The sequence below is a fragment of the Paralichthys olivaceus genome, chromosome 8 (genome assembly GCF_024713975.1).
Source record: "Paralichthys olivaceus isolate ysfri-2021 chromosome 8, ASM2471397v2, whole genome shotgun sequence".
Lineage (NCBI taxonomy): Eukaryota > Metazoa > Chordata > Actinopteri > Pleuronectiformes > Paralichthyidae > Paralichthys > Paralichthys olivaceus.
The window spans coordinates 2,893,623-3,037,801 of NC_091100.1; the positions used below are offsets into that span (position 1 = coordinate 2,893,623).

The 144,179-nt window shown below is 43.9% G+C and overlaps 5 protein-coding genes across 13 annotated transcripts in view; 4 read left to right on the forward strand and 1 right to left on the reverse strand.

The window, feature by feature from the left end:
- Positions 1-4,227: 4,227 nt before the first annotated feature.
- On the forward strand, positions 4,228-47,310 carry LOC109639255 (voltage-dependent calcium channel gamma-2 subunit-like). Its single transcript, XM_069530308.1, has 4 exons — positions 4,228-4,727; positions 31,641-31,724; positions 43,133-43,273; positions 45,076-47,310. The coding sequence occupies exons 1-4, from the start codon at positions 4,517-4,519 to the stop codon at positions 45,606-45,608; spliced, it is 969 nt and encodes a 322-aa protein (XP_069386409.1). The 5' UTR covers positions 4,228-4,516; the 3' UTR covers positions 45,609-47,310.
- Positions 47,311-53,713: 6,403 nt separating this feature from the next.
- Positions 53,714-60,668, reverse strand: ift27 (intraflagellar transport 27 homolog (Chlamydomonas)). Its single transcript, XM_020102628.2, has 7 exons — positions 60,489-60,668; positions 59,655-59,734; positions 55,582-55,641; positions 55,179-55,238; positions 54,494-54,611; positions 54,127-54,236; positions 53,714-54,038 (listed from the first exon to the last, which is right to left on the reverse strand). The coding sequence occupies exons 1-7, from the start codon at positions 60,520-60,522 to the stop codon at positions 53,934-53,936; spliced, it is 567 nt and encodes a 188-aa protein (XP_019958187.2). The 5' UTR covers positions 60,523-60,668; the 3' UTR covers positions 53,714-53,933.
- Positions 60,669-61,532: 864 nt separating this feature from the next.
- Positions 61,533-79,660, forward strand: LOC109639284 (synaptogyrin-1). 2 transcript variants are annotated; one of them, XM_020102669.2, is made up of 4 exons: positions 61,533-61,997; positions 73,332-73,569; positions 75,923-76,068; positions 78,387-79,660. In XM_020102669.2, the coding sequence occupies exons 1-4, from the start codon at positions 61,896-61,898 to the stop codon at positions 78,609-78,611; spliced, it is 711 nt and encodes a 236-aa protein (XP_019958228.1). In that variant the 5' UTR covers positions 61,533-61,895; the 3' UTR covers positions 78,612-79,660. The 2 variants fall into 2 exon arrangements, with proteins under 2 accessions (XP_019958228.1, XP_019958229.1); XM_020102670.2 differs by lacking the exon at positions 78,387-79,660 and adding an exon at positions 76,531-77,068.
- Positions 79,661-81,364: 1,704 nt separating this feature from the next.
- tab1 (TGF-beta activated kinase 1/MAP3K7 binding protein 1) lies at positions 81,365-92,405 on the forward strand. Of its 5 annotated transcripts, none has more exons than XM_069529320.1 (11): positions 81,365-81,494; positions 82,731-82,861; positions 83,294-83,447; positions 83,559-83,654; positions 84,363-84,501; positions 86,532-86,648; positions 87,682-87,793; positions 88,304-88,448; positions 88,811-89,024; positions 89,965-90,118; positions 91,292-92,405. In XM_069529320.1, exons 1-11 carry the CDS (start codon positions 81,462-81,464, stop codon positions 91,959-91,961), a joined length of 1,965 nt encoding a protein of 654 aa, XP_069385421.1. In that variant the 5' UTR covers positions 81,365-81,461; the 3' UTR covers positions 91,962-92,405. The 5 variants fall into 5 exon arrangements, with proteins under 5 accessions (XP_069385421.1, XP_019958221.2, XP_019958222.2 ...); XM_020102662.2 differs by having other exon boundaries at positions 91,736-92,405; XM_020102663.2 differs by having other exon boundaries at positions 91,739-92,405.
- A 7,464-nt stretch (positions 92,406-99,869) lies between these two features.
- The window catches only part of mgat3b (beta-1,4-mannosyl-glycoprotein 4-beta-N-acetylglucosaminyltransferase b), a 45,604-nt gene continuing 1,294 nt past the window's right edge, over positions 99,870-144,179 (forward strand). The window contains exons 1-6 of one of the 4 annotated variants that reach the window (XM_069529315.1): positions 99,870-100,619; positions 117,790-117,838; positions 135,603-136,071; positions 137,071-137,738; positions 138,793-139,075; positions 139,204-144,179. The exon at positions 139,204-144,179 is cut by the window's right edge and continues 1,294 nt beyond it. In XM_069529315.1, coding sequence (XP_069385416.1) covers positions 100,517-100,619; positions 117,790-117,838; positions 135,603-136,071; positions 137,071-137,738; positions 138,793-139,075; positions 139,204-139,701 — 2,070 coding nt within the window. In that variant the 5' untranslated portion in view covers positions 99,870-100,516 and the 3' untranslated portion in view covers positions 139,702-144,179. Of the gene's footprint in view, positions 100,620-117,789; positions 117,839-128,681; positions 128,880-135,602; positions 136,072-137,070; positions 137,739-138,792; positions 139,076-139,203 lie in introns of those variants that run through there. The other 3 variants (XM_069529319.1, XM_069529318.1, XM_069529316.1) reach the window with 3 other exon arrangements.

Consider the following 144,179-nt stretch of genomic DNA (forward strand, 5'->3'; position numbering starts at 1 on the left):
GATTTATCGCTTTTGCAAGAAAATACACATAAATTATATCACAATTAAGGAAAACAAACCTGAAATGTCAGTTTGAATTTAGTTTTTGTTTCATTTCATTGTTTAGTTTCAGTTTTAGTTAATTAAAGTGGAATAATAATCCAGTCAGTATCAGTACAAGTATCCAGGTTCCAGTGAACAGGACATTTGAAACGAGTTTGCAGATTCCAGATATAAATATATATATATATATAAATATATACTTTATTATTTAAAGAGCTTCCTTATCTTTTTGGCTTCAAGTAAAATTTTCTTCTGATGCATCACTGATGTCAGCAGAGATGTCAAACTGCAAACACGACGACATTCAAGAGCTTTCGTTGATACGAGTCGACCTCGATGTGCCGTAAATAAAAAACATGTGATTTCCACAGCGGAGTTTACACATCGTGTCTCCTGCCGCTCTACCCAGGCTCCACCCCTCGACTGAACGCACCGGACATTGTCCCGCAACGTCCCTGCCTCTGAAAATCTCGTGCTGCTTCTTCATGTGTGAAAGATGAACTCTGGGTCCGAGCGCTTTTCCTGAAGGCCAAGAGGAGAAACGATGAAGCAGATGAAAAACAAACCTCGGCCCGTTTTCATCAAGAGGAAAGCGTCCAGTAAATCTGTTTCCTGCTTTGCTGAGTATTTCCCGTATCTTTGTGTGTGTGCGTCTGTCTCCACATGAAAAAAAAACCCATGTGTCCACAGAGCTGCAAATCACAAGGGGGAGACAGTTGCCGTGCTTGTGGGTCCAGTGAGGGAGCTGCTGTCCGTCTCAGGCGTGAGGAGGCAGCAGTAACCATGGTGCACTGCCGCCGTGAACAGGATGTGACTAATAAAAACAAAACAAGGACATTTGCATTCAAAGTTGTGAATATATTTAAAGGTAGAATTAAAAATGATCCAGCCGCACCACTCATTCAGACTGTACATCACAAGAACACATTTCTGCAGTATTTGCTGTGATAATCCTCGGAGCATGTGTCTTAATACAACGTGAGGTGTATTCCGGGCGTGTGTTGACAGTGTGAGAATCATTGTCGTCCCTGCGAGGCGCGGGGATATGAAACATATGACAGAGTCAAACATACACGCCACGGATCACTGAGCTTTACAACCTAACCCATCTATTCCTGCTGAAGCCGTCCGAGCCCCCTAACCGCTCGGTCAGGTGTTTCACACTCGGCCCCTTTCATCATTTGAGTCTCGCATCTTCAGGAAATTAAAGCACACGACCGTCTCTTCAGAAATAATAACCCACTGATGATAATAATAACGTGACGCCTTGTCGATCCCTGTCAGATGTTTGTTTCCTTCTATTTGAGGAAGGTGGAGGGGGGGGGGGGGTCAGCTATAGAGCAGCTGGTAGGGGACGTGTTGGAGAACGTTTTAGCAGTGATGAGATCTAAAAAGGTTTATCGGCAGGATTATGAAAAATCTATAAAAACAGTACCTTTGTAATTTGTTACACAAGGAAATAATTATTCCTAAAAACGTATTTAGAGTTTGTTGATTTCCACAGATTTCTTTGAAAACTGTCAAACGACAGAAGTAACACACTGTGAAAGATCTGATGATAACTGAAATATTGTAGAGGCTTTATTTTGGTGTATGGGGGGATTGTATTCACTGTCCTAAACTTTTTTTTGGACGCGATCTTCGAAACAATATCGTTTCTTCTCACAATTGCTCTGTAACGTAAAGCTAAGCTATCTCCTTTGTGTATGAGCTACAACTCCAGTAGCCGCACGCTCCCGACGACCAAGACCACGGTCGTCCCCGAGTCGTTTGATCCAGCGGCACAAACATCTGTCCCAGTTTAAACAGTGTGTGTGTGTGCGTGTGTGTGTGTGAGACCCCCGAGGATGGGGGACGTCTCTAAAAGCTCGATGATGAGGTGGTTTGGTTTCATCAACAGTCACTGGTGACTCATAAGAGGGCGTTAACCTTTTCGTACACAACTGTCCTGATGTGGTGACGTCCCAAATGATTGACTCTACGTCAGCAGCGGTCCCGCGAAGTCCAAGATGGTTCGGAAACACTAGGTGGCGTTAAGAGTCATTTCCACCTGGTACATTACATAGTCTGATGATAAAGGTGATATTAAAACCAGCATTAATGCATTTAATCAAAGAACAGTGTCACTGCTCAGCTTGCAGCCAAAAAAAACACCAAGTGTGCGGAATGTCTTTAAGTACAAACTTTGGTTTTATTTGTATTTGATCCCTTTTTTTGATCTTTTTTTTTATTTGTGAGGCACCTTGAGACTTATTTACCTTTAATACGCTGGAAGAGACTCGAGCTCTGAAGAAGAAAACCAGTGGATGGAACACGTGGAATTTATTTCCCCATGAAGTCACATTTTGGTCTCATGGTGAGAAACAGACTCGGATCAAGCGACTTGTTGAAAAGGACATGTTCCTTTTTTTTTTCATTTTATTTAATTTTTTTGCAGTGCGCTTGTTTTTGCGTAAAGTGCTGCTGCGCAAGGAACCTCTCCCTCTCTCTCTCTCTCTCTCTCTCTCTGCTTGTGTGGATTTTTTTTCATCCTCTGCTTCCAACCATCCTCCACCCCCTCCTCCTCCTCTCCTCTCTCCACTTCTATCTCAGCCCTGCGAGGAGGAAAAACGAGGGAACCGAGGATTGATGTGTTGCTCGACTTGAAATTTTGCACATTTTTTGGCGCACAGAATCCTCCACAGCGAAAAACCCCCACAAAAAACCCAGAAGACATAAAAACCCTCATTGTCTTTGCAGATTTCTTTGATTTTTTTTTTTTTTTTTTTTTTTGGTGTGATGACAGTGAACGGCTGTGCGCCCTCGCTGTGGCCGTGACAGAGGAACCGTGTAGGACCGTGTGGATGCTGGAGGAAGAAGAGGAGAGGCTCTGACGCTCCGGGAAGCTTCGTCCATCCCTCCGCGTCCTCCTCGTCCCTGCGCACGGCTGCATGACCGGTGATGCTCGGCCTCTCCGCCTGGATGCGCCCCTCTCTCCGCGGTCTGCCGACGGTGCCGCTGCCTCTATCCCCCCGTAGCAGATTTCCTCTGTCGCCGGAGAAAGGTCTAGGGACCACATATGGAAACTGGGGACCAGAATTTTAGGAAAAAGGAAAACTAAGCAGGCTGTCGTTTGATTTTCATAACTTAATATTCTTCCTCCTCTCTTTGGCTTTATTTCTTTTTGATTTGGAGAGGGGGTTTATCGTCCCTGGTTGGTTTATTTCCCTTCATCTCTTAGGGAATGGCTGGTCTTCATGGCAGTCATGGTACCGGCTGATTATTTGGCATTATTTATCATTCTGTCCTTGATTTCTGGGGAGCGCTTGATTCTGCTGGTTTGAATCATTTCTTTCAGCACATCCAGTCCTTATTTTTCTCCTCCCCACATATCCTGGGCCCTGCCTGTCTGTCTTGCTTGTCTCCCGTCACCCTCTCCCCTCAGAATCCATGTGATAGCTGCGATTCTTCAGAATTGCCTGAGATGAGCTTCCATAATTCACAGATTCACCCAGTTTCATCAAGGTAGTCGGACCTCGTTCTGAATCATCTGTCCGGGGGGGGGGGTGGGGGGGGTCTCTCGCTTTTCGCCTTCTATTTTGGGGCCATTTTAAAGAAATCAGGCCGCCAACTGTGTGTCTTAACCACTCTCCACCCCCACACCCCCACGTGTTTCCATCCCTTTTCAGTATGAATTAATTCACGCTGCGTGCATGCGTGTGCTTGTCCATGTACAGGTGTGTGCGGGTGAAAGTTTGGCTCCGTGAGCAAGTGTGTGCGTCCGTGTGTGTGTGTGCGTGTGCGAGTGAGCGGGAGCATGACAGTGTAGGCTGCATGTGACGGCCTGTGTGGGGAAGAAAATCAAGCGCTATGTGCACATCATTCCATACATCACCGTCGAAGCTGTGAGGATTGTAACACATGTAACTACTTTCGTCAGCTCGGAAAAAACCAAACACGGGCCTGAGACGACCGTGAAGAGACGGAGCCACATCCTCCATCTTCTCGTTATCTCGGCCTTTTTCAGAGTTTGACGTTTGGAGGCCTTCCAACTCAACAAAGTCGGCCTAGATCCCAGACCAGGTCTCTTGAGGGATCTGCCAGAAGCCTGTGTTTTTAGGTCAGTGTTTTTTCCAGAGCAAGGCGACTTACTGCCACTTGAGGACTTTAGAATTTTGAAACCTTTGTAGCTGAGGGTTCGTGATCCTCGCCAAAGTCTGTTCGACTCGCGTGTCGGGCCGAGCAGCTGCCCTTCCACCCCCAAACCTTCCCCCTTCATTTTCACTTGCTTGCTGCCCCCCACCCAAAACCAACCATACGATTTCCCCCGAGCTCCCCTAATTCCCCCGCCCCCCCAGCGGCCCCCCGCTACCGTCGTCCGCCCGACGTCGCCCACCCCCCGTTTTCCGAGCTGGCGTGGCGACGCAAACTCACAAATATTTACTTCCTGTACATCAAGAGGAAAGGGGGCCCCCCTTTCGTGGAATGCGGCAACATGGGCGTGTTTGACCGCGGAGTTCAGATGCTGCTGACCACGGTGGGGGCCTTCGCCGCCTTCAGCCTGATGACCATCGCCGTGGGGACAGACTACTGGCTGTACTCGCGCGGCGTCTGCAAGATTAAGAGCACCAATGAGAATGAGACCAGCAAGAAGAACGAGGAGGTGATGACGCACTCGGGCCTCTGGAGGACCTGCTGCCTGGAAGGTGAGCTGGCGACGCACCGAGCCATAAGCCATATATACATGCAGGGATGCACCAGCAGTGCCCCGCTCCGGCAGATCGATTCCTGCGTGCCCACACACACACACACACAATCCTGCAGTTGCACTCACATGCCTACACATATGCTCACATGCCCACACTGTTCTCTATGTACTCTGCATCAATTTCACACATGCAAACGCTCCCTCTCTCAAAGCTACACACACCTCTGCTCTATCTATCTTTCTTTCTTTCTTCCTCTCTTTCTTTCTTCACACCGCCTTGTTCTTACCTGTAACCTCTTTTGCGAGTCCTTTTTTCTCTTAAATCCCAAAATGGTTCCCCTCGTTTACGAATTGCAGCCTCCTTCATTTCTTTCCATTAACTGCGAGTGTTGGAAATGTCGAAACGTTGATCACAGCTTCCTCTAAAGAGTTGATCTGGATGAAGCTTCCACCTCATGGTTGCGCTTCTCGTCCAGGGTCTTGGTTGTCACGTTGGTCAGTTCGGGCCGGTGTGGAGGGGGCGGGTCTTTTAAGCGTCCATGTAGAAAGCAGCTCGGGTCATTTTGTAAACTGCCACATCAGAACCCACAGGAAGCACAAGATGCAGTCAGATATTACTGAAATATTATTATATTGAAAGAAGAGAGGACCAAGCTCTTTCGATCTAAAACTATCTAGAACTTGGCTGCAGGAGTGCACAGACACACACACACGTTGTGTAAGGACAGAACACACATAGTAACGTGTGTGATCCATCCTCACCCTGAATCACACAGCACCCTGCCCCAGATTCACCTGATTGTCAAACCACGTTCTAATGACATAGATTCAGCGCATGTGCAGGATGTCTCCGATCGTTCAGTTCTTCTTCTTCACTGATTGACACAACAACAACATTTGTCATGTCACAAAACTTTTTGTCCAGTTCCCAACTTTGTACTCGTATTGATAAGTACACCTGTAGCTGCGTGCATCTTGATGGACGCCTCCAATTGCCACCGTAGGACCGACGCCTCGAGACAGCCGAGTTGTAATTACGATATCAAGACTCTCTGTGCGGTTTGGTGTGCTGTTGGTCATAAAGACCACCCACCTACTACTCATGTTGGTGTGACTGTGTGCAGCCATGCACGTCTGATAATGGTGTGGACGCTGTGACGTGAAATCTCTCACGGCAAAGGAGCCAAACGGTCTGGTCCTGTCACACACCTGGTAATTCAGATAGATGGATCGATTCCTTCATTGTCCACAAGACCGGACCGACAGTGTGTTGTATGTTTTGTTGACTTGTAGTTTCAGGGTCTAAATGTGCAACATGGCAGCGTTCAGATATTTTTAGCCCCGCTCTGGACAGTGTGATGAACTGGAGACGCATCGTCCATCTTTGCATTGCCTTTGGTTTTCTTAGCATGAAACTGTGATTGTTATGACGACCGCAGCAGAATCAAGCGTCGATGCATCGATGCTCATAACAGTCCTGCATATTTCACTCATGCTGTATGTGCTCGTCATGAAGCCTTGGAGGTCGGGCCAGCAGCAGTCGGCAGACATTAAACTCTGACCTCACACCCCAAATTTAATCATCTCTGTGGGGTCGCACATGTCGACCTGACCAGCTTCACACCGTCACGCTCCAGTTTCACTTCAGACCTGTTCCCTCATGTTGGGTTCACGTCAGGTTAAACTGTTCCTCGATGTTGAGTCTTCTCAGGCTCTTGATGGGTGATATTCTGCTGCTAACGGGGCGGATGTCACAGAGCACCATGTGCAAGGTGAAGCTGATGCTACAACTGACAGACAGCTGTAAATCTCAAGTGACATCGGTGCGTTCAGCAACCCTTCACTGCCCCAGAAAAAAATACATTTTCTCAGCTTTTTCTCCGAGTACTAAATCTTGGCCTCCTTCCTTTTGCCACATTACTTATTCTGCTACAGTAGCGAACTCAGTTTTTAATATACGGCCACTACCGATGAACAGATTGAAAAATGCTGGATGTGTTTGTGCTTCTTCTCTGCAAAATCTGCACGAAACTGTCCAAAGCATTTTATCACTCAGTTATTTAAACAGATTTGCACAAGTCATTTTTTACTATCGATTCATTTTCCCGGAGAACAGTGTTGCTCACGTTTGATCTGCGCAGGGACTAAGTGGCTGAACGGAACGACAATAGCTTCTTCGAAACAGCACGGCTTGGTTCCATGTGTTGCAGGTTGCTGTTCCAGTTGAGAGAACCTGCTTACATTTGTTTCCATCAGTTTTACAATTAACATTTTTGTTGATGCTTCTCGAGCTCCGTCATGGTCTTGCCCCTGGCTACATCCAGAGCCTATTGACCTTTTATGGGGTGAAAAGGTCAGGGCTCGGGCTCGGGCTCGGGCTCGGGCTCGGGCTCTGACGTGCTGGATGTTCCTTTCCCCAAGTTAAAGAACAGAAGAAGGGGTCTCTGATTTTTTAAAAGGGAGGTTGAGTTTCAAACTATTCTTGATGAGGAGAATACAATACAATGTGTAAGAAACATATATTTACATTTAATTTTTGTTGAATCGCAATTGATTAAATTTATATTAATATAAGAATTTTTATTGTTTCATAGCTCACACTTTTAAACATCTGTGAGCGGCTCTAAATGCAGGTTATTGCTAACTCAGGCAGGTAAGTATATTTTAACACGTACCTAAGAACACAACAACGTGTACCAAAACAAAAGGAGTAAAAGGAGAATCACGAATGTAAGTATGGTTCTATAAATTTTGGATGAACCTCAGAGACGTGTGAGGAACAGTTTAGTTGCTCTGGAGTGAGAAAACACTCTCAGCTACATGTGCCGTCGCAACCGTCCTCCGAGGCGGCGATCACCTCTGTGAGGCCTTGAAAAGCAGCCAGGGCAACAGAGACATATCTTTATGCTTCATAGTTTAAAAGCCTCAGAACTAGTCGGCCTTTAGAGAACAAAAGTGTAGCTTGTGTCCGTATCATAGTCTGTATATAAAGACGATGACGCATCTCTACTTCCTCCCAATATCCAGAAATGAAGCTAACGCTGCCATCTTACGCATTTACCAACTGACTTGGTCATCCATCAGTCTCTACTTAAAATGACAGAAACCTCATTAGACGAGCACTTTGCCATTTTGGTTTTGTCCATGCCCCGTTCATTAACACGGAGGAGGCGGGATTTATGATGCCGTCATGTCGTCCAACTTTATATACAGTCTGTGGTCTGCATACAAAGCCTCTGCAAAGAGATGAGAAGGAGCCAATTGCTGGATATCAGGCTCCTTCATCAAGTCTCTTCCATCACGGAGAGTGAAGTTAAACTGAAGATCGGGATTTTATACGAGAAAATAAAAATAAACAACCACAGAAAATGTGTATTTGGTTTAGAGAACAGCGAACATCTGGTTTCATATCACTGCTTTTTCAAGCTCTGCTGAAAAACCGGCAGATTTGGTGCAGGTGCGATAAAAGCTTCTGTACCTGTGATCGACCATGTGACCGCGTTATTTAAAAACAAGGTCGTGGGAAAACGTGTAACGGCTCAGACTCCGGTTGGTTGTGGGTTTGAGGATAAAAAAAAAAAAAAACACATCAAATCTTGGCAGAAGGTTGCGAAACGATGTCAAATCACCGACACGTTTGCCGACGTGAATGCAGCCACGCCAACTCGCTCCGTGTGATGTGCTTGTTTTCCCCCTGCTAAGTGGCTTTACTTTTCACACTCTGAGCTCGCTCTGCGTCCTTGGCACCGGAGATTTGAAATGGTTAAGAGCGGAGAGAGGAATCTGAGAGAGATCCAGCTCGTTCCGTGTGCTTCGCCCTCAGAGCTACAGTTGCTTTATAGCTGCGTGGTGCAGAGAACAGAGAGAGAGAGAGTGAGCGAGAGAGGAAGAGAGGAGTTGGGAGGTGTTGAGAAGGAGAAACAGAGGGAGGAAAAAAAAAAAAAAGAACAAGAGAGAGAAAGAGCAGGCAGGCCTGGTTTGCTGTCACACCCCCTCAGGCTTCCTGTGCTATCTTTAACACACAGACCTACGTTCTATCTAACCTATCTTGCCCCGGCTTTTAACATAACGCGTCACAGTGTATGCTTTTATTTTAAAGCCCGGGACGTGATGTTCGCTACGACAGTGAGCGACTGACTGTCACAGGTCCGTCAGCACGGCGACATGTGAGCGTCATGGCACAGGGAACGATCACACATGACATTCCCATGTTGAGTTCTGGATGTGATTATGTTTCTGCTTCATGCTGAGGCCTGTATACAAATATAAGTGTGTGTGTGTGTGTGTGTGTGTGTGTGAAGCCAGCTGTGTCAGAATTGGAGTGCATTACGGCGATGACATTAATTATGCTAATAGCCATCAGCTCCGTTAGCTTCGCCGTGCTGATCGTCAACAGAAGCCCTCTTCACGCCGCCTCTTTATCTAAAGCCGCAGCCAGCGATAGGCCAGGAAAGAGAGTAACTAATTACAATCAGATTACAAAAACAATCCGCTTACACAAAGAAGTTAAAAAAAGACCACCTCTTTATCTAAAACTCCAGCGAGGAGTTTAGTGGATGGGGGAGGAATCTGATTCCTCAACATACTGCAGGTAGGGATGGAGAATATAGACGATTACGAGGAATCAGATTCCATAAAACACACTGATGCTTTGTCTGAGGCTTCATCACTTCATGTGATTTGACGATTACGAGCAGATTTATTCAGCACGGGTCTCATTTCGTGTGATCTGGGATCAGTAGGCTGATGGTGAAAATACAAAGACATCATTAGATTGATGATTTCAGATGTTTTCTCAGGTTGCAGCAGTTTAATCAAAGCATGCACTTGTCCAGTTTCGTATTTCTATTATGTCTTGGTCAGACAATGAGCCTTGTGGGAATCAATTTTCATTTTTCTTTATGTTGTCCCATGTTATACTTTTTCAAACTTCCTTATTTCATGCATCTGTAACTGAGCAATTTTAACGACAGCAAAGATTAAAGCCACAGTCCCCTAATAAAGACGTTAAAGGAAGCGTGATGGAGGAGTGGTGGATCAGGAAATAAGAGCCATTGTTCTGCCTCTGCACTGAGGCTGGCAAACAGTCAGCATCCAGCAGCGCTCTGTGGGCGTGCTGTTGTTGATACTGTAATAGAAGTGACTGACAGGTCACGGCAGCTGTCAAACCTCAGCCGTCAATGTGCCGCTACCACCCAACTCCTGGAGACTGTTCTCCACAAAGCAGCAGAAACCGATCTGAAATTATTTTTAGCTTCATAACTTAATTAAATGGAAATATCAGCTTTATTTTCCTGTAACGTATAAAGTTTACAGGCCGTCGCTGGTTGTTATTCAACGGTGACTGAAAATCCCAGACTCAGTCACATTGAACTGATGATAATTTGTATTTATAATGTACAGAGATTAGTAAAATGCACAAAATGTTTTCTAATAAAACCCATCAACAGTCTAATGAATAAAGAATAAATAGAATATGAGGTAGGGTATTTAAACATGTGAGTATATGTACTCACTTATAGAGTTGGATATCGGTGCGCTTGGTTTAGTTCTCCAATAAATAAAGTTTATTATTAGTTTTTATTAATTGTCGGCAATTTAAATTCCATGTTTGGTTCTTCATATCACATTTTTATTTATTGTCAGTATTTATTTTTGGCCCTGCTACAAAAAGATAATTATTCTGGATCCAACAGTAAAGTCTTGATATGCAGGATGTATCTCAGGGAGAACAGAGGGAGTTCAAGCTGATGACAAAAGAAACATTCTTCATTAACCTCCAGGTTGAAATGTTAATTCATGATCACACATTAACCTCTGAACACACGGTTCAGTTGCTTCAGGGTTAAAATTCTCTTCCATAAACTGTCTGACATCATCACGTTCAGTGAATTCTGTGTTAACTTCAACTGTTCATCGGAGCAATATGATGTTTACACTGAGTGAAATATTCATGATTTGCTATTCCGTCAAATGTATGAATGGACATTACATGAATAAATGAATTCACTTTTTTATATAAGCACTTTTTACACACACAATGAAGCTCGAAGGGCGACAACAACACAGGTTTAAAACTCCCGATGTTCAGGTAACATTTTTACTTTTAGATCACGATACCTGGACTTTGCTTATGGAAAATGAACACATGCAGGTTAATGAATAATGTTTCTACAGGCGTCAGCCACAGCACGATTATATATATTAGATATTGGCAGAAATTGAATATGAAATAATCCTTTGGCTGTTTTCACTTGTTTGTTTCATCTAAATTGTGCAAATTGTTGTTTTCTTTACTCTAGAACGAGCCCTTTATATTTAAATACTTTATATTTAAATACTTATATATTTACATCTTCATCCTCTCTGCAGAGGCTGACATGTATTTAACAGTAGCTCTGACTGAACAGGTTTGGTGAGGGGTGTCAAGCTGCAACATGACACCTCACCTCTAGATGTCACTACTCACTGAACCTACTGAGACGTGGCGTCGGAGCCGTTCATAGATTTGCGTATTTGCCTATTTTCTATCGTTACACCGATCCTTTTTTATAAAATAACAAAAATGCAGCTGAACGTGTGAGAGTGCAATGACGGACGCTGGTCAATCTGTTATGTGTTTGAATCCTTGAACTAGTCCTCTGCACTTTCTGTCTCAGTCCGGTTGAACGAGACGGTTGAAAATTGCTGTGACACCTGGAACGTCAGAGACATAACAGATAGTGAACTGGTGCCGTGGTAAACATAAACAGAAGAGACAGTTTAAAGGCTGAGTGGTGCAGCAACATGTTCGCAGAAAAATACCACGTCAGGTACCTAAACTTAGAAACGGCACACATGCACCACTGAAAGAAGTGCATGTGTGTGTTTATGCTCATAATGGGATACGCATCTTTGTCTCCTGACGTCCATGCAGCCATCTCACATCCCCTCCGTCCAGCAGCTATGGAGTCTGCTCCAGTTGGATTCACTCAGCGGGCCTGTCATCCAGGACGGATGGCCCCGTGTCGGTGGTCCAGCTGTGGAGGCTGGCTCCAGAGATCCAGCCTGTCGCGGACTTCCATGATGGATCTTGCCCCGGGACACTCTCTCGTTCCGCGGCACAGACCGGAGCTGCCCTGGGGTCCGCAGCCTTGACAGGTGGAGCTCAGCAGGCTTTAAATGCTGCTATTAATCTCCATCACGGCGGGTTTGAAAGCGAGCGAGGTGTATGTGACAGGAGATATGTTTCTGGCAACGAGGTGTGAGTGAGAGTGTTCGCTCTGTGTGTCTTTGTGCAGCATTTGATCTCAAGAAGACGTCTGAACCATCTGGAACCGGCTTTAATAATTTCTACCTCACAAACTGCGGCCTGACTAAACACAAGGTCCTGTGTTTTGTACAACTGACCCTTGGACTAAAGAATAGTTTTTAAACAGTCAGTTTAAGAACAGCGTGAATCTTCTGATGCTTCGACAGGTGCACGTTCAGGCGACATGAGGTTCTGTGGTGTCTGTTTGTGTTGTGATCACGGGTTGTGTTAAGTGTACAACTACACAGTACTCCAGTGTCATGGTGAAGTAGTGAGGACGTCCCGCTCACTGTTGATATTACCCACGATCCCCGGTCATGGGTAACGATCAAAGTGAGCACATAACTTCACTTAAAAACAATTTAAAGTTCGCTGTGTGCATTTTGTTCTCGCTTCTTTTTTTAGATTTTGTGTTTACGTTTGAGAAAAACGGCGTAAATACGATTTTTATGTAGAGAAATGACGGAGCTGCATCACAACAAACATACAATCACAACTAGTGCACTGGACGTTAATGTAATGATTGAACATGTGATCTCACGTGTTAATCAGGTATGATTTTATTACGCTCTATCACCCAGTTGTGCTTAAATCCCTCATGATCTTCTCCTCATTAACTAATTGATGCAGTCGTCTCCTCTTCTATTTGCAGCAGCAGCAGCAGCAGCTCTCTTTTCATGACAGTGCGACCACATGACGCTACGTAACTATGGCAATTCAGCTCTGTGCTCGCAGCACAAGGCCGCCTGTCAGGCATCACGGCCTCTCAATCACAGAGACTGTTTACGAGCACTCGCACACACACCACCTGGGACTGACACACACCAAGGGAGGGACATCAATCACACACACACACACACACAGATACACACACAGATACACACATACATTTACATACAGAACATGAGGACGCACCGATACAGGTTTAGACACAAGGACAAAGTGAGTTAACACACATCAGGCGTTTGTCACTGTGTGTTTAATGATCCAGAACCAAGTTCAGGTTAAAAATGTATAAGCGTGTTCTATTATTAAACAATTGTGCTTTCTAGTCATCAGCCTCACTCTTGACTAGAAAGCAAAAACTGTGAATGTCACCGGCTGATGTTGGAAATGTGAGGAAATCCTACTTAAATATATATAATTGTTTATTTCTTTGTGGTTCCAGTTGTGTGTTTGTTATGTCCATTGGTGTGTATGTTGGCGTATGTTGTGTGTGTGTGTGTGCTGTCTTCAGTAGTGTGTATGTTGTGTAGAGTATTGTGTGTTGTATCCAGTAGTGTGTTTGTTCTGCTGTAGATGCTTAAGTGTCTCACTAACAGGGTTATGCAACGGGACAGAGCTGTTAGCTGTTAGCTGTTAGCGGTCCGTGGTGTGACAGCAGCCAAGTGGACCAGAGTGGTGTAGTGTGTACGTTTGTAGCCACCGTTTGAATCCAAGAGCCACAATGTCAACAAGTAACGCAACCAGGTCATAAATACTACCTCCTCCATGTTAGCACATGTGAAATAGTTTTTTTTTCAAAGAATGTTTCTGTTATTTTCGGCAGTTCAAACTTCGAGTTCATTCCTGGCCCACGTCCCATCCTTCCAAAAAGTTTTCATGAAAACTGCTGGGTGGTTTTTGTGTAATCCTGCCGACAGACAAACAGACGGAGGCGAGAACACCTCTCAACTCATTGGTTTATCGGTAACCAAAAAAAAAAAAAACCACAGACCATCATCGACACATAGCTAGCAGTCTTTGTGCAGGGGTTCAGACGTTGTCTCTGAAAGTGTTGTGAGCAGCAACATCAGAGGTTCGTGTGATATGTGTTCAAACCGACGCGCACAAAGGATGAAAAGGTCCTCGACATGAAAAAGGTTCCCGACCTCTGATCTCACGGTGAAGAGTCACAGTGTGGAGCTACAATAACAATACGTCACGTGTGGAGTTTCACAGTGGAGTCCGGTGTTTTGACTGTAGTAACAGTATGTCACAGTCTTCGTTTTACAGTACGGTATGGTGTGTGTGTGTGTGTGTGTCTGTGTGTGTGTGTGAGTGAGTGTGTGTGTGTGTGTGGCAGAGCTGTTGGCACCTCCACACAGTCTGTTTAACGCCTGGTGGGTGAGGTGCTGACAGGCCGACTGCTCCCTAATCTTACAGACACAGGGAATGACCATGGAGCTCACACACACACACACACACACACACACACACACACACACACACACACACGTCTCATGACCTTAACTCACTTTTCTCACATACAGACATCGAGAGATAAAGACGTACACACGTTTTTACACAAGTCGCTCAGATAGATGTCATCAGAGCCTTTGACCCCGCCCACCACCACACAGACACAGCAGAGTGACCAATCGAGCTAAAGCCGCTGCTCCGCTACTGTGTGTGTGTGTGTGTGTGTGTGTGTGTGTGTGTGTGTGTGTGTGTGAGTGTGTGTGTGTGTGAGGTATCCAGATGTCACCCTGACACAAAGTCAGAGCCGGTGAGGTGGCAGGTTGTGATTCATCAGATTTTTATGGTCAGTGGAATGAGTTTACAGCGACGCGCCAGATGTGGCTAACTCACGTTAACGGTAATGGTGCAACATTAAGCAGGCGATGATGAACTCTGGTGTCTGCGCTTTATGACTGGTGGTCTGCAGTAAATCCTCAGAGTGTTTATGTACCGGGTAGTGTGCGTCTGTGTGTGTGTGTGTGTGTGTGTGTCTATCTATAGTTATGAGGCCAATTGTGGTTCAATACCATCGTTGTGAGGACATTTCGGCTGGTCCCCACTAATTCAATGGGTTGTTTGAGGGTTAAGATTTGGTTCTAGGGTCGAGTTAGAATAAGGTTTAGGTTTAGGTTTGGGTTAGGCATGTGTTTATTACTCTGAACTTATACTTGCACCAAGTCCCCAGAACATAGATCATTAAATGTTAAAGTGAAGACATGAAGTAAGTTATGAGTAAGGTTAGGTTTATGCAAGGTTAAGTTAAGGTTTGAGTTATTAACGGGTTCAGTTTATGTAAGTTTAACTTAAGGCTAATAACGGGTAAGGTTCATGTCATTGTATGAAACATTTTACGTCTAAATTTCTGTCTATTCACGTTTCAGATGTCGTTTGGGTGTTAAACTAATTTTGCGTCCGATGAAAACGCACCGTCAGCTTCAGATCTCCAACGTTTAAGTTCGATAAAGGTCGTCGGAGGTGGAGGCTTCTGTTGTGTTGAGCTGTGACTCAATCAATTACTGGAATGATTCCGTCCATAGCTTCGTGTCTCTGCCAGAAAAAAGTCATGAGCAGAATCAAACAGAAGACAGTCCACACGGTTTGCACTTATTTGGGTGTAGTTGTGTCTATGTGGACGATTGTGTGATGATCGTGTGTTCGTATATTTGTGAGCGTTAGACGTTGAAACATTGGGCCGGTCCTCCGATCTTCACAGACTGAAAACAGTGAAAACAGTTCAGTTTTCTCAGGAAACCTGTCCGAGCACAAATGAAGCTGTGAGCGTGTTTGATTCAGAGTCTGAAGATGAGGATGATGTCTCTGTTTCTGCTGCACCGACTTTGATCGCTCTTGTGAGTCCTACAGTGTTTTGCCAGTGCAAAGCCAAATTGGTGCAATACCCGTGTAATGTTGTAGAGAAATATTAAATATTTAAAAGCCAAGTTTTATGGGGCTTTGATATTAGAATCGTGGTTATATTTAGGATGAGGATTGAGGTCATCATGGGCGACCACCAGGGGGCCTCAAGAGGAAAATGTGAGGGGGTAGGAAAGAAATGATTCAAAATGTATTTATTTTTTCTAAACTTTCTGAGTATTGGATAATTTAATACATTCAAACACTTTAAATTGTCTTTCACATATGAAGAAGCAGCAGGAGGAGACTGTCCGGGTCAGACTCGTCTTTTTTGACATGGTCGTTGCCGTCTGGTACGTGTTCCACTCCTCTATTATTCATTTCATTATCGTCTGTCACGTAATAGAAACGTCATCAACACGTTTCAGACACTGTAGGCACAAATGAAGGAGGGTGATGACACAGCGGAAGATTACCTCATTTAGGTTTTGCTTTAAAAAATGTGTTTCTAACTTTCAATGCTATAAATTGTGCAGAAACAGGCTCATGATGCAATGTTGCCAATTTGGCCTTTTGCTCTCCCGCTGTCGGAGCCATTTTTCCGCTGTAACATCTTCGCTCTCGCATCGTTTGCTGTTGCTTTTTCACTCGGCTGTTTATTCTTTGCCGTCCACCTCTCAGCAGGGTGAAACCATCGGGGTTAGCACTTTAACAGCGGAGAGGGCAAGTAGGTAGCGATCACTGTAATTAGCAGGTGAGTGTTTTCCGTGAATTAATCCTTCATATCCTCCAGCTGCTCTGAGGCCACCGCTGCAGAGCAGAAGTTTAGTTTTGGGATGTTCCCTAACAGAACAGTCACCGCGGCACAGCTTGGTTGCGAGTATCGTCTCAGGTGTGGAAGAAAAAGTCAATTGGGGCAACTCCTGCAATTTACTCTGAGGAAGAAACAATACAGGAGAAATATGTGAAATTGTGAATGCACCAAAAAAATTGCAAAGTTTGCAGCGATGAAGAGGAGAGACGAAGATGAAGAAGCTGCACGGTGAATCGGTTGATGAGACGTGCTGCTGCTGAATGACCCAGTGAAACACGGTGGTGGCACTGGGCTGAGATGTAGTGTTACAGTCTCCATTTTTAATATCGATCTATTCTCGTTATTCTATTTTTAACAGAAAAAAGAAGGTTTGTCCTCGTTTACAGTCTTGAAAACTAAAATGTTGATCTGATGCTTCGGGCTGACTTCGCCTTTCACCTGTTGCATATTTCGAGCGAGGACTGACTGACAGTTTTTATTTCGAGCAAACTAAAAATACCATATTTCCGTCCAATCTTGGGAAATGTCACATGTGATAAAAAGTGAAGCTGTGTGGCTCTGTTGGGACGTGATGACAGACAGGTGACAAAAACCAACGTGAGTGTGTTTTCAGCTCACTTCACTTCAGTTTGTTGGTTTGTTTGTTCGTAGGATTATGATAAAACTGTTGAACTGGGTCGAAGGATGGACCGAAAAATAAATGATGACATCATTATTACATCCAGATCCAGAAAAAGAGGATCCAGAAGTTTGAGATCAGTGAGTGTGTGAAATCTTCCGCAGGTTTTTAAATGCTTGAAAATCAAGACAGAGAAAAAGATACGTGGATTCAGAAACACGTCGCAGGAGGAAAGATGTTTCTGATGTAAACCGCTGTCTGGATGTGAGAGAGGTCTCCGACTCGGCGGCGGTGCGGTGGCGACCGTCGAGGACACTGTGGTGATGCGCTCTGTGAATGTGGGTGTTCAAGCAAATGCAGTGGAGTCGCTACTCTACTGTGAAAGAAACTCCAGGCTGATTGCAGTATTTTTAGACTCAGTACATTTAAATGTGACTTAAGGTGCACGACAAAATAAATGAATGAATAAATAAATGCAGACGTGTGTGTCCCTCCACTAGAAGGTTGTTTCTGGAAGCATGAAGAAAACTTAAAAATTTAATTGAATAAAATACTTCCTGTGTCGTCGTAACGGTCCTTGTTGTGTTGAGCAGAAGCTTCAGAGTGGAAATCGACTGCAGCACCTGAGTCGAGGGTTAGCGAGGAATTCCCAAAACAATTATTTAAAATAAACTCAGTGTTTTGCTGCAGAAGAAGTTGGTGTTTCAAAATGCGCCTTTAGATATTAAATGAGAATTATTCAGCTAAATTTCCACCGGTGTTGAATTAGAAAGTGTTTTGAAGTCGTACGTGAAAGACAGCTACAGGCCGAGCGTCTCGGTTTCAAGATATTTATGGATCTAAATAGTTTATGAACTTCAGGAGGGGCAAATGTTTTTGTTTTCCAAGCACTTCTCTGCCCTCGGTTCCTTCCTGCTCCACGTGAAACGCCCGGGCATTTGTTGAATATTCAAAGATGATGCTCAGAGAACGAGAGGAGGGAAGGAGATGGAAGAGGAAAAGGCAGAGGGAGGAACAGAGAAGGAGAGGATGAGAAGAGGAGGTGGGGGAAGATGAAGGGAAAGAGAGAGGGATGGAAAGAGGTGATTCCAAACTCTGCACCCATTGGCTTTTCTTTTTTTTTCTTTCTTTCTTAAACGAGGGACCGGAGGCGAGAGAGCTGCAGCGAGGCGCTACTCAGAATACTGGATGCTCCTTCCTCCCCTCCGCTCTCCCCATTCTCTCTCTCTCTCTCTCTCTCTTTCAATCCCTCCCACATTCTCAAGGAATCAATAGTCACAAATTAATCATTCTGCCCAAAGCAGAGAGAGAGAGAGAGAGAGAGAGAAAGAGAGAGGGATGGTTTACATAAAGATAGCGGCGCAGCAGCAGCAGTTTGCATAATCACACCTTCAGAGCTTTGAGCCTGATTAGATGTTATTCTTTGTTGTTTCACTTGTTTGGAGGATGAGTAATCATTGTTGTCATGGCGATTGTTGTGGCGCCCCCGTTAGATGCTCTCTGTGTCATTTCAGGGAGGAAATATCTCTCGCCTGCTCCGGAAATCCACCAGCCGCAGAATTAAGAATTCACAGTTTTTTCCAGATTAAAAAAAAAAACGTGTCTTCGGTTGAACTAGTTCACAAAATCTTAGGTCGCGTCGCATTTTATCTTATTATTATTTTACACATTATCTATTTTATGTTTTACCTCTTCATCTTACTTTTAAATTTTTTTTCAGATTTTATTCTTTTGATTTATTTTACCTCTTTTATTCTGCTCTTTTTTAATCTCTTATTTTTTCTGGCTCTTAGAAGAGCTTATTTAAAAATCTTAAAATAATTAATATCACAACGCTGTATTGATTCATTTTGCTAACAGCTCTCTGGAGCAAAACAATTTTAGGTTTTCTGATAATTACACGAAAAAAAAGAAGAGTAAGTCTACCTTGTGTACTAAGAACTACATTTTTTATTTTTAAATTATACCTGATTTTCTCAGTTGACTTTTTTAGAGCATGAAAGCATAATTTGACCTTTTCATGATAAACACGTCCTCACTTTCTTGTGCTGCTTCATAATCGAGAGTATAGATGTGAATAAAGATGGACGACGCATTGTATAAAAATTAAGCTAAAATACGTGGAGCTGCCATTTTTTGCAAACTTTAATTAATATCATCAAAGTTATAAAAATACTGGAGAAAAAACAACTGAACAAACACCAGAGGGATAAGAACTACTTACAAAGATAGAAACCATCTTGAAGAAAAACTGTTTTCACGTGTGCTTTGAATTTTTTTGATTGTCTCATCCACTAACATGGAGTAGGTTTATGACCTATACCGCACCATGCCAGCAGGGGGTGATCAAGAAGATTTGGTTTCACTTTTAAAGGAGCTATCATGTCGTCCATCTTTACGCGCAGTCTATGTTCGAGCGTGCGACAAGAAAACTGACGTCAGCTTACATTAGCTTAGCATAGTGCAAATACTGTAAACAAGAGTGGGCCACGACGTCAGGCCCTGAAACATTCCGACGCACAACCGCTAATGAAACAACTGAAACAAATGAGATATAACGTCTTCATGGAATTGAAAGAAGCTTCAGGGCTCGGGTCACACACGTGCAGATGTGAGAGCGAGGAGGCGAATAAAACATTTGATCCTGTGGCGCAACAAATCTGCAGCACGGCTTCGCATGTTGTTCGACTCTGGTGAACTTTGACCTGTGATATTCTGCAGGTTGTAGATCCCTGACGTTTATCCCATGATCCAAAACTCTGCAAAGAAACGGAACAAGTTCTGTTGCTTCAAGGCTCAGGGAAAAATGTGGGATCCTCGAAAAAGCTGTTTGTATTCATCGATCATCCATTTTAAAAAAAACTTCCACATCCAGAGCAGGTCCTTTCCAGCCGCACACATCGTCATCATCCTCTCACCAGCTCGGCTTTCCACGACGAGCTGGATCAACGTGTGTGTTTTGTTTATGTGCATTTTTTTGCTGACTCTCAGCAGCCATTTCAAGGCTGATTATTCTATTGATTATTCAATCAATCTTTTAGTCTATAAAATGTCAAAAGTAATGACAAACGCCGGTCACATGCTAGAGAAGCCCCTCGGTGATGTCTTGCTTACTTATTTTCACCAGCACATTAAAGGAACAACACTTCAAACATCTTTTAAAGTATTTATACTGCAAATGTCTAAAGGTCATTTATTTTACATCTGCTTTGTTTGAGCGACACTTTCTGACTTTTCAGTCCAAATCTAAATATCAGGTGTGAGATGTGCCTCGGACAAAAGTTTTGTCCGGCGAATGGAGGCAGGGCGGGAAAACAACCCAAAACTCATCTGTTATCAAAAAGACAAATATCTCACATACTTACACCAAGTATTAAAACTTCATATCGTGAGGTTCTGGTCAAACTTTCATGGAGCCGTGATATAATTCATTTAAAGCAACACGACGTAAACACACACACACACACACTTTCTCCACAGCTCGATTTACCACACACACACTAACACACACTTCCTCAGGCTGCACACACACGACAGTGACACCAACCCAAAACTACAAGTACCTCTCTTTTTCATTCTGCCTCAGGACAATTTTCAGTTTCATTATAAGTACAGGAGAAATATGGGGGGTGGGGGTAAGACAACGCTCAGGTGTGTGAGGAAAGCGACAGAGGAGCGGAGGAAGGAAACAGATGGAGAGAGAAACAGAGGAGAAGGTGTGATGAAGAGGGAATGGTGGAGAAGGAGGGAGAGGAGAGAGAGCAAGAGGAAGACAGGGACGGGTAGACATGTGCCAAACAACATCTGTGAAGGAGGGAGGGAGAGGAGACATGGCTGTGGATGTGTGCGGGGAGGAAGCTTTCCAAACAACATCTGCAATCAGAGCAACATCTGTAACGAGAGGGAGGAGAGGAGAGGAGAGGAGAGGAAGAGAGGATCTTAAAGTGAGAGTGTGCTGAGGTGACGCCGCTGTGAGTGATTCTTAGTCAGAGCTGATGCTGTCGACACAGCGAGCCGGTTCAAAAACCCTGACACTGGAAGCTTGATTCATGTTTTATGAGAACAGAAACATCAGCTGGTACTGACCAACACTTTCATCTTGTTTACTCCTGCGCTATAGTCTGGGGGGGAAAATGGGCTTTTTGGGGAACATCATCCATCACCAGCTCGGCGCACTGGTTTAAGTGTTTGTCCCATCGATCACCATCAATGAGGTGGGTGTGAGCTGCCATCGGACACCAGGACTGTGATGCAGGGCGCATGGACGTGTTCACATCATTGTCTCCTCACAGTGACAAAACCTTTCTATCAGAACAAGAGTTTGAACCTGAGAAAAAAAACAATTATCCAGAAAAGACGGCAAAACATCCCAGATATGAATGTTGTCACGTTGCAGCGAAGACTTAAGAGAGAGAGAGAGAGAGAGAGAGAGAGAGAGAGAGAGAGAGAGAGAAGTGCATTGATGCCACTTGCAAGTACAAACACAACTGCAGCTGATTCTGTAGGTGTGACTGTCTGCATGGACGGTAAACACTTTATGATAGGAAGTGGATGTTTCGGTTGTTGAGGGTTAAAGGTCGAGGATTCCGCACCAAAATTTGAATGATTAATTAACTGATTGATTGATTGTGGAAGCGAGCATACGACAAATTACGCTGCAAATACGGCTGGAAACTGCTGTGACGCAGCGATGCAGTCGAGCAAAACACTGAGTTAGAGATTTTAGGCTCAAGTGTCAAAGGTTGTTGGGTTCATTGTGAAACTGTGGTCGGGCCGCCACAGTCCACGTTATTTAAATTACTAAAATATTCCATGCTACACATTTTTAAGTCAATTGTTTGCACTCATAGTACATTTCCTCAACCTGTTTGTGATCACCAGCGGTTTGATTTTGATTCAATGATTTATTTTTCGAGAGAAATCATGTGTTCAATTGTCTACGTGACGAGATTGTGCACATGACTTGGCGTGTGTATGATTTCCTGGTTCCCTCTGACCTGTTAATGGAGAGTTTATAGGCCACTCCACCACCACTGCTGGTTGCTAGGGACCTATATGAGCTTTTGCACAGTCGTTGCTATGCAGAGAGAGCGCGAGAGGGAGCGAGAGAGAGAGAGAGAGAGCCAGAGGCCCATGCAGTGGATGAGTCATAGCAGCCCCCCCCCCCCACCCAACCTCCCTCCCCTCACACTCATATCCCCTGCTTTCCTTCCACTGACTCAATGGGACCTCACACACACACACACACACACACACACACACACACACACATACACACACACACACACACACACACACACACAGAGCTCCTGGTAGTTTCTCTCCAGTCGTCTCAGTAGAAGCCGAACCTGTTAACATGTCTTCCCTGTGGATCACAGTTAATGGCTGATATTCATCTGCACACACACACACACACACACACGTATGTGCACGTATACAACCAGGGTGGTGGATATAAACAAATGCACAACTGCACGCACACACTCTTCATCTACATACATCATCAGTGCACACACACACACACACACACAAACACACACACACCTCCCCTCACCCCGCTCTGCCCTGAACCACCACAGCTGAGGTGTTATTTGAGGGAAGCACTTAACCTCGTGGCTGCTGATTGAAGGTCTGTGGTCGAACTCCGCAGCTCTGAGGTGTGAACGCATGAAGCTGAATGAACAGACTCGTAATCGCTCGGTCGGGTTCGTGTGTTCGTGAATTTAGACGAGGGTTTGTGCTCAATTTAAATTAGCGTGGATGACCAGAGGAGAAACGCAAAAAGTGAAGCTAATGTGATTCATGTAGGGAAAATAAACAAAGAGTTTAGTGATGGTGTTGTTCTGACATTTGGTTCATTAAAACGCAACTGTCATCCTTTTTGATTTGTTGCTTCTCCTCTCTGTGTTAGTTGGAAGCATGAAGCTGCGTTTTTTTCTGCTGCTTCTGACGAAAAAAACAATTTGAGAGCCGCAGATTTAAATTGTGGAGCATCGTCTCCAAACGACAGAGCGCAGGTCTCTGTTCAGGCTCAACAGCCTCTCTCGCCATGTTAATAAAAGTAAAAGAAAATTACTCTGGATCCACCCATTTGTCTGGATCAAAATTAAATTGATTCTTCCTCGGATCATGTCCCCACCCCCTCCACAAAATGTTGTGGGAATTATTTCTGTAGGTTTTGAGTAATTCTGCTGAATGTCAGACAAGCAAATGGCAATAAAACACAAGAATTCTCAGAAAAGCGTAAACCTCCACAAAGGAGAGTCGCCTTAAATTCTGCACGAGGTGATAATTACAAATCCTCTGGGCATGAGAAGAAGTGCAACAGAGTGATGGGGATGAAATAGTTTAGAAATAGTTTATATTGTTTCCTCAGTTAGCCCTTAAACACAATTTGTAACACGATCCAAATTAATCTTATTATTGATAAAACGAGGAGACGCATTTACATCTATGACTCAAGTTCAAAATAATGAATATTCAGGATTTCATAAAACCATGAGAACAGAAAATTAACAAGCAAGAAACACACGTGAAGACGATTAACTTCCAAAAATAAATTCTCTTTGTGTCGAAAATCACAAAAAAAAATACAGATTTTATGAAAAATGTTGATAAAAGGAGGGAAACATCGTTCCAGGGCCTTCAAGATTCATGTTGACTCTAGAATACATAACAGAAAAAGCAGATTTAAATGAGAGAGGAAGAGATGTTTGAATGTGGGGAGAAAAGGGGGGGATGCAGTAAAGATGGAGGGAAGGATGAAGTGAGAGAAAGAGTGGAGGAGAAGACCAGTGTTGCTGCTAGTATCTTGGTTATTTATAGTTTAAATGTCCTGACTCTTTTTGCCTGAATTCATTGTCTGTCTCTCTCCTCCTCTCCCCCTCTAGCCTCTCTCCCTCTCTAACTCTCCTCCCCTCTCCTCTGTATCTCCCCCACACCCAGCAAACCCCCCCCCCCCCCACCGTCTCCATTCTTTCGTCTCCCATCTGACTGCACCTCTGCCCTCTCTCCCTCCTCTCCATCTCCGTCGCTCTTTATATCCCCTCCCTCCTCTTCCCCTTCATCTCTCTGCTCTTCCATTAGATATTGGGTCAGTGCTCCCTGCTCAACTGCCCCCTCCTCACCCCTCTCCACCCTCACCCCCCCCCCCTCACTGATGCTGCTCACTGGTGTGGGTGCAGCTTCTTTAGTAACGTTACGCAACGGCCATGGCAGACACACTGGGGGGCACGGGAGGGTGTTGGGGTGAGGAAACAGAGAGAGAGAGAGAGCGAGGATGGGATGGATGGAGAGGAAAGACAGAGGATGAGCGACATTAAGGCAGAGTGTAAGAGAGAGAGAGAGAGAGAGCTTGCTATTCATTGCTCATTGACCCACTCTCTTCTCTGGTATCACATCAGTCAAATCTCAACCTTCGTGACCTAATGGCTGATTCTGACCCATTTTACACTTTCACTGGAGCGTGACCGTGTTTTAACGTGATGTTGAACGTGACACGTTATGACCACGAACAGCTTCTCACTCGGATTAATGCACAACTTCAACATCAGAGGTAACATCTCCAATTACATGTCTGCGGTGTGTGACACTACGTTTAACTCGTACAGAATATTATAAAGCATTTTCATGTTTCTTTCAACATTTTCCACATTTGAAAAAAAATCTACATTTGATGATTCTGTGCTCAGAGATGATTATGCAAGGTGGCACCATAAAACACTGTGCAATATATATATATATATATATATATATATATATATATATATATATATTAGTTCATGATATGATATCTTTATATATATTTGTATAGCACTTCTCAGATCAAGAAGAGGATCACGAAACATGTAAAAAAAAACACAATATTAAAATGAAATAATAATGTAAAAGAAATACAGTCCTAAAAGAATAAATAAAAGAATAAGAATTGCTTGTTATTTATTTTAAATTTTTCATTATCACGTCATGTGACTCCTATGGCCTTTTTAACCTTTTTTCAATTATATTTTATTGAAAAACTATTTTATACTTTTCCTAATTCATATATTATACCATTTGTACATATTTAAGTATTTTCATTGTAGGCATATCGCAGAAGTTTTATATCAACTAACTGTTGAAGATTGAATTGTACAGGCTTTGTTTTTAACCAAACTCTCACACACAAACTTATAATTGTAAAATAATTTGCTGCAGGACAATGAATCAGTGATTGTAGCACATGCACGCCTTGTGTGCACGTGTCTTATGTATAAATGTGTATTGGGAACAGCGCAGGGTCAAACAATTAAACAAACAACCACAGTGTCCCCCTTTCAGAGAAATCCCTCAGTGATCTATCCTAGTTTTTTTTTTTTTTTTTTCACTGAAATTTTCTGCAATGTTACTCTGATAAACTCCTCTGAGAGAGAGAGAGAGAGAGAGAGAGGGAGAGGGAGAGAGAGACCGAGTTAATGTTGGTGAATGAAGAGAATAAAGGAGAGCGACAGAGGAGATGTGGGAGACGGAGTGAGCTGATATCGTCCCAGTAAAACTCATTGATAAATGAGGCGACAGATGTTTGGTTCTGTGTAAAATGACACCAGGCTGTTAGAGAGAATGTGGAACAGCTACCTGCCCTCGTTCTGCACATCTCCCAGAACCCCCTCTGCTACAACACGCCGAGCGACACAGCCTCGGTCTGCCGTGAGCTCCGATTATGATTTATGTCATTTTTCTTCTTTTGAGTTTTCAATTATAGATTGAAGTCGAGTCAATTCTTCAGCTTTGACGTCTTCAGCACGGTCACCTAACATCTTCTCAGAGTAATTCAAACTTGAGACGTCATGTTTCCGAACTGCAGAATTCCATCAAATGAAACACTTCGGACGTGTTTTGCATCATTTATACGCACACACATGAAAACTTTATAATCTCCACTGGAATTTAAAACAAAATCCGTTTGTGGACCCACGGACCTGCTCATTCTATACGTTCGAGAATCCAAAGAGAAAACAACTGAATAATAATATCGAAATATATATATATATTCTGATATTTCCGAGAAGTCCTCCTGTCGTGGGGGATCAGGGCCGGTGGTGGAAGAACACGGTGCAGGACTTTGCTGGAGATGTTTCATACATTCCTCTGAATGAATTCTGTCTGTGGCATCACCTCAGGATGAAATTCACTTCGCTCAGTCGTTTCACCTCCGAGGGGAATGTGAGCAGAGATGAACTGATTCGGACAGAAAGTGTGAACACCTGGTTGTGGGACGCTCCTGTCCTGCCAAATTACAATTAACCAGCCATTAGCATCTTTCTGTTTCGTGCCTCATGACAACGCACCGCTCCGTTTCTCTGTCTCACACAAACACACAACCGAGGACAGGATGGAGGCGTCTTTCAGCGGCAAACCACAGTTTTCATTCAGTCAACTCCAACTGATGTATGTGTGTGTGTGTGCACATGTGCACGCCTGCTGATAGGAAAACTAATTGCTTACTCTAAATTGGTGAGAGCAAATAAGCTGAGAATCTAATTCTGCATTTATTACAATTATCATTAATAGGTCTCTCCATCGTCGAATGTGTTCGGAAATTGTGAGGAAATGAATTGGGCTGCTGGGGTTCGCAGATTAAAATGAAATACAGCTCGCAAAGAGGTCCAATAATTAAGTGAGCGCTGTTGTGTCTTTTCTTAAAGTACAACACATCCTCTACGTCAGGTTTCATCCAGAAACACATGAACGTGTCAAACTTATGTGGGACTTTGTGTTGGGAGACTTGTTTGGACTTTTGATTTCTCTTTATCACATTTTGTGTTTCTAGCAGAACGAAAAGCAGCTACGATGCGTAGAATATAATTTAAACAGCAAACGAAAAAAGTCCAAACTCAAAAACGTACAAGAAAACAAAGGGAAACAGATGTTAACAGAGGAGCTGAACAGAGCAGAGAGAGGAGATGATAACTGAACTCAGGTGTGCCACAGCAGTGCAGGTGCAGACAATCATGAAGGAGGGAAACCAGACGAAGACGGGAATTCAAATAAGAGAAGAAAGAAGCTTCAAAGTAAAACTTTAATCATCTGTGCAAACAAATATAAGAATCCAATCATTCAAATGCGCAAAGTCGAAAAACACAAGGAGAAATAAGTCTGAGAAGAAGAATCCACAACAAAAACACATCAGAAGGAGCAACACTTGTGAGAAAACCTCCTCCTGGGTAAATTAACATGATAGAAGAGAAGAAAGAGAGGAAGGAGACTGTGCATCACATCTTGTGCTCGACTGAACGGAGCCGGTGGACGTCTTCAGTCACACGTCACACACCTTTTAGGTCTCTGATGTTCTTCCCTTTGCAGCTGAGGGATTAGTTTAATGGCGTTTTAGCAAACCGATCCACGATTAGCATAAAGAAATAAAGACACAGCGGCAAATATTTGCATAACACACAGCACTGGTTCACAGGAGGGCGTTTGTGCTTTACATTATCTACACACACACAACTACACAAAGAGAGACTTTCTGCAGCATCTCAGTGAGTGGGTCAGGATGTTAATACTTCATAAAGCCTGCTAATGTTTCGTCACGCTAACAGCCATAAGTTCAGTCGACACGCTGGCTTCTGATTGGTTTGTGACGGGGGTGGGGTCACCGGTGTCGCTCCTTATTTGTATAAATCACATGCGGAGGGTCAGCGCGGCTCCCCTCGCTGTGAGGATAAGTGGATGATGGAGCCGTCCTGACCCCTGAGGTGCAGGTCGGTCTCGGAATAATAGTATGTGTTCCATGTTTAAGCATGATGTATAATTTAATAAGGCCAATTTGGAAGAGTGACACGTCATTATTACAACAGTGGAGAGAGGATGGGGCAGCGGAGGGAGGGAGGGAGGGAGGGAGGGAGGTGAGAGCCGAGGAGATTCTCAGGCAGGAGTTGTGTGCAGTAACATACGCTTGTTTGTTTCTGTGGGAAAAGCTTAAGGCTGAATGGTAAATGATGGAAATATTTCAACATCTGTAAATGATAATTGATCATTTTCATAACATTCAGATTCATTCACAGAAAGTTTGTGATTTTTTTAGGCAACGTCCACATTTGTTTCAGTATGAAAACTCATCATCCTCACATCATGTCAGGTCCACACCACTCCGGAGTCTTCAACCGTGAAGTTTGAAAAACGCTGCTGGACCAGTTTTGGTGTGAGAAGTCCTTTGTTTGAGTCTGGACGGACAGAAACAGAGACGTTTGGAGACTGTGACACAGTCAGTGGCTTCATGTCACGAGCTTCCTGTGGTCTGGAGCCGTTCCCAGCTGACACCGAGCGAGTCGTGGCTACGCTGCTGGTTTATCACAGTTTTGATTTCTTAAATTAAATCCGCGGGATGTTTTCACACCTGAAAGTCAAGTCTACGGTCTAAACCAAGGTTCACGTCTTTTCTCCGTTGCTTCCATTTGATTGGGTTAGTTTTGGTTTTGGGATTTTGTCTGACATACGTACGTCCTGTCATCATCACTTATGTTTGTACACGGACGTGCATCCTTCTCTCGTCCTTCTGTCATTATAGCGTTACTACCAGCAACATGAACATCCTGGTCATTCAAACATATCTTCAGAGGTAAAGACTGAAAACAATCCTGCGTAGGTTTTTTTCCCCCCTCTTCTATTGTTTCATGCTGTTTTAACTTCCTGCAAGTGAAAGTGAAAATCTGAACGATCAGCCACAGCAAACAAACCAAAACATGGTTCACTCTGATCCGGACGGAGACTCCCTCGTTTAGTCTGACTAAAGGTTGGTCTCTTGGTCCGAGGCTCCTCTCACACCTGTTGTTTTGGTTCAGATTAAACAGAACAATCAGATGGTTCGGACCAAACAAGGTGGATGTGACATTAACATCTAATGCTTCCCTGTCCACACGATTAAATGTGATCTTAATTTGAATCCCAGAAAGGACGAAAGAGAGAGAGAGCGGATTGGGAATTGGGAACCTGGTCCTGGGGGGTTCACATGGAGCCGACTGATGAGAGAGAGAGAAAGAGGAGCAAGCAAGAGACGGAGGGAGATGGAGGGAGGGTTGTGTGTGTGTGTGAGACAGATAGTAGAGAGAAGGACGGGGAAACGCAATTCCAGATTACATGTGCTTGTGCTGCAGCGTGGGTGGGCATGTGTTGGAGGGAGCGAGGGAGAGTGTGAAAGTGATGGAGGAGGAGGACAGTGAGGATGATTTCTAAGTGTGTGAATGGACGCGTTTGAAATAATGTGGGAGATTCACATGGAGACGGCCGCACTCAAAACAATAAATTCAAACTGATACAAACGGAGAAAAGACAAAGACGTGTTATTAAAGTTGATGGAGTCGTGGATCAACAGTGGAGCTTCTGCTTTGCACGTCTCCTAGCAACCACGGCGGACACCATCTTGAATGTTTTATAACACTGTAGCTACACGTATGTTGAGGTAGTAACAGGAGTCGCGCTAACAGGACTGTTAAAGATTAATAATCTGAGTGGGTACGTTGATTCCAGACTCTCTGTATCTTACTCGTAATGCTACATCACAAACACTTCCTCCCGTTTAAAGTGCACGGATTTATCTTATTTATATTTATTTGGTCATTCATGCTAAAACTGATGCAAAGACAAAATTTAAAAAGTGGGAAAGGAAAGTGTAGAAACCCCCTGAGAGGGCGAACTGTGCAGAGAAGTTAGTAAAAGAATAAAGCTGTGGTTCTGCTCGTGAACCTGGATAAATTGGATCGTAAATGCTGCACAACACCTTGTTTCTTGTTCTGTTATTTCTCCTGCTCACAGTGTGACAGAAGCAACTCATCTTCAGCTGTAAAAAATGTCTAAAATAATCTTAATAAGGACATCGGGCACCTGTAATAGGAAGACAAAGATTTTAAATTTGGATTCATCATTTAACTTTTAACGGCAGACTCAACCAAAACACACTTGGTCTAAGGGGTTTTCATGGCGTAAGCCGCTATGTATTTGTATATTCACCTTTATGTGCATCAGTGTTTGAACCAGAGAAGACTCTTATGAAACACTGGAAGCAGCTCAGCCCATGTTCACGTTATCGTCAGTTTAAATCCCTTCAGCAGAAGATCACACGTGTGACGATCGAGAGAAAAACGGCTGAAATATTTGCTCTTGAATCCAAAATGGTTGAAATTTAGGAGCAGAATCCGAGTGACACCTAACGCCTGACATCGTCGTTGTACATGTACATTGTCTAGATGGTATTTTTACCTCGTCTCCAGTCACTTTACAGCACAGATTTACCATTCACTGATTCACACACACACACACATTCATACAGTGCATATGCGCAGCACTTTCTCCATCACACATCAATCACACGCTGCTGGCCCAAGGGCACGTTTGCAAATAGACAGCGCAGCTCGAGCAAGATGTCCGCTATAAACCTACACAATCAATGCTGTTGCATCATCAAAAGTTGCATTAACAAGACCCGATCTCAGAGTCGAGTTCATGCACCTTCCGCTGCCTCAACACGCTGTATATCTAATGTTTGCGTTTATAATAACAGGTTGTGTCTTATGATGGCCAGGATTTGAACTGTTAGAAGTAGTCAAAGTTAACTCATATATGCAAAGTGACAACAAATGTAAGTCTCCAACTTCCCTCACAAAACTCCTTTGCGTTCACACAACATGATTCGGGTTTATTTAACTTTGTCGCGTTATTTGCACAACAAATACTGATGATAAGTAACCGAGACAAGAGGCCATGCGAAAAAGAAGCTGTTGTTCATCACAACCCCCTCCCAGAGCCGAGCTGAGATCCGACTCACAGCTCTGCACACGGTTCACGCTGAAATAATGAAATGATGAAAGCTGTTCTGCAGCTTGGCTTCCCGGTAAAATATCTTTTAATGTATCTATCAAAGTGTCCCTGATGAAAGACTCTTTTTTTCCACCAGAGTGTTTGCTGAGTTGTATGAAAGATATGTAAATAAGAGGTAAAGTAAAGTCCTGTCATCGTTTTTTTTTTTTTTATGTTTTATTATTATTTCACTGGCTTCGGTGTAAAATTGCTCTTTTTCTCTGTGACCATGATGAAAATGCAAAATATCTGAAAACTTAGCTGTGAGAGCTCTCACCATGATGAGCGACAAAGACGACCAGCAAGGCTCTTGACAATGAGGCTGTTGCTACAGTATGTGTGTGTGTGTGTGTGTGTGTGTGTGTGTGCCTGTAAGTGTGAGACATATTGGGAGAGTGTCCGAGTGTGTGTGTGCATAACCGATGCCCATCTGAGAGCCGGGAACTAGTCTTTCGTCCTTCAAACGCCAATTAACAAGGGCCCATTTAATTACAGTGGTTTGGGAGGGCAGACAATTACCACTGGAGCTGAACCAAGCTAAACACACACACACACACACACACACACACATTCCTATCAACAGAGGACTGTCAGACTATTGTAATCAAACACTGTATATAAATATGAATGACAGCTTGATCGACACCTGGTGGCTGACTGCGGTATATCTAAAAAAAAAGTACACATCAAAAAAACATTTGTTGTTGTTGTTGATATAAAAACAGAGTGAAACATTAATGTGCAAAATTTAAACTTCTTCTTTCTTTCTTTCTTTCTCGCACAGGTTCTTTTAAAGGAATGTGCAAGCAGATAGATCACTTCCCAGAGGATGCGGACTATGAGGCGGATGCTTCCGAGTACTTCCTACGTGAGTCTTTTCTACCCTCATCCATCCATCCATCCATCCATCCATCCGTGTGTTGAGTATTTCTTTCCCTCGTTGATCATTCTACTGTGTATGTGGGCTTTATTTATCACACGACTTATAACAATGTATGATGCAGGTTTTCAAACTTGCCGTGGTGGAAAGTCCAGCACTATTCAGAACTTCATGTAGATATCTCCTGAAAAATCCAGGTCAAACAAACAAACAAACAAAATTCTAAACTTTGTGATGAAACTTGAGTCCAAATTTTTGAGGTTTCATCTACAACCCTTACGTTTTATGTGAGGCAGAGAGGCAAAGGGAAGCAGTTTGACAAACTGCAGGACGAGGAGCAGAACGAAGGGAGGGGTTCAAAGGTAGAAGGAGTGGCGGAGGGTTGAAGATTAAGAGAAACTGTAGAGGACAGCGTTAAGTTAGAGCAGAAAAACTCAAGAGTGGAGGAAAGGTCAGCGGTGGATGTTCGCAGAGTGAGGAGGTGGTCATGTAAGAGGAGGAGGGAGAGGTGAAAGAAGGAGAGGAGGAGAAAGGTATGAGGCAAGGAGAAGGGAAGGTTGAGGAGGTGAAGGACAAGGAGTAGGGTACCAGTGCGGTGCTGTTGCTTTCCCAGCGGCTTGCCAATTAGGACACTTTCTTCTATAAATACTCCAGGCTCCGCTATGTGGGTCACACCTCTCCCTCTCCTCCTTCCCTCCACCTATCCCTTGCCTCCTCCCTCTTGATTTCCGCCCATCTGTCTGTCCATCTCCACCGAGGCCTGCACGCCTGTCTGACAGCTGGTGGATGGAGGCTGTGGGTTGGAGTGTGGGGATGGTGGGGAAGAGGAGAGAGAGGGCGCTGATCTCAGTGTTAGGGTGATTTTTTAAATGACTTTAATTTAAATTTTTAAACGTGTTTGGTGAGAAGACATTCAAGTTGTCTGTTGAGCTCCTGAACTCCAGGAATTTTCCAAAAGAGCTGGGTGAGAGAACGCAAATGTCTGAGTCAGTTGTCGCGGACGTTATCCAGAACGTTTCCTGTTAGGCCTCTTGTAAAACATCCAGGAACACAGACCACAGAAACATTTTGAACAGGAACGTAGAGCCTCCGCTTTATTTTGAACTTACTGTATCTCGCTAAGATGAATCACTGATACAGCATTCCTTCCTGTCCCCGCTGTGCATCACCATGGCAACGTTAATATATATGTATATACTTATTTGTTTGTATGCGTAACGGTGAGATACAGTTCTTTTACTTTTCATTATGTTGAAAGGGAGTGTTGCCGTTGTTTGTGGACAATGGAGTGCTAGAACACAGAGGAATTAGCTATAGCATAGGCTACATAAAAGATTCATTGTCTTACATGCCTGTAGAATCTAATTGTTCCTGTGCTGCACGTGCACAGGGTTACGCTATCTGACCTCCTTGTCGTTCGCTATTTAGTAAAGGTCTGTTTCAAGTGGTGCTGTATATCTACACTCAGTATGCATTTGATGTCTGAAGCTGTTGAACGTTGCTGTGTCAGGTCCTTAATTGTATGAGACTGTGAGGATTTGCACAAATTGCCCCTCTGTTCCTCTTCTGTTTGTTTTCTGAGCTCCACTTTTGTTGGCTGCGGGATATGAATTCACAAACACACTGACTCTTGCACTCTTTGCTTTTTTTGGGGGGTTTTCCATAATCCCCAGTGATATGGTAATCAAAGCTCCTTCTACTGTCACACTCGCTGTAAGTCACCCTGAGTAACAGTGTCAGCTAAATCACGAAAATGACAATGTAAAGTGTGGACGATGACACATTCTGACAGATGGAAATGATGCAACGTTTCTTTGTCCAGGCTTCGCTCTGCTTCACACTCACATACACATTCTCACCAGTACGCTTACTGAGACAACTGCAGACTCCTGCTTATGGCCACTTAGCGACTGGAGTTACCTTGTGCCTTGCTCAAGGGTACTTTAATGATTGTAGCTGAGACAAGGGAGACTCACACATGAGTTTTAACACTTGATGGAGACCCAGGAGACACAACAGGCTTCATGATAATGTGCCATGCTAGCTGTCCATGCAGTGCTAAAGGCAGGTAAATGGGACAATTAGAAGAGTGAATACTTCTGTCCAAAGTTCCTCTTGCCCGATTTTAAACTCAAGAGATGGAACATTTGTTGAAATTATCACAGATTTCACAGGAAATAATTTATGGATGCTGATGCATATTTAGAGGGCTGATGTCTGTGAGTGTGTGCAGTTTGGTGATGCGTGGCGGAATTTAATCGGACTGTCGGGCCTTGGACCATCTGTATCTGTGATTTTTTTTTCCCTGGGAAATTGGTGTAAATATAAGAAAATGGCACAGTGAAAAATCCAAATCCACACCAAATGATACTGGGTTCTTTCCTCACCCATACTACATCCTTCAAATGAAGTTTTATGGTAATTCATCCAGTAGTTTTTATGTAATGCTGCTAACAGACAGGTGGAGGTAATACACAACCAGATGAACCACACACCAGGCAATCCAGGCTCTTTTTAAAGTCTCGTCAGTCATGATCTGTATTGGCATTAACACGATTTGGTTGGCTAGCGCCTGCTGGTGCCTGCACTTCCGTGAGCTTTTCTCAACCTCGACTGCACAAATCACAAGTTAAGCAACAGAACGAAGCTGTTTGACATTTACCTAACCTGCAATATCTGTGCCTTCCAACACAAACAGCTCCATTTCTTCTTCTTTGGTCGTGATCACTTGTAACGGATCACGGTTATTCATTGCCATTTGCTGCGTAATGAGAATAAAACTTTTAAACGTGACCTCATCCGTGAAACAGAAATTGTGAACGTCTACCCCCTACTGTTAAAGTACACCCAACAACTCACTCTAATCCCCTTCCCAAATGATCAGACCGTATAATAGTCATTTGTTCTGCCGATCAGAACTTGCAGTCTTTCAGGTGCAGGGTGTCAGCCGTTACTACAACATTACAAAATATTCTTTGTCTGTAATGTCAAAATGGAAAACCTTCATCGTCATTTCGGCGTGACGCTCCGTCAGTTTTCTTCCCATTCAGTGGGAAAAGGATTAGCGTGTGGGCGCATGTGTGCAGAGGGTGATGTCACACCCACATGTATGATGAACTTGGTAACATGCTACTGATCCAAGTGTTTGTATTCAAACAGTAACAGGTGTTCTTAAATGAAATAAAAACTTAATACCTCTTTTGCTTTATTATGGAAACAGTTTTGCACGGAGGAGTCCGTTAAGCTCCAGTGGGTTAACGTCGCAGAACATGTTGTTGAAGCAGGAGTGTTTCAAGGGACTTTGGTGGCCCCAGGCAAAAGAGACCTAGGAGGCCCCAGGCAAAAGAGACCTAGGAGGCCATACACCGAAACAAACAGAACCCAATAGGCACATTTTACCGTATCAGGTAATTGCCTGGTTTCTCAAGCCTGGTGCAACGTCTCTGTGTAGAATCTCTGCAGAATTTCTGGACTTGTGGTGTTAATGTTTCTCTGTATAAGGCTTGCATGTCTCAAAACTCTTCATCTTATCAACTTCACACTGAGCATGTGTTTTGTTAACGGCCTAACGAAGTGCACTGTTGAATTTGTTGCAATGTGGATATGCGACAACTTCAATGTTAATAATTTTGAAGAAACAAGCGACCAGCGCCCTGTGGCATTGGTGACTGGGACTCCTCAACAACTTATTCTCCGGTTAGGAGACCAGCCGTGTGGACCAGCAGCAGGTCTTAATTTGCTGCAGCTCAGTTTCTGCAGGTCGCTTTTACAGTTTCAGAAAGAAAACTGCAACCGGCATCACCACAGGTCTCACCCACAGGCAGGTTTAGAACAAGCGCTGCACTAGTGAAAAAAAAAGGATGGACGTCGTCGTTCCTTTTGGATGATTTTTTCCCCATTGTCTGCCCCTCTCTCTCTCTTTCCCCAAGGGCCCTTCGATTTCTCTGCCTGAGCCTCTTGCTCTCCAAGCCATCTAGCCCCCCCCCCCCACCTCCATCAACCTCTCTCTGGGTGAATTTGTACATGTGGTTATGTAAGGGCGAGCAGTCAGCCCTCCTCCTGCAGCAGTTGTACTATCAGCTGCAGCCACAGAGAGTGAGGACAGGGCCACCACCCCAACCCTTCACAACAGCCCTGATATATGGAGGACAGAGATTACAGTTTACTTTACTGATGTGCCCTATCAGAGCCAGTGAGCACAATCATCTAAATTCCTAATTTATTAACGATGGCCATTTCATGAGCGTCAGCCTAATATCCAGAAATATCCAGATGGAACAGCTCAGATCACAAGCTATGACAAAATCACCGTGGGAGAAATCACGGGCCTGTGTAGATCATTCTTACTCAATAAACGTAAAATGGTTAAAAATGTCCAAATGATTTATTATGTTAAAATATACATTTTTGCAAATAGATTTTTATTAATTGACATTCATTCTTATTACTATATTGCTTCTCTTGACTGTGACTGTTTGTTAATTGATAAGCTCTTCAGACGAATTACAGTTTTCCTGTTTCCTTTTTGAGTCTGACACATTTTGGACCAGGTCTAATTTTCCTCACGTCCCCTTCGGGGTCTCATTCTTTCGAAAACTCATTCATGCATGTGGCGTTCAGGATGACTTTTAATGGTTTTGAAAGAGGTCCAACATTTCCGGCTCGTGCAGACCTCCACATAAAACTTTTAGCAAACAGTGTCTGCAATCACGGTCTTCATACACGATGCAGTCGAGAACTTTGGAGTTGGATCTTACAAGACTTAAAATATCACAAGTGGGGCTGTGTGACTTTTATATCCAAATGCAACTTGTAAGAAGATACCATTAACACCTAATTACAAAATGTTAAGGGTCATTTATTTTGCCTTTACAAACAAAAGATGTGTCACTTTCAAACGATGTAACCGTCACTGCCCACTTACAATACAATGCATCCACTAGAGGGCAGTGCAGAGTCAGGGGTTTCTAATAATAGCAACACATCTGTTTGTCCCAGTGCCTGAGTGAAGTCAGAAGACAAAAAGTTCCACCCCCAAATTTCTTCCTCGTCTCTTTCGATGGTCTCACTCAAACTATTGGCTGCAGTTTGCCCCCGATGGCCTGCAGCTGTGTTTTGTCTGTTTCGTACGTATCTGTCAGCTTTTAGAAGGAGTGAACAAATATGGACAAAATGACCCCACAATAAGGACAGAAGGCTCTGTCCGTTTCAGCATCGAAATCTAATGATGAGCATGAAAAAGCCTTTGGTCTGTGTGATAAAAGCTGGATTCAGTAACAGTACTTGCGTCATTTTTCTTGTCCGTTAACAGGCAGCACAGGGAATCATGAGGATGTTATGTCCAGTCTTATTATATTACATGATCTGTGGGGAATACTTGCTCAACCCAGTTGTGAAATACAATGTTGATACTGGACAGTTTTTCTAAATTCTAAATCATGTTTTGCAAAACACTTGGGGAAAGATCAACCCCTTGATTAAATATTTAAAAATCCAAGAATGACTCTTCAAACTAATTGCACCTCAATTAATTAAAGTGAGACCACTAATTTAAAGGAAACTGGGATGTCACACAACGAGAGTAAAAAGCTGTTCTGAAAAGAAAGACGATACAAGGACAAAACATTCACCTCAGCCTGCTGAGACCATGCTGTCCTACATAAGCCAGGTTTTGATGTATAGCCCGATGCCCGTCACATCTCTTACACCGTCGGCCGTTATCGTACATGAACTCGTGTCGTCCTTGAAACCTGCGCTGGTTTTTGTTGTATCACAGATTTAGATGACAGGATATCTCTTGGTGTCGCAAGGATTAATTTCTGCTCATTCACCGCGGTCAACAAAAAGAGATTTGGATTACGAGGAATAAATATTTACTTGTTTCAACGCTGCTGTGCGATAGAGGGTGTGTGTGTGTGTGTGTGTGTGTGTGTTTTGGTTTCACACCTGAGATGTGTGTTTGTGGACGTGTTTGTGAAGAAATATGTGTATTGTGGGTTTAATTTGATGGATGTGTACATTACACTCTGTGTGTGTGTGTGTGTGTTTGTGTGCATTAATTTGCGGATTCTACAGTGACTGCGTGTTTGCAGATTTAGAACGAGTGGAAAGGGAAACAGTGTGTTGTGTATCTACCACAGTGTGTGAGTGTGTGAAGTGTCCGTGTGTGTGTGTCGTATCCTGCACGGACCCGTTGAATGGGATTAGATTTAGCTAACAGCTCCGCTCTTGCCCTAAGTGGCTTGAACAAGACACATACACACACACGCACACATTGGTATCTCTACACCTATGAGGACCCTCACTGGTATAATGGATTCTACCGACTCTAACCAAGACATGCATGTGCACAACTGTTTCACTAATCAGCGGTAGGAGGAGAATTAGTTATTGATGTCCTCCTTGTGCACAGTTGTTAATGTAATTACAGCACTTCTCAAATGATATCGATGCCACAGGCTGATTTGTTGAAAATTTAACCAGAACTGGTGGCACGCGGTGCAGTTTAGTACAGACCGTCCTGTTCTCTGTGCAATTCACTTTCAATGGACCACAAACAAGATGTCTGCCACGCTGTTGTTTTTCCTGCACTATATTATGCCACTATGGGGAATGCGAAATTTCCAATTCCCAAATTTTACCGGCTTCAAGTAAAAGCAGATATAACACAAAATGAAAAACGTTTTCCAGTAAAGTGAAAGTGCGTCAAAATTGTACTTGTGTGTCTTTCCTACCAAGCGAGGACCCACAAAATGTCCTCTCTTCACATGGTCCTCACAAAGGTAGAAAGACAAGAACCCACAGAGTCCTGATTTGCTCTGAAAACTGTGGATTGGAAGCAGTACGCATACTGATGCTATAATTAGACGGCTGGATCCTCGTACACAATGCTAATAGTCCCGGTCGGGATGCTAGGAGACGCGTGACGTCACCCACGGATGACGCCGTCCGACTCGCTGACGTCACCGCAGCTATTTTTGGGGGCCGAGTTGTGACATGGAGATATATAATGATTAACGTGGGTAATACGGCATGATAATGAGTGGCAGGCTGCGCAGGCTCCCTCGTGTGTGTACTATGTTCGTGCACATACTCACACAGGCCTGTGCAAAGACACATCTGCCTGGTGGTGGTGTGTGTGTGTGTGTGTGGGTGTGTGTGTGTTAATGCCTTCAGTTTTCATCTTCTCCGTAAGAAAAGATCTGTCCTTTTTTTTTTTAAACGATTCTGCCGGTCAACGTGTTCGTTAGTCTTGCAGGGTACCAAGCACACACACACACACACAAACTATTAGTTATTCCCCCGTAGCTGTTTTGCCGAGTTCCCACTACCACGTTCTTTGCTGCTGGGCTCTCCCACGTGGGCGAAATGTGTATGTGTGTGTTTGTGTGCGAGCTAGAAGTTAGATGAATGTGTGTGTGTGTGTGTGTGTGTGTGTGTGTCTGTGTGTGTGTTTGAGAGAGAGAGCGAGCAGATTGTTCCTGCGTGGGTAGTGTACAGTGTGTATGGGAAACACCCCACTTTGGAGTGTGAGATAGAGCGAGTGAGTGGGCGGGAAGCTGATCGATGAGTGTGTTCACTTTGTTGCTTGTTGAGCGAGTGTGTATATGGCTGTGACAAAGTAATGGGGGGGGTTGTTGCACTTTACTGTAAGTTGTGTGTGTGTGTGTGTGTGTGTGTGTACATTTAAGTGTGCGCGTGCGTGTGTATAGGTGTTTATGTGTGTGTGTGTGAACCCAAGGGTGTTCCCATGCTGGTGGTGTCCACCCCCACCTCTATAATTCAGCCACAATTACAAGGCTCTCCTCTGCCGCAGCTAATGAAACCATAAGTCAGCCAGAGACACGCACAAGCACGTACACACACACACACACACACACAGACACACAAACACACAGTATAAACACACTCTACTGCAGCAGAACTAAGCAGTGGGAGAAACGAAGGGAAGGTGAAAGTGATGGTGATGGTGGTTTGTCTGTCTGCGCGTCGTGTTAGAACCATCGTGCACAGTACAAACTGACTTTATCTTATTCTTAACGGACGTTAACAATTAGAATATTCCCTTCATGTTCCTGTTTACATGTTGCAGAGCGTAGTCTGACTGTTACAACATGACATCCACTACGTCACACGTTCGATACTACACTCCAACCAGGGGCATGTGTCGTCAGGCAGCTGGTAACTGCTGCACGTGTCAATGAACGCATGAAGTATACATGTCCACATAATGGGACTGAGGTCGGACTACTCAACATGTCTTGTGTCAGTTTTTCACATTACAAACTGGGAGGCAAACAAGCAGAACTCAGGAGATCCAGAGAACTAACAAGCACTGGGGAAAATAGCAAGAAACTGAACGGAGGCGAACTGAAACTAGACAAAACACACTATCAGAGAAAAACATGGGAGCAACTGAAACTGAAACTCTGTCGACGTCTTCTTCTGAACTGCCCTTATTTGGTGCATTGCGGTGCTTCTCGGGACATTACTGCCACCTGCTGATCAGCGGAATAACGTAAAACCGTTGGCAGGAATGCGTACGCCATTATCCACATGCACATACATGCAACAATCAAAACTAGTGAAACCACTCTTGGCTCCATAGCTGCTAAAAAGAATCATCATTCAGTCTTTGTTTTAATACAATTATTTCGTTTTTTGCTTAATTGGAGGTTCAGAGATACGATAACATATAGTAGCAAAACTTCAGAACAGGCGGACGAAAGAACTTTTAGCGATAATAGCGTCTCTCCACATCAGATACAGAGAAAAGTTTGACTCTGTTTGGCATGATTGATGACGTGTGCTGTGTGTGACACCGCCACATGTAACACTCATGTAAAGATCAGCCCACAACCAGGAAGCCAGAGGTTCAGTTCCCACAGCAGCTTCAAGCCTCCTCAACAAAGCCACTAAAAACACAGTGTGGATGTCGCTTCATCCTGCTGCTGAAGGTTGTTCACTCTCGACTCACCTCTCTCCGTCTCTGTGTCTGTGCCGTGAGGTGCTTAGTGGCAGGGTGCGCCTGAAGGCCGGCGCGTTCGGTAAAAAAAAAAAAATCTTCCTTTCATACTCCCTGCCTTCTGCTTATAGCAAAAGAGCAGAGAGGGAAGGAGAGCGAGGAGGAGAGAGGGAAAGAGAGAGCGACAGAGATTGCTCGCGGCAAAGCAGCTTCACAGAGATGTGAAGGTCTGCAGTCTTCTCGCTTCTCCTCGTGTCGTCTCCTTTCTCATCTTTTCCAGTGTTTTTTTCCGTTCTTCCCCCTCGTACTGTATTTTCTCGGCTAAAGTTTTCCACCACCTTTTTTTTCTAGGTTGTCCTGTATTTGTATTTACTTGGCGAGGCAGCTCGACTCGACGCAGGTGCACTTGTGGACCAAATAGTTTGGACCAAAGAAGCGACAGACCTGGACGGACCTCGCTGCTCTAAATGATGTAATTAGCTCAAGGTGGCAGAGTTTGTATCTGGGATAGTTTGGCTTCGTTTCTGCATCGCGGGAGGGAAGTGGAGATCGTCCATCTTTATCCTCAGTCTCTGGCGTAATAAAAGTCAACGCTTCACATGTGTAACAACAGTAACTAAAGCGGACAGAGCTCTGCAGACATTTATATAAAAAACAATACTGGTGTAGAATACAAGAAGAACCTTGCTGCCGTATATTACGTGCCGTCCGTGGCGCCGTGTGCTTTTTATGTTTGTGTGTCACTTAACATGGCGAAGAATCTCTGCCAGCAGTGTGTTCACCTCTAGTAAATGTAGTACACGTGTGAGTGACAGGAGGCATTTCCGCTTACTCTGGAAAAAAGATGAGTGTGTGTGTGTGTGTGTATCAGGCTGGTATGAGGGGCTTTCCACCTTGAAGAAAATGTGCCCTGACAGCACATGTCAATGAAGAAGAGGAGATGGGGTTAAAAGGAGGAGGTGGATGAGGGGAGGCTTAGTGCACTGCCAATTCTGAGGTCACCTTAATATTTGATCTGCTTCAGTGAATGGAGCCATCACAGCAGCTTCACCAGAGAGAGAGAGAGAGAATTAATAAATTCAGCGGGTCAAACAACAAAGTACAATATTAAACAAATCAGACTCTCAATTTTTCAGAAATAAAACTTCAGTTCCAATAAACGGAATCTATTAATCATCTGGAAATCTGTGTGTTACATATCGCAGACTGCTTTTTTTAGCAATTTCCAAATAAGAAAAATTATGTAGTTGCAAAAATATTAGACAAATCTAATCAACGAGAATTATCTTTTGATTACCTGGAACTAAGTATCTGGAGATGCTTAGAGTGTGAGACATTGCAGACCGCTGTTTAGCAGTGTTTGTGTTTTAACAATAAAATATGTGCAGGAAATAAAAATCTCATAAACTGGATTTGTCTTTTAAAGATGTGGAATCACTTAGACTGTAAAGAATATTGCACAAATGACCAAACATCTTCACCTTAAAAATGCTGGTCAGTCAAGTTGTCATCAATTGATCGTGCACAAATATATAAATATGTCTCAAGATAAAGTTAAAAATCCACTGAGCTGATTTAGCACATTTCCAAAGATGCTACATGAAGCTTCACAAGACCTCGTGTGATATGTTCACCGAGGGAAGCAGAATCCCACATGAAACTGTACACACATGAAAAACACTGTCCGCCTCGGAAACCGGATCGAGCTCCGTGACCGCGGCAGCACCGTGACACCCCTCACCACCGCCGCCTCACCCCACCTCACCCTCAGGGCCAATCAGCAGATCAGCCACGCAGAGGGCAGGCAGACAGACAGCTGATGGACAGACTGATAGGTGAGGGGAAGAGGACAGAGACAGATGGAGTGTTAGAGGGAGGGAACGCTGGAAGAGGGATGGAGAGCGGTCTGATAGAGGAGGACAGGCACATTGCCCATCAGAGGCACAGATCTTCAATACAGATACAGGATGAAGAGAAAAGGGAGGAGAAAGAAAAAAGGAGGAGAAAGTTTCCCACAAAGCCTGTATTCACTCAGACAATAACATTTTCTCTCACAAGAAAATGAAGGTGACTAGACATTTACGCCTGCTGAGCACGACAGGATTTTCAAATCTGAACTGGTTTTAAAAAGAGATAAAGATTCAAGGAACCAATTTAAACAAACAAGAGTACGTGTTATTATGGATTACAGTGTTTTTTTTAAATGTGGATTCCTATTATATGCTGGTTATATGCTTTAGAAGCCATAACTGCTTCTCTTAATTCAACAACTTTGTTCCTTCCATCCAGGTGTGGTCACCTATCATTGTATTCATTGTTTCGTAATAAAGGTTTAGACAAAAACCCTTTTTCAACATTTTCTTTAGCGAGTTGCCGATAATAACAGCTTGACATTACTTTTACCTCGATGTGTGTGTGTGTGTGTACGCAGGCGCTGTTCGAGCCTCCAGCATCTTCCCCATCCTGAGTGTGATCCTGCTCTTCATGGGGGGGCTGTGCATCGCCGCCAGCGAGTTTTACAAGTCACGCCACAACATCATCCTCAGCGCTGGCATCCTCTTCGTCTCCGCAGGTATGAAGAACGTCACGTTGGCCACCTGTCAGTGCTCTGGTGCAGCTGTTCGTCCAGTGCGCTGACAGTTTCTACAGACGACCAGGGAACGGAACTTGATTCAGGGCAAAAAACCCGAATGCAACTAAATTGTAAAAACACGGGTTAAAGAGGATTAATCAGAGAAGAGAAGAGAAACAAATAAAGAGGTGAAGGAAATCATAGCGGCACCTTAGTATCAAATCACCTGAAACAGACACAAATGCAAATGAGAGTGTCGTGTCTCGGAGGCAGCCACGGCCTCAGTGGTGCTCGCTGACCACCAGGTGACGTGTTGCGGAGCATCTGACATGTGTGTAGTGTACAAAAATCCCCTCAGGACCAAGCCAGGGACACAAAGATAGCACATGACGCCTTTTTGCCAGAGCGGTTTTGTGTTTTGGTGCATTTGTACTCTGGTTCTAGGCCATGGCCTACTGCGCTGCGCTAGATAACTAGTTCCCCTCCAAGTCAAAAGTGAGAGAAGCAGTTTTCTCTGTTTCGCTCTCTCCCTCTCTCTTTCTCACTGTCTGAGTCTGTCTCTCTCGCCCTGTTGCTAGGCTAAGAGGAGGCCACTGGGATTACACTCTAAAAATAAGGTGTCCCTGATACTCTTCTGCTCTGATCCGTCTCAATCAGGCCTTCAGAGTCCTCACACCTCCGTGTCTTTGTACATCATGGTTTTTTACAGCTTATTTGCACATTTGTACTTTTGTCTGTCTGCCCGTGCACGTGTGTGTTCCTGGCCACACACGCCGGGAATGAAGATGTATGACAAGAGTAATAGATGATCAAATAGAGGGAGGAAGAAACGGAACAGAGAGATGGAGAGAAAAAGGTGGGAAAGCTGAGATTGACAGAGGATGTGAATTAGTTGGAGGTATAGACCGCGGACGATGAACTACAGAGATGCAAAGAGACATGTTTGAAAAGAATAAAGACAAAAATAAATGGAAAAGTGAGTCTGCCCCAGTTTTGAATTTGGAAAAAAGGGAAAGAAACTACGGAAAGACTGAGAGGAAAAGAGAGAGAGAAAGTGCTGGCTGTCAGTAGCCACACTTTGAAATCTGTGCTCCAGGAAACATGTGGTCTGTCGACTAGAACAGATTCTCTTCACATCCATGCTGTTGACTCACACATCTAATAAGTTACTAATTAATTTGAAGCAGATTTTTTGCATCTCCGTCACCCTCATTGATCAGCTGTTGTTATCTGTGAATGACGTCTTTGACTTGGTGGAAAACTAAGATATAAACACATAAATAAGGACGTACGCTCCCTAGACTGGTGTTCATCTACAGAATGGATTGTATTTCGTTGGCGCTGGTTCTATCTGGACCCTTCCAGTCCCGTTATGTCTCGCAAGTTCTCACCCGCTGTTCGCCTGCGTTTAGTTTATTTTTACCTGTGAATTTATATACTTTAACATTTTTCAGGTTACTGATGTAGAGTGGCAAACAGGTGGCCCATCACATGATGTAAAGAAGAGAATGAAAGATTCTTCTAACATTTCAAACGCTGGTGTCTAAAGGTTTTTTTTTTGGTTATAAACTTCGGTATGTAGCCATTATAAATGTGATTAATTACAACTGTCCCTGTCTACACTGAGAAAAAGGTTGTTTAGTTTAAAATACCAGATTTTTTAATCATATTAATAAAATCATTCAGATTTCTATTTATGCTCCAAACGATGCGTAAACCTGTGATAACTCTATTTAACTTGTAGGTTTGAGTATCGCCTGTATTTGAGTTTGGGTCTAATCCCCATTCTTTCCCTTTCCCAGGCCTGAGCAACATCATAGGAATCATTGTGTACATATCAGCCAACGCCGGTGACCCTTCCAAGAGTGACTCCAAGAAAAACAGCTATTCCTACGGCTGGTCCTTCTACTTTGGCGCCCTCTCCTTCATCATGGCTGAAATGGTGGGTGTGCTCGCCGTGCACATGTTCATCGACCGCCATCGGGAGCTGCGGGTGGGGGCACGGGCCGCTGACTACCTCCAAGGTGCGGCCATCACGCGCATCCCCAGCTACCGCTATCGCTATCGACGCCGCTCACGCTCTTCATCCCGCTCCACTGATCCCTCGCACTCCCGCGAGGCATCGCCGGTGGGCCTGAAGGCCTTCGGGACGCTGCCCTCCACCGAGCTGTCGATGTACACGCTGCCCAAGGGCCAAACGGGCACCCCGACAGCCACCTATAACTCCACGGAGAGGGACCACAACTTCCTGCAGGTCCACAACTGCATCCAGAAGGACCTGAAAGACTCAGGCGGCCACAGCAACACCGCTAACCGACGCACCACACCTGTATGAAACTGATGGAGCGCCCTCAGACACAAAAAATAAATTCAGAGGGAATTTGGGGGGTGGGCGGCAAAAGACAGATCATGATGTAAGGAGATAAAAAAGAGGAAGAGGAGGGGGCATAAATGGATTAATGGAGTGAGGGGTAAGCGACAGAGAGGAAGATCTGAGCGCCACACAGCACTTCAGATGATCACTGAGTTTAAAAAAAGGAAACAGAAAAAATGCATAAAAAAAGAAACATGCATGATTTTCCCATCTACCATTGTTTAACGAGTTTTGAACATGTTTATAAAGATTTGAGGGGAAGGATGGGGAAAGAGGAGTGGGGGGGGGTCGGTGGCTGTCTGTCTCGGGGCTGTGGAACCATGGAGTGGTGGGTTTGGCCAGACTGCCCGTTAAAAGGTGAACTTTATATTTTTTACTCTTCCTCAGTCTGATGAAAGGGGGGCGTGGTTTGTCCCTCGGTCACGCCTATGATCCCGCCCTCGCACTACCATCCCACAAGCCCCACCCCTCCCCCGGCACACACACCCTAACCTCCCTCGGAACCCACTCCTGTCTTTAGTTGCTGTATCTTCTTGATTTCATTCTTTATTCGCATTAATACTGTGAATCATTGCGGTGTTGAATTTAAGCAGGGAGCAATCCATGCCGCAAAAAAACAAAAAAGGAAAAAAAAAAAAACACATAAGTTAATATATGTATTGATTATATATAAATATATGAATATATATGTTAATAAATCATGACTAGACTACCCTGGCGCAAAAATATCAACAAGAAAAAAGAAAGTAACTTACAAGTTAAACTAAATCAAGTCATCATGGAAACCAAACCAAGACGGAGGATTCATCGTGACTGGCTCCTTTGACGAGGCCAAGGCTCCAGCCTACTTGATAAACTGATATTGGTTAGTATTAGACACATCAACACATTCTTTTACAACAAAAAAAATCTTTTGGCCTTCTGCCGAAACCCTGGCCATCTTTGTTAAGGGTCGACTCGAGGTGAAAACTTTACCTCACTTTTTTTTGGGCTCCATAAAGGGGCAACGTGAAGGGAGAGAACTCTGGGTAATGGAGGATCTCTCTGCAAACTTGAAGACTGTGGACTATGAAATGTCACTACTGCCAAAGACACAAAGTAGTGCATGAGAGAACATGGCTACCAGCGAGGTGAAGCTAAGTGACTCGTAAAAATTAAGAATTTACATGCATGCTAATCAAAATGATCCGATCTGCTTTTAAGGAACCTATGTTTTGAACAACTGAACAATGATACCATGTAAGGGCAGTGAGAGTGACAAAGTAGAACTTAATGTTACAGTACTGTGTCTATTTCAATTTTTATTCTTTTCTTTTTTTCAGGGGGTAATTTGGGCTGGGGCTTCATTACGCTTGAAACAAAAAGAACAAACTTTGGAGAACGTATCAAAGCTTTTTTTTTTTAAAGAAGATTTTATCTTGCCTTTTTTCATTTACTTTTATTTCCTCGGTTCCTTTGAACTCTCACACAGCCTTAGTCTCTTTCTTTGTCTTTTTTCTCGTTCTTTTCTTGTTCTTTGGTTTTGCGTTGTGTTGTTGTAAATGAGAATTTAAAAAAAAAAAGCGTAATGTCTTTCAAGGTGCCAAAACTGAATGATTCTGAACTTGGATGCATCAATCCTGATGACGAATAAAAATCGAACCCCCCGTAGGGAACAGAACAAGTCATTGTTGTATCATGTTTGCTCTAAAGAGACAAATATAACTGAGTGAAATTAGAGGCTTTGAGTGGCTCAGCCTGTGTAAACACTCATGTTGCATTTTAGCGTGAAAGAGAGAGGAAGACAAAAAGCAAACATGAGATTTTTCTCAAAATGGTAAATTGAGAGAAGGACAATGGCAGGATTTTGGGACCCACATGTCTCAAAGCATTGAAAAGTAAGTGATGTGAGAATGATCAGGAAAAGAAGGTTGAAAGACGAACCATTAAAACCTTGTGTAAATTTCCCCTTAGATTCGCTTTTGCAAACTGGGCCAGGACATTTCTTTTTTTTTCCAGGTGTGGACAAAGCCTGCTGAGGATAAGATCTGTATTGTCGTTCTGAGGTCTCTCAGTCTGGATGTCTCTTGTCTCCAAGATTACAGATGTACAAACGTACACAGAGCACACAAGCACCGCTCGCTAATTTGCGAGCGTTGACGTGCCCACAGAGACGAGCGCAAAGTTTTGGAGGTGAGTTTAACCCATTAGCTTTCTTGCTAAGTGCAATGCTGACGTTCATTTTGCAGACGAGCAACTTTATCTCTAGATCATATTTACTCTCTCCGTCCGTGCTGGTGAAGGCTACGTTCATGTCCGTGTATATATCCAATGCCGAGCATTAAATGAGCCTTGAATGTTAGCATCGCTTTCTCACGTTTGAATTGCTTTAGCGTACCGGAGTTATGGTGGTAAAACAAATGCAATACTACATTGCAGCACAGCAGGACTTCCTCAGGGTGCGAACACTGTGTATTACTACATGTTGGTGGGTGTTTAATCACCACTGGTACAATGTTTATTCCTTTAGTTTGATTTTTTTTATTTCATGTCCTTGTTCACTCGTGAGTTGAATCATTCCGTGTCATTCAACAACTCTCTCACTTAATTCACTTTTTTAGTCCGACCCCTGTCCCTCTATTTCTCCCTCGCCCACACGTTCACTCCCTCACTCCATCTCCCTGTTAGCCTAATAGCCTTCCACTACGAGGCTGACCTGCCGCTCCATCAGCGGTGGAATAAAAGTCAAATCCTTCAACATCAGCCTTGACGTCCTGCTGCATGATACTCTGTCTCTATGTGGGCCCTCTCTCCCTCCTTCTCTTTCTCCATCCCTCTGTCCCTCCCTCTCCCTCTCTCTCTCTCCTCCCCTGGTGCGATGATCAAAGTGGCTGGCATGTCTCTCTGCAGTACTGCTGTGATCACTGAAGAGAGGCGAGCGAGCGAGCGAGGGAGGGAGGGAGGGAGGGAGGAGGTAGAGAAAAGGGAAAGGAGCTGTTGTTCAGACTGATTCAAGCAGCATCACAGTGCCCCCTTCTGGTGCGGAGGTACATTTAATCTCCTATTAGTATTTGACCGCGGTGACCTCGCCAACCTGCATAAATCCTCCGCAGAACCATAAATACAGTGGAGGGTGAGTTCATCAGTCGACTTCCTTCTTTGCAGCGCGAGTCTTTCTTTGTCAGATTGACATCAGTGTGACCCTAAACCATATATATTGTATATAATGATGCATTTGATGCATATGTGTTCTGCTGGATACCCACAGCATATCTCACAACCCAAGTTAACCAACTCACATGAAGTATCACAGCGGTTCAATGGTAAATGGTCTGTATTTATTTATTTAAAGCACTTTTAGAGTCTTGTTGAACACTTGTTTTTGCCATTCTCCCACTCACACATGTTCATACAGTGCAAATCATCTTTGTGCAGCACTTTCCTAACATCTCCAATCTGTGTGGCAGTTTTAAACCACGATTCGCAAATATCTAAAGGTAGAGATGTGTTGTTTTTCACGCACAATTCCACCGACATGTAACACATGTCCCAACCAATCAGAGCCAATCTGCCCCGTGCTTCTGTTCCCGCCTCTTTAAACCAGAGGAGAACGTTCTTCAATTCAAGCGAAACACAAAATGAAAACTGACAAGAGTATCCGTGAAACGTGTGATGAAATATGACAGGCAGACATTTATTGAGTAGATGGAAAAAGAAAAGTAAAATGTAAAAGCTTTTTAAAAATAGTTTCGCCATTTCGTTTTTTTTAAATATTCAGTTTCTGATCCTTGAAGACAGAATGAGGAGAACTGTTGCTTTTTGGCTGCAGGAAGTTTCTGTTTCCTGTGCAGCCAAGAAATAGTTTGGCACATAAACGCCCCATAAAGCAACAAACTGTCGCTTTTGCACTTTTTGTTTTTGTAAACGAATTAGATATATTAATAAATGGGCTTCAAATGTGCAGGTGGGCACATTTTATTTCATTACCTGTCGACAGATCGTGGAATAGTTTCTCCCTTGGTTCTGGTCTTTACATGACGCTAAGCTAACTAGCTGCTGAATCTAGTTTCATGTTTAATAGACAGAGAGAAGAAAGCAAATGCCTTTGTGGGTGTTAACTATTAATTGAGATTTTTTTGTTTATTTACAGTTTTGTTATTTTGGAGATGCTACTTTTAGTTTAATTAACCAACAAAACACGGAGCCTTGGCTGCCCCCTACTGTGCAATTAAAAGTTGCAGTCACCAGGTCAGGTCTGAAAATGTTAATGTCTGATTGGCTCATTTTTAATGTAGCACATACAAGCTACAAAATGAACGCTAAAATGTGAATGCTAACTATTTTTTGAGGGGCATCTAGTGGACATTTAGGTTTTTCATGAGAAAGCAGTACCACATTTCCTTAATTGCAGATAATAATGTAATAAAACATTTCAGTTTTTTTTATCAGGTGAGCTCGAAGGCGTTGTGGCTGATTTGTGTGACGCTGCAGTTCAGACAGGAGGGGAGCAGATTTGGGGGAACAGCTGCTGTGTCCTCCCTCACCTGCAATTAGCAAGCTTTTTAGGTCATGGACAGTTGGGGGCTATGGAAGGCATGCTCAGAGACACACACACACACACACACACACACAGAGCAAGAGAGACAACAGACCGAGGTTAATGTCAATTCACTTCAAACTTTAAATGAGTTATAATTAGCAGTCCTGACACGATGTTATAATCTGGTGTGTCAGACTGAGAAAACAGGAGAACGTCAGACGGCTGAACTGCAGGAAATAAAGAAGTGAAAACGAACGAGTGTAGGTGAAAGATATGAGCTGGGACTCTTCGCCCCATGCTCAGACTGTGTCATGAATACAAAACTGTGTTCGTGTTTTCTTGGGTGAAGAGCACTGCAGTAAAATGTAGTTAAATGAAGCCCTGCCGTACCAAAGCAGATGTAGACCTTGCACAGATATGATGAGTCGCACAGATAGCAGGTACTCTGGGGACAAACGCATCCATCAATTTTGTAATGGAGTCACTGGCTGATCACCAACACACTTAATGTGTTTTTATATGATGCGAAAGAGCACGGCAAGCGTAATTTGTAGAACTTGAACACATGACTGCGTGACATTTACCGGTAATCCAAGTGTGCGTAAATTAGGGTTTTTACCCAAGCGTAGTAATTAGCTCGTGAGAGGATTCTCAATGCTCTACCTTCAATCAAATAATTTAAAGCACTTTTAATTGATGATAATTGCCTGCACATTTCCAACCTAATAAGAATTGACCTCTCAGTAGCAGAACATGGATAAGTAATGGTTTGGAGATAAGCTGCAGGTGTCAAGCTCATAAATACTCTGCTGCAAAGCTCACAAATGTACGGGAAATAAGCCCAGGCAGGTGAAACTGCGGAGGAGGTTATGTATTCACCCCTGTCTGTTTGTTGGTTTGTATGTTTCTATGTTTGTTTGTGCGCAAGATTACGCAAGAACAACTGGTATCCATGATTTGGTGCAGCGTGATTGAATTTGAGGGACGGTTGGGCCTCGAGATGTTTACTGACAGCACATCCACAACATGAAGTCTAATTGTGAAGTCATGATAGCCAATCGGTCGTCAGACCTTCAGCTCTGAAGCTTGTTTAAACTGAATCCTGCCCGTACACGTCACTCCTTTATGTTATCCATTCAAACACACACTAAAACATCTGATACAAATACAAGGTATCTCCCTGCTGTATTGTTAGCACAATAAGAAAGAGCATGGCAGCAGTACACAGCAGCAGCACTGTGTCCACTGGGCCCATGCATGATGAAATGCAAGAACTTGTACTTCAAATAAAAGCAGCCCCCTAATGGCACATGTAAGCATTAATATATAATGGTGTGGTCTGCTGGATACTGCAAAAAGAACCTGCATTAACCACTGCACAGTATAAAGCGGCACAATTACAATATCTCCAATATGAACCAAACTATGAAGACAAACTGAGACACAACACATTCAGGAGCATCGCAGTCCTCCTCCATCACCTCCTGCAGACCTCAGCTTTGCAGCGACCACTTTTGCCCTCCCTTGTGGCTAAAAGGTGAACAGCACTTGTTTCTGCCGCGCTACAGGTCTGCACCACAGACCCTAACCCACCGAGGGAGCAAACATCTTGTGAATGCTAATCATTAAAAGAGATCGCCTGCATTTTTTACAGCGCCGATGACTGAGCATGTAAGACACGGCCTGACATTTCTGTGATATCGGACCAACTGTTTCAATATCTGTGGAAATGAAGAAGTCTCTCCCAAAGCAATAAGCTACAGCCCACACTCTATCCTGTGGTGTTATTAAGTGGTATTCCCATAGCTTGATGCTCCATTTCACATGAGCAGAAAGACTGTGGGATAGTGAAGTGCTCAGAGTCATTTTTCAGAGATGGATAAGAGCTTGTGTTCCACCTCTTTTTGTTTGTGTGTGTGTGTGTGTGTGTGTGTGTGTGTGTGTGTGTGTGTGTGTGTGTGTGTGTGTGTGTGTGTGTGTGTCTACATCATATACTCAGCTTTAATTCAGCACTGATGGAAACTACTGTAGTTCCAAATGGTCCATTATACACATTTACATGCACATTGTCAGGCACAAATAAAGGGAACAGATGTAAAATCTACAAGCTGCTACACAAAGCACGCTAATGTGACAGACAATACTGCTGTTATTTGGATTCTGTTTCCGTACGCCTGAGAAAACCCTGCAGACACACTCACACACACACATTACAAAGACAAAAACAATAAGGACGGAGAGAACGAGAACAACAGAGATCCTAATTGCTATAATTATGATCACCCACTCAAGGAGGACAAAAACACTGTGCTGCAGTAACAATTACAAGTTGTTAAATACAGATTCTGCATTACAAATCAGTTTTCATCTTACAGAGAAAAAGTTGCGAGGTAAGTTTCTTTGCGTTATATCAAAAGAGGGTTCCCGGTTTGAATCCTGGTTCGGCCAAGGCCTGGATTTTTTCCCCATGTCCTGGTACTCCTGCTTCATCCCACAGTCCGAAGACACGCAGGTTAGGTTAAACGGAGACGCTAAATTGACCATAAGTGTGAATAGCCTCTTTTTAACATAAGGCTTTTGTCTGCAATAAGAATGGATAGAGTCAATAATCACTCCTGTGAAATGAGTCTGCAGTAGATATGTTTTTTTTATCTGCTCCAGCTCAGATAGGCAGTAATGGAAATGTTGGCAGTCGAGACACTGACGCTGCAGCATGAACGTCCAGACAATGGTAATAGCCATGAACGTTTGTGTCCTTTTCGTTCTTGACATCTTGGCAACAACGTGCAGAAACAGTGAGTTTGTGACATTGAACATAACTTACAAACTCTTTAAGCAAACATCGGGAAAGGAGGAGCGGCGGATGTTATTTCTACTATCCGAATGTTTTCGGGAATAAATCTGGCATTTGTCAACATACGTCAAAAATCAGCTGATGCAGACGACAGTAAACAGAAAGAAAAATGTATCCCCAAAAATCTGATTGAGTGACTCCATGTTGCCCAAAGAGACCGTGTCTTAGTACAAGCACGAGCACTTTCAAAGTGGCGCATACCCAGATAAAGACCATTGTGTCTGACTTGAACTAGCGCGCCCTCATTTGAATGGTGGCAGGTGGTGCGAGACACAGCGAGAGAACAAGGACACGGCTTTGACCTGGTTTAAATGGAAGAGCGCAGACGTGAAAGGTGATTACTGGTTGTTAGCGTTGCACGGCTGAAATGACGTGAGCGGCTGCAGCTGGAGAGTTTACACAACAAAAGAACGAGAGAGAGAGAAAGAAAGAACTCGAATGGGAAGGAAAAGCAAGCGAGAAGGGCGAGTTTAAAAAAAGCAACAAATCTAGGAATAACTGTGATTTTAAACCCATCTAAAATCGAGGACAGCCCTCGATGCAGAGGAGGCGCAGACTCTGCCTCTTCCTCTACAACGAGCTGGAGTCTTATTGAGGTTTAGGCAATGAACAGACCATCACTGTGAAAGGAACTCAGCTGTGCACAGAGAGGGAACGAGCAGATAAGAGAAAAACACAGCCAACTGCTGCCAGTCAAAGAAAACAAACTTTATTCATCGGCAAATCAAAACTCTGCTCTTCAGCGCCTGTAGCGCGGCTGGTACAAAAGACCACGGGAGGTTTATTTGAATTTGCTTCCTTATATTCTGTATCCATAAAGTTTATGAGGTTCGATGATTCGAAACATTGGGCGTACTATCCCTCTGGTAAAAAACGTTGAGGTGTGTATGTGCGTGTGTGAGTGGGGGCGGGTCTAGCCTGGGCTCAGGTTCTGGATGGTCTCTCGATGTTCTTGATAGAGAGACTGCAAGGCCCGGGCCAAACTGAGGAGCGGTGCGTCACAATTCTCCATCTCCCTCTAAAAAATACAAACATGGGCACAATGAGTCCCCCCCCACTGAGTCACATGTATACACACTGTGACATCTATACTGAACTACACTCACGGCTGATGTCTCGTGGTAATCCAACCCCTGGCTCTGGGCCCATTCCTGGGCCATGGCTGTCTGTACCTCTCTTCTGGCGGACAGGTCTGATTTGTTGCCCACCAGGACACCTGAAACACACAAACACATGTTTACATAAACAAGCGACCTGGGAACTACCTGAGAAAAACCACTGTGTTATCTAATTAGTATAAAGCAAGATATTTACATGGACACTATGTACAAATAGCTACGGCACTGTTTCTTAGAAGAAGGTTAGAACAATCTGTGAACAGCTGAGGGTCCTTTGCTTGTAAAGCGACTTCACAATTTATCCTGACGATGTTCCAGCATTAAAGTAAAGTTCTTTGACCTTTTCTTGTTTTACCTGGAACATGGAGACCTTGGAAGTGGCCACGGACTCTCTCCATCCAGCGGCTGCAGTTGGCAAAAGACTGCTCGCTGGTCAGGTCGAAAACCAGGCACAGCAGAGACGGCTCACCCCACTATAAAGAGGTTCATATTAGGGAATAAGGGCAAGGGGGCAAGATAATAAAGGAAAGATTAGCTGCTTGTGGACAGGCAAGTCCAGACATTTTCCTGAAATGTTCCAGAGGGGTTGTTTGTGGCTTCTGGCCAGCTCCCTAACTAAAATGTCTGGAAAATATCAGAGAGAGCCCCCGTTAGTAAGAGTAAGTGGGCGTGTTGATGAAGTTCCTAACACGTGAAGGACATGAAAATTGATGAATACAAATAACTCAGGATGCAAATGAGGAGTCATACATATAAACCAAAATTAATACATGAGTTCCTGTTTCCTGCTTTACTCTACTGATGCTCTACCTTTCGCCTGAATGTTCAGGACGATCTCCTGCTGTGTTCTTCACATGAGAAAGACAATTTCAGGACATTTTCTGAAAATTCATGTCCAAAAAACTGATTTAATCTCACATCCACTTCCTTTTTCTTCCTCTGTGCCTTGACTTATATTATTTCAGTAGCTCCCCTGTGTTTGTACTTTATAAATGGATGGTGGAAATTATCTAGTTTCATGCAAGTGGAGAAACTCTCACCATTTTCTCGCAGGCTTCCACTAACGTCTCCTTCCCCGCAGAGTCTATGATGTAGAGCTCCTGGAGGGGAGAGCAGAGTGAAGTGGGGTTGCACATGGAGATTTAGTCAAATTACATTGTTTTAAACTTCCTTGTTTCTTTAGGCTAGGCTAGTAATGTTCCTCCCACAACGCTGCGCTATTGTCTTCTGAATACAGATGAGAAGCTGACAATATTATGTCTGAGAGAGCTGAGTGATAAGACTATGTTCCTTACCACCCACCTTCAATGATTTAGATAATTATATATAATACAATATACGCCCCAGTTAATAATAATAAAGAAGCTTGAATAGGATATAGGAAGACAAGTGTGTAAAGTTATAAGCAGTGTGGTTGAGACTGGAAGAAGAAGAGAGACTCACAACACTGTCGCTGGTCTCTGGGACGTTGACACACTTTAACAGTAGTTCCACTCCGGCCGTCTGCCAAACAACAAACACAACCAGGATATCATGAATTTCTTGTGTCATGTAAAGTTAAAAGACCTTTATGAAGCTTTAGGTGACGTATTTTTTAATGTGCTTCTAAAATAAAACTTCTGTCATCCTTCTTTTCATGGCTTTTGCTGAATATTATCTAAGGTTCTTTTTCAATCTTAATTTTCTCACGTGTGCATTTTTAATTTCTGTTGTTTCTGTTGTTTTTACTGTGGCTCTTGTAATGAAGACAAGAGATGAGACGGGGCGAGAGGAGAGGAGAGGAGAGGACGGGAGAGAGGACGTTGTCACACAGCAGCACAATAACCTGTCAGCTGTGATTTACGATGAATGTAAAAACATTGCTAATCAGCAGCTTTGGCTGTAAAGTGAATTAATTGTCCTGATGTTGAAATCCTTCTCTCCTGTGTCTCCGGATCGGACTCTTTTTAATGTCTCAATAAAGATGAGATTATTCTTCTGGGAATATCCGCGTTCTTTCTAAGAAGCCTAACAATGACACAAGCCCCCCTGAGTCCGTCAGCGGAAACAGTGAAGACATACTGTGTGACAGTTACCACACTGAGCTGATCATTCGGACGTGAATGGTGTTTTCATTCAGTCTGAAACACAGGTCATATAGTATCAATAATGTCATGGTGGTCTTGATTGGTCGAACGCGTTTATTGGTGAGACGTACTTCAACTCCGTCACTTCGTCGCTACTGCTCAGACTGATTTCTGGACAGTGGGAGGAAGTGGAGATACGTTACATGCAAGTCATTTTATCTACACACACACAAACACATATCACAGTTGTCCTAATTAGGACTTCACCATGTCCAACCCTAACCTTAACCAGGGTGTAAAAAATGAGGTTTTGCCTCATTAGGACCAAACTTTGCTACCCATGAGGTCTACCGGTCTTAGAAAGGTCAGTATTTAAGTTGGAAAAGGTTCTTAAAGAGGCAATAAAAACAAGGACACACACATAGGGGTGTAAACATCATATTTTTGGCTTATCTGGTGCGTAGGGTAAAAATATCTGCCCCAGTTAACAGCAAATACAAAACTCAGTTGTTTGAGTAAACCTCTTATGGGAGACTAAGTGACCACAGGTATTGTTGTCCTGTCTGTAAACCTGTATGTGGTATATATTGTGTAGATGGAAGATGTGTTTGAGCCCCAATAGCAGATTGTCCTGATGTAAAGAAAAATCTACAGAGGCTGCAGTCACACAGAAAGTAGTTTTGATTAACAAAGGTCAAATAGAGGAGAGAGTCAGGAGGAAGTAACAAATCTGGTCTCGTCAAGTTGCACCTTTTTCAAAAGGTACGAGATCTAAAGACGTCCTAAGTGGCCGGGATGGTTGCAGGCTGCTGCCTTTAGCCGCTGTGCATCCAGGAGTATGAGATCAGTGGTGACCTTGAAGAAGCAAGTTGAGGATTCTTCACATCAGCAACAAACTCTAAATTGATCTGATCTCCAGAGCTCACACTTAAGTGAACGTGTCAAACCTCAAAAACACACTTTTCACACCCACTGCCTCTGTAATACACAATCACACACACACACACACACACACACACACACACACACACACACACTTCAGATCAACATTCACCTGATGCTTACACAGAAACGGTTCATAACAAGAATCCCGTGGCATACACACAAACACACAGATGCCGTGGTGGTCCCACTTAGGAGCGATCTAATGAGCCGGTGTGATGCATAGGAAGCCGCCCGCTGGAATGTCAATGAGGGCCTATTAGCCACAAATAAGCTCAGAATATTGCTAACGGGCCGTCTGACATTTTCAAAGGAGGACGTGAGCAGCATGGCCGACAGCCTCCGCTACCCTTCAAAATCAAAAGTTGAAGAACATCAGGAATGACTTAGGCGTCTACACAGGGAGTAACTCTTCACAGCACAAGTTTCTTTCTCACCGCGGTGAGGACGCGCTGTTTGCTGTTTCCGCCTGCGGAGAAAATTCAACCTGACATATTTAATAAAGCTTAAAACTGCTACTTTTCACTGCACCTTGGATTCAACAGAGTACAGTGTGTTCATCGTGGTGGATGAAGAAACATACAGACAATTCAGCTCTTCTTAGGACAAGAATCTTATTCTGATGTGTCCTGAAAGGCAGCGGGCTCAAAATCTGAGTTTATTGCTTTTGGAGCATGAAGGCACTTTGCTTAATCAAATGGAAATCTGTGGATTAGAAAATTAACATCGTTGCCTGACGATGGCACCAAATGAAGCTTAATAGTGTCCAGAATTGATAATTGACATCCCATAGACTGTATAAAGAGATGATGAGTATAGAAGAAATGATATAAAGCAAGTCACTGCCTTCGTATGGGTGTGTTAACGGTTGCATAGCAACAGCAAAGAGCGTGACCGGCAATTTCCCATGGGCATTTTCTCAGTGCATCCAGTTAATAAAGCAGAGTGTCTGGAGAAAACAGGGTCTCGATCTACAGGTGGACATGTTCATCTGTGTGTGACATCATTTAACTATTGTTTTTACACGTCATCCTGCACGTAGCTCTTTTTTTTTCTTTTCATGTTATGTAGAAATGTGTTAAGACTTGCCCAGAGTTCAGCGAGCACGCTTCACTAAGCCTGTGAAAATTAAAAATGCAGCTCTTAAGCAGAACCTTTCTACTTTACGTTAATACTCTACTGGTCCAACATGAGGAGACATGCACAGCATCACAAGTGAGCATAGGTTCAGGCCGTATGGAGAAACTGAGCACTGTTGTTGTGCGCTTGTTAAGTACCTGTTCTGGTGGCTTTCCAGAATCCTGCTGTATTAATTATCGACATTCCTGTCACCTCCGAACCCCCGATACTGCTGACACAGCAAGAGCTGAACAAACACACACAGACACACACTTGGCACTTGTCCAGCATTGTGGTCACTAACCTGTGCTGTACCCTAACCAGCTGCAAGGCTTCACAGTAAACTCAGTACATGTAACACACCAATAAATGTGCACAAGCTGCTCAAGTGCATGTATTGATTCTCACATGTGAATGCATTTACTTGCATGTGCAGCGCAGGCATACAGTCAGCAGCCCTTGAAACATTGACAGAGGGGGAATCAGCGAACAGCCGTGACCCCATATATCACAGAGTCAGGTTAATGACACGGTTCCCTCCTTCATGAAGATTAGCATAAATAATGCAGATTAGCCTTCTCTGCATCAGCATTAATTGGTACACTGTGCTGTCTTGCACTTCAGTGATTCCTGCGGTAGATTTAAGAGACCTCTACAGGTCCTTGAAAAGCTTGCAAGGAGTTCCATTACACAAACTACACACAGCATGTAGTATGATCATGATTTTGTGAGATCAATATTGATCCATGATTATGTCTGAGATACACTACAAGTCTTGACCTCAGGCAAATGACCTTAAATCCAATTTGATAATTCAATAATTCTCTAATTCTGCAATTACTGATTGAATTTCAAAATAAGTGACTCTGCAACCTTGCTCCACAACGACTTTATTGCTGCCTAACCACACTGTCTATATCAGTAAAGATATGTGGATGTTGCTAAGATCTTTCTGGGGGTCTGATCGACTCGCTGTAGTCTCAGGCAGGTCTGAATACCGGATAAATGCTGCAGCACTTCATGGCAAGTGCATCAGGGTATTCCCAACATGCTGCTGTGTATTCTGGGCTGGCAATGAGCCAGAGCTAAGCTTCAGGAGTCGTCCCTTTAAACACAGGTGAAAATCTCAGTTACCCTACCTGAATGTAAAAATACAAGATAAGCCTTGGCCCGTCTCTGCAACAGAGCACAGCCCAATCCCTAAATCCCTCAAGCAGCTGTGTTACAAGTGATTCCTCTGTTACACTCGTGTGATGTGGATATAAACTGTACATCCTTATCGTTATGAGGAGACAGACAGACAGACAGACACACACACACACACACACACACACACACACACACACGTAAACACAGGGATTGTGTGTCATAGTGTATTCATGCTCTCACCATGCTGTAGTTCTTCTGGAAGAGTGTACCATCGCTGTGGAACACATGAGAGAGGGCAGTTTTCCCCACGGCAGCATCTCCTGCACACACACACACACACACACACACACACACACACACAGTGTGTTTACATTTCATTCATACTTTCTTCGACAATTTAATTAATCACTCACTTCCAAAGTTTTGCTAAATAATCCAACAAAAAGTTCATAATCACATAATCAATATGCATCTTGCTCGCTGCACATTATTGTTAATATAAACCCTGCATGCTATAAATAATATGTGCATGTATAGAAATGTGCAGCACAAACAATGTACAGGTTCCCCCGGTTCACATATATATACAGTATTATTCGTTTCATTGCTCTGCATTATTGCTTTTCAGCACAATGTATAGTTACCAGTTGACTTGTGTACATTTCTCTCATGTTGTAGGATATTAGTGTTTCCAACAAACTATATATTATCCTACTTTCTTTGCACGTGCTACTGAACAGTCCAGGACCATCCGCCACAGTCATTTCAGTTGTGTGTGTCTACAAACTGAGATCAATGTAAAACCGCAGTAAAACTTTGTATTTGTACACGTGCTCAACTAGTATTCTTTACTTCACTAGCATTAGTTTGGTGTTTACTATCTACTGCCACGTGCTGCTGAAGAATGTTTGGGAAAGTGTTAAACAACAGACGTGTTCTTCTATTTGTATTTATTTATTTATTTATCTATTTATTTATCTCTGGTGTTGAGACGAAGCGGGTTAGCTTTAGCCGTGTTAGCTTTAGCCCGTGTAGCGATAGCCTGGAGAAGTAAGTTTGTAAAAAAAGACTCACCGACGAGCAGACACCTCGCCCTCAGCTTCACCATGACACTAACTCACTTCGGCTCAAACGAAGTTCGCGCTGCGGCTTCGTTCAGAATGTGAAATAATCCAAATAAACCAAAACGTGCAGCTGCTCGAAGACATTTCTACTTCCGCCTCGGCAACATGAACACAACGCGTCTCCTAGCAACCAGCCTCGGAGGTCTCTCATTGGCCTAACCGGTGACTACGTAAGCGCGTAGCCGCACTGCCATTGGCTGGTTGTGATGACGTAAGAGAGATAGTTCAGAGGAGGGGGGGATTTTTCCTCCGAGTTTGTCTGTTCAGGGGGAATTCAGGTGTTGGAACTTCAGGCATCTAAACTGAAGACAAAACTTATTTTTAACTTTTAAATCGGGATCGTTAGAGTGAATTCGTCGAACACCGTTGATAGAACTCACAGTTGTCTTTGCAGGAAATGCCTGACATGCTGATATAACAGTGAGAAGGATAAAACCTGGTTGTACCACTAGAGGTCGGAAAGTCTTTCCTGAGCGTCACATTTGTTTTTATTGCAGATTTGTGTTTTATCATTATTACAGATGAGCCTGATCTCACTCTCTACTTAAATCATTTTATCATGTTTATACTCTTTTCTTATCTGTCACTGTTTCTATTTTCATTTGAATTGTTTTATTATTATTTGCCAAAGACTCAAAATTAACAATGAAAAAAAAAAAAGTGGTAGGAAATGACTGGATGGAATTAAAAACACAATTATCAAAATAAAAGTACTGAGACATGGGGACATAAATAAAATGTTTATCTGTGAATGAATGGTTATTTAATCTTTGTGTTTTTACATAAAAAGAAAAATGCACACAGATAAATAATCGGATGTGTCACATTCAGATAACGTGGTTGTTATAATATTAAGGTTGATGTCATTTGTTTTTCTGTTTCTAGTTCAGAGGGAATAAATACCCTCTGATGAATGTGAGGAGCGCGTGACTCGTTATGGCAAACCTTTGTGCACGAGCGCGTGCCCTCCACAGAGACGTGCGCGCACTCGCCACGCAATTTGTGTGTGAGTGTGTGCACGAGACAGAGAGAGAGAGTGAGAGAGAGCATCATCATCACAACACCGGCTGACAGCTTCCTCTGCTCGGACACCGAGGAGGAGGACGACCGGGGGCTTGGAGGTTAAATCCAGAAGAACCGGGGAGGAGGCCGAGCAGGAGCCGAGAGAGAGACGTGGGTTTGCAGCCGTGGTTGTTGCAGCGGCGGCGGCGGCGGACGGACGGACGCACGGACGGATCCGTGGGGGAGTCGCTCGGTTTCCCGGTGCTTCACACACCCTGAGCCTCTGCAGCAGCAGCAGCGAGCAGCGGGGAGCAGAGGAGGAGCAGCAGCGAGGAGCAGGAGGAGCAGGAGGACCATGGAGGGGATGCAGGCATACGGAGCCGGGAAAGCCGGAGGAGCCTTCGACCCCGTCACCTTCTTCCAGCAGCCTCAGACCATTCTCCGCATAGTGTCTTGGGTGAGTTTCTGTAGGTCAGTCATTAGTACTTCTGCAAACAACACGTGGAAATCAGGTCTAAATTGTGTTTTAATGTCTTTACCGAGGCTGCAGAAGGCCCAGAAACATCATATAATATAATAATATAATACAATGAGAAATGATTCATTGCTCTAGAGGTGGAGAGGAGCTTGTGTTACTCATCACTGAATCGCATTTTTACGATATTCTCTTAGTTTTTCCTTTATCCTGCACCTTATAAATATAAATTCCAAGTTATATATATGTTTTTTTTAAAGTATTCCTATAGTTGTGTTGTGCTGAGTTGTCACAGTGAGCTGGTGTAGGCCTCAAAACAACGCTCATCAGAAAGGCCCTACAATTAATCACTGCCTTCAGATAATGCATTAATTACCCTCTATAATTTACTAATGAGCAAAGCGATCACTGTACAAAGGGCTTAATTACGAATAATCTCATCATTTCTAAATAACAAAAAGGGAAAGCAACAGCAGACGACCCTTGACCCATGAATATTTAACCAGAGGAAACAAAAGTCTCCAAAACTCCAAGTAGCCACTTCACTGCCAAGCAGATTATGTCACAATGAGCTATTTGTTGTTCATCTCTCAACTTTGATTTACATTTTTGAATCAGCGAGACATACTCCACGCATGATGTTTCGAAGACAGAGAGACACTGTTGGCCGCTAATGGAGAATTATAAAATGCTGCCACACCTAATTGTACAAGCCCGGATAAATGAATAATCCTAAAGGTCCGTTTCTTTGCCCAATAATGAAATGAACTGATTTTCTCTCATTGATCTGCTCATCGTGAAAGTGAGTTCTTCATAACTCAGATCAACATTTTGATTTGCGAAAATGAGTTTATTAGTTTAACTGACAGGAAATAAAAATGTCATTATCAAGTTAACTGATGGTTTTTTTTGTCGAATATAGTTTTAAAAATGCACTTTTTGTTTTAGCGAATGTGATAAGTGATGCAGGACAGTTCACTTTGTTGACACGTCGGCTCACGGTATGTGTGAAGTTAGCTTTGCGTTAGCTGGTCTTTGTGAAATCAACTCAGAAAACATCAGACATCTGTTTTTTACAGGAAGTCTGTTCTTCGCCGTTTCTCACTTTGCAGCAGAAAACCACACAGTTGAGACTACGTCTTATTTATAGGAGTGTGTCTGTGTCCCTGTCCTTAAATAAAGCCAAGAGCTTTTCCATCTGTGCTGAACAGATAGACACCTGGAATCAAGACTCACCATTAAAACAGGGAGCGTTTTTGTTTTTCTTGTTAGTTTATCATTAAATATCACATATACACGTTTTCTGTCCCCTGTGACTAATCCGACGTTTAACTGCTACTAACGTTAAAACCGTCAAATAGGATCTTTATCATTCAAGCCATATGAGAGAAGTGTGTTTAAGGTCGTGAGTGAAGCTGTTCTGAAGTCATGTGACGATTCAATGAGCCATGAGGCAGCAAGTGTAGAACTCTGAGTTCTGAACTTGTGTTTCTTTTAGGAGTAACACACACAGACACATATATATATATATATATATATATATATATATATATATGTGTATATATATATATATATATACACATATATCAGGCAAAAAAATGTTTTTAATTAACTGAAGAGAAGATTCAATGAATTTCTAAATTGACAGAGAAGCACAAGGAATCCTTCTGCAAGGGAACAATACAGTAAGAAATAGAAAGAAGAATAGAAACACAATGTGAAATAAATAAGATAGAACAAGGCTGTTCTTCTGAAAGTGTAGCTCAAAGATAAAAGTTGTGTAATTTAGTTAGATAAAACTTGCTATATACAATATATGATGGCTGTATATTTATTTATTATTTATTTAAATATCCAAAAGGAATTAAAAATGTATTTATAACTTCACTGTTTCTCTTCCAGAGTCTTAAAACATCTTTTAAACTAAGACATATATGCAAATGTCCCATGAAACCATCAAATATTGGTTGTTTATTATTTGATTAATGGTTTAAAGGTTCATTTATTGTTATTGATTCACAAATTGGTCAATCCGCAAACGTGTTTTATGTTTCAACTGTGGTTTTTAACATCTTAACATTTTTACTCTACATTAGTGTTTTGAGAAATATACACATTAAAATGCAAACACACACACACACACACCTCAGATTCCCTGCCCCCTTTAGGTGTCACCAGAGAAACAACACATCTCCATAGTAACAGCCACGTTGTGATGTTTTGTGTGATGGTGTTAATACTCAAGCTGCTGCTGGGTGGAGGGGGAGGAGGGAGGTGGGGCACTATTAGCGCTTGAAGCATTTAGTGATGAGGGGATGTCAAAATGTGTGTGTGTGTGTCAGGAATGGATTATTTGCACAACCAATCTTGGAACGAGGGAGAGAGAGAGTTCTTGAATGGTGGTTGAGGACTCTCTACCCTCCCTTTTCTCACTCTCTATCTCCCACGTCCTCTGGAGGAGGAGGGCTGTTTGTCGAGGTGATAATGAGGGTGTGTGCGTGTGTGTGTGTGTGTGTGATGACGCCCGATACGTGAAGGAGAGAGTAACATGAACGTGGTGACAGACGGAGGGAGTGAATCTCAGGTGTGATCATTTCCCAAACATATGAGAAAAATGTAATTTATTTATTGAATTAGAATGAAGACGATCAACCTGAGGGCGGCACAGTGGTGTGGGCGGCACAGTGGTGCAGCCCCCTCACAGCAGGACGGTTCTTGGTTTGAATCCCAGTTTGATCGCTGGGTCGCTCTGTGTGACTCTCCTCCCCCCGTGTCTGTGTGGTTTTCTCCAGCTTCCTCTTCTCCGACTGGCAGAGTTGGTTTGGTTAATTGGTGACTTTACTTTATGTGAGTGTGAATATTTGTCTCTGGCCGTTCTGAAACATGCACTCCGGATAACGTCCGGACAAACTGGGTGCGGACTTGATCCGGGCTTTACCTTTGAATTATCAATAATGCAGCAGGAGATCGTCCTGGTTCTGTGAGGCTGAACAGTTCTGGAGGTTTTTTATTTTTGGAGCAACTGACTTGGACATCTGCATTCTCACGTACAGTACTGCCCCTCTGGAAAAGTTCAAGAGAAAAACTGGAGCTCAGTGACTTTGAGTATTCTCTCTAAAGTTCTGCCTTTGTTTACCACCACCGCCTGAACTTCCAGATCAAAGTTCAACATTTAACTTGATGTGTTTGGTTTTCTTTGACGCATTGAACGGTTTATTTACTCAACAACGTCTCCACCACACGTACACAGCGATGGTAAGATTAACCTGCATCCTCTCGTTCATCCTCTCGTTCATTCTCTTCCCACTTGATTCTTTACATTTTACGCTGCTGAAGAAAGCTCCTCTGTTCTGTAACATTTCATGATGACGAACTTTTCAGATGGTTTTGTAATCGGTGGGTAAACTGTTTGATATTAGCAACACAAACACTCGGGCTGCCGTGCGGCACATTCTGTCGTCGCCGTGTGAAACGGTAACACACACACAAACAGTTAAAGTTTGTTGGTGCCTACACGTCAGAATCCAGGCACAGTTCGGAAGCTATTTTAAGATGCGTACATGCAGCTTTGTGCGCCTGCAGAAGTCATGTCGTCAACGCACGCTGTGGTTTTGAAACTTTCACATCAAACATTTACAAATGTGCTAGATTAACACTGGAAAACTAAGAATTGTAAATAAATCCTGGCATTCGACCGGAGGGGGCCAGGTGGAGAAAGTCCGCAGAAACTCCGGAAGGCTCTCACTTGGACGTTTGCCTCACACATACACCTCCTCCAGAGAAAAAACTGCGGAGAACATACAGTGAATTTGCTCTTAAATCACAGTGGACCTAATATCTCTCTGTCCTGATACCAGTCCTCACATGACTCGACTTTACAACACTGAGAAAGCGTGTGATTCCCCACTTCCTGGTCCTCTGGACTCATCTGATCCTGTTCTCGCTGCCTCCGAAATTCCAAAAAAGGACGATGAATAAAAAAAAAAAGAGGCATATAGACGAGAGCAGCGTCTGTGAGTGGGTCAGAGAAAGTGTAGATGTGCGGATATGAGTGTCGTCGTGTCCTGGACGTGTGACGATGTCAGTGTGTCTCAGTGTGTCCACCCTCGCTGCTGCTGCAGTGTCTCTCCTTGATTTGTACTTCCACCAGATCTGCTCGCTCCATCACTCTCACTCTCTCTCACCCATTACATGAGCAGCTGCTGCCATGGCGACTGTAGCAATCAGGTATCCCCAGTCCAGGCCGGCGCGCTGCAGCAGACAATAAGGCCCCACACACACACACACACACAGTATATAATATCCTCCGTCCTGTATTATTCAGCAGTCTGGTCGACTCACTGTTGACTCTCTCTGCTTTCACATGTTTTTATGATCATTATTTTTGTTCGCTCTATCCATTATCTATATCTTTTACATTGGGCGAGGGGCAGGCCACACCCTGCACAGGTGTCCAGCCCATCACGGAGTCAACTTAGGCCATTTTCAGCCATGAACTCTGGAAAATGTGCGTAAAATTGGGTCATTTTCCAGAGTTTATACAGAGAGAACGCAGCGGGAGACGTATTCACGAAAACAGGAAGATGAGCTCTGATCAGTGTGATACCAGGCCAATTTTATTTTCCTGTTTGCGAAACAAACAGGAAGAGGCAGCCAGCAGAGGCCGTTCAGTGATTTGTTCCAATAATCAAACACAAAGGCTTAAACTGGATTCAGAGTCTATCAACACAGGAAGAACTCTTAACTGGAACCAAGGTCAGAAACTCAGAAGCACGAAGATACAAAACCAACAGAAGTGAGAAGACTAACTGACTCAGAGGACGGAGCACAGAGACCAAATACAGAAGTGGTGATTGAACTTATCAGTAAGAGACACACCAGTGAGGTGGCTTCAGAATAAATGAGACGACGACTGGTGGACAATTTATTTTAAATGTTTAATTTAAAATTGTATTCATACCTTTAGGTTACTTACATCTGTACGACAGGTCGGGCTCTTCCTGCTGCCGTCTCTCATCTCTCCGCCACTAACGCAGTGCATGATGGTATATGTTGCTCGGTTAGTGACCATCGGTTGTACACTATATTTTTCATGATGCATTGTGGGAAACAATGAGTGTAGTGCACTGGGGAATAAAACATTTCCCAAAATAATCGGACACCACTTACCTGAATTACCTCTGATGAATGTGTACGGTGGTTGATGTTGTATTTAAAGGCACTAAACTTGAAGAGCCCTGTTAATCTCATCGTATCCACTGACAATAAAGCTTTCTATCTATAAACATAAATGGTGAGGCAGATACCAAGACATTTCTTTAAGGTGTTTACAAAAGTATTATCATTAAAAACAACTTAAATCAGGTCTTGAATGCAAAAACGAGATTAAATCCTTCATTATGAGTGAATCACAGTTTGGATTTTACATTAATATATCCCCTTGCTTCAGAAAGTCAAAGATGAAAATCCCGTGAATCAGTCGATGAGTCAGGATTATAAAACTCTCTGATGAAGCTCGGTGCTTTGCCACAGTTGCGCTGCGTCCATGAACGTGCGTGACTGTTTCTAACACAGGGTTTTGTGTGAGGTACGGTGTGAATACCAGGGTGATATGAGGCCCAGCTCAATTGTCTGCTCTTCACAATGGATCCAAAAGGCTTTTCAGGCAAACACAACAGCAGCTCTGAATCATTTACAATGAGCCAGACTGGACTGATATGATTTGGGCCCATAGCAAGCGGCTGACACGGCTGTTTTGCTGTGCATGTGTGTTGAATGTATGTACGGCTACCGGCCAAAAAGACGAGCTTCGGAAGTGAAAACGAAAAAGAAAAATTAGCAGCAGACAGAAAAGGAGATTCCGGTGGAGACATATGCACGTGCACACATGCACGAGCACGGTTTCACAAACACACACACATATGTGCACAGTTCTGCCAATTGGCTTTTCCTAATGTGCAATTTGTATGTGAGCCTCTGACGGTCACAAGATCGGAAACCCGCGTGGTGTTTCTCACAGAGCCGGCTTTCACCACCTCCAGGAGCCTTGTGATCTGTCCACAGATCAGAGAGGGGAGGGAACACGCACGCACACGCACGCACACACACACACACACACACACACACACACACACACACACTCCAAAATAAGTCATATATCAAAAGAGTTCAAGAGGAGAAATGCGAGCAGGGTGGGAAGTGGCGTCTTATACGAAACGTCTCACATGCTCCACTTTTCACGGCCCCTAAGCAAGTGAGGAATGTTGAGGTGCGAGCGAGTTCAAGTGTTCACAACATTTCATGCGCTACTCATATGATGCTGCTACACCTTTGCGTTGTGCCGTTGACGTGCGTGTGACTGACCCTCTCTCACTCTCGCCGTCACCCACCAACCCCCGGCTGGTCGTCCGCAGGCAGTCGCAGAGAAAGCTCGGTAATTCAATCTGCCCCCGCCCCCCCCCCCCACCTTGTGACATCAATTATCGTGACCCTGAAGACGATGTGTGTTTTCATACCCGGTGAAATAGGTCATGCCAAAACCAATCCTTATTTCAAGTCGGGGCGTTTATGTGCTTAGTGTTTGTGTGACCGGAGCGAGCAGAGGAAAAGGCTCGTTTATTTCTCAGGGGAGCATCTGAAAACCAAACTGTGTCACATCACTAAAAAACTACAGACGCCCTGCAGCTCCTTGTGTCCTTGTTAGAGAAACTACACCCGAATCCTTTCTGCTCACATGTGACCACACAGACTCTGCGGGTGCTGGAGCATCCATGTTACCTCTTTTTCACATTTTGTGTTGAATGAACACGTGTTATTTGTGGAGATTGATTTATTGATTGATTAACTGTTTGTTCGGTGCGGTTTGCTGAGTCGGAGGATTCACAGTGGAAACTGTTCCACCTCGTCGTTCGACTGTAAAGGAGAAAACAATACACGTTGATTAATGACTCGATAACACAACGTGTTCACTAATGTAGAATTAAAGCAACACTAAGGAACAGTAAATTTAAATCTGTCCGTCAACTTATCTCTGTCTGTGGGGGGATGAACGGACGGACGGATGGATGAACAAGATGTGTAAAATAGGGAATATAAATGTGAGTGATTTAGCTGCAGGAGAGCGACAGTGTGAGTCGTCAGCTTCACTCTGTCGGTCATGAGACTGTGTTTAAAACTTTTAAGATAACTGTGGGCTCTTTGTTTTAAAGTACATTGAGTTTGGGTGTTTGTGGACATTTAGAAAAACAAATCATATTTAGAGACAGTCCACTGTCACCGTTACATAACAGAGACACAGATCCAGAGTGTCTGTGGAAGGAAGAGAAATAAAGAGAAACCAAATAAAGGAAAGTGAATAAAGAGAATTAGTTAACACGCGTGTGTGTGTTTTATAATGACTGTTCAAATCCGACAGAGCGTTCTAACATCCCACCAACATCATGTGATTGACTGTGTGTGTGTGACTTTGTGCTCTCTGACCTGAATCCTAAAGTAAGTCAGGCACAGGAGGCAAGTGTGTGTGTGTGTGAGTGTGTGTGTGTGTGTGTGTGTGTGTGTGTGTGTGTGTGTGTGTGTGTGTGTGTGTGTGTGTGTGTGTGTGTGTGTCGTTAGAGTCTCATTTTTCTCAAGAACACTCGTGGGCACAGGCAGGGCCAGTAACGAGGGGAGATGGGAGAAGACGAGGGAGGGAGGAGCGATGATGCAGCCGCTCTATAAATAGCACCGCCTCCAAACCCCCTCTGCCCCCAGCACTTTGCTCTGCTCACTCCCTCCACCTCCTCATCTTCATCTTTCCCCCTCTTTAATAAAAAGGAGTGCAGGTACCGAGGAGGTGTTACTATCCTGCTCCTCCACACATCCTTCTCTCTGTGGAGAGAGGAGCGACGGAGAGAGCAGAGAGGCAGGGAGGGGGCGAAGGGAGGGCGAAGGAAACAGAAAGGTTGCGCTCGCTCGGTCCCAGACTCTAAATGTCAACTCATGGTTCCTCCGCACGTTGTTTCAGGCTGAAGATCTGCACCGTGTCACATTTGTGTCAGAACTGATTAATACAAATGACTCACTTCATCCCCGGAATTCACTTTGTCAGAGATGTGTTCATTCAGCTGATGATTAAAGATCAGACACTCAGTGAACGCGGACACAGGCACAAGGTACTGAAGGGTTAAAGTAGAATATAATATATACAATAAATGCAGACAATCGTACAACAGTTAAGTCAGTCAAGAACTCGAGCAGCTGATTTGAACATTCAGCCGTATTATAGATCATCTGATCATCATCTTTAATGTTTGTTTGCATGTTGTAATTTTTATTTAAATCCATGTCAGTCGTCATTATCGATCAGAACTGAAGGTAAAAAATATAAATGTCCCCTCGGGTATTTTTACAGGGTGCGTGATTTTGCTTTTGATGTCATGTTAGCGAAGTTCTACGAATGCATGCCGATTGCCCGGGTGAGGATTTGTGACTTATTGTGACAATTCAGGGAAAGTGCACGAAGTTGAATGAGGAGCATCATCGTGTTGGACAGGCAAGCGTGAATGCTAATGTAGCAGCTGCTAACTGGTTATGGTGCCGTTAGTAAAACAAAATGGCGAATGCTGTTAAGTGTTTTTCACCACGATGGAAAGGTTCAAATCTAATGGAACTGTTTTATTCTGGATTACCTCATGAGCGCCCCCTGCACAATCCGGACCGTGTGATTCAGAAACTCTCTGGTGGAATTCTGTTCAGTCTGTCAGTTGTCATGGAGATTGCTTTATTGCTGTCACACGACTGAAGAGTAGAGCTGCACTCATGTGACGACTTAATCCCCGTGGAACAGCATGAGGTGCAGCTGTAAGATCTGGAATGAGAAGCAAGTTGAATTGAGTTGAAACTTTTATCAGCAGTTACAAGTTTCTTGTCTTTGCTCAGTTCCTCTTTTTCAATAATATGAAAATACACATTGAATTTTCTTGACATTGTTTGCTGCACAAAGACACACACCATCGACTCCATATAAAGATGGAGGGTGTGGGAGTTTTCCAAAAGTGAAGCTAAACCATTATGATCGCCCCCTGCTGGCTGGCTGCAGTATCAGTTATTGACCCCGCCTTCTGCAAATATATTTTTTCTGATCCAAGATATTTTGTATGTACGTGTCATCCATCTTTACATTGACCAACACTGTGGTTCTCATATGCAAAGTCTTAGAGGAAGGATTACAGTCACTCATGTGTCGGTGAACTGGGATAGAACAGCAATTGTAAAAGTTTACGTCAAACCGATTGAATCTAAAACAATCTCACACTTCCGACAGTGGAAAGAAAGTGAAGGACGGCCGGGTTGTCGTCTGTGGGTTGCGATTGGAAGTACGACCCACGGTGTGTGTGTGTCCTCCCTTTGTCTCGCTGTCATTTGCCACACAAATAAAGACGGCAGCTGGATAAACTATCCACCAACACACACACACACACACACACATTCAGAATCCATCAGTCACCACTGCAGCATCCACGCACCGACTGCTGACAAACATGAACACACTCAGCCTCGTCCTCATCCAGACAGAAGCAGCTCCCCGGAGGTTTTGGTCTGAGGCCTCTTCAGTTGGATGGAGTCGTCTGATTCGCTGTTGTCAAGAGAAGCACGAAGCAGACGCCGCACTGCAGGCTGGGAAACTGCTGCTGATTGTATGCGTGTTCATGTGACCTCGGAGAGGAGAGGAGGATTAGATGGTATCTTAGGATCCTGCTCCTCCTGTTATTGACTCCATTTTCCAGCCCCTTGTGTCTCCACTCCTCCAGGCACAGGGCAGACAGGTGAGAAGGAGGAGCATAAAGGAGTGACAGATCATAGTATCCTCCTCCCTTCATTGACTCCATGTTGTTGTCGTCCGTCCTCCACCTCAGACAAACCACCACCCTGGCGATAAAATATTCACCAAACCAATCTGACACTTTTAATCACCTCCATCGACAAGGTTACGATTTCACACCTGTTCATTTGCTTGTGAACAAGATTATGCAAGAGCTGCTGGATACATCATCTTGAAACTTGGTGGAAGGATGTGGTCTGAGTCAGGGAGGAAACAATTACATTTTAGTGCAGATCTGAACATTTTCCAAGGGAATAACTCATGAATGTTGACTGAACTTGAATTTGAATGTGGCCTTGGCGGAGGTATGTGCTCGACTGAGTGCCACTCTAGTTTGTTTGTTTGCGCAGGATCGTGCCAAAACTAATCAACCCATTAAATTTTGTGGAGGGCTGGGGAATGAACCGAGGACGAACCCATAAAGTTTCCGTGCAGATCTTCATATCCGGGCAGATGCATGAATTCCTTTTGTCTTTTTTTTCACAGTATGAACCTTTGCTTAATTTGAATAACATAAAATCTTGACCCTTGTCTTAATACTAACTTTACTTATGTTTTATTCATATCATTGTGTCCTCAAGTAGCTGTCACACTGGATTTCAGAGCAGCAGAGAAGAAGCTGATTCCTCCACATGTACAGAGAAACCCCAGAGGCATGCTGGGTAAAACTGTTTTGAAAAAGACATGAGGGATTATTCACGGAACTCCCCTGTAGGGCTGTCGTGACATTACGGGCTGAGAAGTGTTTTCTAATTCATACATTTCCAGTCAGTCAGTCTAAATATACCAGCTGACAACAGCAGGTGGTGGTGTTTTGGGGCTGAAACGGGCTTTTATGAATATTATTGCAAAATGTCCAAGAGTTGATCAGGGAGTACACAGCAAAGACACTCTCTGTCTCTAAAGATGGACAACGCGTCTCAGATATACAGCAAAAATATCCTGGATACGAGCGCCGCCATCTTACTGTCTGTGCAGTTGCAATTGGAGGATGGAGCCGTGGTACTGAAATGCATTCGACCAATCTCGAGTCAGTCTCAGATCATAAAGTTCTGTGTCATCGCATAACAAATTAGAAACAAACACCAGTGTGATAAGAACTCTTTAGTTTGGCCTGTGTCCCATCTACTAACATGGAGGAGAGATGTTTTACCTTTACTGCAGGCACCCACCAGGGGGCAGCAGATACGCATTAGCGAAAGTTTGGTTCACAGTAGAAAAGAAGTGAGGCTTAAAATGTTACAGTTTAACCCTAAAGTTGATCAAAAACAAAATTTAACTTAAAAAAACACAAATAAAAACAAATATTTTGATGTTGAATTAAAAGAAATTCAGTTTATTCGGTCAAATATACAATTTTTCATATCGACAAACAGACACAGACACGGATATGTTTGTGAAAGAATCATAACATCATCCACATCTCTCACCGTCCCTTCTCTTCTTCTTCTCTGCAGCTCTTCTCCATCGTGATCTTTGGCTGCATCGCCAACGAGGGCTACATCAACCGCCCCAATGAAGTAGTGGAGTACTGCATATTCAACCGCAACCAGAACGCCTGTAACTACGGCGTCTTCATGGGCTCCATGGCCTTCCTCTGCTGCATGGCCTTCCTGGCTCTGGACGTGTACTTCCCCCAAATCAGCAGCGTCAAAGACCGGAAGAGGGCCGTGCTGGCTGATATCGGGGTGTCAGGTGATTACATGATCTACAGCTGCTTTGGTTTTCAATTGTTCTGTACAGTGGTACGAATGAACCGTCTGAGATTCATTGAAACAGCCTGTGAGACGGTTAAAATAGCATTAAAATAAATGAGTACAAGGCGGTCAGAGATCCCATCAGCACGGTTTTCTAGCTTTAAAGATGTAACCCGACAGAAATAAATGCTTTTACTCTTTGCACATATTCAAAAGATTAACACACATCTGTCAAGGGCCTCTAGAATTTTCAAATTTTTAATATCCAACTGTTGGATTCATGGTAACACAACAAAACCACCTCTAATTTACAACGTTGTAATTCAGACACATGATCAGAGAGTGCTGGCACAACATGAGATAGAGATTCAGTAAATCATTTAAGTCAAGTAAAACCAGCTGACACCTTCATAAACTTGAACCCCTCAGGGCTGAATGAAGTTATACAGAACAGTTTTGTTCCAGAGTCCACACTCATTCACATAAAAACCCCACATTGATGTATTAGAGACATTATCACATTAGAATGATTCATTTCAACCATGACATTGACTTTTTAGACTCTTAAACACAACAGTCACAATTCAACATTTTCCAGGAATCACATTCCCCAAAAGAAACCGGCCTTTAGAGGTTGTATTACAGATTGTAGAATAGGCTTCACTGACAAATGGTCAGAGATGAGTAGAAATGAGAAGAAGAAGTGAGACGTCCGTCCATCTATTACCCACAGGCCAGCAGGAGTCCCTTATATAACCTAAGCTGCATGTGTGAGAGGTGAAGCCGAAGCACTCTGAGAAAAAACCCACGTAGACAACATGAGAACATGCAAACTCCACACACACAGAGACATCGGGCCCAAACACATTTCATTTCATTAAGCACTTATTGAAATGTGTCAAATAGACCAATGTAGTAGTACCTAATCACTGGGCTGTACACAATATACTGCACCGGAGTTTTTAAACTCAGTCGTGCTGTATTTGACCCGTAAGTAATTAGTTAAATATGAAGACACGTGGAAAAGTGTATTTTGTAAAGAAAGCAGCACAGCATTTAAAACATGTGGGACAGGTCTGAAATCAGTGATTCATGAAACAGTACATCAGATTCTAATGTTAAACTTGTTGTCATGTAAGATTTGTACCCATCATATATCTCTAAATTTAATGCTGCAGTAATAACACGTGTGTGTTACTAGAAAACACTGTTGTCGGGCTATTGCTTTGCTTTGTTTGTGTGTATGCGAGAGATCTGTTTATTCCCCAGGTTTTCCAGCTCATCAAAAAGCCCAAATAACTCTGTGAAGATGTGAGCGCTCTTTCCAGGTTATAATAAAATGACAAGCATACTGAGGTTATCACAACAAAGGGAGAGGAGGAGTACGAGGGATAATGAGGAGAGGAGGACTCTTCTAACAAGGCTCCGAGACACTCTGCTTTGTTTTCTGTGACAGTGGCTTCCTCTCCTCTGCTGCTGCAGCCAACTGAAGTTATAATGACATAAAGACAGTCAAGTGTTGAGTCGGTTAATGAGGCCGCTCCGTACTCCCTCCCTGTTGTAATCACTCGTACTTCTTCTCTCTGTCTCCAACCTTGTCCCTTGTTATTAGAGGCTCTGTTCTTTACTGAAGTCGGGAAAGAACGACTGGTACATGTGTCCTGATCAGACCTGGACATTTCTGATTGAGCTCCTTTCCTCCCTCATCCTCACACTTACACCTGCAGTTGGAAAAAGTTTGAATCTCTTAAAGCCTCCTGCTCATCCTCTGGTTGCGATCACTGGGCAACAGGACAGAAACTCCAGCTGTTAGCTTGCCAATTTCCAAAATGGTGGTCCACAGGGGTCAGTCCTCAGTCACTCGTTATGTTCAATGTCACTCACTCCAAATCTACAGTAAATCAGCTGTCGTGATCTTGCCTCTCATTATGTAAGTGGTATCATTAATGCATCATTTTCCTTGTAGCCCAAAATCATGTTGTCTCAGAGGCGACACCCAGTGGCCGGAGGCAATATGTTTGAGGTTGTCCGTGGACGTGATACCTGAAGAATGTCTTGAGGGAAAATCTATAAATTTGGCACAAACATTCACATGGACTCAAGGATTAACTCACTTGGTTTTTGGTAACCAAAGGTCAAAGATCACGGCCCAGTGGCCTCATGAAGTAGGTTTATGTCTTTCTTTGATATCTTTAGATCAGCACCTGATGTCACTTCCTCCTTGTTTCAGATGGAATTACTGCAATCTGGTTGTTCTAAATGAAAAACACTCTCCCTCAGGTGTTGTCTTGTTATGTTTTTATTGTTATTTTAACACTGCTTCCGTATTTTCTCTCTATTTCTGTCTCCAGCGTTCTGGTCCTTCATGTGGTTTGTGGGGTTCTGCTTCCTGGCCAACCAGTGGCAGGTGACAAACCATGACGACAACCCGCTGAGGGAGGGAGGTGACGCTGCCAGAGCAGCCATCACCTTCTCCTTCTTCTCCATCTTCACCTGGGTAAGTCGCTCCTCTCCTCGTAACGCAGCCTGCCATCATCCAAAGTTTGCAGCAGTGCTGTGGGTGACGTAACAGCCATCAAGCTGTATAAAGGTGTTTCATTGCTCTTCCTCCGTCTTCTTTCTGGTTTGTGTGTGGATGCGTGTGAACCATAGACTGTATTTAAAGATGGACGACGTGAAAGCCTCCAAAATAAAAGCCAAATCATCTTGAGTTCCCCCTGGTGGCCGGCTGCAGTATAGGTCATAAGTTACAAAGGGTTTTACGAGAGCAGCAACAATTCACAAATATTAGAAGACAATTGTCATTTCAAATAAATGAACAAAAAGTCTAAATGCACAACAAGTGTTCATTTTTATAAAACGGGAGACGTGTCGTTCATCTTTACTCACGATCTACGGTGTGAAGATTCTGTTGTGCGGGCATGTGATATCATTAAGAGTGTGGATGTTGTTCCAACAGGCCGCCCAGACTCTCTTCTCAGTGGAGAAGTTAAAGAATGTGTCATTTGAAGAGGAATACATCAAGCTCTTCCCTCCTCAGCCTCATCAGCCTTTTGTGTGACTCTGCTCAGTCTTCTGCCGTCTGCTGCTCTATCCTCTCAGCAGCTGGTCCCACACACTCCTTAACTGTGCACTTGTTAAAAGGCCCCCAGCCACATATACCTAATACTGCTGGAAGTGAGTGTATTTGTAAACCAGAAGAAGAACAGCTGCTGTCAGTGAGCTGCTCAATGTTTTTACTTGACTCCAGCACATTATCACGATCATTTATGTGCAGGTGGGTCGTTCCAGTGCTGAATTGATACAGATGATTCAACGGTTACATCACCAAACGCTGAGATTCGACTTAAACACTATTTAAATTCCTGCAGAACCGTTTTTGGAAGGAGAGCTTCCTGCCTGCTGGAAATGTATAATATCAGTTATTCATGTCTTTTTGATTTTGATGGAAAAGTAAACCTGGAAAAATAAACCAAAGGATTAAAACAAACATTCAAGCTGAATGTTTTAATGTTTGGTTTTTGTGTTCTCCACCTTTTACGTGGTTTTTCTGTTCAGGTATTTACTTTAGGACGTCAGGTTTCTGACGTGCGCACACACTTTCCCTGTAGCAATTTAGTTTGTGACGATTATTTATTAATTGTTAAAATGCATAAAAGTTACCTTTTCCTCTTGGTTTTTTGATGAAGCAACATTCATTCATTCAGTTTTATAGGAGTAGTCAGACATTTTGAAAATCAAGTTGGTTTCAGACATGAAAATGTGTGGAACATTCATCTTGTCATCTTTCCAACGGGACATCTTTGTCGGCCTCTTTTTCATCCTGAGATATTCGTATTCTTCCAGTTTTACGCCCGTTGCACGTTAGAAACATCAGTGGATTTTCCTGCTGTATTCTAACATGATGTAAATTCAGATTGAACTATCTATACCACTACAATATCTGTATGTTCAATAAGCTGGAGAAAGCAGCTAGTTAGTTTAGCTTAGCTTTAAGGCTGTAATTTCATATATAACTGATATTCAAGTGGAATACATTTTCTCATCGCAGCCAAAAGTGGAAGAAAAAAATGTAACTCCATAAATGTCTTATGTTCCCTTCTTTAAGTTTAGTCGGTAGGTTGGATGTAATTTGTTATTTGAGAGTGACCTCACTGTTAAATTGAAGTATTGCACCATTTTATTGCATATTCACTGGATTTCTATGGCTTGACACTGACAACAACACTGACACTGACAACAACACTGACATCTTCTTTCTAAAACCTTCAGGTTTGATTCCGTGAAATGTTTTTATGTTGTGATGGAGCCGAGACAAAGCGGTGGACTCTGTTCAAGCAGAGTCGGTGTGTCTGCAGCGTGTCATCAGTCGAGACGGATAAATAAAATTTCCTCCTGAAACTTCCCAGAACTCTGAGCTTTAAATTAAATCTACTCTCTCTGTGTTTGTCTTCTCATGATATCTGTTGTCCATATTGAAATCTCTCTATTCACAAAAGGGAGATCTGTGGTGTTTGATGGTGACGGGCCCTCGGATATTGAATAACGCACAAAGTCTCTTTTGCATGCACAGCTGCACGATGGAGCCTGTTTTGCTTTGCTGACTGGAGAACTAACCTAATCCGACTAAATAACTCAGCTTCACGAGCTTTTCCAGCAACTAATCAATGTTTCCTTCTGTCTTTTCTTCTCTCTCTCCTCCCCCGGCTCTAACACCACTGCTCACATCTCTGCTTCTTCATCCATCTCCACACCTTTCAATCACCTTTTCTCGAAACCTTTTCTGTTGCCTCCATCCTCCTCCGTCTATCCAAGGCGGCCCAGTCCTTCCTGGGCTTCCAGAGGTACAAGCTGGGCGCCGACTCGGCTCTTTTCTCCCAGGAATACATCGACCCCAGCCAGGACGCAGCCGGAGCCCCCTACACCTCCTTCGGTGGCGACGACCTGGAGAGTCCGGGGGGCGGAGGAGGAGGAGGGAGCCAGGCCAACAGCGACAGTGCATTCGATGGCACTGGAGGCTACCAGCGTCAGGACTACTGAGATGTTAGGATCTGGATGACGTTGCCCAAAGTTTCTTATTAAGAGAGATTTATATTGTTTCTATGGGTCAATGTAGAACAGGCAAAATACTTTGTTAACTTATCCACCAGTTTGTTATTTTGACCCAGTGTTAGACACAAATTTAACAAATGTAATGTTAAAGATTGTCGTTGAGATGTGGCATAGCCAAAGGATACACCAACAAATTGTAATTAATGATAATGATTTAATTTTAAAAAGGAAAAGAATCATATTTTAGTATGGTAATAAAATAGTAATATTGGGTCAGAACAGTGTAGCATTGTGTTAGTTATGACCCCGTGATATTAATTAGAACATGCAAAGAATTAAACATTGATATTTTTAATTCTTATCCACAATCTGCAAATAAATACAACACAACAAAGACTTTACAAATAGAAGCAATGACAGAAAAACCATGAAAAACATCAGATAAATAAAGATTTATGGATCACCGGGGGGGGGATGTAAGACATTGTTGGATAGATCATTCAAATTAAAATTCTGAATTAACACCTGAACCCAGTTCTGGCAACATTAGTTTCATACCAATATCAGATCAGTTATTGGACTTAAACATCAGTTTCTGTGGGAAAAACTACAGAATCTGTCTGTAGGTCAGAAATCTTGGGCAACTTCTCAGATCTTTGGGGAGGACAAACTGGCGGTGGAATAAAAGGTGTGAGTCTGTTTGTGTGGTGGTAGAGACGCTGGAGTTCGATCGGACGTCTTAAGGAGGGTTGAGGGATTTAGAAAGAAACGGTCACACTGTAGCAGATCGATGCTCGTGACCCCACTGCCTTCATCTTCAGAGGTCCACAGTCAGTCAGCGAAATGATCAGTGTTAGTTGAAACACCCTCAAACAAACGTGCAAGCACAGGTCCACAGGCTTATCGATTATAAACAGTTACAAGGTTCAGCTGACGAAACTCCTCAGAGGTGCATTACAGGATATCAGCATCGTGGTGTGACTGGCAACTAATCCCCTCAGCTGTGAAACAGGAGTGTGTGTGTGTGTGTGTGTGTGTGTGAGAAAAGAAGTCCTCAGTTGTTGTTTTTTTAAGTGGATGTCTGTGTTTTCTTGTTTTCCTCTCTCTCTCTCCTTGATTGTTGCCTTCGTGCTGACTGCCAAGCAAAATCCAACGAACACAGGGCAACGTGTATTTACCCATCATGCACCGAATCACAGTTCACTGAATTTTAATCTGGTTTTGGTTCCTAAAACCGCCCTCGAACAAGGACCAAGCATTTGACGTCATTGTAGAGCAGGTCCACAGTCAACCTACCACACAGAAGAGCATCAGTTTATTTATCTATAATTACTACCGTGAACACCCTGAATATTTATGAACATGCATTGCTCCTTTTTTCTTCAAGAATAAAGTATAACTGTCTCTATAAATATGTGTAAATCTATAATTCAGTATATTATAGTGTTAAACTAAAGATTATGCTTTATTTTAGGGCATTATGCTAGTTCTGTATAAAAAAGGAAAAGACAAAAGAAAGAAAATCTGTGGTCCGTTAAGTGTTATTGTGATAAGCTATACACGGTTCAGTGAGGTCGTCCACGCCTCGTCCTTTATGTTGCTTTCAGGGTAAGGAGATGCTTTTATTTTGGAATAATAATATCTACTATTTAAAAAAAATACAGCAACAAAAAATGTGACCAAATTATTAAAGAAAAGTATATCTGCACATATTTATACTTTATACTGTACAACAGTGTAGACTTAGACATGTGTGTTCTGTGAAATATGTTTAAAAAGTGAAGGTAAGATGTAAAGAAAAAGATTGTGTACAAATGTATGTTTTTGATGTTTTTGATTTTAACCAATAAAAATAAAGAAAATGCTGATAAAGGTAGAATTGAATCGTCTGGGATTTCTATTGTAATAGATAGAATATTAATAGAACAATTTCTTTTAATCATAATGGCAACTCACAAAACACAACTTATTTACCTTTGTGTTGTATGATTTGTTGTTGTGTTTTACAATTTGACCTTTGCAATTTGCACAGTGAAGCATGTTGTATGATTATTTCTTTAAACATCTAGTCAGTCCAGAATTAAAATCAAAGTGAAGCTGTTCAATGATGTGATTTAACTGATAGTTTAAGATTTGTTTGATGATTGCTGTGATGTTCTAAACTTTAGACACAGACCTCTCACTATGACTTCTATTTATTTACATGCACCATCAACACTTTATATCCTCACTTTTAGTTCCTCAGATACATGTATTATTATCACATCAGGACGTGGACAGTGTTAATTAAACTACAGACACATGTATAGGCTGCTGACAGAGTTTTGACAATGATGAAGCACAAGAGGATCCTCAACTAATGGGCCTGATTGCAGTTGTAGTTAATATTGAAGCCAGAGGATGGAGGTGTTGTCAAGGTAACCCAGAGTCATATTCTTTTAATTTCATGTCACTGTTGTTATTTACTGTTTAGGCAATTCAAGAAAAAAAAGTAAATATTTAAAGAATAAATTCAATTCAGATTTATTTGTGTAACCAAATCATAATATACACGATCTCAAATATAAATATTTGTTATTATATGTATTTATATATAATAAAACAAATTCTTAAACAATACTTTTACATAAAGATGCCGAATTTTACGATGAATTTTTTTTTAAATAAAATTTACGTGCTCTAGAAAAATGTACAGATGCTGCCTTCAGGTACTGTGGGAAATTTATCAAAGCCCTTTTGCGTGAAACGACAACGAGACGTCCGGAGAGAAAACGCTTTGAAGTCAGGGCGAAATGTTTCTTTGCCGTGGGTCCGTGAACGCAACAGCACCCGTCCAACATGGCGGCGCAGCGCAGGACTTTGATGCAAAGCGTAAGAAGAAAGCTCAGCTGAGTGTCTGTCCCTCTGTCCCTCTGTCTCCTGTCTCTCCTCATCATATACGACCACACGCCAGTCCTCTCGCAGAGAAGTCCTCCGTGTCCCTCATGTCTGTGTCCTCTTGTAGCCCCAGCGTCGGTCCCGTGTCTCTCAGCTGCTGCTAGCTGCTCAGGTTTAGCTCCTCGGCGTGTTTGCTAACAGCTTCCTCAAGTGAAACCTCCGAACATTGTGGGTTGTCTGCGACTGGTTGGTGGATATTGTCCACAGTCTCGAGGTGGAGGTGATCTCTGGTGTCTCGGCGTCGTTTTGGTTTCAACTCTCCACTTATTGAATTGGCTGAGGATCGGGATTAGCTTCCTAGCTACTTTGTAAACAAACGTGCCAAAGGAGTCGTTGGGTTCTAATGTGGAGTTTAAAAGTCAGTTTGTGAGAAGCGATGTTCGATTTAGTGAGTTTCACTTGTTCGGTTCCTCAGAAACTTTAGTATCTGTGTCTTTCCGTAGTGCTTCCTGCTGTCTGTCGGGTTCTGCGTGCTCAGGTTTCCATGTGACATAGTTCTGTGTTTGTTCATTTCATTCATAAACGCGTTTGTCTGTCACGTTGCATCCTGCTGATTGTTATTTCTCTTTAATTTACTTTTCTTATTAATTGTTATTAAGGGTTTCATAGTTGACTAAGGTCTATGTCACCCTGTGCAGACGTCTCAACTGTTGACACATATAAAAATTTAATTAAACTAGAATATTTGTGTTATAATCTAAGTTTTTCAGTTGATTTATTGTTATTATTATAGTTATAGTTAAACTTTTGATCGTGTTTTCTAACTTATTTCAGTCAAACATGAACATCCTGAGTATTTAATGCTTTGCTCCGTTGTCTATTTTTCTGTGTACAGATGTTAACACATAATTTATGATATTACAGTGTTTAACAAAAGAGTATTCTTTGTTATTGGACATTACTCGTACAGTAATTTCCAATCAGGCGGAGAAATGAATCTCAGAAGTAAAATGTAAACAGCAAAAAGTAGCATGTAGAGGTCAAAGCTATCTTTTTATATCTATATTAGCTATTAATCTATTATTATACATGTTTTGGTCTAAGTAAATGTGAATTAATATAGTTTTTTTTACAGTTGACCATCAGTAGATAAGCCCCACAGATTACTGCTAATGTTTTCATGTGTGGTTGCTTTTGTCCCATATATTTTTCGTTTTTTGCCCCTGACAGCATCAGAGCTGGACAGACGACCTGCCGCTGTGCCAGATGTGCGGGGTCGGCACAGCCCCCAACTGTGTGTACAGTCCTGATGATAAAGGAACCCAGAGCCACCCCAACGAGGACGGACACCTCAGGTTCAGGTGAGACTTCAGCCAGAATAGAGAATGAAACAGAAACAGTACAACTACCTGCTGAGGAGGAAACAACTGATTTATGTTCAACATCTGCATCTCAGATACGTTTTTTCAGTCTTCACCGAGACTAAATACCTGTAACATGTTTTTACACATAAAGTTTATTCAAATGTTAGAATTTCTCAAATAGCAAAAATGTGGTTGCGCTATTTTTAAGGTTATTTAGGTTTAGAAAATAAAATAGAGAGTTACTGTAAATTTCTACGATGACTCATTTAGTTGTTTTCAAACTTGACATGTCACACAGCCTTAAATATAAAGAAGCATCTCTTAACCTGCCAGATGTGAAGGATGTTTTGTTGTCCATAGTCTCACAGTCCTTCCTCCTCTAAGTGAAACAGGAGCCTCATGTTTGTTTGTGTTTTCTCCACCAATCAGAGGGGAGGATGGCTGTTTCCTGTACGGGGTTTTTAACGGTTACGATGGCAGCAGAGTGGCCAGATTCGCCTCCCAGTGTCTGACAGCCGAGCTGCTTCTCGGGCAGCTCAAATCCAATCACACGGACAGCGACGTCCGAAGGATCCTTTCTCAGGTCTGCGGGATTCTTCTCACGAACATTTCTACAATATTCGGAGCGTGTGCTTGACGTAGACGTGTGCAGGATCCTCATATCACATGTAGGTGTGTGTCGTTGTTTCTGCAGGCGTTTGATGTGGTGGAGAAGAGCTACTTTGAGACAATAGACGATGCTCTGGCGGAGAAGGCTAACCTCTCCAACTACGTCCTACCACACAACGAGGTACGCACGCACCGCACTCGCACTCTGCAAAACATATCGACAGACTAATCTGAAAATTATGATGGGAACTTCTCTGTCGGTTTCCATAGCAACGGCAGATTTGGGCATTAGCGTGAGCCTTCGGAGACTGAGCTTGTTATGTCCTAATTGGTCTCTTCAGCCCGTTTCATTAGATAAGCGCCTCTCTCTGTTTTCCCTCTCTCTGAGTCGAGCTCTTCCTGCCCCCCTCCCACCCTTTCTTTATTTTCCTCCTCGGTGTTCTGGTTGATGTTGTGGCCGGCCGCCAATTGTTTGGCCAACACAAGTTTAATAAATTAAGATCACCTTTCTCTGTTATCGCACTTTTTTTTTTTGCTTATCTGTTTCTTTCATGCTCACTTTCTCCTGTGTTCTCACTCATGTCTTATCATTTTCTGTATCACCTCCTGCCTGTTTCCTTTCTTTCCTTCTCCACCCGCTCCTCCCTTTCCTCTTGTTTTCACCTGCATTTCATCTCGTCTCAACGCTCTTATATTTCCCATCTCCTCTTTTATCTTTTTCTCTCATTTCCCATCTCTCCTTCAATCTGTTCACTCATGCTGATTTTGTTTTCCCGTTTCTTTGTTCCCCTTCCTTCCTCCTCCTTCTACCAACTATATTTTTGGGTTACCCTGCCCACTAACACCCCCTTCCTCTCTCCTTCCCTACCTTCATTTCCTGGCTGCTCAGAATGTGTCCTTCCACCAGCTTTCTCCTCAGAATCAGAAGGTGCAGGAGCGTTTGAAGGAGCTGGAGCAGGAGGTGTCAGGAGGAGCTACAGCTGTGGTGGCACTGATCCTCAACAACAAACTCTACATCGCTAATGTTGGTACGGACACACACGTTCACAGAACACCCAAAATCTGACTTTGTCAATTCAGTATATAAACCAAAGCACATTGGTACATCATCTGATTTGTAGTAATTGACGCTATGGTCACAGCCAAAATTCAATTCAGTATCTGCTTTACACCAGTAGATGGCAGTCTTCAGATAGATTTGGGTTTGCAGTTATTTCTCTCTTTCAAGTCAGACCTCACTTTCAGATCTGGAGAATTATCTGTGTGGAATCAACCACAAGTTCCCACTAGTGACAATTCAAGCGTCAATTCAGAGTTTGGAATATTCCGTTTTCCATCAAATAGACCTGTGCCTTGAAACTAGGGCCAGTGCATAACCAATGCATGCATTCATGAATTGTCTGTTTTCCACTAAGTTCATTTTGCAGCAGTGCTAAAACATTTTTTTTAAACATTCAATATTTTTTGGGGTCGTGCTCTTATTCACTCAAATACTCACATTTAAATACAAACCCAATCAACCAACGTAAGGATTTAAATATTATCATAAACTTTGATCCAGATTATTCATGCGTGCCCATGGTTCCAGACCAAGCTCAGTTTGTCTCACGCAGCCACCATGAAACGCCCTCCAGCAAACACGTGTTCTACACATACTTTGCAGAAAGTGTATTTTCATAGAAAACCAGAGAACGCTTCCCACAGGTTCTGTTTTCTGTGGCTTTCACACAAATGCTGGAATCATATTGACTCAAAACATACCTACAGCATTGGTCATTGTTTCTGAATCCCCGGTGCCAAATCTGGCTCCTGCGAATAACAGCTGCAGGGGCAGTAGTGTGATGGGTTGTCCTATGTGTATGTTTATCTTAATGTGTGGGTGGGTGTGTATTAGTATGTTCATTCCTACCTCGTCTGGTATTTATCACAATGATAAAAACTGTGAATTCTGCTTGGGCACCTGTAGGGGGACCCAAAGTGTACCAGAGAGAAATTCTACCGTGCTGCTTGAATCTGATTCTAGTCCTGCTCTCTTTCTATATCACTGTGGTTACACAGCGTTTCCTAAATCCCCTAAATGTAAGGTTGATTGCATCTTTCACTTTGTAGTCGCTAAAGAAACCCCCCCACACACACACACACACACACACACTCTTTCTCTGTGCATTCGTTTCCTTTTGTCTTCAAGGATGTGACACAGAATGCTGAAGTGTGGGGGGGGGGGGGCAATTAGACATGGATAGAAAGGAGGAGTGTTCTTCCTGCTGGTCGGTTGTGTGAGGGTCACAAGTTCAAAGTTGACAGAACATGAATCCCACAGAGGTTTCGACATAAGCGCAGGAAGTGGGCTCTGAAAAGCACTCCCAGCTGTCTGCTGACGTGAAATACATTTGACAGTTAAGGTCGTATGACCCATAATTTGATATGCTGGGAGTGTGTGTGTGTGTGTGTGTGTGTGTGTGTGTGTGTGTGTGTGTGTGAGTGTGAGTGTGTGTGTGCGTGTGTGTGCGCGTGTGTGTGTGTGTGCGCGTGTGTGTTAAACAGCAGACAGACTCAGACAGACTGACTTATTAACCAGCTTTACAATAACGCTTGCATTCCATTTAGATAAGAGAGGCAGAGAATTTGCCGAAAAGTTTTACCTCCTTATTTTAGCTCTGTTACATTTAAGTGTTCTTGACAGCGAGTATGAGAAGACCTCGGATAATCTACGGTGACATGTAAAAGTCTTGCTATGACAAATTAAATTATCTATGATCAGTAGGCGATTTGTCAGGGGAGGATGTCAGAAAGACTCTTTAATAACCTACCATCCCCTATAAAAGAGTGTGTGTGTCTGTGTGTGTGTGTGTGTGTGTGTGTGTGTGCTAAAACATCTATTAAGTTTTTACCATCTTATGCAGACAGGCAGGATTCAACATAAACTTGGTAGATACCACTTTCGCATCCTGTCAAATCATCTCGTCCATAATAAGTTCGGACAAACTGTAATTTCACCGGTTCGTGTTCATCTTTTTGTGAATACTTATCCTGTGCTTCTTGTGTTCTGTGTTTCCAGGCACCAACAGGGTTCTGCTGTGTAAGTCCAGCAGCGATGGGCAGAATCAGGTTCTCCAGATCGGCCGACCACACAACACCGACAATGAGGATGAGCTGCAGCGACTCACTGCTCTGGGTGAGACACAGATTGACGTCATGGAGAAGGAGGACAGAATTTTAAATCAGATTCGCCATCGCCATTATTAGATTGGTGCACGTCTTCATTTGAGATTTATTTTCATGCAATATTTTAAGTTTCAGTTTCTTTTATTTTGTTTGATTTTTAATTCAAATCAAGGCGATTTCAAGGATGTTTCAAATCCTCAGGTAGACGTCCACAGTTCACCAATTTTTCAGCAGTGATGCCTCTTTCCTCTTGTTCTCAGCAGACTGCTTATTAACAAGACAGCAAGCATTTAGTCCCATGAAAGGTTAAACGGAGTTTAGAGGTGATTTCTTTCATTTCAGTCGAGTTTTAACTTTGAAGAAAAGCGTTTTGCATTTGATTGTCCGTAATCTTTCTTTTAGTTTTTATTCCATTTAAATATCAGTGGTTTTTACTGATTAATAGACAGAAAGATATCCTGGTAATATTTGAATAAAAAATAGTACCTTCAGACACATCCTCCATGATGTTACTTGGATTCTGTGCGAAAGAGAGTCAGCCATTAGTGCAGACGAGCTTGCACTGTGTCATCTATCCATGGTGGACAGCCAAGCTAATGGTCCAGTAATGAAGGTTGTGTGTGTAACACAAAATACATACATTGTGATAATCTTTGCAGAAGAAGCATTGTGTGTAGCCTGGCACCTGTAATAAATATTACGGGGAATTGGCTGCATCGATCCCCAGCGTTTCATGGGGCACCATTAGAGGAGGAGGCAGAGCTCTGTGTCTTTCTGCTGTTGCTCCTTCTCTTTGTCTCTGCCAGTCAGGAGTTGCATAATTGCTCTGTTTTTCAGGCCCCGCTCTGAATGATTTAAATGAAATGGCAGTCATTCCATTAACCCAGCTGAAGGTGACCTCTCCCCTCATATTTTCACCCACCCCCCCCAGCTCCCTGCCTCTTCTTATTGCTCTTGTCTCATTTCTTTGTCCTCTTCTTCTCCCCCATACAAAATCTGCTGGTCGTGTGTCCCACCTCCCTAACGTCTCTCGTCTCCTCTAGGTGTGGATTCAGCTCGTGTGAGGCAGGCGGGCCAGATAACGGGGCAGAGCAGCACCAGGAGACTGGGAGACTACAGGGTCAAATTCAACTACAACGAAATCGACCTGCTCAGGTGAAGCCACAAACACGCTGCCTCTGTGTCCGTGTATCCGTGTTCAGCTGTACCTGGACAGTGCTGGCTTTATTATCACAGCCGACTCTGTTCCAGCGCTGACTTCTACGACACCTGAACCTCCTGAAATTCTATAATCCAGGGCCCCGTTCTCTCACATGTTCTCATTTCCTGTTCTTGTCTGTTGTTCAGGCCAAGAAAGTGCGGCTCAGATATCTATGAGTCATTCCAAGTATGATCCTCAATGAGACGCACAAAAGAATCCTTATAGGATTTCCTCCTTAGTGCCATCAGAGAGGAAGTATATAGTATAAGCAATCGACCTTTGGATCGATGGGTGTAGATAGATTTATTGTGTTCATTTCAGATGCTCTTACAGTCAGACATTTTACTGTTCGAGAGAACGCATTTCTAAACATTCTCTCCTCTTCCTTCTTCTTGTTTTCTTCTTTCTCTCTTTTTGTTGTTCATTTATCTACATATCTATCTTCTGTCTTCCTCTGCCATCAGTGCGGCCAAGACAAAACCAATCATTGCAGAGCCTGAGATTCACGGCAGCCAGTCTTTGGACAGTGTGACGGGCTTCTTGTTGCTCATGTCAGAAGGACTAATCAACGCTCTTGAGTCGGCTCACGGCACCGAACAGGCCAATCAGGTTCGTGGGTTCATCGTGACAGTTTCCTTCCTCCTCAACCACTCGATTTATTTTTTAAATCTGCAGTAACATTTCTCTACTTCCTACTCTGCCTTATTTGTCTTTCTCTAACTTAAATGTGCTTTATTAACCCTTTCTCTCACCAGACGTCCTTTCTCTTTTTTTATTAATGTAATCGTCTCTGCCCTCTTCTTGTAATCACATCTACATGGCCACTTATCTAAATGTCCATTACCGTCGTCTTTTTCCTCTTCTTCTCTTCTCATTTTCTAATTTTTCTTCATCCTCTTTATCACTCTTCCTCTAACTCTAACGTCAACCTATCTTTCTCCGACTCCTCGTCTCCTCTGCTCTCTCTGTAGGAAATTGTTGCCATGGTAGCAGCAGAGCTGGCCCTCCAGACCAGTCTGGAGGCTGTGGCTCAGTCGGTGGTGGAGCGCGTCAAGCGGCTGCACCACGACGTCTACGTGTCCGGCCGTCAGAGAGCGACCTACTGTTCTCGGCACGAGGACATGACTCTGCTCATCCGCACGCTCAACTACCCACTAGCTGATGGAGTGCTCACACCCACTCAGGGTAGGATTGGTCCGCATATTGCAGAAAGCGTGTCCAGGGACCGACGTCTATACCGGTTACACCAACGCCAGTGTTCCTCATTTTGAACTTATGTGAAAGATATATAATTTTTAAATTCATACAGTCTGTTAAAGAATCATAAATCTTCATATCAGTGTTGTGTAACATTTCTGGCTTGTAACTCTTTAAAACAAATTAAGATTACTATCTTCTTGAGCTCTCACCACTTCTATTTTTAACTTCTCAGTTTTTTTTTATCAGGCCTGAGGAGATAAAGTTACACAGAATTCTGGACGACTGATTACTTTTAAGTTTTTATTAAAATCTGGGAAAGGAACGTATCTGAAATAAAGTGTTTAAGAATTAGAAGAACATATGTCCTAAGCTGATCCTAAATGTCAGTATCAGTTTTATATTTCTGAATCAAGACGTCCAAAATATCTTAACATCTTGTTAATCCAAAACTGTTGTTTTTAAAATTGTTTTCACTCTTCCACACTAGTTTAAATGAGCCACGAGTCGCTTCTGTCTCTTTTTCTTCTATTGTTTAATGTTGTATTTGCTTCCTGCAACGGGTCCAAAAGTCCTAACTATTTAAAAAAATAAAATAAAATCCCAAACTGATACCGTCCTGAAACCATGATTCAGTTTGATCTGGACAGAGACCACCTCTTTTGATTGGACTACATTTTGTCTCAGAGCTAAACTTAAAATAACACTGTCTGTCTCTGTCTTAATTTTTTTAAGTGCAGCCAAAAATATCACATCAAACCAAAATAACAAGGCCCAGGCAGAAAACAAATCCAGGTCTCCAAGACACATATTTAATCCTGAGCCTGCACGTTGAGTCTCACTCTTGTTTTTTCTTAATTATAGCACTTGTGAAAAGTAAATAACAATATCAGCTGAATATGACTCTTTTCATTCCCTCTTCTTTCAGGGGGTCGTATCTACCCTGTGTCTGTGCCCTACTCCAACAGCCAGAGCACCAGTAAAACCAGCGTCACCCTCTCGCTGGTCATGCCCTCCCAAAGCACCCTCACCAATGGAACCAACACTGCATCCACCTTGGAGGAAGGCACCCCCACGCCAGGGTAAGCTCCGTTGTCCTCTTCCTTCCGCTTGGTCTGTGAGTATGTTCCCTCCCACTCTTCATGTTTGGTCTGGGTACACTGGATTTCTATTGGTTTGCATCTTCTCCTCCTGCTCTTCAGACCATGAACCAGCTTGATTTGTTCTTTTTGTCTCGTTTCTGTTGCACATTCAAATCATAAACTTGATTTTCACTTCGTGTCCCGCCTCCGACTGTACATGTTTTGGATAAGCTTGATTTAACTCCCACTCTTTTGCTCGGAGTTCTTCTGACTCAACACCTCCCCCCTGCTGTTTGTTTGTGTATTTTTAGATAACCCTGCCGTTCCTCCCTTGTTCTATTTGTTAAGTAGGCTTGATATTCACTTCCCTGTGTGCCTCCCTGCTTTGCTTATTTATTTATTTATGTATGAGCATGATTTTCACTTCTCCATTGTTCCACCATGAGTGTGAGGCCTGTTTTCATTTCACAGTGTCAAAGGGCAGATTGATCTTTTCCAGCTGAAAAAATGTTTGGATATTAAGATTTCTTTATTAGGACACCGTGTATACAATATACTACAAGTATGTAGATGTAATAACAGCAGTAAAGTCACCTTTACTCTTGATTTACTGTGTTTGGCAGAAACAATTGACACAGGAAGTCATTCACGCTTTCCCAAGAAATTTTTTTACAAATTGCTGCGATTTACTGGCCCCAGTTCTGCCTGTAACTGCCAGCTGGTGTCAACCACTGGCTTTTTCCATAACCTACGTCACGGCTGGTAAAATAGTAATGGACTGTGTTTGTTCAGCGCATTTCTAGATGGCTACTCGAAGCACTTACAATACAAGTCACACCTGCAGAGCACTTTTATTTTATTTTATCTTTTCTATCGGTGAAGCTCCGGCATGTGGATCAGGGAAGCTGGGGATCGATTGGTTAGTCGACAACCCGCTCTACCTCCTGAACCACAGCTGGGTGTGATCACAGATTTCACTTCTCATCAAAGTTCTCTTTGACTAAACACTGTCCACAGAGCAAAGCACGAATAATTGAGGAACGCCCCTTAATCTGCTGAGAACTCCCTGATAGCTGCAGCTTCTGTTTTGCTGCATGTGCCCCCTTTCTTTCTCCTTATTTCCCCCATTTGCTCGTCTGCAGGGATTACTATCACTATCTCTTCTTCCTTCAGGTCCTCTGCTCTGTTCGTGTCACTCACTGTCAGACTCACATCTTCATTTCTCCTCCTCATGGTCCCTGACTTACCTTTCCATCCCTCGGACACGTTTTGTCGCTCCTTTAGCATGTTTCACCCAACTGCCTGCCAAACCTGCGTCGACATCCTGCAGCCCATAATTGAACTCCCTCTTTTCCCCATCTCTCCCCTCCCTCCTCTCACCCTCACCACCTCCCTCTTCTCTCTATCTACCACCCCACCTCCTCCCCATGTTCTCCCCCTCTCCCCCTCTCTCCTCTGCCTGTCCTCCCGTGATATGGACCTCGTCCTCTCCTCCGATGCCCCCACCTGTTCGTCCTCGATTCCAACTCTCATACCTGCCTCCTCCCCGTCCTCCACCCTTCCCAACCACCCACCTTACTCCTCCTCCTGCTCTTTCTACTCCTCCGCTGTCCCCAGCAGTCAGAGCCCAACGGCGACCCTCCAGTCCACCAACACCCAGACGCAGAGCTCCAGCTCCAGCTCGGGAGATGGGAGCCTGTTCCGCCAGAGAGGAAGTCAGGCAGCGCAGCCCGACGAGACGGGCAGAGTTCCGCCCTACGTGGACTTCAGTCAGTTTTACAGCCTGTGGGGGAGTGACCACTGTGACGGCCAGAGCACCCAGGGAGGACTGGGACCCCAGTGATGAGGATGAGGAGGTTGCAGGGTGCAGGAGAGAGGCAGACTGGGATTTCAAGCAGCGAGGAGGCACGTGGATTGTGACTTTAAGAGGTGTTTGGGCCGTTAATGTATCATAACTAAAAATAAGTGACCTAAAGGTGCATGAAAATGGACGGACGGAGGACGGACAGAAGTTTTCATGGTCTTGCTATCAAAGAACTGTGAAGGTTTCACAACATGCCACAAAATGATCTTTGCTCTTCCGTAACAGATGCCGATGATGAGTGATTGTGAATATATGTTATCCAGATTGTAGCCAATTTTGTCAGGTGTAAAAACATGTAGGAATCTCACAGACCGAAGAATTCGTAGAGCTGAGAGTGATCACAAACTGTCAGGCCTTAAAATGGGATGAAATAATTTGAAAGTTATTTTTTCTATATGTAATGAAATATATCACCCGAATGAATCTCCAGACTCTTGGCGTCTCTTCGTGTTAACACTCTCACCTGCATTATTTTTGCTCGATGTCTTGAAACAGGACTTGGCTCGTGAAGATGGTTCGACATTACCTGTGGTGACAGACGGTCACGTACCATTTAAATAATACGTAATCATTCAAGCTTCACTCAAATGGACGCAGGAAGTCGATTGGGGAGCCGCAGCGTGGCACTGTGCATTCATATGTCAGGACCAGAGGAACTCCACTGTACAGCTTCACTCTCGGACAAGCTAGAGAATAATTAAAACGTTTTATTTAGAAGATGATGAAGTGCAAACAAATTATTATTCTTTGTTTCTTAAAAATCAAATCAGCTCACCTTCTCTACATCCGACTGTAGACTGTATGTAAAACTGGACAAAAGTGTCTCGACCATGTATTCTCTCAAACGAGTCTACGATAAAATGACTCTACTACTGAGTTTATGATTCGGTTTCTAATCTTCTTCAAAACAGCAGGATGTTCGTTTATTTTAAAGTTTAGAATTATTATTTTCAGAAGGATCAAAAATATAATAATAATGTCTGAGTTAGATCTGATGTAAAAGCGAGTGGAGACCTTCCCTTCGACAATAATCATGCAATTATCATGTTTTTTTTAAAACACAATCCTCATCATGAGATGAAAAGTTTTATAACCAAAACGCTGAATATGTTGGAAGAAGAGATTCAGTGTCAAACTAATGAAAGACGAGCTTCTGTGTAACAACAAGCGCTGACACAGGGTTAAATCTTAGCAGGGCTGTAAGTGTGCGTCCCTGGTTGTGAGGCATGGTCTGCTCTTTCAACACGACAAGCAAGAGCAGCGGAGGAGGACTTCTCTGACACGACAGCGGCGTAGCATTGATGGATGGGGACGATGGAGACGAGAGCAGCCGCAGATTGTGTTCATAACGCAGTCAAGTAAAAAATATAATCGCACATCATGTGGTGGGTGAGGGCGGGGAGGAGCTACAGGAGGAGCTGAGAGATCGTTGGAGCAAATGAAGCCATCCATCAAAGTCAGACTGAGACATCACTCTTTGGGTTTTCTGTCACCGTGCGCCCCCCCGCCATGATCTCAGAAGCACCGGAGCAAGAATCACACGCTTGTACTCGCTGGCTGGGATGAAAATTTAAGCTAGAATTTCACTTTTGAAAACGGTTTTTCGATGTATTTCAGGACAGAGCCAGTGTTTTCTTCTTTCTGCCTCATTAACGTATCCCACTCAAAGGTAATCTGTTTCCCAGAAATACTTTCTCAAAAAGGGAAAAGGGACTTCTCTTGTCGGCAGGAAGTTTCTCACACTTTCACTCCACAAATTATAGATGTGCAGATATGCAGTCTGTGTTCTGGTTTTCCGTCCGCCCGTCCCAAACACAAACTTTAAAGAAGGCCTTGAGGAAATGTCTTTGATACAACTGTTCACTTGGACTCCCGGGTGAACAGATTAGGTTTCCGTGATCACAGGGTTTTGTTGACTTTACAATAAACTGGGAAAACCTTTATGTAGATTGAAGTTGAACTAGTTGGCTGAGGCATAAATCCACAGGGCTGTAACTCTCGGCTGATGTGTTTTGTTTTTATTTCATCCTGCAGATTCAGGAGTTGATTTCATCCCCTAAGTTACACACTGTTAGGAAATCTTAATTGGCTTTAATCAGTGAAGTTGTTAGAAGAAAAAATCATTTTACATGAAACCCTCAAATGACCAGTCGGAGCTGTATTGTTGCAGAGAGATGTTTAGAATCAAAGCACATGCAGGGCGTGTTGCTAATTGCTCATTTCAGGGATAATTGGTGTTTTCCTCCTGCTAAGGCCGTGACCTCATTCTTGAAAAGTGGGTTCAATTAACTTCATTGCTCCTTTTGGTAAAATTAAAATGAATAAAAAGTTGAATGTGACGGATGAGAGGCTGAACCGAGCTGCTGCCGTCCTTTAGCCTCCTGTTTTCTCATGTTGGATTGTCCTGCTGTGTTATGTGGACCTGCAGTGTGCTGCGAGATAAACAGCCGAAGTCAAGTGTTCTGTTGAAACATGCTGTGTACTGCGGAACGTGACCTCCTGTGCTGCTGTGATGGATGGTCTCAGGTGTGAGCAGCATGGCCTTGGATGCTGACAGCCCGGGCTCCGCTCCAGAGCTGAAGCTATAACGCTTTTTTTTTTTTTTTAGAATAACATGTTTCACTCTTAATGACAGGTCATCGTGGAGGATTATTAAAATACATCCATAGATTCATCTGGAACAACGAGAAGAGATGCTTTGAACCAAATGAAGTTATTATTGCTGATTACCTCTGCCCAGGATGTTGTGTTTCTATTGCCAGTGATTTGTCCGTCTCTCTGCAGCGTTTAACAGGATTTCCATGATGTTTTGTGCACGACCCAAGCTTGAACCTGCTAAATCCTTCTTTACCTCAGAGAGATTAAGACATGCAGAGGTATTTGTTATTCCCTAAAATCTGAATCAGCCCGGTCGGTTGTGTCTCCTGTAGACAGGGCCGTGCTTGTTCTTCGTGCTTAGACAGAAGTCTCCTCGCTCTGACCTTTCATATTTAAGGAAAAACATGAAAAGTGGATAAATATTTATTTCCACAGATGTCTGTGTGTGAATCAGCTGTAGTCTACACGTGTTACGTGTGGAGAAACTTATTGATGGACCTAAAACTAACGTGTAAAATCTTTCTTCCTCAGCACTTTGTCTGAGAACAGAACTGAAGTTTTCACTCTACATCCACAACCTTCAGGACTATGTTTCTGTTTTGTTTTTTTTCATTGGGCAATATTTGCATGAGGTGTGGACCGGTGTGAGTCTACGTGACTGTTATGTGAAATAGTGCAGCAACGCGCTGTGACACGCAACATTCTGTGGAAACTTTCCATTGTCAAAACAGCAGAGTCACTGTCCTGCGTCTAGTTTCACTGATAACATGTTGTGACCAGTCAGAGCTTCAGTGCATCACCTTTTAGAAACCAATCCCATTTTATATTTAAACCTTTGTTCATTGTAGTAACTGTTTCTCTAAGAGCATAACAGCAAAATAGTTCTAATACATGCTTACACATTGTGTAAATGTACTTTATGTACTTGTATCCACACCGACAGACTACAAGACTCAGTCATTACCGTTAGTTTGCACGTAGTGACTGAAAAATCATCTTTATCTCCTCAAAATTAAAAACCTCATATATACAACTAGAGTGGATCTTAAAGAGCATACCTCCGCCACGGTCCAACAGTTCTCATAAATTCAGTCAAGCAGCAGCGTCACGCACAGATAAATATACCGTCACTGCCACTTCCACCCCTCAGCTGTTTGTTTTAGCCTGTCCATCAGGGGGCAGCATGGAGCTAGATATCCAGATCTGCCTCAGACCACTGAAGGGAGAAGTGGCCTGTCCCTTCAGCTTCAGACAGAATTTGGTTTTGGCAGCAAGGTGCCCAAATGGTTAAACACACACCCATCCTGTACCCTGAAGCTTGAAGGCTTAATCTCATAAATGCATCGTGTTGTGCAAGATACACACTGCATGTTTTATACTGTGTCATTCTGCAGAGTCAGAAGCTACATGCTGCTGAGATGTTGCTGTTCCTCATTATTGTCCCGTATTTTGATACTAGCTCCTGGTGATAAAAGTTCATCGTCGGTCGGCCTGCAGCTCTGTGGATTTGTTTCGAGTGTAAACACAAGTGATGAAGCAGCATCTCTGCCTCAGTTTGTCGCCCAGGAGAGTGTGGACTGTCATGTTTGTGCAGCCCACACTCACCTGAGTCTTCTCACCTTTAATGGCAGAGCTTGTTAGCGTCACCCGGGAGCAGGAGCACAGCAGGACGGGGAGCTGGCTGAATCTGGCAGCGCTGAGGAGAACCATGGGCAGGAGGACATGTCAAAGGTAAATACAAAAGACTCTTTAATAACACTTAATCCTGCAAACTGAGGAGGAGGAGGTGGAGGAGGAGGAGGAGGAGGTGGAGGAGGAGGAGGAGAGCTCAGGGTGTGTGTGTGTTGTAAAACAGATACGAGACTGTGTGTCTGATACTCAGTTAGTGAAGGAGCAATGCTGGGATCTGCAGTCTGCAAGTAATTCTCTTCTTTTTTTAATGTGAAGAACTTAGCTTTTATTTTGGAATTTGTGATTCATTGTAAAGACAGTTACGTGGGAAAAAAAACAAGTTATAGGTTTTTATTATTTTCATTGTCGATAATTGGTCTACAAGCACGAGAGATCAGGAAGTTGTATAGGTGCAAACAGGCAAGAGTCTCAAATCAAAAACAAGCTTTTCGTTAATAGAATAGCTTCACTCTTCAGGCGCTGTAGCTTGGAGTTGGATGAGAGGATCCATATGATGACTGTGCTGCTTCTCATACTGAAAAAATCCACCTTACATCGCAGTCTTGAAGATGTTTGGTGTTTTCTTCCCCCCACCTTCGTTAAACTTATACATATTTAGTTGTGTCTTTGTGCAGTTTCGTGTGGATCCAAATAAAATCTGTTGGATCTTGGTGGTGAAATTCTAGTGGTTTCATTTCTGTTCTGTCCTTTAGTTTGTTTGTCTGTCTGTCGGCAGGATTATGATACAACTACAGGAACCTGGTGAAAGGCTGGAGTCAAGATAGAACTCTTTAAATTTAGGCATTAATTTAAATCTTACAGAAAAATCTTACCAACCGAATCTCTATACAATCAGAATCTAGCAATTTATATATAAAACTGACAATAAAACGTAACCTCATAATACTATGTTTAAAAAAAACATCAAACTTTATAGCAGCCACCTTCAACATTTTACAATCCATAAAGCCATATAGTTCGAGGAAATGGAGATTCTGTGGGCATTTAATATGCATCCCATTTTCTTCGATGAACACACACACACACACACACACACACACACACACACACACACACACACACACACAGAGTAAAAATATTCAGGGAAGGAGCCTTCTCAGATGACACTGGAGATATGAGGCTTTTTCTGAGACTTTGATCCGAATCCAGGCAAATTGAACTGCTGGCTTCAGATTCCACCTCCGCAAACCAACGAGTTTCCTCTCAGATAAAATTCCACACTGACAGACAGAAATCTGGAGCTGGAGACTTGAACACCAGACTGAAGTCACGGCAAGGTTACAGACACTGGAAGTGGCTTGAAGGCATATCTGTGCTGCGTCTGTAATCTAAACAAAACTATATGCGATGGAAAAAATTCATGTTCCACCTTAATCACATCTGCTCAGGGAAGTGAGTGGGCTCTTCTTGGTCCCTAATGTAACTTTTATATGGAGGACAGGGCAGCGTTTAGATAAATATGGAGCTGGATGAGCTTTTAAACGACAAGAGAATCATTTCTCTTTGACCAGTCAAAGTCAGAGCACCTACAAAAAGTTAAGATTTCATTCGCCAATATCGTCCCTTAATTAGGCTCAGAGACATTTTGTTTCCACGTGTTTCTCATGTGACCAACTCAGCGTGAAAAGTTTAATTAAGAGCTGCGCCAGCATGAAATAAAAATGTGATGATTCGTCCCCGTATGACCTGTTTCTCTTCCTCTAAATTCCAAGTATCTGCCAGTTTCACTTTAAAATGCAGATGGAAATAAATCCAAAAAATGAATAAGTAATCATTATGCCGTTATCATTACTGTATCATTGGCCAATACCAAATATGATTTAAAAAAATAAGATAAAGCCAAACAAGTTTTTGTCTGATGGTTAAAACTGACGTGTCATTCTGCGTAACAATCGTTGGAGGTTGTTTCTCGTCTCCTCCAAACTTTTTTGTTTTTGTGGCTGAGCAGAGGTATAACTGTCAAATGTCCAAGAAATATAAACAGAGGGAGGGAGAGGGCAAAAACCTGGGGGAGTCTTTTATTTCAAACCATGTTCCAGGTTTGATGGGGCTGCAGGTATTACTAAAACTAACTTCGTACCCCGGCTCTATGTGTCTCCTGCTGCCAGGGATATAAAAAAAAAACCCTCTGCCCCATTTGATGATGCTGACAGGCTGATATCAATATTTGATAAAAGGCAGACGCAGCGTGGGACGTGGGTCTCGGAGCCTTCCACCGATGGCTGCTGACCTCACAGGGGGGGGGAACAAAGGGAGGGTGCGAGGTTGAACATCTCGGGCTGACGTGAGATATGAAGGAAGTTACGCTCCATGGAGACCGACCATTCAGCGAATTTATGGTAAAACTTTAAAAAGCTGAGGTGTTCCATTTCATCGACTTACTGCATGAACGCTGTCGTTAAACGGTAACTCGGTCATAGTCCGCTCATAGTGGAAACACCCCGACAATCCTATAATTATTAGTTTAAAACTTGTTCTATCAGACGTCGGAACTGTGTAGTATAAAGAGTCAACAAGTCAACCGAGTCGTCACTCTTCACCTGCTGTATTATTCCACAGCGGTAAACAAGCTCCCATTTATTTATATAGGCTGAGAGCTAACCGCCTGACAGAACCTCGCAAGGGATTCAGTGCAAACAAATCAGTGGCTGCAGCTTCAGTTCAGGACAAATTACAACAAACATTACAACTGTGTCTGCAGAAACTCCCCAGGTCACTGAGGCCTTGTGAAATGAATGTGTTGCGTTTCAGTGCCTGATCTAAAGTTTTGATCTGAATAGTTTTCTTTTTTAAGTATTTAGTCACACGGCTCTGTGGGGGGCTACTAAATGAATTATATCGGATTTCATGACCAAATACCTGAAAAACTAGCTGTGCGTAGTGTTTATTAGCACGTTAACGTTCTGAACTCGGATGGTGACTGTACGACTTTGTCCCAGTTTAGGGGCCACGTCCTTCAGAGAACCCGATCTGCGTAGACTGCGAAGGCCAAACTTAAATAGAGTTGACAGTCTGGTCATCAACTCTATTTGCCCCACTAGTTCAGAGCGAGCCTCAAGATCTGCCCCCCCCCCCACACACACACACGGTGCTCTCTGGCGCCACCCACAGGCCAAGTGTCCCGTGCTTTCAAGTCCATCCAAGTAGCACTTGTCTCTTTAACATTTCATCCATGCAACTTTGTGTCTCCTGGCCTGCAGTGAGCATTACAGCCTCAAGGGGTGGGGACGGGGACGTGGTGGTGGTGGGGGGGTGTTACAGGGGAGGATTGTCTCCCCTCTGCAGGACTGGAGTGTTGTTTCCGGGGGGGAGTGTTGGATGAGTCCAGGTTTGAGCCTCCCCAGCAGCAGGAGCATGTCAGTGAAGCAGCAGTAATAATAAAATCAGTCTTCTCTGCAGGGCCTCCCCCCCAACACCCCCCACACCCCCCATCTCCTCCCCCATCTCTCATATTTCCCTCCTGTAATGAGCGCCCCCCCTCGTCCGCCGCTGATAAGCGACATAACGGGGAGGAGCTCTCTGGTGGCTCCTCCTCCCAACCCCTTGGTTTTTCTTTGACTTGCCCCCCCCCCCCCCAACCCCGTATACACACATGCACGCACGCACACACACACACACACTCGTATCCACCTCCTCCTGCTGCATGATCGAGAGGGAAGAGGGTGATGAAAAAGCAGTAAAGGAGAGGAGAGACCCGGGGGGGGGAGAGATCGTAGTGTGTTTTTACGCACCGAGGAGGCGTGGAAGAGAAAGGGACGCATCACGGGGGAGAGAAATAGAGAAAGACCGAGGGAGGAGGAGGCGACAGCGGCTCGTAAACACGACAGAAAACGGCGAATAGGACGGAAGACAGCGGCGATCACCCCCCCAGCGCCACCCCCGTGTCCCTCCTCATCTCTCCATCTCCATCCTCGTCTGCGCCGTTCCCTCTTTGCGCACCACCGCGGCTCCGCGTTCAGTGGATGTTTTTTGCAAACTGCTGCTCGGTGTTTTCGTAGAATAAACACCAGAGAGGAGAGAGAGGGAGGGAGAGGGAGGGAGGGAGAGGGAGGCTGAGGCACCTCCACAACCGAGAGGATCCACCGGATAGGTCCGGCTCGGGACGCGTCTGATCCGGCGGATCAAACCGGAGAAGGGGGGTGGAGGACACTGCGAGATGACCGAAGAGTAACCGTGCTGGAGCAGAGACGCGCAGAGAGGGACCCCGGCCCCTCGTTGTTATCACCGAGGCTCCAGCATCACCGATGAGATGGCATAGAGGCTCCTGCACCAAAACCACCCGACTACAGACCAGCAGGACTCTCATCCACCATGAACCTCTGAAATATCTGACACAGGCACAGATGGGTAAGAGGAGATGCTGTGTGTGTGTGTGTGTGTGTGTGTGTGTGTGTGTGTGTGTGTTTCTTTTTTTGCAATTCCGGGATATGAAGGATTGGGAGGGAGGGAGGGGGGGGCTTGTGACGTGAAGACCCTTGTCACTGCACCTTCAGTGTGAATCTGCAGTGTAAGGTGTTTGAAGCAGATGGGTCGAAACGAGCAGATGGTATTTTTCTGCCGGTCAGGCCACAGATGTATTTGAGAAGTGAAGCTTATGTCTTGTCACTTCTGCTCTGTTGTGTGTTTGGGGGGTCTGGAAGATCTGACCTGGACCCTCCGCCGCTTCAGGCCGAGCTCAGCACCCACTTTTTAAAAAAAAAACTGTTTGGTTGTGAAGTTAACCCTAATCAGTTTCCTTGGATTGATGTTGCTCTTAAGTTCCCAGGGTTTTGGGCCTTGATTTATCCAGTTGCTGACATGTTCCTCTCCCCCCCCCCCCCACCCTCTATACCTGAACTGAAGGCAGCGTTCAGTTCTCGTCTCGGCTTCATCTCGCAGCCCAGAGGAAACCCCCATGCAGCTTCATGTCACCACACTGCGTCTGAATCACCGAGCCCCAAGGCGAGTGCGTCTTCTGTGTGCAGCGACTGCAAGCCTCGCTGACAAAACCCGTTTTCCTCTCCCGTCTAAGTCGAACCAAAACCCAACGCCGTCGCCTTCTGAATCCATTTCTAATTTCCCACGAGAACAGGCCTGCGGGGCCCAATGCAAGGGGGTCAGGTATTGATCAGGGCCCCAGATGGGTCTGAGAATTCGGGCTTGAGTTAAGTGCAAATGTAGAGCAAGTGATTGAGGAGGCGTTGGCAGCCTGGGGGCTGAAGAGAAACAGATTACGATTGTGACTGTGGAGAAACACTCTGGAAAAATCTGGCCTCGGACAGGAAACACAAGTGTTTTTGTCTTGACGTGTTGCCTTTGGGCAGTGCAATTAATCAGCAATAACTCCATTAGAGGGGCTCAGAGGTGCAGCAGCAGCAGCAGACTGTGGCAGCTCCCGCGTGTTGAGCAGGGAATCACTGATGAGCATGCTCAGTCTGCTCCCTCAGGACCAATCCAGCTTCTCAAAGATGGTTTGATTATCGAACCGTCTCAGGTTCTTCCAACGGAAGTTGAGGAGAACACGGAAGAGAGCCTGGTTCCAAGGGATGGAATGTCGCACGGGGACTCTCTCACTTTTACTGGCACATTTTGTATTAATCAGAGAGCAACAGATTGACCATATAACCGGAAACCATTAACTCCTCATCCAAACTATGACATACTCCTAATAAACACAAACGAGGCTGTAGACACTCACAACTGTTTGTTTACTGGGTCTGTCCAGTCACATTGTGTATCTGTCAGGCTTTATGAAAACGTCTAAACGTCTTCAGTCTGCAATGGCATAGGTTCAGTCGGTATTCACTCTAGGGTCAAATGACTCTTCAGGTCTTTATCAGCTGCGATAGTCAGCGATGGAAACATAACATCCGAGTGAACGCGATCATTTTTCTTCTTCTCCTTTTTATCTTGGCAGTCTAGATCTTTTTTTCCCGTCACGTTACGATACACACTGAACTTCCAGGTATTGACGGGTAAATGGGCTTAGCCCTTTATATCATGCAAGGTGCAACGCTGACAAGACGGGAAAGGAAATATAAAGATGTACCTGCGTAAAAGAGGGATGAGTGAAGTGAATGTGGAGCTGCAGATGGGCAGTAAAACTTAAAGATGGAGACCGGGTGGATACAGAGTCTGAATTTAAAACCAAAGGAAGTGGAGAGAAGAGATAGCAGAGGAGAGGATGGAGTGATAGCAAGGTGTTATCCTGTCATCTGTCTGAAAGGGCGTTTGTGCAGATTCCAGAGATCCACCTGAGCCCCACAGCTGACGCTCACTTCTTTTGCCAGATTTGATTAAGAACACACTCCGGTGATTTCCTCCTCCCTCTCGCTTTCACTTCCAATTTGCTTTATTGACATGACACAAAAACGAACGTGTTGCCAAGGCAGAGCATGACAAAAACAAGAGGAGATGCAGAGTGTAATACGAAATGACCATCGAAGAAAAGATGCAGTGCTCACGTCTGATAAATAAGTAGCTGTATTATTTTACTTTGTCAGAAAGATCTAAACAAGGGGTCACGTCAACAGATTTCACAAACCAGGCAGCACATTTAAATCACTTTATATTTCATTTGTTTAATGTGTTGAAAAAACAAAAGTGTGACAGTTTAATTCTCCTTTTTATTGAGCTTCATGTTTTACATGTTTCGTTTTTCGGACCAGTAACTTCCTGGAGTCCCAGTCAAGAATGAATCAACCGTTAAACCGTGAATTCATGTCATTTTTAGTGTTTACTGTTCTAATAAGAGAGTCAATCTTTTAATTTAAGCCACGACATGAATGCAAATAAGTAAAGTTTCCCAAACTGTTGCTTTAGAGACTTAGGAACAGCTTCACGTATTATTTTGGATTCTTTCTTTTTTTTTTTTACCAGCAGATAACAGACTCAGCTGCTCGTCCTGCACTGTTTGTCTTTTGACTAATAACAGAGAGGGAGCTTTTCTTCACCAGGCAGCCTTAACATTTCCAAAGTCCTGAAGCTTTTTAAAAGCTTGAATCTTATTTCGTTTTTAGAAATCCAGAAGAAATTCAGACTCCTGTTAGCAGTTGTTACAGTTCTCCACTCACAACAAACCAACAAATATCTTGTCAAGGTTTTAATTACAGTAAGAATTCATGTGGAAACATTTGTGTCCTGCATCTCATTAATGAATCTATCTATATCTAGGTGTTTCATTGATGCACAGCCTTTTCCACTCATTGATTCTTTCTTCCTCTCGCCCTCTCACTCAGCTCTTTCATTCTGGCGCTCTCTCTTTTCACTGCCTGTGACTCAAGTTGCAAAAGCCAAGTCACACGGCCAAGAGGCTGTTGGTTAATATTTCCAGAGGTGATCTGGGTTTCGCAGAGAGATCAGCCGCCCCTTCCTCTCCCCACATCTTGTTTTGGAGACTTTATAATGTGTTTTTTGAGGAAATCAGATGTTAGCTGTGAGTCACCCCCTGCAGTCAAATCTGAATTCAACCTTGCGGGCTGCTGTCAGATCGAGAGTGTTTGTTAATCTGCAGACGGCAGAAGGGATTCCTTTTTTCACTCTGGTTTCAGTGGGTGAAAACAGTGATTTCACAAATGGAGGCCTTCGGCTTTTCTAAGTCAAACATTTTGCGTTTCGTAAGAAGTGAGAATGTAGGAACGTTAGAACACCACAAACAAGGCTTGTTGTGATAAGCAGATGGATACAGACATCTGATATCCTGCTGTGTGTGTCTGTGTGTGTCTGTGTGTGTGCGCACCAGAGCAGAAAATAAATTTTTGCGTGGCCAAAGTAGATCTCAAACAATTTGAAGAGGATGTCTGGAACCAATGACTTTTGTTTGAACACCTATGCTGGAAATTGAGCAGAAACCTATAAAAAAAGTAAACATTTCCTTTAAAATAGGTCAGAAAACCTGGTTTATGTTGGTTTTACAACTGCAATTAGAATATTTCTGCACAATATTGTGTAGAAAAGACAAAAAATGTAAAGAGAACTGCTTCAAAAGTCCAATTTCTAAGTGAAATCGATTGTATGAATCCCAAGATCATGGGCTTGGTTCTGCTTCATGAAATCATAATCTCCTGAGTAACTGAAGCCAGTCTGTTCTCAGGATGCACATGTCGCTCTCAACCTCTTTCATGCCGACTCCTGATTCTGAAATAGATCCTGGTTTCATTTACTTGTTTAGCTGTTGTCGGGCTCAAAGTAGAGCAGCAGCACAATAAGCTTTTAGTGATTGTAAAGGTTGGACGGTTCACAGTCACAGTAGATCACCTGTGTCTCTGCACAGAAATTGGAGCAAAGGTTGAGTGAAGCTGAGCGGTGTGGGAGGCCATGTTTGTCCCAGCAGCTTGGGTTACTTCCTGCCTCAGGAGGTCTTTGGTATTAATATGCTCTTTATTCCGTTGGAAGGCGGCGAGAGAAAGGGATATTTTCACTGCTGAGACAAGGAGGCAAAAAACCCTGGTGAGCGCTAAAGTAATTACTAGACATAGCTCAGCGGAGAGTGAAAGGAGAAGGAGAAAAAATGTGCAGCATCATGAGACACCGTGGAAAAAAATCTCTTCTCTTTCTCCTCTTCATGCGCCTCATTGCTTGTCTTCTCTCCGTTGACCTGGATCAAACAGCACAGCCAATCTCCACGTGCATCATCTCTGCCGTGTGTGTAATCTCTGCAGTGCAGGCGGGGTCGCCCCAGTCTCCAGGATGTCCAAACAGCGGCGTGCTAACCCCACCGACGGGTTACCTACGACTGAGCACAGTCTGCCGCTGCTGGGGGAATTAAGCTGTGTTCCACCTCTGATCTGGCATCTGTAGACGCACACAAACACACACACACACTCCTGGACCAACGGGCTTCTGGCTGTGCTCACGCTGTTCCTGGAAAGACTCAGACACACCCATACATCTCTTTCATTTTTATGAAATCTATTTCACGCAGCGTGCATATGATTTCACTTGACTTATCGGTCGTCTCGATTTCTTTTCCTCTGCCTGCACATCTCGAGCACCTGCGTTAAGAACACCCCCTCTGCCCACGCACGCTGCAGATGCCGTGTTGCGTTTTAAAGACGGCGCGGAGGAGGATGGAGGTAGAGGAAGAAAGAAGGAAAGAGGTATCAGAAAAATTCCCTCATTTGCCGCCCCCCTCTCGCCTCGGGGTTCAGTGTTCAGAGCCCTCATTAGTCAGTCGGAGGCGTTTGATGACTCTGTACGGGAACAACTCAAAGTTTTCCCAGTCACCAACCTGCTGTTGCCCGACGAGCAGCAGAGGCGGAACTATCGTCCCTGAGCTCGACACATGAAAGGTGGCACTCGGGGTGTTCTGCTTTGACTTTGAAAGCTCACGTGTTTCCAGCGCAGACTGTGAAGCTGGGATTTCTGTTGCAGGAGCTCAAAATATAACCCTGTTCTCTGCGAGGGATTCGATGCACAGATAATGTAACCGGTGTCAGAGGGGTCTCTTGACAGTCACTTATCATGACAGTGGCTTTGACAGCGGCGCTGGAATGAGAATCAGGAAGCTTCTGTCATTAATTTCCCTTTTGATGGACAGGCTGATGAAAGACGAGTTGACGCCTGATGACACAGTCGGCCTCCGCAGCTGGGTTCCACCCCGACTCTGCATAGATATTTTTAGCCAGTCTCATCTCTCATGCACTAATGCAAATTTATAATTTGTTTTATCTGTGTAGAACTAAAAAGATATAATCTAAAGTGAGTAATTTAACCTTAACGTTAGAGCAGAGTGGTTTGTGCTGCAGTCGGTTTGAGGTTCATCACGTTTTTCTCTCCCTACAACAAACTACCTCGACTAAAAATGTGTCGTGAGTCGTTTTCTCCGGAGAATGTCCTGACGAGTGGGTCTGAACTTTCTCTGGAGTTTGCTCTTCACATACAAACAACGCAGCAGGAGATAAAAACAGCAGGGAGGACGTAATATTTGAATTCCATAGTGGAGATCACGTGTTTGTGTTTACAGCAAATCAACACTGGCGTCGGCCCTTATCTTCAAAACCTCTCGAATCTCTTTGTCTTTCTAAATTGACATCTCCGTCTTCTACACTTATGAATTCCATTTTTGCGACAGTTGACTGGTGAATCCTCTGGAGAATCTCCGGCTTTCAGAGTGCAGGGGGCCGCTGTTACATCTGGAAGGACCTTTAGGGCGATTTCTTTCATTATTCATTGCTGGAGGAGTTTTGTCAGAATTAAAAACGTTTCTTTTTCAGTCAAATTTATTTGCACCAAATGATAGAGCGTTCCCCGGTGGGTTCTCCAATCTGTACAGCATCCATCCTTTGTCCTTGTACCCTTTAATTATAATAATAACAAGGCCTTCATTATTAGTAAGCGATATATCCTCTGGAGAGTTAGAAGTGAGTGAGTTAGAAGTTGTTTACAGTGCTCGCTGAAGACTCGTTCCAGCGGGTGATCGTCACTCTGTGTTTGCTTTTGCTTTTACAGCAGGAGTTATCAGGCTATGTGTTGACTGTGACCTTGCCTAAGTGCCTCCTCCCAGCCTGTAAAGATGACTATCAGAGTCAAGGATCTCATAAAGCTTGAACACACAGGTGACTAAATCTGTACAGGCCCTGCTGCAGTCGACATTACGCAGAAACTTGCCCGTGCAGCGTTAGTTCCACTGAAAAACAATCCCACAGTCTCTCAGACACACATCACATGTACAAACACAGTGGTTCTCTCAGGCAGGGTCTTGGGAGGGCAGCCGCTGTGATGATGAAGTATGGATTTCTGCTCTGGCAGGTCAAACCGAGCGGGGCTGGGCTTTTATGTGGGGGTGGATAAAGAGCACTCCACGCTCGGCTGCTGCTTGACACGCCGAGGCCCGACTGTTCGAAGGCCCGACATCGCAACCTTGTCCTTCCCTCACTTGTTCTCTCCCTCTGTTCCCCTCTCTCCTTTCCGTCCCTCCCCCCCCTTTGCTGTTTGGAGGGTGCTCCCCTTTTCTAAATAAGGCTCTGTGTCGTGCTCTTGTCAGACAGCCAAGCCGAGTTCACCACCGGGCCAAAATAGAAGTTGTCTGTCCTTGAGGACGCCTCTCTCTCTCTGTTCTCTGTGTACCCTGCTCTCTCTCTCTCACCCTCTCTTTTCCTGTCCCCTCCTGGTCGCCTTGGGATCAGCTTACAGCCGTGTCTCTCTGTGGAGACCTCGGGAGACACTTTACCGTGCGGGAGGAGAAAATGCTGCTGACCTGTGCCTGACCCACAATGTGTGTGTTTCTTAAGGCTACAGTTTTGGAACATACCACTGCTGTCCCATTTATAGGGGGCGGTTGGTGTTTAGTTGGAAATGTACCACATACCTCGGTCAGAGATGAACATGCACATGTTTCGTCATCTGTTTGGATCTAGATCTAGTGACTTTAAATGTAGTTTCATAAGGGAACTGTTGGAATACACTCCACTGGGTGACATTTTAGTTTTTAATGTCTCCGTGTGTTCTAGTTCGTTCTCAACAATAAAATCTATTAATACGCTTTAATAAAACTACAAATAAAACAAGACCAAGTGGAACCAGTGGAAGTAATTCTCCATTAACACCCAGAGTTGATCTCAGTTCACTCGGCTCTGACTTTATTTGAGAGATAACGTGATGTGTCCAGGGTTATTCTACACTCTGCTGCTTCACCTTATCTTCATTTAGAAACCCAGACTTTACTTCCGATCGTGATTTCAGCAGCATCTCAGTTCAATCATTTCGACATCTACGACCTGGACTAAAAACAAAGGCAAATGTGCTTTTGCCACAAATTCAGATTCAGTTTCGCTCATGATATCCAAATCTAAAGCCACGTTGCTTCAATTTAAATATTTTCCACTCACTCACAGTCACGCTACCTCTGACGTGTGCTTCGCTCTCTGTCCGAACACATGTTAAGTGCTTTCAACACTGTTAACATTCTCCTTGTGCAAACATTAGCTAAAGTTGCTTACTCTGTAAATACGGACTCACTGCTGCCCTCCTGTCTCTTGAACAAAGATGCTGTTCAAACCCAGATGTGATGACGCTCACAGCCACGGCAATCCAGACTATTCTCCTTCTTGGTTCCACGTTGGTGGAACGAGCTGCCAAACACCACGAGAGCAGCGGCGTCCCGCTCTGTCTTCAAGAAGCTACTGAAGACTGAACTCTTCAGAGAACACCGTCTCCCCTAGCTAGCACTTACGTAGCACCACACGTCTCCCTTGCAAGTCACTTTGGATAAAAGCATCTGCTAAACGACTAAATACAATAAATAAAGTAAATAGATGATCAAAACTAAGGAGTGTGAGGAAGGTCATTGTGACATTGCAGGGGATACTCACACCAGGCAGGTTATTTTCCTGTGTGTGTGTGTGTGTTTTAATGTGCTTGTCTCCATGCGGCATGCAACACTTACTTTTCACTCACTGGTGCTTTATTGCCTCCCGTGAGTCTTCAGTTCACAAAAAATGACACTTACAAACTGCCTCGTAACAGCAGACGATGCTCACGTTGTTTCATCGAGAACAAACCCGAAGACGAGCTGTGGAACTTGAGCTTGTCAAATCCAACTGTGTGTGAAGAGCAATAAAGCTTCTTTCTTGATGGCACCAGCATGTGGTGCCTGTGCCGGACAGAGCGAGTGTGATCTGTGTGAGAGTGACGACATTTTACCAACTTAAAGTCTTAAACAGAGCGTAACAGTGACCGTCCACTTTTAGAAGGAAGTAGATTTCCCATTTATTTCCTGCGGGGAGCTAGCATTAGATGAACCGGGACCATCAAACGTTTGATTTGGAGCAAAAAACAAATCGGAAAACAGAAAAAAGGCAAAGGTACGTAATAATTTAAGTAAAGGAACTTTGTACACCATAAATTACGAATGATCCCTTGACTTCTTGAATTGAACATTGTTGTGTTATAGTTTTGCAACGTGTGTATACAGAGCTTCATATTGTGTTTAGTGCACTAACCCAGAGTGATGCGATCATAGATGACGTGATTCTGTGGTTGTGGGAAACATTTCCAAAGTAACTACGAGCTCCACCGATCAGAGAGTTGATATCATACGGACTTGTGGCTTCTATATAACATTCTTTCATTATCTCGTAGCTTGTGGCAAGTCTACGCTGGATAGTTCCAATTTTATAGCCGACAGTCTTTCCACAGATTGGATTCTTACTTCCAGAACACGCACCTAGGTATGTGACGCAGAACGAGGGTGTGCAGAAGTAAAGAATGAATGAAATTAGCGGCGGAGGCTAAAGTAAAAGCTGCAGACGTAAGAGAGGAGGAGGAGGAGAGCGAGAGCAAGGACGTGAATATGATTCATTTGAAACAACAAAAGCAGCCTGTCCGGCGTGTTTTATAAGAATGACAGTGACGCACGGGCATCGCATTACTTTTCTTTTTGCTGTGGAGAGAGATAACTGCGTCAATGAGGAGTCTGTAGTGCAGTCTGCAGCGGTGGTGCGAGGGAGGTGAGACGTGAACAAAGGTGGGAGAGAAGAGCGAGGGAGGCATGTCAACGGCTTGTGTGTGGACGGAGGGACGGACGGATGGAGAGAATGAAAGAGGGAGAGGAAAGACATTTTCATCAGGATTATCCTGCAGCAGAGAACCTCATCTGGGAAAGTGGCGGAGTGCCGACTGAGCGCACACACACAAATACACACTGCCGCAGGAGGCTGCGAAAAAAAAAAAAAAAAAAACGAGAAGAGCTGAGCTTCACCTCAGTTTGCCCAGAAAAGCCCCTGATTCCGGCTGCTGCCCCGTGGTCAGTCACAGCCCCGGCTGCTGGATCTCAACATTTAATGCCGGGAGTCTGTGTTTGTATTTGTTTGTTCCATCCGTCTGCTCTTTGTTGAATCTCAGTGGATTTCCTCCCACTTGATTACACTGTTTATTCAATGTGTGTCCCCAAACTCCTGCCCACCCACCAGCAGACATGCAGCAGTCAGGGGGGGAGGGGCGCGAATTGAAGACTTAAATGATGTGTATGATCGAAGGTTGTGATTATTCAGTGGCTGAACTTTTAGTCGATAATTGATGAGAAACCAAAGTGGCAAAAATGCTTCTGGAACGTGAAGACTCTAATGAGTCCTCGGATCAGACCAGTTCTTTTTGCGGATGTCTCCGTGGGCACTGGGACGTTATAAGAGACGTTTCTTCGTTGTTTTCTAACATTTTTAGTATTTGTTCAGGGACGTTGTCGGCTTTATTTTCTGGAACGTGTACAGCCGAGAGCTGACAGAAAATGAGAGGAGAGAGCAGCATGCTGCGTGGACGCCGCAACAGTTATACACCATTAATCGGGGAAAATGCAACAGGTCTGCATCAGATTTTAACGACAGTGGGATGTGGGGATGTTAGTCATATCGCACCTCGCTGTCTCCGCATGGCATCTTCTTCTTAACACATAGCTGCATATATGTATTGATGTGTGTGTGTTACGGAGCGTTCAGGGGTCTATGTTTAAATGAATTACACACACACACACATTCAGGTTGTGGTGCAGAGCAGCTGGGTGAACTGGTGGTTCAACTCTCCAGCTCATATTAAGGCCACAGGTTCAGTTCTCTCCACATTTGATCAGATTATCTCCAGGGTTTGATTTCCAATCAAGCACTAAACCACTGCTGCTGACTGTGTGTGACCTCTGACCTCTTAAACATGCACTTTGGTATCTGGCCGTGATTTAATAAACAGAAATCCCACTGTGTTACAGTAGAATAAAATCTCTCACATCCGAGTTAGCACATCCTAAAGTTCTCACTATTATAAAGTTGCTGTATTTCTTTCTGTTCTTGGTTGTGGACGAACTTCAGAATTGTTAAAGGTGAAATTTAGATTTTATTTGGGTGTGTGAACGTGTGATTGTCGGCCACCTCCTATGTTTTCTCGCTTGATCTGGATTTGAAGGCATCCTCTGTGTTGCCAGCATAACAAGAAGCCTCACATAAGAGCTGCACACCTCGCTGCCCTCCGTGCCTCTGACGTTTCACTGCACTGGTGGTCCATTGTTCTGTAAAGGTTGCGTAAGAGGAGACACCCATTCCGCTGGCACAGTTTCCCTCTGTTAGACCTGCAAGACAAAGCACAGCTGAATAGTATAGGTGCAGCTGGACAGCGACTATTATCTGGCAGGAGCCAAGCGAGGGCAAGTTGTAAAGAAAGGTCGTGTGATAGCTCAGGTGTGTTTTTGTTGCATCTAGGTCACACTTTGCAAACACAAGACCATTCACATTCAGCTCCCTGAGATAACGGGTTAGCCTTACATGCCTTCTGTTTATGGCCAGTAACCCGAAGACACCGTGTCCGTATCTTTTCCGTGGTATTGCTATACCAGATTGGTTTTTATCATAAGTGTATAACACCGAGAAGCTTTTACAGCCACTGTGTGAGTTCAGCATGCAACGTGATAAATGGCTCTGATGAAACACGGTCCAGTGCACTGACTCACAGGCCAACACGTCATTCTGTCACCACATTCGCTCCTGATGGTATTATATCAATTTGGTGACAATTCAAAGATGGCTTTATTGAGGATTATGTGAGGGAGACACACACACACACACACACACACACTCATCAGGAGCTGTGATACAGCACTATTCTAGAAACAGGAGGTGGTGCAGCGTTGAATGGGCTTCATTGTGTTCTAACGGCACTGTCTTGGAGACAGACTGGCGAACCAGTACACACAAAAACACACACACACACACAATTCTGTGCTTCAACCCACAATTCTCTTTCACTTTCTCTCATTGATGCAAAACAGGAAGTTGAGACGTTACAAAAATGACACGTACACACCATCGAGTGTGTGCACACATGCTATTATCGGTCACACACACACATGCTCTTTCTCCAAACTAAAACACAAAGATCCCTCTTTGCTCTTGTTCCTGTCTCATACTGTAACACACCATCAGTGGATATATAACACGCTGTAAAACCCGACTTGAATATAAATCAGCCAGCAGGTGATTACAGCCTGCAGACAGGTAGAAGGGATCACGCTGCCTGCTTCACACAAATGACACGTAACCACCCTGCACAGAGTTCTCATGGGAAACGTCTGCTTCTAAAGCCAAAGCTCTGACTTCAGTTTGTTGTAACTTCCTGTTTAATCAAGGTTGTGTTGTTCTCACGTCCTTATTAACCGTCCTCTGCACGTCAGGTTGAACAGGCCTGTCCTGCGTGTGTCCGTCTGGGTTGAGAGTAAGCTGCAGTGGAAAAACAAAGATTTTCTCATAGTTGCCCAAATTTAATTTCCTGTCAGGTTACAGACACCGGTGGGGAATCTTTTCCTCGCAGGGAGGAACTAATCGAAAATTTAAAATTAAACAAACACTGTTTTACTCCTTGGTCTCCAGGATGGCAAAGTGTATTTGAACATTTTATTGGCTTTGCATAATTGGCACTCATTTCAGGCAATTTGCATTATTGTCATATAAAAACAGTTTTACAATTCTCAACTGTGGATTTAACTGACTAAAGATATTTAATCTTTATCCAGTTTCTTTGCGTATTGGGGCCAATGAGCAGAAAGGCTGAAGAAAGGCTTCCTGGAAATGATATCGCAACAACGCCACAGAAACCAGCACTTAGCGTGGAGGGTGTCACCTCCGAGAACGATCACAGAGCTCTTCAATCTCATTTGACGCAGCTAATGTGCAAAAAACCCGACATTTATTATCCAACTTTTATGATTCTATACGTGAAATGTTACCAGGACAACCACCAGCACCAGCCGGTGGAAAACAATTCACTGGGGCTGTTATGGCGTTGAAACCTTTGCTCAAGGGCAGATTGGGAGAAACTGTGGGAGAGTTTTTCTCGCCCTCCCTAAATCATCAAGGTTGTGCTTATCAACACGAGGTCTGTCCTCTTATTGTGAAACACACACACACATTGTCATATCTCCACGACTTCAGAAGACATTACATTGACTTACGTTGATTTTGCGGAGGCCTTAACCATAGTTACCAGTTCCTCCCTGCGTAACGCTAACCCTTACCTTCATGTGCTTTCGCCTTAAAATGTAATTGAATGTGAATGAAACTTGGTCCCCACAACATGAGACATTCCTGGATCACACACACACAACAGTCACACAGCTTCCTCCCATTTTCTCATTTCATGCCCCCCCTACGTCCCTCTACCTATTTTTGTCTCCCTCTCTCTCTCAGGCACTCTCTAGTTCTGTGTCACGCTGCCTCTCCGCAGGTCTCCTGCCATTACTGCCAATCCACCATCACTGTGTTTTTCATCTCTGTAGTGAAAAGGCTGCTGAAAGAAAGATCTGTGTTTTATAGAAGCAGATTTCTCTTTCGTATGAATTTGGTGGTTCCCAGTGAATCAAGTCGCCGTAGCCGAGACTTTAGATGGTGTGAGTGAAATGCTTTGTCATGCTTTTGTGTTTTTGTGATAAACGTACATGGTTTTTCTTGCCTGATCTCCAGCACCATGATCAACAGCTCACTGCTTGTCCCTGGCACTCGATTAAAAACAAAGGGTGAAGATGCGTTCTCTGTATTTTAACACCATATACCGGAAATAAAGATTGGAAATAAAGGGGTCGAGGGTTTTAAAACTGAAATGTTAGTAGAACGATAGAGAAATATTTGTATTCAGCTTTTTTTTTTACGCTTTTAGTAAATTAAGCTTTTCATTGTCCTTTGGTAAACAAGTGTCAGTGTGAGGCAGGAAGTAAGTGTGTGTGTGTGTGTGTGTGTGTGTGTCTTCATAATGATGTGTGTGTGCATCCAAACGTCCATAATTTCCTCTTAAAGACTCACTGACACTGCACAAAGCTGGAGAAAAGCCCCCCCACTGTTCAGTATACCCCTCACTGTTTTAGTCAGATAATGCTGCAGTTTACCAGACAACAGAGAAGCTGTTTGTGCGTCTAAATGATCCACTTTATCTATTTGAGCATACAGCTGTGTGTGTGTGTGTGTGTGTGTGTTCAAATTCTACCATGATTTAAACAGATGTCCTCCTTCACCATTGTCAGATTAATTCAGAAATGTGTTGCTCTCTGTCAGTTCAAGGCTCTTATTGTCCTAACTGGGAGAAGACAGGAGGACGACTGTACACACTCACACAACAACACACAAACATGAATGGGACACATTAAATGGGGGCGGTGAGCAACCTTCTCACCTTTGACCACAGCGTGAGAAGCTGCAGGGTAAAAACCTGCCACGTTAAGAATAACATGATGTGACCTCAGTGAATCGCAGCCTGTCAGCTCCTCTGCCGCCGCTAAATACTCTCACTAAGGAATTCACTCGTCTTCGTACAGTTGGTTGATTTAAACAGAAGTGATCCAGGAAATTAAGCTTAATCTGAAAAAATAAATGTCAAATGTGAGCAATGCAAAGAGCAGGAAATAGAATGAGCGGCGGAGTGAAGGGCTGCTGCAGCCTGTCAGAGGTGGAGCTTCCCAGCCCGCTTGGTGTCAGTGAGAGTCCCTGCGGTTTAGAGACAGGGTTCACAAACAGTTTTTGGTTTGTGTTTTGGTTATTCACTGAGCTGAGAGCAGAAGAATTTTCCCCTTCTCAAAAAATTAGAAATATTGTATTTGAATAACCTTTTACAAACTTCTACCGATGCCAGTTTTTCAGTCATTTTTTATTTCAAATTTTATCTGCTCCTCTTCTACTGTGTCTGATTTTAATCTGGTAAACTGCAGGTTTATTCTTTAAACCTCATGTATAGCAGAGACTATGTCAAGTGTACATTACCTTTTTAAATTAAACAGTGTGAAAGAATTTGTGCAGCAATTCACTGAACACGACGTTATTCTTCGTGTTCCAGTTCCAGCTAAAGGCCTGAATACAAAACAGAGGGAGGCCAACACTTGCAAATACACAGCAGCCATTAGTCATAAACTCACTCTCATCCTGCCACCACGAAAAGGAAGTCTCAGTAGCACAGACAGAGCGTGTGTGTGTGTGTGTGTGTGTGTGTGTGCGTGCCACAGATTGAATGCTAGTCGAGATGAGGAGCAGCGGACAGATGTTTCTGAATTGCCAGGAAATCAATTAGACGTCACTGCTCGATGGGAATTAAACAGTATTGTGCGTACGTCCTTGAACACGCGTGTAATCGCGTGACTCTGTATCCTCGGCGTGCTTGTGTATATTTTTCCCGCGTGTTTATCTTCGTGTTTGCATTCCTGTCGTCCCATACCGTCTCGATAGCGGGGGCAAGGTGCTAGCTGAGTGTTGCTCTCGCTCACCGCTCCGCTCACATCATTAACGGCTCGTCTTCCAGGGTTTAATGAGCTGCCAGTCGCCGCTCCCTCCTCACACATTTCCCTCCAGAGCCGGCCGGAGCGACCTGATGGAACAGGCTAATTTTGTGGGAGAAAAAACATTGCATTTGCCACAGTGTGAGTTTGGTTAGTGCGTTGTGAAGCCCTGCACGTTTCAGCCGGGGCTTTTTTTATTTGCGTCAACAGAAAGATGGCAGGTAATCATTACAGAAGGGTTGTTATTTCTTCTTCTGAACCGCCCTCCTCTGCTCTACCTCCTCCATTAAAGCAGGAAATGAAGCCGGACTTCACACTTTCTAAAGCAGAGGAGAAACCTCGGTCGAGCCTCTGTGACACATCTGCTCCGGTCTGATTCTGGATCATCACAAAAAAAGTAGCAGATGCGATGAATCATTGTGCATTCGTTTTTATGTTGGTGGTGGTTGTTGAAACTGAGGCTCTGCTCAGCTGCGTCACAGTTCAATAAATCTGTGATGCAGAAAAAAAAAAACAGGGAAGCTTTTTGTTATTATTATTATTGAACATCAGTTTTTATGCATTGTCTTTTTCACTCTTGTGAACATGACATCGCTAGAACATCTTGAGGGAATACTCTAAAATGTTTGCACCCACGGATGAACTGATTCATTTCGAGTGTTTCGAGCTCAAAGGTCTTAACGTGGACTTCACCTGCACGGCAGTAATCCAAAGGCTGTTCTCACCTCGAACTCCATTCAGCTGCTGTTACAGAGCTGAGACATGATATTCACCAGCAGAGGGAGTTTGTAGTTGTAGTGGAATTTCACTTCAATTCTTTTTTCCCTGAGCTTTTTAAGAACAGCAATTGGAAAAGGGATGTTATGGAAAGCTTCTGAATAGGTACTAAATATCTCAACATACATGCTAGTGATAAGGACCGAGGAGGGAGGATACAACAAACCACTTGTGTGCACAAGTCACTGCTGCATGTTTCCTGACTGCAGTGTAAACTCCTACCAGGGCCGGAAACTCTTGTTTACTCATGTGCTCTGGAACCAGCTATTGATGTCTTCATGCACATGTTCATATTGGGACTTGACCAGAGTTTGTTCATTGATCTTAAGCCACTGTTGAGTTGTTCCTCTCTCTAAATGCAGACGGCTGCATTTGGAACACATGGTTCCGGGCAGGGACTGATTAATGACCCTCGCTTGGTGTCAAATTCATTACTGAAACCTACAAATCCAATTTTCTTCCCTCATTTAATCATTATTTTACGTCACCGCGCTGATTCACTGTGCTCCAGTCGCAGCTTTGCCTTTGAGAGGCTCCATCCAGTCTGAATCAACGCCTGTCTCACTTTCACTGTCTGAGGCCATTTGTAGTTTCTCACCATCTCCAGCGATTTGTCGTAATACTAATGACAATGAATAATGCATCGTGTAGCGCTTCGCACAGAGCGAGTCGCAGTCAATGCAGCAATGGGAGCTTTAAAATGTCAGCAAAGTTCCTCACTCTCTTTCTTTGTTGACGAGAAAAAAAATGGGGGAATCTTATTGTTTTTAAAGGAGCGGAGAGGAGGATGATGGAGAGACGGCAGGAGAAAAACAGAATGACAATGAGGTGTCGGCGAGAGGAAGACGGAGAATGGTGACGAAAGGTGTGGTGTGTGTGCGTGTGCACGTCTGTATGAGGATTAGCATGAGTGTCAGCAGGAGAGGGAGCACAGCAAACAGCCCGGGGTTATTTACTCAGCTCTCGGAGGGACCGGACATGCTAGCACGCCGCCTCCTCTCTCCAACACGCTTCCTGCTGACAAGTAGCTCAGGGTGCCTGACATTTTCCTTTTCAATTTTCTCCCCCGTTTTCTTTTGCCTCTACATTCCTGACCTTTCCAGTTAGCTCTCGGGGCGCAGGTGGGGCCTGTGCTGTCGGCAGGCGGAGGAGGGAGGGTCAATTGAGATGCTGGTCTGTTAGCAGCCAGGCCGCCGAACGGTCAAGGTGGACCCTCACATGAGCGTCGCGTGTTGGTGCAGTGGCTGAATGAACGTTAGTGGTGCTGGAGCAGCAGCTGATACATCATCTAAACATCAGCCTGAATGATTTCATCACACATTTCCTGTATATTGAACATTTGACTTTTAACTCTCTGAAAATGGTCAATGTGACGGCCCCCCGATACTAAAATAAATAACATCCCTGCAAGCAAAACTACTAATTCAGACCCAATTTCGGTTCAAAGGGTTTTAAGGCTTTAATATTACAAAAACCTATTTTTTCATTACTGGTATCTATTCATTGAAGTTTGGTTTTTACTTTTCACAGGTTTTTGCAGTATCTGTGAGAGTTCTGCTTCCAGTCCAATACAAAGGAGGTGAGAATAAAACTGGTGAATATAAGAACATTTGTGGCTCTCACATAATACCATCTCAGGCTTTGAACAGTTTTTCATAGGGGACTATTTTTTGGCAGAAACTAGTTCAAATAAAAACTGTTCACAGTCAGGGAGGTGGATAATCCAGAGTTAGGGGGGGGGGGGGGATTTTGTTTCTGGAAAAGCGTGTTGCTTTTTCAAATCTTTTTTTTTTTTTTTAAAGCCGCTCCAGTGGATATTTTCATATTGACAATGAAGTTAAAGCTAAGGGGGAACTTCAGAGTTGTCACACTCTCTCACACTCTCGCTGCTCTTATCAAACCTGGTTTCCAGCAGCTAAATCTGTGATACACCCACTTTGCACGTCTCTACCCAGCACAGAGCTGCAGACTCACAGAGTTGGCTACAAGCTGAAGAACATAGTGGATCATCATTCGGCAGTTTGAGGCGGGCGGCCAGAAATACCTTTTGAAATCCATGCTATAAGTTTTGCTCTATGTTTATGTGATGTGTAAATAGTTTTAAACACCATAACAACTTCATAGAACTTCTGCTTCTACAAAGCAACAACTATGCAGATGAAAAGTCTTTTCGGTCTGACCTGGTTTTAACGACTGAGTCATATCTGATCCCAGCTCCAAGTAAGACTCTAACATCTCTGACCAGCGATGGTTTAAACTTATTCTAACGCTTCTGAGGTTCCACACATTAGCCACCACCACCGACCATCACATGACGACTGATGCTTTTCTCAAATTGGTCAAATCTTTCTTCACAGCTGTGTGCATCCATTCATTCAGTCCCTGACTCTGCTTGCTCTCTCTCGCTCTCGCTCTCGCTTGGACCGACACTCAGATACAGCTCAGGTAGAGAAACCTCAGATAGACTTGTCTGAATAAAACGGCTTCATGAAACCAAAAGTGCTATATTTATATCGCGAGAAACCACAAAGAGGATGTGAGAGAAGCAAATTTTTTATGATTTCAGGGAACGGACTCTTCCACGCGAGAAATGTTTTAAGGGTTAGTAATAGAAGAGTGAGCGAACCGTTTTCAGACTGGGCTTCTGATGTGGCAGCTGAAAACTTTAATCACGTGTATCGATGCGTTTGTCGCCTCCACTCTGCTTCAGTGCTCTTATCGGTGTAATGCCTCTATCTCAGCCTGAATAAACTCTGATTGTGACAGCGACTGGCGCCGACGAGACAGACTGCAGCCGCCCTGTCCTCTGTCAGCCAGGAGGATAATAGAGTGTCTCCTGTCTTAAGTTGTCTCGTACTCCGCCTGCACCGTTTTTAATCTTCTCATCTCCGTGTCCTTCTCTTTTTGTGTCATCCCACAGTTTTTACATATGCATTCTTTATCATCCTCTTGTGCTCTCGCGTCTCTGTGTTTGTCTTTTGTCCATAAATCATGTCCTCAATGCACAAAATGTACTGGAAGGAAATGGATTGAGCGCGTACGCAGATGATGATTTACTCTGAAATGATTTGTGCGCTATTCGGTTACAGTAATTTTCTTCCTCTCTCTCTCTCTCTCTCTCTCTCTCTCTCTGCCACCCCGCCTCCCACTGCAGCCAAAAGGGGTTATTATATAACAGCGCTGAGGTCAAGGACAGCAGCATTAATTTTTTTTCAGCACAGTTCTGCAATTTAATAGCTCTTCACCCAAAGTAGTCCCTGACCTGTGCTCAGGTTAGTCAGAGCCACGCAGACTTCCCAGTGGCATCGAGACGAAGTTATAAATCTAAAATAAAAAAAAAAAAACAGATGTACGTCATTAGCTGCTGTTGAATGTCAGGCTTCTATGACAACGAGTGAAGCAGATCCGAGGCGTCATCTTTAGAAGCATTGTGATTGCACCGCCTGGGAGACCGAGGCTCAGAAGGTGGAGAGTGTCATCAACTAACCAGAAGGTCGGGGGTTCGACTCCTACCGGCTGCATTATAAAGTGTCTTTTAAAGATGCCGAACTCCATATTGTCCCTGATGGACGTGCTGTGTGTATGAGTTACTCTAAAACGCTTTGAGAGGTCGACAAGACGGCAAAAGCTCTGTTTTAATCCCTAACACATTTACCATTAAAAAAAAATCACTTTCTTTAACATGATGAGATGAAGCGTTCCAACATTTTCACTGATTTCCCCAAAAAAATACTTCATGAATCTTGGTGATAAAAGTCTGACACAGTTAGGGGACAGATGTGAAGAATTAAAGGTGTTTGGCTTTGGTACAGGTAGAAACTCCACTGAGTGGTTGTTGTTTTACTTTAACAACATTTCCCTCCACCTCTAGTTATTCGACACCCTTCAGCCAAAGTCCTGCGTTGAACGATGCCTGATTAGAACTATTGAGAATGTTTTGACGGTGGATGGATGCATTTCCAGAAACCTGCCGAACCTTTACTCGAGTCACCGTTGATCCCTGAATATCAAGAACAGAGCAGACGCCTCACAGTGTGTTTGTGTTGCTGTTGGAAGAAAGTCAAATTTAAAAGGCCTCCAGCTAGTTCCCAAGCATTCGTCTCAATAATGACACATTCATTTTTATCCTCAGTCGGGTCACAGAGAGGTGATGGGAGGGTTTTAAGCCACAGGGCATCCATGGATCATGGAAAAGAGAGTGAAATTAGTTTTTTATGAAGTTGTAATTCCTGGCATTTTTTATTCTGGGCCTGTACAACTGTATTTTCTTTCCATCTGCTTTATTCCCCTGTTATATTCTGTGCTGTTGCTAAAATGAAACTCTGAAATGTCAAGCCTGAACGTGAGAGTGGGTGTGGTTTACTGGCTTGCAATGTTATGGTGTTATCAGTGACACACACACACACGCGCACGCACGCACACGCACACGCACACGCACATACAACCACAGAGACCCACAGTCTCTTAACAAACATGTATAGACTTGTGCTGCAAAAAAACACACACACAAGCGTTTCTTTTCTTCTCTTACACACTTTTCTACTTAAGTACACAGTCTGGGGCCAACAGCACTGAATTCCCAGCATGCACGGCGCCTCCTGAACTGTGCCTGTAACAAATAAGTGAGCTGTGAAGTCTTGTGACTGCACTTGGCACCACTCTGGTTACAAGCCTGGACAGTGTAGTGGCCTCAAATGTGCCAAACCTGATCGGATATTGTTTCTCTCACACGTGTGACAGCAAACTGCTTATCAATCTGTCCCTCTCCCAGAGACAGGAAGAGAGCTGTGGGCAGCGAGAGAGAAGAGGAAGTGTGTGTGTGTGTGTGTGCGCGTGTGTGTGTGTGTGTGTGTATAAAGCTCTTCCTGTGCTTGATTCTGGGTGTGGGTGTATGCAAGGTGAGGTGAGGTGAGGTGAGATATGACAGATATAGGAGTCAGCTGACCCTCTACACTGTAATGCAAATGCAGCTTACTACTTGTATTTCACTTTTAAAAAATATATCTCATGGCATCGCTGACTCATCACAGAGGCAGTTCCGTTGTCAAGTTATTTAGAGAATCTTGATGAATGTTAATCAGCAGCATGTGTAGACTTTTTATGCCTCAGTTGTCCGTCCGTCCGTCCCATGAAGACAATTTCTTAAGAACGCCTGGAGGGAAAGTCCTCAGATCTGGTACAAGTGTGGCCTTGGACTCAAAGATGAACTGATTGGAATGTTGTGGTTAAAGGTCAAAGTTCAAGGTCAGTGTGACCCCCCCCCCCCATAAAGGGTTTTATGGGGGGTCACTTGAAAGAGTTATCTCAAAAGCGCCTCAAGAGAATCCTTTCAAATCGATTCACTTTGTGTCAGGGATTGAATAGTTAGATGCGGGTGATCAAAGGTCAAAGTTTAATGTCTCGCTGGCCTCGCAGGGACATGCCAATGGTCACTTCATGATATCTCAATGTGAGTCTGGAGAAACAAAGACAGCGTGTAGACTGGAACTGTGCCGGTCGGTGGAGGTGTACGACCAAAGGGCAGTTGTTGAAGACGATTGTGTGATAATCACTTTAGTGAGTTTTCAAAGCTGCATATGGGGAAAAAGTATTAGTAAGTAAGTGTTTTGAGTTTTCTAATATAAAGAGTACACACATGGAAGCTCCCCTAAAGCAGTGGAAGGTGGAAGGAACCAGTCTAAATGAAGGGAGCATAAACGATGCTTGAGAAAAGCCGGGTGCTTTCCACCGGATGTGCCTCCGGTCGGTGGCGATGCCGGCAGAGCAGGCAGCTTCTCGAGACTCCTTCTTTCATCTCACTCTGTGGGAATCTGTCTCTGCATCTCTGTTCAACCCCACGTCTCTGTTGCTGCTCTGCCTCCACTCTTCCCTCACCGTCTCCCCACTCTCGGTGTTTACGTGCACTCCAATAATTTGATTAGAGCCAACAGGGTAATATTGCAACTGTCGCATAAACCCCCTTAGAGTTATCTTACTCGCATTAAGGTTGTAATCGCAGAAGCAGAACTCGATTAACCCAGCTGGATTACTCAAATTCCTCTTGGCACCTACACAGCTTAGTGATTTCCCTCTCTGGAAGAACATTTTTTTATTTCTTGCAGCTTGCAGTCTTTTGATGACAACAGTGAAAACACCTTTTAGATTTCTACCACTGGAAATAACTGAATAATAGCTTGTGTTGAGGTTCCGTTTTCATCACCTCAGAGCCAGTTTTCTTCCACACATGAAACCAGCAGCAACCTGATTATCAAACACAGCATGTATATATATATATATATAAAATACTCCATATATATATATATATCTTTACCTTGAATGTGAATACTCACTAGTATCATCTCCATAAACTCAGTATCTGTTAACGAGAACACCAGGTTATTGTGATTCCTGTACACGTGCACAAACACCTTCATGCGTACACAATGTTCACACATCTCTTCCTGTTCGCCTCGCTGTCGTACATCCTCTCCCATCCAGCTCTCCTCCTCTCTGTGATCTCGTCTGCAGTCTTGATCTCACACACACACACACACACACACACACACACACACACACACACACACACACACACACACACACACACACACACACACACACACACAGCCTCTGGCTCTTTCTTTATTTAGCACTTCCACTGCATCTCCAACACATATCTTTTGCTGTCTCTCTATTTCTTTCTCTTCCTCCTTCCTTTGTCAGTCACACTTCCTCCTGCTGCACCACTATTCCTGCTAACAATCCTATTCTTTCCTGTCACTCGTCCTCCCCCTTTTAAACGGCTCGTCTCACCCCCCTTTCTCCCCCTGGCTCTTTCATATTTTTTTTTTCATTTTCCCTCTCCACAATCCTCCGTCTATCCACACTCTTCTCTTTGTCTAATCACACTTTCTTCTCGAGTGCCTCCATCAAACTGTAATTAAAAACAGTTGCAGAGGCCGAACGAGCTGCATTCAGGACGCACTCCTGACTCCTGTCGTCCTCCTGTTCCTCAGCGAGGAGACGAGTGGCTGCTGCTGCTGCAGAAAACTCACTAACAGTGTTAAAATACCTATTTGCCTTGTCGCATGAGAGTGGGGAGTTGATTTGAGCATTGGCCGCGTCTCAGCCTTGAATATCCTGTTAGGCATAACACAGCAACAATTCTGGACACAATGGCGCCATTCTCTGGGTCCATCAGGCTGGATTCTACATGTTCAGCAATTCCTGCCAGGAGCGAAGACTAATGCAAAGACCATACGGCTCGACCAGAGCCAAAATGGAACCTTTCTAATGGCTTCCATCTTCCAGTTTCCGTAATAAAAATGGCAGCCACACAGACAGTAGGAGTCCTTAAGTGTTTTTTTGCACGTTTGTGTAATACACCCCTTTGTGTGTCTGTGTTTTGTGTGTTGCAAGTGATGTGACACGTTTTGTGATGTGGAGCGTCAACGGTGTGAAGTTGACTGGTGGCCTGACCTTGCCGATCGACCAGATCGTTAGCCGGCCGGCGGATTTTGTGAAATGCAACGCAGGCCGCTTTTATCTTGAGAGGACGCAGTGGAATGAAGGGGGCAGCGGAAATAGATGAAAGGATGCGGTGAGTGTGAGCAGGTGCACTTTGCACAAAGGCAGGCGGGAGCTGCGATGGTTGCTCACACGGGTAAACAAATAGATGCAGAGAATCAGCAGTAAACCCCGCTGTTCACTTTCTTCCACACACATAGACGCAGTGACTGTTCGACACTGAAGCACTTACCCCCCCACAGATCCGCTGCAGGGACCACCCTCACTCCTCCAACTCTCACACACACACAAGATCTAATGACTTCAGTTGTTCAGGTGCCAGTAGAGGAGGTGGACCTTGCAGCATACAATTCTGCAGGAGTCCGAGAGGAAGAGAGGGAGGGAGTGCAGGGAGGAGGAAAAGAACGGAGAGAGAATTTGTGTTTTCATCCTGTCGAGAAAATAATGACACACCTGGGGAGGACACTGCAACGAGCACAGCCTCTTTGTTTACCGTCACAATGATCTGCAGAGCCCTGTCATTACCACTGATGGTAAACACGAGCGTGAGTCAGCGCAATCACTCGCCAGAGGAGCAACAAACTAACAGTAGCTAAGACGTAGCCACTGGCCTTTTTAGCGCCCGATGGAGTAGAAGTGAGTGGGTGTGGCAAACAGAAGAGGAGGACGGCTGCTGCAAATGACTAAAGAAGTGAATCACTGCAGTGATAATTGTTTCGTTTTTTTTTTTTTTTTAAGAGAGCTGTGTTCATTAGCGGAGAGCAGCACGGTGATGAACGACAGTGCCAATTGTAGGAAATTACAAAGATCGACATTAAAGCCTCTTCAGTGGAGTTTTCCCGAAGGCCACTCGTGTATAATTGACTCGATTTTAATTTGGCTTTCAGTCAACATGGATGGAGAGCGTGGCAGCTGAACTCAGGTCAGGGGTCTGCAGCGATTGTCAGTACCAGGGTTCATTTCTCAGGACAGAGGATGATCTGGAAACTGTAGATGGCGACGATGATGATGATGAGAAACTAGGGAGTTCATTGTATGGTGGTCTAAATAAAGATGGACGAATTGACAGCTCCTCAAAAACTAAAGTTATTGTGTCATATCACCCCTTAGTGGCTGGCTGCTGTATTGGTCGTAAATACAGCCTCCTCCATGTTAGTGGACGGGACAAAGAGTCAACTAAAAAGTCAAAGTTTGACTGAAGTCCGTGTTTCTGATAAGTTTGGTTTGAATAAGTTATTTGATGCCGAACAAAGTTCAGTGTAGTTAAAGGTTTTAATTGTTTGAAGTTAAGGCTGTTGCCTTGGTCGGTGTCACAAGTGAAGTAATCTACAGAAACCAGTAACGGAAGCAGAGGAAGAAAGTTGTTTCACCATCTCTACCAGATGACGGACAGGAAATGTTGCTGTGCAGACAGGATCTGGACATGTCTTGGCTGCCTCATGTGAACTGCTGGTGTCAGAAGGTTTCAGCAGGAGAAAGTAGGAATGAAAGAAAGAAAGAAAGGAAGGAAGGAAGGAAGTGAATGGAGAGAACAGCTGAATCAGCCTGCAGAGAGGAAAAGATAGAGTTGAGCTGAGCAAGACTTTACCGTCCCTCAGGCAACTTTTACAAACAAGAATATACAAGTGCAGAAATAGAGTTACTCACCAATTCTTCTACTATTGAAATACTGTGTTAACTTCAGTTCCTAAAACAATTAAATACTCCTTAATATTCACTTTCAATATATTCATGTACATCTGAACCTTGGGTCTAGTTTGCTGCTTTGGACGAACAAAGTCAAATTGTCCCAATTTGTCAGTGTCTCTCAAAGATCTGTGACCGAACACGATGAAAGACATATTTCTAGTTTTTCTCTCAGAGCTGAGATGAAACAACAGACATAACAAATACCAAACGACTCGTCGTGTTTTGTTTGGGATATTTCTGCCAAGATTGATGCCAGGGAGGATTTGTTGTGTTTACAAGCCACGCATGGCTCCACCAAAGCATTTGTTTGAACAAGTCGTTTTTCTTTGGTATCTAACATTAGACATCTCGCAGAAGAGAAACTCTAAAAGAAAGTTAAGTCTGTTTGTAAAATTCATGAAGTGGAGTTTTTAATAGCTGATGTAAAAAATAAAGGTTGAGAATAACAGGCGACAGTTAAAGTCAGAACAAACAAATAAAAACAGACACAAGTAAAAACACAACGAGTTCAATAATTGAATATGTCCCGGGGGGGGGGGGGGGGGGGGGGGGTTAGAGGAAATTGCTGTTAATAGGAAAAGTCGGAGATGGAGAAATAAATGGATGAAAAAATCCTGGGAAAGAATCAAAGCTTGTCAAGTTTAATATAAAACTGATTTTATTCACAAACATAGTGCTTTATATAACATTACTTACTACTTTATATAACTTAGCTTAAGATGTAAAGAAATAAGTGATTGATACGATTCAAAAAGGAAAAGAAGACACCAAAAAGCAACGTGGAGCAACATGAATGCATTTGAACTGGTTTTAAACTCGCTCTGCAGTTCACATCTTCCTCCAGTGGAATTCACCGAGCTGCTGCTCACAGACGCTCGGCCTCCGGAGAGGTAGCGGTGGATTGGGATGGATGGATGGAGAGAGACAGTGAAATGTACCGTGGAACACTTGTCTCCTCCGTCAGTGCGGAGAGCGAAGAGGGGGAACGAGAGAAAGACCTCTCCCACCGCTACAGAGCTGAATTATAGATGAGGTCCGACCAATGGAAGCACTCCACCGGCTTTTCCCGTCCTCCCACCCAAATCCATTCTCCCTCACACACGGACATAAACACACACACACACTCTCTAAATCACGACTTCTACACCCAAACAGTATTCCTCACACGCACCGAGCCTCTCAGAGGCACGTTCACCTGAACCCTGGTTCTTTCCTATCATACAGTTTCACACACACACACACACACACACACACACACTCTTGCGGAGGCCTCCACCGGGTCTGAATTATTGAAACCCACTTAGCATGCTGGCTTTCTGCCGACATCACCAAAGCAGTGACCCGTGAGCCCAGAGAAGAAGAGCTGAATTCCCCAGTTTGTGCCACAAAAGACACACGAGAGGAAGTGCTGCATTCTGGTATTCCAGCGGAGGAGAGGGTTGCCAACACTGAAGTTGTGGAGAAGAGGGGAACAGCTGCCGTTTATGGCGAACTGAGAGAGGAAGTGTCCAAATGTAGTGGCTTAAATCCTTAAAGGAGACATTTGATGCATCTTTCTCTCTGGTGAGTTACTTATGGTTCTTTTGTGGATGTGAAAGTTAAATGGACCGAAGCTCGTCAGTAGTCCAGCGGATACTTCTGCATCGTGCTGATGTCACTGACATTTGCAAACTTCCAGTTTAGCGGTTAATCTGACGCACTTCCTAACGAAGCCAGGTAGAGCGAGAGCTATTACAACAGAGAGTGGCAGCCGGCCAATCAGAGCGGACTGGGCTTTATCAGGAGGGGGGGGGGGGGGGGGGGCTTAAAGAGACAAGAGCCAAAACCAAGTGTTTGAGACAGAGGCTGAAAAGAGGAGCTGCAGCAGTGGACAGTTTGAGGAAGAGTGATGTGTTTTCTAGACATTAGCATGTAAACCTTTTTAATTAGTAACACTAATTAAAATTATGAACCTGAAGATCAGCAGAATGTCACATTTAAAGGAAACAAGAAAAAAAAAACCTTTCTGTCTTTTCCCACAATGCAGCAAATGCACCTAAATCTCCATTTACATTTAAAAAACAACTCATAATTCAAAGGGATAGAGCCGGAGCATTATGATTTAAAGGCCAAGTGCATCAACAGAAAGACACTAATGCACCGGCATTATGTGCATGAAGAGGCAAGCAGCAAACCTTTGTTTTTAATCAATGGCATGAATGAGCTGCCATCTTTTGATATCCTTTCGTGGTTGAACACGCCCACGGGAGCTAGTTACAGCTTCATAATAATAAAAAAAAAAAAACAACACTAAAAGTGTCAACGTTTTGTAGAATCCAGTTTTGAGTGTAATACCTCAGGATGCTTTCAGGACACAAATCAATCGCAACAACACAAAAAGCAGCCGTCGAGCCCGTCGCTGGTGCGGTAGCTACAGTGTGAGCTTCAGGTCACATGATGCACTCAGACCCAGAAAGGTTACGTGGCGTCCGTCCAACAACAGCAGCTCAGAGCATCACTTATATTAAAAAACAGCTTAACATGATTTGAGCCAATACTGTGGCTCTGATATTGCTCAAAAGCCACCAATCAAGCGTGGCGGTCAGCCAAGTGGATTCTGAAAACCACTCTCACACTCGTGCATTATGGGTAAGAGTCTGAACAAACTTTTCCATCGTATGCACGGGCTGACCACCTTTAATCAGCATGAATGTGCAGCCATGTCCAGTCATCAATATCCAGACCCATGCATTATTATAATTATCTTTAAAAAGATTTGACATTACAATACACCATTTCAGTTATTTTTATTTATTTGACTGCTTAAATCTTATTTATTTGATTATTCAAAATCTTATTTTGTACTTTTTTAAGTTAAGGAAACCACAGCGTTCAGAATTAAATTTGTGGGTAGGACTCGATTTCATTTTGTTCTGCCGTCCACTTGAAGGACAATGATGTGAATCTTGAATCTTAATTGGTAGAAATGTCAAAATAGAGTAATTTAAAAATAAAGTGAAGCATTTAATTTGGTTGGAGTGGAAAACAAGAGGAAGGTTCCGATAGCAAAAAAGCAAAAAGGTGGAAGAAAACTTTTGGAAAAGTGAAAGGGCACAAGAGAATAAACAGGTGGGGTTCAGTAATGTGTCTGTACGGTTGTATTTAGGGAATAGGAGGTAGATGTGAATGAGGAAGTGCAGTGAAGTCACAGAGAGTTGATGGTGAAGTTCTGTTTACTGAGTTTTATGTCACAATCTTCCAGTCGAGTTTGTTTTACCGAGGAAGTGACTCACCTGTGAGGACGTTAGCTGGGCAGCTTTAAAGGAGTCAGGGTGGAAACCGGTGAGAGATTTACTCTTCAGCTCTGGTAGAATCAGACTCAATAAAACTATACGGCAGAAAACTGGTCCATCTTGACAAGAAGTTGGATCCTGATCAGGATTTAATAAGTAAGGTGTTTTTGTGATAATCAGTTTCAGTTTCATGCCAGTGACTGTTTGTGAGATCAGGAGTTCAGCTTTTTAAATGGATTCTGAAATTAATGATTAAGATTTGAGGTTTTAATGAAATGTTTGTGGCTGCAGCTTCAGATTATTTTGATTAAAAACCGAATCGTCATTTTGATATGTGTTAATTACTTACTTACATATTAATAAAAACAAAACTCTGACCACAAACAAAAGTATTAATTTATAAGAATTTACAAAATTGCACTCTATTTAAATATAATATCAGCGATCGGGCGAAAGAGACATTACATGACACTACACTGAAGAGTGTTGAACTGTGGTATCTCCCTCCCTGCACATAAGCTCCTGTTGGTCTTTGGTTACACAGCATGCTGCTGTGTGTCTGACCTTCATGTGAACGGATATAACATTACAGGCTATTGACTTAGGAATCATGATCCTCCACATCACGTTAATACTGAACATTTTATTGTTTCCAACTCATCAACAACTTTACAGATGAGGATTAGGGCCGTGCTGAAAATCGGAGACTTCTCAAAATAAGGTCCTGATATTATGCTAAAAAAAAACGTCGTGATATTAAGAGAAAGAAACAGACTCACAGAGCAGTAAGTACAAATGAAAACAATGGGAGCGATAAAAGAAGACAGCATAGCATTAAAGCGATAACAACAAACATAAAGAATCGAGGCAACAAAACATAAGAAGACGACATTACGTCTCTTCTCTGTTATGTCACGACTTCATCCTCAAAACACTTTATCATTGTAATATTATGACCTCACTCTGGAAACGTCTGATTTTTTTCTCCACCGTAGTAACTTCCTGTATCTAGAGCTGATTCATGTCTTGCTCTGTCGCTGAAAAGTCTCAATGTGACAGTTTGCGGCTGATTAAAAAGTTTCAGATTTCAGTTCCTCTCTTGCACAAATTGCAATAAAAGTGTTTTTCATTTTTTTCACCGTCAGAGAGACACAAGCTTGGAGCCGTAACTTAACGCTGCAGCTTGTGATCTTGTGGTTGGTCTCAGTGACTGCTGCAGCCGTAGCCCTTTGTTTTGTTTGGGTATCCCCTCTGGGTGCTTGTTAGGTGAGATCAACAGACTGGTCGGAGACTGAAGGTGGCGTCGGCGTAAGAGCCGAGAAACGCTTTGTAGTCCAGATGAGACGATGCTTGATCCCGTGTGAAAAGATGTGTGAGTTTTCTGTGTGATGAAAGAGAAGAGAGGGGGATTTAGATGAGGGGGCTCGCCTCTCGAAGAGCATCATCTCACACACACACACACACACACACACCCACACACACACACACACACATACACTTTTTATGTCAACTGGCAAATATTGGATTGAATCTCACCTTTGTTTGAGCAGTGACATGTTTATACCTGTGTAACTGGATCTCTGTGTGTGTGTGTGTGTGTGTGTGTGTGTGTGTGTGTGTGTGTGTGTGTGTGTGTGTGTGTGTGTGTGTGTGTGTGTGTAGTAGCTCACTGGTGCCCTCTCTCAGTTGGTTAATCTCATGCCGTGTCGCGGTGGCAATGTAAGGAATCATTTTAATATCTCCTCTGTGGGAACAAGTTGGCGTGTGAAACTCGTAGACGGTTATAACCAGGCTGGCTGGAGCCTCTGACCTCTCGTTCCAATGCGTGAATGATGTCTTAATGATGTCCAGCCAGATATCACACCACCTAGTTTCCTGTTGCAAAAGACTTCTGGTCACTGCACATTCACTCTCAGTAAACGATCCTCACGCAGTCCCGCCTCGAGTCAGACCTCTGGTCACTTTAAAGCCGTGATAGATGTTAGACAATGTCAACAACATGCTGACGATGTACCAGAGTGTCTCTACGGACAGGAATGTATTAAGATTTAATTTAATTGTTTAAAAAAAGCAAAACATTCATTTTCAACACTGATACTGTGCTGTGTCCGCTCACTGTTGCCATGACAATAGACAGACGCCCCCACATCCCAGACCCCCCCCACCCCCACCTCCATCTTCCCTCTGTCAGCCCCAATTTCTTAAATTCTTCGACAGACTCAGTGTTTCGATGTAAAACTGGTTCAATGGGTCAGCAGACACACACACACACACACACACACAGGAAATTAATAGTGGTTAAGTGGGAGAACTCCCCCTGGCCTGTAGTGTGTCTCTCTCTCTCTGCGGTTGTTTATCACTTGGAATCGGCCCGAGCGTCTCCAAACTAAATGTTTGTCCACCGTTGGCCGGGGCTTTTTCTGAACTCTCCAGTGGGGCACCGATCAACTTCAAAAATTCCCGCAGAGACAGAGTTAGTGGGTGTGGAGAGACAGCGAGAGGGATGTTTCGGAGAAGTGAAATCTAGAAATAGCACCAATCTGATAAGATGAATAAAATGTGCTGTCGGGGGAGGAGCCGCCGTCCCCGCGCTCTCCACCCACTCTGACATCGGACCGCCCAAAAATAAAAGCTTTCACTTGTATAAACACAGGAACTCAAGTCGGCTTGAATCAAAAACACGAAAAAAAAGGAGATTTCAGAAAACGTCCTCCTCCCATAATTCAATGCATTCCAGTCCTGAACGCATGCCCTCGTTTGATTGGCTGGCCCGTCACCAAAGAGGCGGGTGTTGCCCTCCCCCCGTGTCTGGACAGATTTGAAAGAGTTTTTAACCTCACAGATTTTTCTCCAAGTGTATTTTTTTTTTTTTTTTTTTTACCACAGAGAGGAATGTGAATTTAGATGAAAATGAAGATAGGACGAGGAAAGGTAGAGGCCGGGGCTCTGCTGGGTGCAGAACAGTTCCGACCCAGAGGCAGAGCAGAGACGGATTTTAAACAGATCACTGGCATTTTTTTTTTTTGAGAGAAGTGAGATGTCGGAGCCAGAGAAGGTGACGGATTCCAAACCGTTCACCTGGAGGTCACATGCTGCCTCTCCACTCCCTGTATCGTTCATGTGCGTGTTGTAGTTTGTGGACATGTGCCAAGCACAACCAGGCGCGACGGCCGATGTGCATCGTTAGAGACGAATACACAGACCGCAGCTCGGACTTCAGATTAATGAAAAATGTTATGTTGCAGTTGTTTAACCACATTCTGTTTTTAGGTGCAGTTAGTTTCACGCCTTTCTTTTCATTGTCTACTGTCGCTCGTCGACAGATGTTTAACATGAATTTCAGTTGTTTTTCCACTTAAAGGAAAACTTTTCCTGAGCAGAGTGAAAGATGTGTTTTTATTCAATCCAGACATTTTGATGTGCTGCAGATTCATTCTACAAACGATCGCTCATATTCTGCTTCTGACTGTGAACAGAATCTTCTGCTTAGACATTCACTGGGTTTAGCTGCTGCCCAATGATCAGCCTGTAAAAAAAACAGTGGTATAAATATCTTCTGGAGGAGGCTTTTGTAAATTCTCACCCTGATTATGTCCCAGTGATGTCAGCGCGGGCCTGGAGCCTCGTTAACTGAGGGGCCACAGGTTGTAAATGAGTCGATGTTTACCAGAACAAACTCTCAACAAAAGATCCTTTTTGAGTTTCATTATGGGAAACACAGGATTTCTTGACCCACACCAGGGACATAAAGTCTCTTTCAAATCTCCCAATTTGTAGGAGGCGCAACAATTGGTGACCTTTGACCTCTGTCAGTCAGGTCACCGGTCGGCCTTCGATTGTCTGACGCTGCCCAGAAGGTGACAGCGGGGCGAACTCGTCCTCCGTCTCTCTCTGTGGTGGTTTATCACTTGGATCAGCCTCTCAGAGCTCTGAGTCTTTAATCATAAACCGTAAACACAGATGGACGACACTTCCACTTCCCCCCACTGTCCAGAAATGAAGCTAAAATATTCCAGATGACATCGCCCGATTGGGGTTTGCCGATGCGTCTCATTAAAAGATTTTTCGTAAAAGAAGAAGAAAGGAAACCTCTTCCTCTTCTACTCTCTCGTTTTCTTTCCTTTCCTCTTTGTATCAGGGCAGAGAGAGAGAGAGAGAGAGCGAGAGAGTGAGATGAGTCTTTTTACTCAGCCGTCGTTTCCTCCTCTTTATCTAAGCGCCGTGTGAGAAGAGCGGAGCGAGGGAGTGAACATGAAGCGGAGTTAGAGATGACAGATCAGTGAGCTGAGAGCTGCGGAGCGGATGTGACAGCGGGAGCTGCATCTTCCACCTCATCCCCATTTTCCCTTTGACCTCTCCTCCCCTCTTCCATGTATGATTGTGTTCGGCAGCGTCTCAGCAGGGAGATGAATTATCACTACTTAATGAATCTCTATCCACATATACTTCTGACACAACTGCAGCGAGTGAATGTGGATTACTCCTCCACCACCTCATCATGAATTGCTTCGAGCTTCCTTTTTTAATCCTGTGACTTTTTCAATCATCGGCTGGTGTTTTTTTTTTTTCTAAAATGAGATTTCGTGGGGAAAAGGGCACTTTCCTCCGAGGTTGATGAAGCAGAGTGTTGAAGTGATGGAGCCTCTTAAACCTTTAATGTCAAATGTCCGAGAACCTCTGATGACAATTTTATTACGGCTCAGACTCTGTGCTGCGTCCTCCCTCTCCTGCATTTCTTTTCACTGACGATCAAATAAAGAACAGGAAGTGGTGGCGTCAGGGGCTTCGAGTGAATCATGGTGTTCGACCCCCTGTCGTCGTGTCAACTCACATCGACTGTAAGATTCCCGATCACAGGACAGCGGGTCGTGTCGTGTGAACGTCACAGTGAATCCAACCAACTAGAAAGTTGTGCAGTGTGAACTTGACGGTAGCTTTGTCGTCCACGCTCAAGAATTGATTTAGAAAATACTCTTTAATATGTTCAATGTTAGTTCAGTTTAAAAAACAACCTTTTAAAAAATCATCCCCACAGTGGACTCTCAGTCTCCCTCTTCTCTTTTAGCTCCCTGTCAGTCATTCTTGTCCTTCTCCTCCTCTGAACCTCTCCTCCTTGTCCTCTTTTTTCCTCCCTGTCTTCTGCTTGACCTCCCCCGCACTTCACTTCACAATCGTCTTCGCCTCTTGTGTCCTACTCGGTAATCGAGACGCTGTCGATGGGGAGGCCGTCCGTGCTGAACAGGCCTCGCTGGGAGCTCACTGGCAGCATCGTCTCTTGTCCTCATCGTTTTGTTTTCATCCTCCTGCACGTTTGTTTTGCTTCATGTGTTCAGATGTCCAACATTTTTGAAGATGGATTAGAGAGCAAAAATAAATCTTGCTGCGTAAGCACCCAGCGTCCTCATTCCTTGACTGCCTGCGCTTGTGCTAAAAACAGAAATCCCACTCGAGAGCCAGGACAGACGCTCACAGTCAGATGCTTCGAGTCCACTTTTATGTTTTAGTTCAATCTGTTCTTTGTTTTAGAGAAAATGAAGATGAATTGGATCAAGCAGTTGTGTGCAAAGAGGACCGGATTAGGATTATGTGCAATTAGTCTGACTCATATTATATTTCTGAACACTGTGATCATTCTTTAATAAAACGTGCATCCTACGAGATTTTCTCATCTGAATTTTAAATTCAGCGACACGTCAACGAGAGGCTAAACATCACTGTGTGAGTAACGATGCAATGACGACTCGCTTGTTCCCGTCTTGTCTTCCCACCGGGGTCTTCCATAAAACTCTGCGTGATGGAAATGAAATTAAATCATTGAATCAGCTCGATGATCGTCTCATCGTACATGATGTGGAGCTCACGGAGCAGACCCAGGCTTCAGCACTGACATCAACAGGCTCTTGAACTGAACTGAGAAGAGAAATGATTCTACTTCTGACTTTGTAACGTCAGTAAACATTTTCCTAAAGCGTTGACGGTCTTGATCTCTAGTTTCAAGTCTTCTTCGAAACAGCTGATGTTCATTAAGTAAACGATGGTCCATTTACTGTATGCAATGGGGCGTGGATACCGTGTGATTGACAGCTAATACAGTCCAATGGATGCAGGTTACAAAGTGCAGGCTCCGACCCCGGCTCATCCAAATATGGTGACTTCTGGTTTTGTGGGTTCACACTTTGTTTGGACCTCTAGTGACTGATTTATGGTCACTAAGTACTGTGAACATTATACTTTGACAAATTATCATGGTCTCCACCATCTACTGGCATCTGAAACGCTGCAGATGCTCTAAGACACTAAAGAAGTCCGTAGAGCTGAGGGGAGTTTGTTATTGAGAGGAATCCTCTTCATGTGACACATTTATCATCGTGAAAATGTTGCTGATTTAAGTTTCTACTGACTAACAGTCCATCTCAGTTTAAAACCAGCAGTGGAAAAATAAGCACTCGTCAAACAACTCGTCCTAAATAAAGACAATTTCATTATCTCTGAACAAAGAGCCGGTTTCCCTGAGGTTCTTTATATCTTCACAGTCTTCACTTCTTTTTAACTTTTAACAAGTATTTCTTGTAATTAGTAAAGAAAACAAGAGACGGAGCAAAAAAAAAATCACTGAAGGTTCATGTGCTGCATCTTCCATCTGTTCTCTGGACTGCTGCTCTTATCAAATCCCAAAAGTGCTGATTGATTGATTTGTTTTTAATTATTAATATTTTAAACAATCCCAGACGCCGCTGTCTTATGAGGTTAATTATGGTTTACCCAGATATAAACGGTGCAGATGGGAATGAAGAGATTGCTCCTGAAACTGAAATTGTTTTTTAATCTTATTAGATTGTTTCTTAATTTCTCCCCCCCCCCTCCTTTGTCTCGTTGCAGGATGAAAATGCGACGGCACAGGGTGTTCTTGCTCTGCACGGTGGGCCTGTGCGTCATCTCCTTCCTACACTACTACAAGGCCCTCCACTATGTCTCCCTGCTGCGCGAGCTCTCCGCCCCGTACCCCAACATCAAGTCCTTCATCATGGTCTCCGGCTTCTTCTGGAGGGAGAAGGATGTGGCCTCCACCCCGCTCAGCCCCGCCTCCCCCGAAGAGGCCCCACCCTTACCAGTTATCCGTCAGTCGGACGCCAAAGCCAGAGGCCAGTCAGGTGCTGTGGGAGGAGGAGGAGGAGGAGGAGGAGGCAGAGAAGGAGGAGGGAAGGGTGTGGGGATTAGTGGAATCATGGTTGGAGGTGCTGGGATTGTTGGTAGGGCCGGGCTGGAGATGAGGCTGAGGGAGGATCCGGCTGCTCCTCACCCCTGGGAGAAACCAGAGGAGAACCAGCGGGGAGATTCTCCCAATGAGGTAAAAAGAGCGTTGCATTGATCCCATATCTCCTTTTGTCTTTTATTATTATGGCCTCACGTCCGTCGTCCTTTGTTTTATCTTTGAGACAAAGTGAACTGCGGTCACTCGTCAGAGGTCACGTTGTCCTGGAGTGATTTACCGTTGGAGCCAGTACAGATTCCTGTTTGTCAAGAAATGGTGACTTTGATACTGAAGCTGTGATGATGAGGTGTCGTTGTGCTGTGAGTTTGATTTCCTCAGCAGGGACTGCAGCCTGTTTGTTCACTTGATCTTGTTTGATGCGACCGACAAGGTTGCGTTCTCAACAGTGAAGCAAACACAGTTACTTCACTTTGAAAGCTACAGTAAGATCAGACAAGCTTATGGTTCACAGTCCGATGATAAGGTTCATTCTGCATTAGTTTAGACTTTCAGACTGAAGGGAGAATAACAACCCAATTATGACGACGGACTCGTTCACAGACCGTGATTTAATAAATTCTTTGCAGGAGGAAGTTTGACTCGTGTCTAGATGGAAGAGTGTGGATTTAAGTTTCTAATTTCATGGACTGTAAGTACGAGTCCATCCTGATGATACATTTCTGATGGGATATTCTCTTTCATGTCACCTCACTTTAATTACACAGTTAATTCAAATCCACATTCTTTTTGGTTGCTGGCGGGTTTTTTTTTGGTGTTTGACTAAATATCTGTTATTCACAAATTCACAGACATTTGCGACTGTTTGCATCGTACACATGAAACTTGATTTGAGAAAAGAGACTCACATCAGTCTGTGTTTTTGCTGAGGTGCTTTACAGGGTGAGAAGTTTTTTATCCTGCCGTGTGACTATCTGAAATGCAACTTTTCAAGATCGTCGACACCTCCGTCCTTGTGTTTGCAGCTCGTAGCCCTAAACATCAAGTTGTTTCTGGGTGTGAAATGTAGTTTACTAATGGTAGATATTCATTCACTGAAGTGTCCTCAACAGTTTCCTCTCTCTGTCTGTCTTCCAGGAGAGAGCTGAGGACAAATTGAGGCTGCAGGACCCCAACCACCAAGTTGAACCTGCTGCGCCTGACGTCCCTGATGTCCCATTGCCTGGAAAAGAACAAAGGGTGATAGCCCTCAAGGATCAATTGTCGGACCCCTTAGAATCCTTGGGAGACCTCCACACCCACACATTCCAGCTTCAAAATGACAAAACACCTTACTTTGTCCGAACCAAAGCCGGGGCTCTTTGCTTTAGGCAGGGGACGGAGGTGGCGACACCGAAAGAGTACTCTGGGAAATTAGGGGGGGCTGTGGCCAACGGAGCTGGGGAAGGAGCCCGGGCCGGGGCTGCCGGGCAGCGGAAACCTCTGGAAGTCCAGCAGCAGCCCTCCATAGCGCCTAAAGCCAAGACGAGGGCCAGGGGCAACGGGAAGCGGCTGGTCAAGTGTGTGTGTCGGCCGGGGTGGCACGGACCTTACTGTGGGGTTCCCACCATGGTGTATCACTCCAATCTGCCAACCAAGGAGAGGCTGACACCCAGGGAGACCCCGCGGAGGGTGATCAACGCTATCAATGTTAACCACGAGTTTGACCTGCTGCACGTGCGCTTTCACGAGCTCGCCCAAGCCGTTGATCTGTTCCTCGTGTGTGAATCCAATTTCACTGCCTACGGGGAGAAACGGCCGCTGAGGTAAGACCCACATCTCTGGTGCATGTGTGGAAATTATACAAGCTCTGCCCTGAAGTTCAAGGTGTATTTAAGAAAGAGGTGTAATCCTCCGCTGAGCTGCTCTGTGGCCGTCAGCAGAAGAGTCTGGTTGTAAAATGACATCCAGACTCAGCAAATCTCACACTGGATTAAAGATTTGTAGTGCAATCGTTATCAAAGCATGAGTTGGTGATCCCATGTTACCTATGTTTTAATACAGATAAGGAATTAATCTGAGGTTCTAGCTTGAACTTGAGATATTTAATGTATAATTTACTTTCATAAATATTCATCAGCACAAAGTTAAAGCAAACTCCCAACTTTTTTTTTTTTTTTTTATCAAATTATGACACCTCCCGATGTCTTACTGTTTACAGCTCACAGACTTTGTTTACAGCCCACCTTCACGCCTCTGTGTCGGTGCGCCGAATAACAATGACAATGAACTTCCTTTGGCGATAACATGAAACGCCTCGGGAGCAATTTTACAGCAGATTATGACAAGAGCGACACGATTGACTCAGTGTGGAGGCCTGAGGGCAGAGATTGGTGTTGTAAATCATAGGATGTGACACTGCATGAAAGTAGCTCCAGTCAGTGAACACGTTGTCTTCGGTCATGCATATCAACAAGTTAATTGAGTTGTTCTTTCTGTCACTTTGCATATGGACACAGGGTTTCTGAGCTGAAAGGCATCCTTTGTCACACGAGCCTGTTGTTCCTTATAATTTACTTCAGCCTTATTCCCTTATGTATAAATGAAATTCATACCGATACATATTGGATTTCTTTCTTTCTTTCTTTCTATCTATATTTATAGGCAATAATTGGATTTCATTTTCTTCTGTGCAACATTTCAAACTTGTTTTGGTCGTATAATCAATATCAATAAACATCATGTTTCCATTAATTTCCCTCAAAGTCACATCACATGAAGTTTTAAACTAAATCAAATACACAACAACAATGAGTATTTAAGTTCACTGGTCGTATGAATATAACGATGCACGAACTAATGGCTCTGTAATCTTCCCAGTTTCCTGCGGCTCCTCCTCAACGGTACGTACGACTACGTACGTCACAAGATCCTGTACGTGTTCCTCGACCACTTCCCAGAAGGCGGTCGCCAGGACGGCTGGATCGTTGATGACTACTTGCGGACATTCTTGACACGTAACGGCATGTCCCGGGTGGTGGGAGCCCGGCCGGACGACGTCTTTGTCATCAATGACGCAGATGAAATCCCAGCACGTGAGGGCCTTCTTTTCCTCAAGCTGTTCGATGGCTGGACGGAACCTTTTGCAATCCACATGCGCAAGGTAACAGCAGTATATCATGTTTATACTGTGTGTCCTCCTGTGGTGACTGTGACTCGATGTGAAAGTGATCTGTTACTGTAGCCATTAAGATTTATGTCTCTATATTCCTCTCCTCTCTCCACATCCAGTCACTGTATGGATTCTTCTGGAAGCAGTTCGGCTCCTTAGAGGTGGTGTCTGGTTGCACGGTGGGGATGCTCAGTGACGTCTATGACGGTGACGGTATTAAACTGCGTCGCCGCGAATACTACACCATGCCGGGATTTCGCAAGTACGAGAACGACACGGGCCACATCCTGGTGCAGTGGTCGGTGGGCAGCCCCTTCCACTTCGCCGGGTGGCACTGCTCCTGGTGCTTCTCGCCCGAGGGCATCTACTTCAAGCTGGTGTCGGCGCAGAACGGAGACTTCCCGCGGTGGGGTGACTACGAGGACAAGCGAGATCTCAGCTACATCCAGGATCTGATCCGGACGGGGGGTTGGTTCGATGGCTCCCTGCAAGAATATCCTCCGGTGGACCCCAAAGAGCACATGTACGCCCCCAAGTACATGCTGGAGCACTTTGACAGGTACCGCTACCTCCTAGAGAACCCTTACAACAAAGTGTCCAGACCGAGCGAGGGCTAGGAGGTCCGCTGGGTGAATAAACGTGAAATAACTAGTAGGGCCCGAGTGGGGCCTCAGCACTGAGTTGGGCGGAACGGTACTGATGAACTACATCTCTCACTGGAGGGATACTAAATGTATCTCCACCAGGCAGCACTGATGTTGCATTTTTTGGGGGGTTAAAAAAAGGGAACACTGAGTCACATCCACCATGGATTTACGGAGAGAGCATATAGAGGATACAACCACTGGATAAACAAAACCATAGATTTCCTCATTCCTCCCTTTTTGGGGGAGGGGTCAAGCTATCTCTCTTTTCGTCACCCCCCCACCCCTGTCCTCCCTTTCTTCATCCGATCTGATTGGACACGCCTGCTGTCTGAGAGAGACGGTCGCCGAGAAGAAGAACAAGGGATTATTTGCAGGCGTTTGAAACCTGTGAGGAGGAGAAACATAGCGAGTGAAGGACCGTTTTTTTTTTTTTTTTGTTGTTTCCGTCTGTGTTTACTAAAGTTTACGAAGCGGGCTGATGTTCCCTTTTCACCCTCCGCCTTCAGATGTCTTCCTGTCATATTCAGTGACCTCCTTCCGCAACCACGTTCTGATGTTTGTCTTTGGTCCCAGTAGAAAATTATAAACCACATTTAAACCCTGCTGGAGTCCACTCTGCCAAATGAACAGGAGCGACTCCGTGGAGATGTTTCAGCTCATTCATGTATTCACACATCCACATGCACCTTAGACCTGTTTGAGTGTTGGTGAAACAGTGTGTGTGTGAGTGTGTCTTTGTGTCATTATTGTGAGGTTTTGGGGTGTGAAGGGGAGAGAGAGAAACAGTCGGGGGGGAAAGGGGAAGAGAAAAGGGAACGGGGGAAGGAAAGGAGATGCTCTCGACGTTCCTTCTCTCCCCAGCGTCTGCTGACGCATGAGGGATGTTGCAGGGTTGAGTGTGCAGAATGTGTGCGCTTCCCTGGCACTTCCAGATAACTCTGAATAAATCACGGCCCTGTCGATGGCGTGCGAGACGGATGACACCCCAGCGTTAGTTTGTCCGACGAGAACAATTCGAGGGGAGCCGGGGAACGATCTCCCTCAGTTTCGTCTCGCAGTCTGTCTCGGAGCCGAGATGACTTTGTTTCCTTGGAAACTAAAGCATGTGAAAAAGGGAGACGGGATGGGTGTTGTTGAGATGAGTGGGCGGGTTCACATCAGGCGAGGAGCTGCAGCGTTCAGATGAGGTCAATACCGAATACAGGTCCCCCAGTAAAATATTCCTTTCTCCTCCGCTGCCAATCGCCCACTCTCTGAAACTGACTCTTCCGGAGCTTCTTCTGTCTTTCTCCTGTCGTCTCTCCGTCTTTTGTGCTGCTGTCTTCTTTTTGTTTTGGGTTTTTTTTGTCCTCGGTGTGTGTTTTTAACTTAATCCTCATTAACAAGGCATACTTAATTCCCGTCTTCAATTATTTTCTTTTTCATATCCTCTCCAGAAGCAGCTTCCCTCGCTCATACAGTACACACACACACGCACACACACACACACACACACACACTGGCTCTCAAACTCCATTTTGGGTGTGTATCTATTTCCACTTAATCCTCGCAAGAATTCCCCATTTCAACAATAGGGGTGTATTTATCTTCGCTCTGCCTCATTTCTCTCGCCCTGTCTCTATAGGACAGGGCAGCCGTTACCATGGCAATGCCTTCCCTCTGCCCACAGATCACTATATCGTCTGAACACGAGCGCTCCTGCCGCTTGTCTTCCCCCTGTCGTAGACGGCTGTCGCTGTGGCCGGATGCCTGAATCCCCACCCTGAATTGTCCACGATTGGGTTTGCATACTTTCCCTCTGTGAGCGTGTGTCATGTGGGCTGAGGCCAGTGGGGAAGCTGTGTTACATTCCTGTCAAGGGCAAGGAAATCACAGAGGCAAAGCTCAAACATGTAGCTCTGATCGAAAACAGCAAAACACAACGATTTTTCTTTTAATTGCAGATTGACTGAATCCTCCGTCTGCTTCTTCGACACCTGTCTGGGCTTCACAGATACCTCGGCTTCAGATTAGACACAGTTTCAAGGTGAACAGCTCCTCGAGAGGAATAACAAATTCAGAAGGGGGAGTAGCTGATAAAGCTGCGACTTTTTAAAAAGCTAAAGGCGAAGGTTTGATGTTGCGTCAATGTCAACAGGAAACGAGGAACGTCTCAATAGAGGACGCCTCTTTTTTCTTTCCACCGGTTTCACTTTGCATAAAGTATCCTTGAGTAACTTCTCACTTATCATCAACGCATGATGCTGTGGGCAAAAACACAGTTTTAATGAATGTTTCTAATGATTGAATCAGTAGTTATACAGAAGATTTGGCAAATCTGGCGTCTGTGTCTGTGTCCCTCGGTCCGTCGTGGCTGTAGGAAAAATCGGATTAGCCAACAGGCCGATGACAGTTGCATCAGCGCTGCACCGTTTGCCCGGACGGAAGCGCGGTCTGCAGCAGCAGCTGTTCGGGGTTTGGTGTTGGTGCTGGAAGCCAAACTTCAATCCAAACCCAGAGGGGCTCAGAGAAACAAGCTTTAAACAGGATTTGACATGAGACGACAGGAGAGGCGACAACAGTGACGGGTGAATCCCGCTTCTTGCACCTAATGTTTGAGTCCAGGGTTCGAGAGCTTCTTCTAGAGATTTAATTTCAGGTAGTTATTTAAATAGTTTCGCATTAAAGTCTGCGTTGGTTATACCTGAGACCTTGTTAATCTTATTTCAGTCAGACAGCTCATGTGTTAAGCAGAACATAGCGTTTGATGTCTTAACTCCAACTTTATCGCTCCCCGAGAAATGATTACACAGATGTAATGACGAGCTAATATCTTTAGCCGCCTGCAGCTGGATGCTGGGATGGTGGAGGGGCTGAAACAACAGGCGGTGATACTGACGCAGAGGCACTGACATTATTGCAGCTTAAGTAGATCAGTAAATTGGGAGGGTGTGTATGATAGAGGATTGTGGAGAGCGAGTTATTTCACAGTCGACTCAATTTGTTGACGTTCCGATCAAAAAAGAAAAGTAGCAGCGACACAACCAATCATTATGATTCAGACCAAATGAAATGATTTCAACTGATTGGCCGGGATTAGCAACCCTAGCTCCGAATCACATAAACTCCTATTTTGCAGGTTTTGTTTTGTTTTGACACTCTCCAAGCTGATATCTTTAACTTTGGTCAGTTTGTGTTAACGTCCAATTCCAACGAAAGACAAACAAAATGTGTCTTGACTCCGCATGATTCAGGGCCACAGACACGCTCTCTGTCCGTCAGTTTGACGGGACATGTACGCAGCCTCTCGTTTACATGCTTCGATACGAAAACAAACAAACAGCTTGGTGCTTTGGAGCTAAACTTCATCTCAGAAATGTGACCGCGTGACCGCAGGGGTGTCGGTTCAATCCCATCAGGCGTGGGGGCGTGTGTGTGTGTGTGTGTGTGTGTGTGTGTTTGTGTTTAAGCTCTGCCAAGAGGCATTTAACCAGAGTTCACTCCCAACTCTCAGCCAGCTGCAGTCGGGCTGCACATCTGGTCCACAGCATTTGTGTGTGTTTGCACATCAGTATGAACGCTGTGCACTTTCAAAATCATTTCTGTGTGTGTGCGTGTGCATGAGACAGTGACTCATACCAGATAAGGGTGTCTGGGCCGCTGAAAGACAAATCAGGGTTACTTCACTCGGCCTGTTGCCCCGTTATCGCCATGGCAACGATCCTCCTGATAAATTCCGGAGATCTGTAACAGCCTGAGGTCATCAACCAGCATAACAGACGCAGAGGAGAGCGGCGAGGGGGAACAGAGGGACGGCGCTCAGAGAAATCAAAACAACATACTTTTCAGTCTTCGGTCAATGTCACAGCAGCGCAGAGCGGAGAGTAGCGACACATGCAGCGGACGCCATTACCCAGCACACAATTCTCTTTTGTTAACAGTTTGTTTGTGTTTTCATTGATTTAAACGGCTCATCACAGCGATCACAGTCGATCTGCTGGAGCAGAAAAATGCTTTTAACACGAGCCAGCAGTGACACATGAATGGGAAGGATTTTTCTTTGGCCTGGAAAACTAGAGGAAGGACATTAAAGCCGAGGCTTGATGAATGGAGACTCAAATCCAAATTAAAAGACGTTTCGGAAAAGATCTTTCCACCGCTGTCCCCGGTGGACGAAACACCGTTACACAGGTGAGAGGAGAGAGCGATTGAGTTTGACCTAAAAGCTTTGATAGGAGGAGGGGCTACGTCCGGCTCGATGGGTGGCCACGCAGCACTAAAACAAACCTGCAACCTTCATGTTAGCAGACAGTCTGTAATTGCAGCACCGGACGAGTACGTGATCGTTCATAAAATCAATAGGACAATAACACATGGGAAAGGAAGGAGCCGAAGCCTGTAACCAGGATAAAGCCCCTACCTTAATTCCATCAGGTTTTCTCAGGCGCTTCGCCAACAAATAAAATGCA

Coding starts and splice junctions, on each gene's coding strand:
- LOC109639255 (XM_069530308.1), top strand. CDS start 4,517: ATGGGCGTGTTTGACCGCGGAGTTCAGATGCTGCTGACCACGGTGGGG. Junction 31,725..43,132: donor TGCTTCCGAGTACTTCCTAC/GTGAGTCTTTTC, acceptor GTGTGTACGCAG/GCGCTGTTCGAGCCTCCAGC. Junction 43,274..45,075: donor CATCCTCTTCGTCTCCGCAG/GTATGAAGAACG, acceptor TCCCTTTCCCAG/GCCTGAGCAACATCATAGGA.
- ift27 (XM_020102628.2), bottom strand. CDS start 60,522: ATGGTGAAGCTGAGGGCGAGGTGTCTGCTCGTCG. Junction 59,735..60,488: donor GGCGAGGTGTCTGCTCGTCG/GTGAGTCTTTTT, acceptor GTGTGTGTGCAG/GAGATGCTGCCGTGGGGAAA. Junction 55,239..55,581: donor CAGAGACCAGCGACAGTGTT/GTGAGTCTCTCT, acceptor TCTCCCCTCCAG/GAGCTCTACATCATAGACTC.
- LOC109639284 (XM_020102669.2), top strand. CDS start 61,896: ATGGAGGGGATGCAGGCATACGGAGCCGGGAAAGCCGGAGGAGCCTTC. Junction 73,570..75,922: donor GGCTGATATCGGGGTGTCAG/GTGATTACATGA, acceptor TTCTGTCTCCAG/CGTTCTGGTCCTTCATGTGG. Junction 76,069..78,386: donor TCTTCTCCATCTTCACCTGG/GTAAGTCGCTCC, acceptor CGTCTATCCAAG/GCGGCCCAGTCCTTCCTGGG.
- tab1 (XM_069529320.1), top strand. CDS start 81,462: ATGGCGGCGCAGCGCAGGACTTTGATGCAAAGC. Junction 81,495..82,730: donor GCAGGACTTTGATGCAAAGC/GTAAGAAGAAAG, acceptor TGCCCCTGACAG/CATCAGAGCTGGACAGACGA. Junction 89,025..89,964: donor AGTGCTCACACCCACTCAGG/GTAGGATTGGTC, acceptor CTCTTCTTTCAG/GGGGTCGTATCTACCCTGTG.